The following is a 114,118-nucleotide window of genomic DNA, read 5'->3' as shown; positions in this document are numbered from 1 at the left end:
ATAGAAGAATGCATTTAAGGAAGTTCAGTAAATCGTATGGCGTATCTTATGGAAAATGATATTTGGTAATATGGGGAAACATTAACAAGTCTTGGCTTAAAATTGGTTATATACTAGTATGCAGAAGACACATAATATAATGAGAGGAGGTAAATACTAATTATCAAACAGTGTTATACTGTTTCAGGACTCCAGAGAAAGATGCCTCACTTTTATATGAAGGAAGTCAGAAAACCTTCTGGAAGTGGAGCAGTCTTAGCAGGTGTGCCTAGAAGTAAAGTTGGCAGAAAAGAGTTACTCAGGAGGAGAGGAAGAACTCAAGATAAAGAATGATAATGTATAAATTGTGGAATTGTGATCACCTAAGTTCAGTATGTGTGGAGCACAGGGTGACACAGAAAGAGTGTGGAAAAGGAAAATTTAGGTGACTTTGGAGAGACTTGATGCTATTCCCTGATTTCAGTTTTTAACTCTGATGTTGGTTTACAGATGGGAAGCATAGAATGAGTTTATGAATTGATGACAAGTGAAAGGGGATCAACCTCTTTGTGAAAAGCTAAGGAATGGCTTAGTTTATAATTCAAGGAACCAGAGAACAATAACTCAACAGAGACATGAAACACAAAGGTAGGAATGACTGTGGGAGAACTTTTTGGCCTGTGAGGTGTGAGTTAGTTATTAGTCATGTCTGTGGATGTACATACATTTGACCTCTAAACACTTGAATCTCAGGAGAGAGGTAAAGATTAGAAATACAGGTTTTGTTTCCAGTCATCCATCCGTATTTCAATGTGATTTCAGTTTCTCCCTTGTTTATAATATCATGCATTTAACAGTGTTTAGCACTTGGTGTATGTCACTTTTTGTACTGTGACAGGAGGTAGAGAGCACAATAGAGGTCCATTTAAAAAGGAGTTCACACTTTATTTCAGTATGGAGTCAGTTAAACAACACTAACTACAACCATAAAAGAGATGGGTCTTAGCAGGTAGGAGGGAAAAATTCCTGGAGGAAATTATTTGTCTGAAAGAAGGAAATGATGAAATAATGCTTTAGTTAAGTCTTTAGGAGTGAGCTGAAAATTATAATTTTGAAGGAAAAATACTGATGTAAGGGCATTCTATGAAGTGTGATTCTAATAATATCAAAGCTTAAATTCAGTCATAATATATAGTGAAACTGGCAAATTAATGATAGTTCAAATTTTTGTATTTATTTTATTGCTAAACAGATACCCAGGAAAGTTTTATTTAGAAGAGACAACAGTAAAGAGAGCATTGAAGATTAGAAAATTTTATTACATTGTATGACTAGGATTTGCAGAATTTCTGGTGCTAGCTGATAAAAAACAAGGCAAAAAAAAAAAAAAAAAAAAAAAATCAGAAATAACACCAAAGACCTAGGCCATAAAAGTAGTCTAAGAAGAAAGGGGTAACATTATAATCTGAGAAGGTAAAAGTCCTTTCATACAAGATAACTCACAAACAATTAGGAGGAAAAAAACCAATGAATTTATGTACACATTATGACAAAGTTCATGATGGACTATAAAATACTGTTAACAGACAAAGAGACAAAGGGTATATAACATACAAATATGACATTCAAGTATATGTATTATTTGAGAAATCGCTCTAAATTATTTTATTATCCAAGAAAACTAACATCTAACACTGGTAATATAAAAGAAATTTAAAGCAATGGGAATGATTTCTCTTAGGGCAAACTAAAACATTTAAAAGATTGAATAAAATATAAAATTAATCTCATAAAATTTATTTTTGATTTCGCAAGAAAATTAAAATCAGCAGATTCTCATAAACAAGTAAACATAGGAATTCTGAAGCACAAGCTTTCACCAGAACTTCAGCTATCCTTGCAAAGGATACACATGGTGCTTGAGGGGTGAGGAAGTGTGAAAGCCTTAAGTCTTATCCCAGCTCCCTTCTCCACACATACATTCACTAATGCTGGACTCCAAAATTCCACCCTCACTTTTACGAGTGAATTTCAATACACCCAGGTTACAGGTAGTCCTCAGGTGGATTTTCATTCAATTCAAATTCAAGAAAGAAAAGGAATGATTCTGACATGACTTTCCTATATACACACATGAATACACCTCAGTGAATCTCTACATCATGTACAAGAAGACTAGGATGCTAATTAAAGTAAGGTGTACTCCATGTTTATATAAATAAGTCAAACTATACTATACTGTCATGTATAACTACAAAGAACAACAACAAAAAAGATTATGTGGTTGGGCACCTTGATGCACAAATGTAACCCTAGGGGGTTGAGGCAGGAGGATCTGAAGTTCAAAACCAACCTCAGCAACTTAGTGAGACCTTGTATGAAAACAATAACAACAACAAAAAAGATTAAAAGAACTAGGAATATAGCTTAGTGGTAACATACCCCTGGAATCATAAAGAAAAGAAGAGGAAGAAGCAGAGGCAACAGAAACTTAGATACTAGCTTCAAAGATTTATCACAGATAAAATTGTAAATTAAATGAGAAAATACTAATCCCTGTGAAACACTTCTTAATATCTTAGGGTCAACAAAAGAAAGAAACAGGTGTGACACTCCTACTTCAGTCTCCTGAGTAGCTGGGATTACAGGTGTGTATCACTGTACCTGGCTTAGCATTGTTTCTTCAAGTTGAGCATCCATATCGTCCCTAACTTAGCCATTCAACTAAAGAACAACCTTTACAAATTCACAAAGATTTACATAGAAAATAAATTGGATTACAAGGACACAAAATAATGTAAATCTTGGAAAGAATTCAGTTGCTGTCAAAAGAGGAAGAAATAAATGAACCATGTGGTACTTAATAGAGTGGACATCATATAGCAGTGAAACTACATGAAATACTAGTACATCTATATGTAACATATATGGTATATAACAATATGTAACATCATGTTATATATATAATAACGATTTTGGAAACAGAACTATGTGAGAATAATAAGTATAACTGTGGATAATTCAGTAAAACAAAAAAAAATCATGATCACAAAGGAATTATCTCTGCAAAATACTACTCTCTTGATCTTGATTATACAAAAACAGTGAAAATTCCAAAAGAACAGCATTGACATTATTTACTTAAATTTACTTCTTAGATTTAAATGTGAATTTAAATAGATACTTTAAATGATCTAAAGAACCTTATAGTTCAAATCCAGCATGAGAAGTTAGTACTTTTAGGAGACTCTAAACATACAGACATTTGTCTTTCTCTGTTGTAATGAGGATTTACCAACAGTTGCCACTATAGATACTTTTCCTCTTAAAAAAATGGTAAATTTAAATTTCTCTCCTATTCCATTTTGCAAAAAGATAACATTATTTCTATTATAAAAAGGAAGATCAGTTTTATGTGCCTTAATATCAACTTTTTTTACTTTAAAATGTTTATTTTTAAAAAACAGATACCTCAGGCTTGAGTTAATCCTAAAACCACTGAGACACTTGGTGATATTGGTGAGATTAGTTACATGGAGTTGGGATGTAAATAGACTACCACTCACATATTATGCAAAGTGATGTTTGTCAATGAGAGAGGTACATCCTTTCTCTCAAATTTCATCACCCACAAAAAGGAAATTAATGATACTATTTTGTTAACATATTGTGAAAAGTAGTAACAATGGCCTATATATTAAGAAAAAAATACTTCTATACAGGTTGAAATCATCACAGATTTTCATATTAAGTGGAAGTTTGCCTCATAAGAGAGTTATTATCCAGACTGACTGACTGGCATTGATTCCTAGAAATAGGTCAGAGACTATGTTCAAAAATATAAAATGATAAAAATTACATGACTATAAGATCAACAAAAAATGACAGAGAAGGAAATATAATGTTGTGCTATTAAACTGAAATACATGGATCAAAATATCTCAGCACCTTGCAATGAGTCATGGGTGGATTTATAATGCTATTTGGAAAATGTTGCTCTTTTTTTTCCTTTTAATGCAGAGGACCAATTGTTACACATTTATAGGACACCAATGGCTATTCAGTAGACAACAGAGTGATTATATAGAGGGGAAAGAAAGCAGAGTTCTAAGATTGCCAGATAGAGCAACTCAGGGCTGTGATGCAAGACTGGTCTTCCATCACAAACTATCCAAATTCTTTTTTTTTTTTTTTTCTTTTTAAGAATTTTTTTTTCCACAATACCTTTATTCTATTTATTTTTATGTGGCACTGATAATTGAACCCAGGGTCTCACACATGCTAGGCAGGAACTCTACCACTGAGCTAAGACCTTGGCTCCTCAAACTACCCAAATTTTTATTGTCTTATTGTCTTAAAACAACTTTCTGCTTAGCTCATGATTCTGATTTAGGCAATATGGAGCACTTCTAGGCTGGCCTTGATGGTGTCCATGTGAGTGAGGCTGACAGGAGCTGAGTTTGTCCCATGGCAAATTTTGCTGGTGACTGACTTCTATATTTGTGACTTCATATCATGGGCATATTTGTCTCTCACCATCCTTGTACTTACAAACACAAGGTTTCCAGAAAACCAACAGTAAAATGATATTTTTAAAAGTCTGTTTGTAATACATTCACTAAAGTTACACTACATTAACATAAAATAGAATTAAGATCAAATTGTAAGCAAGTGACTGAATGAATTAAATATGGAAATAGACAATTCCCCCACAGGTAATTGCTGGTAAAGATAAATAGTGCCAATTTTTATCTTAATGAATGTTTAACTTAATGAATGTTGAAGAGGACAAAAATAACCATTTCTTTATACATTCAGATTAATCTTGCCATATTCCCTGGGATAATGCTACTCAATATATTTTTAAAAAATGAATTTTCTGTATCTTTATGACCTGCAGAATGTAGTTGCTATATTGCTCTCACAAATTGGAATTCAACAATATTATTATAAAGAAAAGATTCAGTGGAGATAAATCCCAAGTATGTACAATGAACATATTCATTCTTTTCATTTGTAGAACCATTTTCTAATTTAGCTTCCACTTTTGACCTCATTTTCTAAAAGTCAGGAAAGGTGATAAATATGTCTAGTAGTTAATTTGCAAAATGCAAACAGAATAAACAAAATTTTAGTCTCTGAAAATGCAAAGACAATATGCAATAGATTTAAAGATGTTTAAGTCAATGTGACTTCAAGGATGAGATAGATCTTTTAATAATGAAATACAAAAGATGATTTGATATCATAACAAAAGTAAAAACTAGTCTTCCAAATGTTATGTCATATTCTGTTTTCTATTGATCAAAAAAATAGGTGGGGCCAAGTAATGTAAAAAAACAAACAAAAAAAAAGAACAAATCGGTTTCTTTAGCTTACGGTTTGGGAGGTTGAATCCAAGAACAGGTCTAAGGCCCACAGATACGTCATCTGACAATGGCCTTTTGGATACATAACCAAATAGTGGATGGCATCATGGACGGGACCCATGCAAAAACGAAAGATCAATCACATGTCAACACGGGGAGCAAGAACAGCTCAGGGACCAGACTTCTTATTATAATGACTTCAGTCACAGAAAGTAACCTGGTTCCCCCAGAATACTATTATATAATGTGTGGAAGAACCTATCGCTAGTCTCCACTTCTTAAGTATTCCACCATCTCTACACTGCAACAATGAGCTTCTAGCACACGAAATTCAGGGGCATACACTCAAGTCCTATCCAAACCACAGAAATTCAGGACCACAGTTATAGCACTTTTGGTGTCACTGTGAATTTTAATTTCTGAGATAAAGTTATTTTTCCTAATTTTTATGTTGGAAGGTTATCTACAAATAATACAGAAATCAGAAATGTAATTAGTTGTCTTTACTTGTGTTTAACTATTTTGACAGGTTTATTTTGGTGAGAATGTCCTGTAATGCAGGCTCTCTAATTGTGATTTTTTTTAACTTGTGTTTATCATGGAAAATTTTTATTTCATCTTCAAATATGAAGCAATTTTACTGGATATAAAATTCTTGTTTGGCATTCACTTTCTTGCAGAGCTTGAAATATGTTGTTCCATGACTTCCTAGATTTGAGGGTCTGGACTGAGAAATCAGTTGAGATCTGAATAGGTTTTCCCCTATATATAATTTGCCTTTTTTCTCTCACAGCCTTTAAGATTTTACCCTTATTCTATTTTTAATCATTCTCAGTATAATGTGTCTTGGTTTGTGTCTGCTGCAATTTTGTGCATTTAGGGTCCTGTTATTCACTTGTATTTAATATTCTATTTCATTTTTTTTAGTTTTAGGAAATTTTCTGATATTATATAATTGAAAATAAAGTCCATTCCTTTTAAATATGTCTCTGCTCCTTCATCTATCCTGATAACTCTTACATTTGGTCTCTTTATGTAATCCCATAATTTTTGGAAGTTCTGTTCATAAATATTACTCTCTTCTTTGAACGGTCAACTTTATTTTCAATATTATATTACATATTTGTTTTCATTGCCTAAGATTCTGTCTTCCTAATGGTTTAGTGTATTGGTGATTCTCCCCATTGAATTTCTAATTTGCTTTATTGATTCCTTCATTTCAAGTATTTTTGCTTTTTTTTATGAATCTCTAACACTTTATTGAGGTGATCTTTCACTTCCTGTATTTTCTCTTTGATTTAAGTCTTTATACCATCCTCTACTACAAATATGTTTAACTATGCACATTCTCAACTCCTTCTTGGACATTTCTTCTACTATGTTGTCAGTGGATTCTGTTATTGGAACACATTGGTTTGTTTGAGGGCACATTGTTCCCTTGTTTTTTCATGTTGCTTGTGTGTTTTCCCATCTAGTTGTGAGGATCTAAGGTAGTAGAGATTTCACTCTGCAGAACTGTAATATCCCTGAAGATTTCCAGGATCCCACCTTTAAGAGGGACTTCAGTATGAACAGCACCCTGCATAAACAACATACACCTTTAAATCTAATATCTTCCACCAAGGTGTCTACTGCTCTATCACCATAAACAGAAATGATGAGTTTAGTCACAGTCTACAATATAAACAGAAATTTTGCCCAAATGGGTTATAATTTCAAATGGTAGACAAAGAACACAAATAGTGTATGAAATGATATTCATGATGGAGTAAGAAAGAAGCCAGAAGTACAAATCCACAGGATGAGTGGAAGTGGATCAAACAGAGATTAGCTGTTAGATAGAAAAAAATACAAAGGGAATCTAGGAAAACAGACAGGTGAGAGGAAAAAATACATATAAAGAGAGAAAAATTAAAAATATAAGAATATGCAAGAGAACTGTAAAACACCATGCATACATCACTATCCTCAATGAACTGATGCATGAAAACTACTTTGCTCCAAATATGGCGGAGAGAGATGTTAGAGAGAAAAATATAAAAATAAAATAAATGTTGATGAAAAATTGAACTGTCTCTGTTGGTGTTTGAAAGTTTTTCAGCCCTGTCTCTGACTTCTCATGGGATAGCATGTCCCAGACTGGTCCTGGCAGATCCAGTCACTATCCCACTCATCTGGGCTTCAGGTGTCCCACTTTTCATTTCCAAGATCTCAATGCTACTGGAAGTTTGAGAGAGATCATCAGGGATGAACAATCCTGACGAACAGCAACTAGACAAGCCCACAAGCACTCCCAGGAGGAAGACCCCAGGTGCAGCCAAACAGGCACCCTGATACTGAACTTTCTAGGTCCTGGCTAGAGTCCCCAGACAGGGGTGGTTGTGCCCCTAGACTGTGGTGACATCAAACCTGGTCCTGGCCAGCATCTCAAGATGGATGCCGCTGTGTGCAAAGAAATCTGGAGTATCCCTCACAGCGAACCTCTGGGCAGTGGTGGAAGCAGTAGTGGTGGGGATTGGTGGCAGCAGGCAGCTTGTCAGTAGCAGCTGCTCTGTGTCATTGACTTTCACAGTACATGGGGGGATTAGCAACAGCAGCACTGGTGGCCACTGTCACTGTAGTTGCAACATCACCCGGAGAGAAGACGTCCAGGTGACCTCCAGGGGTCAGCAGTGGCAGTGGTGGCAGTGGTGTTGGCAGCAGCAGTGTTGGTGCAGCAGTGTAGACAGCAAAGGAACCCAGAGAAAATTCCTCCCACCTTGCCTGCAGGGACTTTGGTGACAGGGGAGCCTAGAGGAAAGACCACCAGGCATCTGGGGCAAGGGAGTCAGGCACAGCTGAGCCCTGAGAGAAGACCTCTGGGTGGGGGCAGGAGATCTGTCTATTGGGAGGTTTTATTTTGTACAACTGGAGGTTTTTGGATCCTTATCTACATGCTTTTTTCCCCACTCTCTTTACTCAGGAACCACCTATTCAAGAGTTAATCCTCAACTCCCTTGACACTGAAAAGAAAAAGAGAAGAGATCTTCCCATTGGAGAGTCCTAAGGAAGGGTATAACCATGATGATAATTAATGTGAGACTTCCTCATGAATAACAAGTGGTGCCTGAAATGTTTGATTGTCAACCATGACTGGCAGATTCTGCCATTGACATGTTCAACTGTAAGGACTTTTCCCATGTCTGTACTATGCAATGAAAATCAATGACTGTCTTTAAATCTGACATGTTCTCTATCTAGTGAGCATTTCTTTCTAGTTGCATACCATGGGAGACCAATTACCTGGTAAATAAAATACATATAATCTTTGTTTTTAGATATTTTCACGTATATTTTTGTATTCAACTCATAGTACTTTGTATCTTCAAATGTGCTCATGTCTACATATTTTTTACATTTTTACATGGTGCCAGATTACCTCATGGGTAAATGGGTGTGTATAAATTAAAAAAAAAAAAAAACCTCTTAGTTCGTATGACTTTGGTTAGACATAAAATCTTTTTTTGGTATAAAAAATGTAAAGATGTTTAGAATTATTAAAACAATTTGTCTTAATTTGCCTAGGTTACTAGACAATTGGAACTGTATTTGTCTCTCTTTATATGTTTAAAGTACAATGTCTATTGCTTTTAGGGATTTTCTTTGACAAAAACAACAACAATAATAATTTTAAATATTAATGATGTTCATCTGATACTTTGTTCTTTATGGGTAATATAAAATTTTAAATATTTATTAGGTAAAAATAAATATATACATTCTTACAAGAATGTTTTTTTTATAATTTAAAATATAAATCTTATATTTAAAGGAAAAAACGGAATGAAGGTAGTAGAGAAGAAAGGTGGCTCAACACTAACACAGGATTATTTGGGACAAATCTGTGTAGGGGGGACCTGTGTAGACTGAAACATATCTTCCACTTACAAACTAGGGTACAAATAGGGAAGTGAGGGAGGAGGGATGTCAGAGTTAGGTCATTTAGTTGTTTTCACGATTTTAGTACTAGATAACAATTTCCTTTCTTATAATGTTGGAATGTTTGGAATTTCTTTGCATGATAATGGAGGATTGATGAGTTTAGGTCAAGCTCAATGCCAGTGGCCTTAGGTAATTCTTGTTCTTAGAAGAAGGTTATGTTTCAAAATGGCATTGCTGTGCCAAGTTTTTTCTAACAATATGATAGAGATAAAATATCTGAGTCATTTATACAGTAAATTAAAATGATAAAATATTAACTGATAAGTATAAATTTGTATACACTTATGTATAGGTTTCTTAAAGTCTGTAAGATAATATTTGGGTCTAAACTGTGTTATTTTAAATTATTGGTAATGATAAAACAAATTGATTTGCCTTTTGGGGTCTTTACTAAAAGGCAAGGTGACTAAAAGAAAAAAAACCTAATTAATATATGCAATTTTATATACAAATGATACAGAGAATATATGCGGTGCTTTGATGAAAACACTATAATAAAATCATAAAGCATATTATTTCATTAAGGATAAAGTAAATTTTATAAATTCAAAAATTTCAGAAGAGTTAATTTAGATAGTAAACTTAAGAAAGGAAGAAAAAGCAGAAAAGAATCAATCATTAGGAGGAATATATAAGACTGTTATATATATAAGAACCTGTTTTTGGAGACTTGTTTTCTGAGAAAGAATTTCGTATGGAAAAATATTTTCATCCAAAAATCCAAAATAGAAAGGAGAGAGATAGGACAAAACTAGGGATGTAAACAAGTTATATAGATTGTGGAAGAAAGTCACTGAGGAATCTGACTACTCCTTCTTGAAATGTAACACATCTGTGAAAAGAGCTGTTTCTTCTTATTTTTTCTGTAAACATGCTTTATTTTAGAGACCATGCAAAGACCTTCAACCTGATAGATTAGGAATTTTTTAAAAAAGAGAAAAAAGCCCCAATCATAGTATGGGTCTAAGACGACAAAAAATTATGTAAAAATTTTGTGAGAAACAGTGGATCAGGGCTCAAAATCTGGAGTTTTATTTTCCCCTGGGACCACCAGTAAAAAACAATGTTTGGAGATCTCCTCTGCTCTGAGTGCGGCTTGCTGCTTCTCCACCTGTTGGATTCCTGCCACACTGAATCATCCTGGAGTGAATAAATGATAGTTTCCTGGAGGGAGTTAGCATATATTTCAAGTAGGAAAATTGTGTCACTGATTTTCTGATAAACTATCAAGGGAAAGATAAGCTTACCTTTCCTAGAATAATTTAGATTCTGGATGTCAAATGTAAGGGGGCATTAATGAAATATCAAGGAAAGATAGGAGAAAAGGAAAGAAGGAAGAAGAAAATGAAGAAAGAGAGAGAGAAGGGGAGAGGAAGCAAGGCGGAACCAAACCAACATTTTATGCATATTTTTACATCATAAAAAATTAACTGCAGAGCTGGGTATGGTGCCATACGACTGAAGTCCTCAGTGGGAAGTTGAGGCAAAGATCCAAAGTTTGAGCCCAGCCTGGGCAATTTATGAGACACCATTTCCAAATTAAAAAAATAATAATAATAAGGATAGATCTCAGTGTGGTAAAATATCACTGAATTCAATCCCCAGCATAAAAAAAATTATAACTGTAAATGACAAATTTTTTCTCTTCAAAGAAATGAATATGATAGATTATTTCTAAAATACATGTACCAAATCACCTCTCAAGTATTTCTAGACAAAAGGAATACCCCTGTAAAGACTACAATAACATCAACCCACTAGAATCTCCTGAATTCCATACCATCATTTCAATGTATAGAACACCATTTTATTAGTAATAATTTCCAGTGATTCATGTACATGCAGACCCGTTTTTTGTGTTGTAAGTTAACATGTACATAGTATTGAAAGGGGACAAATAGATGAAGACCATGGGAACACAAGGTTAAAAGAATAATTCTATAAAGTGATCCACTTTACTGACTCTCCACATGCTTTCTTTGCCAAAAAGCTATCTGCCTACAGCCCCACCTGGCCTGAGAGTCAGGATATGTCACATTCCTCAAAAAACAAACTAAGGCAGGGGGCAGAGGTACTGGCAGTCAGTGTAGGTAATGAATGATGGGGATTGAGAGGAAAAGAAAAGGCAATGGGTCGCTGAGAGCTAACTGCTAGGATCACACTTCTCACATTTAGCCCCTGTGCTGCTCCTTCCTACCCTTCCTCACATACATGGGAGAAGAAAGACAAGTTGGGGTGTTCTGTGGTCTATAAAAGTGCAAGACACACCCAGTCCCATGGACACCCAGTTCTGCCCCACCCCCACTTCCAGAGAAGTCTGCTACTTCTGTGCCTGGCTTAAATAAAACTTGCTTCCTATGTTGTTTAGTGTTTCTCGGGTGTTTCATCTTCAACAAAGGGCGAACAAGGATCTGAACCTGAACTCCAAGATTGGTGTCAGCTGGGGGCTTATCCAGGATAAACATGGAGGTAATCTCCTACACACCTCATATCTTTCACAGGTGTGTTTTTACATCTTTCTGTCTCTCTTTCTTTCTAGAATACATGAGCTCTACCAAAGTCTTCCCACTCTTCTATCCTGGCTTTGGCATGTCTAGTGCCCCTGGACAGAAAGTCCTAATACCAGTTTGCCTCTGAATGTGAGGAGTTGAATAAAGGAGGGAAGCAGCTGGGAGTTTCTGCCTGGGGCCACACCCTGGTGAATCTGAAAGGCTTCTCCCCTGACCCCCTCTCCTGACAGCCCTCTGGATATCCTGTGGTAACTGGTTGATCAAGTGGTGCTGAACGAATGTCCTGGTAACCTATAATACATGTGTATGAGCTGACCATCTTTTCTTGTCTTTGCTCATTCCTCCTGAGCACCCCCTTCCCTTGACCATTAAACTCTAGCCATGAGACAGGAACATTTTACATAAAATGATTCAAAGCAAAATCCTCAGTCCTTCAGTTGACCTATTCCTTAGATCTCACCAGGAGAAGGGCATTAAAAGTTCAACAATGACTAGTTGTCCTCCTTGCCCACTGGAGATTCCTTTGACCCACAGCAAACTTAAAGTCTTTATTCCAGCATTTACCCCTATTGTTTTCTGCTACCAAGCATGAGCTCAATACAAACTCTGCAATAGAGAATCATGAGCATCAGAGCAAAGTATACATTTTAGTAGCATTTTACAGCTTAGCCTGTTCTGGGAAATGTGAGGAAAATAGTCTGAGGTTCCTTTGTGGAGGCCTAAGAACTTCTCTGAGTTTATTTAAAAAACCCAAATGTTGCTAAATATGTAAATTAGACTCAGGTATGATCCTCCATTTAGAGTGAGGGCCAATCTCCCCCAGCACTAGGTAACATAGTACACTTCGCTTTGCCCATGTGCATATCACATAACTTGCTTGCTTCTCAGAGTTCACTAGTTTCAAAGGTTAATACAATAAGATAATGTCTCCAGGCCTCAAGGACAGAGGAGTTGCAGAGCATTTCTAAGCCATTCAAACTGAGCACCTATTGTGTACTGAGGATTTTGTTGGACTGGAAGGACTTTTGCTCCTCTGTACTTTGACTGATTATATAACCTAGTTTAACTGGATATGACCCTAGAATAGATAATAAACTGGGCTGGTTTTCCCACAGAAACAACTGCTTCTAGCTCTTCACCATCCTCTGTGCTTGCCCTTTTATTTGCTCTCCCTTTAACCCTTATAGCTGGACCCCAATTAACCTTTACACCTCCCCTTCCTTTCTTGCCTATATACCCAAAGGCAGGAAAGAATAACTCCAAAGGGTAAATCATTTGTGTTAGAAAGTGAGATTCTTTCCCCCACCAGAGGTTTTAAAGACAGTTGAGCAGTTGGATGTGTTAGCATACCATTTCCTTTTCTTTGATAATCAGTCACCATCTTTCCAACACAATCATTTATTATCTATGCTGACTACTTGTCCTTGGCCTCTGACTTATTACCCCCTCTGCTTAGGGAAACCCTTACTGCTGTAAGGAGAAATACATGAACTGCTCTAGCTGCTTCAAGTTGAAGAGGGATGATGCGGGCAAACAGTTTAGGTTTCTCTTTTAGGAATGTTTGGGTGGGCTGGGGAGATAGCTCAGTTGGTAGAGTGCTTGCCTTGCAAGCACAAGGCCCTGGGTTTGATCCCCAGCACCGCAAAAAGAAGAAAAAAAAAAAAAAAAAAGGAAAGTTTGGGTGAGTTGAGGGGGTGTGGCAAAAGTCTGGCTCTAAAAGAACAGGTTGTAAAGTCATCTGAGCAGCAGTTGCTACATGAAAGAAACAAGAAGACATGAGAACTGGGTTGTGATTAATACAAAATAAATGCCACAGTGTCTGAAACATGTCAGTGAATATGATAATGATGAGAAAGACCAGCAATTTCTTCACCAGGAGGTGCAAAAGTTAAGAAGTTGTTCCTATGACAAGGCCAGTGATGACATGACATCTACTTGGACAAGTAAGACTTTAAAGATCTTAGTTACATTGCCAGAGTTATCATGAATGTAAACACAACACTTACTTTTATGTCACACATGCCCCCATGAGATGTCTAAACTATCTAATATCATCTGATTTTTTAAAGTGCCTTTCCATTGGCATAATCTCTGTGTTTAGTACAGATACCTTTATTTCTGTCATTTAGGGCTAGATAATCATACTAGCAAACATAGATCAAGATCACCGATGTGGAGATTAGGAGGATTGAATTGACTACAGAAAAGCTTTTAATTCATACTCTGTTTTGATACTAACCAGGCTCTCCTATCTAATAATCCCACTTTTATAGCCTCCAGTATTATTTACTCTTGGTGGAGTTGGCACAAGTGTACATCTTAAGTTACATTAAAAGGAATATGTATCTGTATATTCATATCTATATATCTATCTATCTCCTGAACATTAGTGCTCTACCTGATATGTGTGTGGTAAAGATTTTATTGCATGGAACAGGCTCTCTCTTCACATTATTGTTTCCTTTGCTGTGAAGTTAGCTATTTTCTTTGAATTAATCCCATGTCTTGATTCTTGATTCTTGATTTTGTTTCTTATGCTTTAGGAGTCTTTTTAAAGAAGTCAGGTCCTAAGCTGACATGATGAAGGTTTGGGTCTCCTTTTGCTTCTGTTAGGCTCAGGGTCTCTGGTCTAACTCCTAGGTCCTTTCCACTTTCAGTTAAGTTTAGTTCAAGGTGAGAGATAGGTGTTTAATTTCATTTTGCTATATATGGATTTCCTGTTTTCCCAGCACCATTTATTGAAGAGGCCATCTTTTTTGTAATATATGTCTTTGGTGCCTGATCAGCAAATATATAAAAAAATGTTCAACATCTCTAGATTTAGAGAAATGCATATCAAAACTACTCTAAGATTTCATCTCACTTCAGTCAGAATGACAATTATCAAGAATATAAGCAACAGTAATGTTGGTGAGAATGTGGGGAAAACGTACACTCATACATTGCTGGTGTGACTGCAAATTGGTGTAACCACTCTGGATAGCAGTATGGAGATTTCTCAGAAAACTGGGAATGGAACCACCATTTGACACAAGTATTCTACTCCTCAGTTTATACCCAACGGACTTGAAATCAGTGTACTACAGTGATGCAGTCACATCAATTATAGCAGCTCAATTCATAATAGCTAAACTATGGATCAAACATAGAGACCCTTCAACAGATGAATGGATAAAAAACTGTGGTATGTATATACAATGGAATATTACTCAGCCTCAAATAAGAATGAAATTATGACATTTGCAGGGAAATGAATGGATTTGGAGAATATCATGCTAAGTGAAACAAGGCAATCACAAAATAACCAAAGGGGAAATATGTTCTGTGATTTGTGAATGCTGATCCATAATGGGGGAGGCTAGGGATGAATGGAGGAACTTTGGATTGGGCAGAGAGGAGTGAGGGGAGGGGAGGGGGTGTATGAATGGGAAGGATTGTGGAATTAAATGTACATTATTAACCTATATACATGTATCATTGCATGAACTGTGTGACTCTGTGTCATGTAAAGTCAGAGAAGTGAGAAGTTATGCTCCATTTATGTACAATGAGTTGAAATGCATCCTACATGTATAACTAAATAGAAAAAATTTAGAAAATCAAAATAATTTTAAAAAGCACTATTATGTTTCCTTTTAAATACCCAAGTATAGCAGTGCTTTGGTTATAAATTTCTTGCCAGGTGTTTAAGATCAAGGGGTCTAATTGATCTTGTTCTCATCTATAGTTAAGAGTCAGCTGAGATTCCTCAGGGGTTAACACTTGGGAACTTGGGAAAAGCTCTTAATTCCTTTAGTGCCCTCTTATAGGATAGGTCAGGGTTTTCCTGACCATATGTGGCTTCCCTTGAAATCATTAGGTATATTTCCCTCTCCAATGTCCCTGCACATTGTACTATGTGCACTCTTTGGCCTTTTGAAATCCAGGTTCTCATTGATCCCCATATTCAGGAAGTTATGTGACCCAGACTTAGAAAGCCCTTCTAGAAATTCTGTTGTTCCTTGGGTTTGTTCCCTCAGAGAACATGAGTCCAATATTGGCTATTTTCTTTCTTGCCCCTTTTACTTCTTCAACTTTAGTCTCCAACTTCTGGGTTTAAATATCTGTCAGGTTAGTCTTACCAGTCTTGAAGTAGTAGCACTGGGTTTTAACTTTAACATCTATAACCTTACACTTACTTATCCTTTCCATTGTATTGGGCTCAGTATTAGTGCTGAAAGTTAGCCTTATATCCTGTGTGGTCTATATGTGATGGCCTGTTATCTGAAATTATCTTAGTTTCTAATATTAGAAGTAATCTGAAATTAACATAGTTTGTTATATTAGAATTAAAGTGCTAATAGACCATCATTGTAAGATTTACAAGGAAAATACAAAATGAAATTAATGAGAGTAAAAACATATTCAGTATGTATAATAACTTTGAATCAAGAAACATAATTATTATAATCTGAAGTCTTTAATTCTGACTTTAGTTTGAAAATGTTCTTTTAAACCTTATATTATAAAGACTTGTATACTTAGAAGGTATGAATACTTATAGTATACAAAGAAACCAGTAACAGTACCACAATTATGCTGTTCTTCTATTAAATAAGTTTCACTTTTAAAGAAAATTTCAGAATCTATGGTATAGAATAATACCATAAAATAACACTTGCTGTTTAGCCAGAGTTGTTCAAACCCTAATTCCTTTAAGACTGCTTTCTCTAAATAATAAAATATAACACACATGAGAAATTATCTTGTTGGTTGAGAGAAGATTAATATTTTAAGGAATCCTTATTAATGGAACACATAGTGGATTAAACTTTTGTTTATATCCATACACAAATCTAATGTAACATTCTTAGATATTCTACAAATTTTTACATTACTATATAAAATATTTTTCATCAGAAACATTTCTTTTCCTTTCTACTTTCCATATTAAATGTTACATACCTAGAATATTTTTCTCTCTTGATCCTAATTGTTGAAGACTTTTTTAAAATTTGCATTCTGAAACAACCCTTAAAATTTCTGATACATTAATAAGATGAAAAACTTTGTTTTATAGTCCTTTAATAGAAACCCAATTGAAATATTTTGTACTTTTTGTATATAAAACTGTACCTTGATAGAATCTTCTTTCTTAGTAACTTTGATTTTAGTCAACACATGGAAAGAAAGCAATCTCAAAGTTTTTCCGTTTACCATTTTAAAAACTCATATTTTAATACTTAGATATATTAACTCATGGAATTTGAGAAGTCAAGAGTGCTTGATTTTATAATTAGCAGTTGATGTTCCAGCATTTTAACTTTGTAAATTAATCAGATGTCTTTTCTAACAAAAACATTTAGGAAGGTTACCCATTTATGTTAAATCTAATATACTCATTTTTACTGTAAAAACCCAGCTATCAGACAAGTATCATTAATATTATTGGCCATCTCTTCCCTGTTGAATGAAAATCTCAGAAGCAATGGATAATACATTCTAGATACTTTTTAGAAATTAGCATTGTATTGTCTGACCACCTACAACGACTTGTGAATTACTAATTTTAAAGACATCTATACTTTCATCCATTTACCTAATTAAAAATAAAAATTTTTAGGTCACATGAGCTAAAAGGTACCTGAATCCATTTTTTTATTCTAAATATCCTTAATTCTCCACAAACTTCGGGTTTTTCCCCCAAGACATCACCAGAAGCAGCCAAAACAAGTTGATGCCCAAATACTCCAAAAGAATTTAGGGGCCCAAAGTCCTTGAGGGAGCAATGTAAAGGGACAACTAGATGAGGACCATGGGAACACAAGGTTAAAAGAATGATTCTATGAAATGATCCACTTTACTGACTCTCCACATGCTTCCTTTGCCAAAGCACTATCTGCCTGCAGCCCCACCTTGCCTTAAAGTCACATTCATCTACAAACACACTGAGGCTGGGGGCAGAAGGACTGGCAGTCAGTGTAGGATATGAATGATGGGGACTGAGAAGATCAGGGATGGTTATCAAAGAAAAGGCCATGGGTTGCTAACAAGAAACTGGCAGGATCACATTTCCCAGCACAAGAAATTGCTAACATTTAGCCCCTGTGCTGCTCATTCCTACCCTTCCTGTCATACATGGGAGAAGGAAGAGAAGATGGGGTCTTCTGGTGTCTATAAAAGAGCAAGACACACCCACCCTCAAGGACACCCAGCCTGGAAAAGATGATGCAGTGACCTTCAAAATAAATTAGTCTTTGTTTTCCAAAATTAAAAATTTATTGATTGATGCATTTCTAAGAAATAATAAGCAAGATGAATGGAGTAGATGAATTTGAGGAGGGAATTATATGGGGTAAGAAAGGACTATTTTGAGTAAAATGAAATTCAAGATGAAATATGAAGGATTAGCTGGAAAAGGAATCTCAGAGAAAGGAAACATGATATAAAAAGACTCTTGAGAGATAGTTGTTTTTCTGCCTGGTAGAACAGGGGTCCACATATCAAGAGCAAGACACACCGGAGGGAGAATGTGGGTCAGATGGTTATGTTAACCAGAGTTTCATCATGCAGAAGGTGCCTTTGGACATAAGATACTGAGGTAGACTATGTGGCTGAAGGGTTTAAAACTGAACAGAAACATATGATTTAAGATTTAAAATATCACTCAGGTTGAGGACTGTAGAGAGGATTATAAGAAAATTTGGGTTTATGTGGATATATACTTGAAAATTGGCAAGGGATGTTAGAAAAAACATTTTTGAAGAGAACACAAAAGGACTTGATGCTTGTGGGCATGCAGGTGAAAAGTTGAAAGAATGAATGGAAATGATGTGCATTTTGCAGTATTGATATTAGCTGCTGAGAAAGTACTGTCATTTGGTGTGAAAATTTAAAAAATGGAAATGTCAATGACGTGTATACTGAACAGCTGAAAATTTAGAAATCATTTTCTTGTCTCTTTTATTGAATAAACTAAACTCTCCAACAATAAATATAATCCTATTTTTGCTGCTTATAATTACCAAGCTTTCAAAAATAATAAAATTATTAAAGAAGATATAGATAAACTGGCAAACTTTTCATTGCTTCTGGAAATGTAAAATGATGGAGCCACCATGTAAACATTGTCGAAGCTCTTTAAATGTTTAAAAATAAAATTACCATGTAATCAGACCTATTCTGATTATTTATCTTAAAAACTGAAATCAGGATATCATAGGTATTATTTGCACTCCTATATTCATTGAAGTATTATTCACACTATTCAAGATATGGCATTAAGCAAAATGTCCACTGATGAATGAATGGATAAGGAAAATATGTTATATAATTAAAATAAAATACTATTCAACTTTAAAAATGAATGACATCTTGCTCTATGAAACAGTATGGATGAGTTGTAGGGTGTTCTGCTTGGTGAGATAAGCCAATTAGAGAAAAACAAACACCACAGAATTTCACTTAGGTGAGACATCTGAAGTGCTGATGCCCTGGACTCACATAAAGTCTTTTGCACAAAGGGTCCTTTACACTCTCTCCTGATCCCTATGCTACATAGCAAAAGTAGTCATTGGCTTTTATTAACATTTAGATGATACTGGAAACCTGACCATAACTATGCTACTTCTCATGTTCATTAAGTTATAATAAAAATAGAAATGGAACTGAACATTAACAACATTCTATTATTAAATGGATTATTCATTGTCCTTAGCAGTTCCAGAGAAATAAGTAAATTTTCATAGCTTACTTTGAATTTCATGGAACCTAGTAATATTTTAAGATAAATCTCAGGTGTCCACCATCATTAAACCATGGAGAAAGTCTTTATTAAAAGCAGAGAAAGTATTCCAGGAACAGGTTATGTAGGCTTGCATTATATTCACAGAGCAGCAGGAAGTGGTCTTTGATATTATCCCATTTAGCAATGTCACTCAAAGGTAATTGGGAAACAAAATCTTTCCAATTACAGAATATGAAGCACCACATCTGGATAATTGGGTTCAGGTGAGGAGGCAACAATGGCTCGTATTACAAATCTAACGTCAGGGTAGTGATAAATGGGTTGACTAGTTGAACCAAACATGATTTAGAGTGGAAGATTAAAGGTAAGAAAGTCTAAGCTAGGATTACATCAATACCTCTTGGATTGGCATAGGTATATAGGATGTTCACATTCCATGGCACTTCCCACCAGAAGGCTTGAAATCCAGACCACTGTATCAATAATAAAGTAGACCAATGACCTGTCCTGTGGCAGTCATTCTCTTTTTCCTGACCCTCCAGAATTTGGTATTAAACTTGTGTACAAAAGAGCAGTGGTGCCTGGATTGCGGACTATACATTCACTTCCAGCTTGAATTTTCTCGCTAATGTCAGTCTGGCTACTGAAGCTGCCCTGTGCTTTAGTCCCGAGTTAATAGCAATTATCTCCCCAAATGCATCCCAAGAAGGCACCATTCTCTAGGGTTCTAGCTAGCTACAGGTAACAGGTTGCTCTGGTCACCTTCTACTCTACAGGATGCATCAGAAATATTTATAATCACGGTAGCATTTCTGCCATGAAATTCTGTGGATTTAAGAAGTCTTAGTGAAAATCAAGGTCTCAGTCTTAATGTTCAGCATGACCAGGAATATATTAATAGGAAAGGATATACGACAAGGTCAAATGTCCACAAAATTTGCAGATTTTTATCATGTTCTCATTAATAATGACAGCTATTTAAGATTTTATTTAGGAGACCATATCTTAGGTATTTGAAGGGATATATTGAAGGTTATATTGTATGTTTTAAATCATAGCCTGATATTTGATGTCTTTTTATTTTAGTTTGAATATATGAGTCCAGAAGTCAAGAAGTTAAAAAGGGGAACGGGGCTGCTAAGAAGTAGGATTTACTTTCTCTTAGAAAATTTTGTCATTCATTCTTATGATATGGAGTCAGAAAGTTTGGGAGTTGCGGTTTTTGGGGAAGAAATGATTCAACCAAGGATTAGGGCTATGATTACTTAGATTGGAAGATATGAGTGTTCTGTTACTATTCTTAGTAACTCTTTTCCAAATTCAGTTATAGAAGGCATTGCTATCTTGTATATGTGGTGACTGATTCAACTAAGTTGCAGAAACACATTGGGCGTAGGCAAAATATTGTCTAGTATTCAGCACATTACTTGGATACAACTCAATTCTCTGATGTTCAATAGTAAAGTACAATGGAAAGTTGTGAGAAATGTCAAGAAGCATGTTATCATATAGATTTGGAATTGATGAAGTTTGGTTCATCCTGCCAGTTAACCTTAAGCACTGGAGAAGCAGCCAGAGGATACCCTGTACATATACGTGGAATATATATGAACAAAATAAATTTTCAACTTCAGCCTCTCTGGCAGCTCCAAGGGTTATGAAAGTGCTATGCAGAAGCATTGTATTGATGTGCCAAGGCCTCTGTTTAATGGTGTCTAGAATTTCCATATCTGAATAGTTTTAGGAATGACATTAAAAGAAGTCCAATCCCAAACTTTTTTTTCTTAAATCTAGATACATACTGTAGTTACATGGACATATCGTAGTTACCCAGGAATTTCTGCCACCTAAAACTTCTTTTCTGGTGATACTCAGGCAAAGGAATAGACCAGCAGGATATCAGAAAGCAGGGGGAGAAAAATCCAGTGAGCTGGAACTCTTGAGTAGCAGTGAGTCTTGTATGACATGGTGACCAGTCTTAGGGAACAAAGGGGGCCTGAGCCTCAGCAGGGCTCAACTCACACATAAATATTCTACTGCTCCCTGGAGGCATTCCACCCGCAGAAGACAACCTGATCATGGAGTGAACATAAAAATTCTTAATACACAGTAAAGTGGGAAAACTCAGAACACATCAATATGAACTACCTTTTTTAAAAGTTGTTCAAATTTATCAAATGCATTTTCAGCCTTCACAAAATACTTTACTTGAATATTCTGTAATGTATGTATTCATGAAGATATGCAAGTCTTAGTTACTTTTAAAAGTGATTCATTTTCAACATATCACATAAAAATGAATAAGAATTAAAAAAATTTCACTTGGCCAATGAATGTTATTTATGTCAATTTATATGTCAGATAATGAAATGAAAACAAACTACACATGCCATTAAGTTTATAAAAGTTTAATAAAGTACAATTTTAATATATTTCTTAATTTAATGCAAAGATGATTCAAATAGCATTATTTGCCTTTAATTACTCTTTTTCCTTGATGAATGTTTATTATACTATATTCTTGTTCAAACTGATAGGCTCATATATCTTTAGTATAACTATTAATAAATGAATTTAAAGTTATAAAAGATAGAGACTGGAAACAATGATCTCAAATTCAAAGCAATCATTTTCTGATAGGCAATAATATAATTATAATTATAGATCATAAGTAATGAATATTAATGATTTAAACATAAAGAATTGATACTTATCAATAGTACTATATTGCTTAAAATTTCATAAAATAACTAATTTTGTTCTGTGGTCCTGATTACTTTCTCTAAAAATGATCTCTTTACCTTTATTACTGACTCTGAAAAAAAATAATTGATGTCTTCCTTTCCTGGAGACAGTACCTAAATCCTCCAGTAGAGGACACATAAGAATATTTGTTGAAGAAAAGCACAAAAAAGACAATCATCATCTAAATGTCTTCAATGAAAATTTTGTAGACCTACTGTGATGGACCATCAGTTATAAATTAATGCTGTAATCACTGTAACAATAAAGAAGCAGAAGAGTTGTTTTTTTCTAAATTTAAAAATAAAATTGTTAATAACTAATTTCCTATGGTGGTTCTTAGATTGTGGGTCTACGGGAACTGATAAATTTGACTCCTGATTTCCCTACATCCATCAAATTCCATTTACACTTTGTGCCTGTCCCAGGATTCAGTATACTGTTAGTTAGCATATAATTTGATGTTAAAATTTTAAATTACCTTATGAAAAGAACATATGTAGACTTAGTGTGTCCCTGTGTCAGGAAAGTGAGAGGAAAATGGTAAAGCCACCTGGGAGAGAAAGAATGGGACATACTCACTAGTTAATGATAATATTGAACTCTAGGTTTTTCCCTACACCAAGTCAAAGGACTGGGATTTTGTTTTATTTTGTTTCTTTTTTGTGGTATTTTTTGTGAGATTGAACCCAGTGCATGCTAGGTAAGCACCCTATCAACTGAGCTACTGCCCCAGCCCAGATTGGGATATCTGAACACAGCATGCAGATGGATTTTCAGTAAACTCTTGAAGGATGACTTTAAGAGGATTTCTCAATTCAGGATTTACCAAACTTAGAAAGGTCTGTTCCCTCTTTCTTGATCTATTCCCTCTTTTTCTTCTTTACTGTCTTATCAATTTTTTGACAAGAAAACAAGCAACATTTTGTGACCATGAATATAACAGTTGCCACACAGGCCAGCAAGAACCCAATCACATCTAAAGAGTGGTACTGGAACCAGGTGAGGTCATGGGAGGCTGGCCTGAGGTGCTTGGCTCCTTTGTGGCGCATGACAAACTCAATCCAGAAGACTGCTCTGTCCAGAGGCTTTACAGGTTGATCATGGTGAATTCTTGATAATCTCATGGCATTCTCTTTATAACTAAAAGACAAATACATAAAGTTAGTTTGGATTTTTATTTTTTGCTGTGGTTAAGTTCTATGTTGTATGAATCAAAGGTTATACAATGTGTTATACAAGACAAAATTTATAGACATGTTGAGGGAAAGTTTATCTTGCATGAACTTAGCCAGTTTCCCAGGGTTTTAAGAGTCATAACAAGGTAGATGTGCTAGATTCTTAATAAAATGTGGCCTTTAGAAATAGAAATGTAGAACTGAAAGAAATGGAATATTTATTTGTGAATGGATAACCTTTTTTTCAATGAAATAATTGATTTTATGTGAGCTATATTATCCAGAACTGTTTAAGATCAAGATGTGAATGATCCAATATTATTGGGTAATATCATTTAAAACATCAATATGCATGGTCACTGACATCTAACTAGCTCATGTGACAAACATGGGGAACTGTCATAAACATTAATGACTCACTTTACAGTGTTGAGATCTTTGAAGTGTGGTAATTACTCCTTTGCACACATTTGCATATTTGAGATGAAAATGACAATGTCTTTATTGGCCCTATCAGGACCGAAGGAAAACACTAGGGTTATTTAAAAAGTAGCATATCCAAGTGCACTGAGTTCTTGAAGCTAATAAAAAAATCTCCCTAGAATTAGATCCCCTAATCAACAGGGCACTAAAATAGCAATAGTCATTGTTAACAGCTCTAATCATTTCTCAAACACAACTGGGTAGAAGTCTACGTATTTCAAAGGTAAGATGTCTTCATTTGAAGTTTCCTAATAGCCTAGTCAGAATTATTTGGTTTCACATTGGTTTGTGTCATAAGTAAAACTTCCAGATGGACTTTCATAGAGATGAGAACAGGTATGTGGTTTGTGAGGATATATACTGGTGATGGCAAACATTGTTAGGATCAGGGAAAGGGAGTGTACTCATCATTCACAAGTGACTATCATACACTAGATCCAGCAGTGTAAGATTAGCAACATGCACTCTTTGTGTATAATGAAGAGTCATGCTGCCATTCACCTGCATTGAAATATAGGAAAGATCAAGATAATAGTTTCACATGGTAATTCCATTGCATTTTATGCAAAGTGTAGTTGCTATCAAAACCTGTTTCTTGAAATCAGATTTTTGTTAAGATTTTCACTTTTTACAGATAGAGAATACATATAAATTTTATAGATAAATTTATATACATGAATGCAGAAAAACTGTCTTTTTAATGAATAAGAGAATAATCAAGAACTGTGTTCATATATATTTTTTCATATTTTAATGTGGTGTTTTATATTTAAGATAAAATATTTTAAATAATAAAATTTACTATGATTTATACATTACAATGTAATCTTTTGTGCCTATTTGTCTTTTAGAATAAGACAATGGAATACCATAAATCCATATTTATTCTCTACACTATACCATCCTTGTGTGTTCAGATAATCTCAGCTGTAGTATTAGGTTGAGGGTTATTGTGAATACATTTTAAATAGACAACTGTTAATATTTACTTGGAATTTTCTATGAGTATTAATGATTCTGTTTTCTTGCATCAATAATTTTAAAATCAATAATTAAATTCAATGGACATTCTATAGAGTTAAAAAGAATCACAAAATCTCTCTACTATCATATGTAATTAAATGAACAAAATTATCAGTAAGTAACATCCTAGTAAGAATGTAATTGATTAAATATCAAGATCAACATTTATAAGGAAAAAATAATCATACTAAGAATTATTGAAATTCCTAATCCCTTCCTATCTCATAAATTATGATGTCTTTAACATCCTGAAAATTATTAATCATTCAGAAATAACTATTACCTAAGTGCAGTGTATAACAACACTGTTTACCACTGAGTATTGGCAGTTATTTTTGAATGTTTAATATTGGGAACATTATTGCTTCTATTTTGTACTTAATAAATGGTTTATGATATTTAAATATTTTTATTCATAAAATTAAACAGATTATCCAGAAAAACAATATAAGTATTTCTATTATATAGTGCTTATTTTGAAAAACATTTGCAGTTATTTGAAGCCAGGTTTTGTTGTTGTTGTTGTTATTGTTGTTGTTATATTTTCTTAGGAAATCGTTTTACCAGTTGGAAATGAAATTGATGGTTTTACATTAGATGAACTACATTATTCGAAAATAAACCAATTACAAATTTATGGGTCGTGAAACTTTCCTGGGATTACCTATAACATAATAAATGGCAGAGAAGTCTTTAAAAGTAGCAGTACTCACGAAGGTTCATAAATGACTGTTCTCAAGGCACTGAGCAAATCCACACTTGTCATTGTGTTGAAGTTCACCTCCACAGCTGCTCCTTTGGCCTTCATGTGAGCGATGTTATCAGGTTGATCAGCAAACATGGGGATTCCCACCATAGGTATCCCATGATAAATAGCTTCATAGATTCCATTAGTTCCACCATGAGTGATAAAAGCTTTGGTTTTAGGATGACCTAGTTTGGGAATAGAGTGAGAAGTGTGTGTGGATTTCAAGCTAATACATTAGCAAAATTTTGGATATGGAAGGGACAAAAAAGCTATAGTATATAAGTCACTGAAGATGTAAACATTTGTTTTTTTTAATTTTTGTTTTCGTTTTGTGGAAAAGCTTACCACGTAACACAATGCTACCCTAGAAAACTGTGATTCCAGAAAGAGAATAATCTCTTCTTCATTGTCTGGGAAGGCATTACTGAGGTGGTGTTATCAGAGCTGGGACTGAAACCTGAAGTATGAGGAGAGCCTTAACAGAACTAGGGCATGAGTCTATGAACTTAATGGACAATTGTTTAATTATACCTGCTTTAAAACTGGAAGACAAATATGGAAATATTTCATTTTCTGTTGTTTAACAGTAATGTTATGTGACAATAACTGTCACAAGAAATTACTTAACTTTTCTGTTACCCAATTGTATAGCTTTTCTTCTTCCACAGTCTTACCAAGAAGGTCATTCTGAGGTAGCCAATCAAATATCCGAGTATTGGCTCCTAGTGTGGCTGGCTTCTTTCCTTTGTATCTCCATAAGACCTGTGGAAGACAATGCTATACTGTTACAAATACACACAGTGAAGCTCTGTTAAGTCTGTAGACTTATTCAAAATCACATTCCTCCATATTGTAGGTGTCAGCTGAGAGCAAGCATAGAGAAAGAGTTTGCAGATTGTAAATGTTGAGGTATATATTAGGACTGCTCATGTCTATCTGTAAAAGCTTCTACTCAAAGTCTATTAAGAATAGTATACATATTTTGAGGCTTATTATTTTAAAATTATTGGAAGTGATTCTTTAAATAAAGAAATAGAAAATAAATAGTACTAGTCAAATAAATCAGGAAATGGAGGTTGCAACCATTATCAGAAACATAAATTCTGTGTAAACTTATTTATTTCATTCTACCTGTGATGTTGCACATGTACTTTTTTTTTTAAAATATAGTTAGTTTTAGGTTTTTCGTCTTTTTCGTTGTTGTTGTTCTTGTTGATGGTATTTTCTTCCCGGCTTTCCTTCTTCCCTCCCTCCCTCCTTTCTGCCCTTTCATCTTTCTTTCCCTTTCCCCTCCCTTTCTCCCCAGCAATCTTTCTAATTTCTTTAATTTTTTTGATGGGGAATTTGATAAGGATTTCCTTATATTCCTTTTCTCAAGGAAGTATTTAAAATTAGGATATTAATCATTTTTATAAATATTTGTCTTCTGGGAGATAAGGCAAACTTTCAAAGACAAGCTTAGAATAAAAACCAGAAGTTCTATCATGCCTAATTAGCATAGGTACCTTTGTACCGTCCTATGTAGTTTAACTAATATATAAATATAAAGAGTACCAAGATGATTGGTGAACAAGATTATATAGAGAATAGAATATAGACTTCTAATTATAAAAATCAAGGTTAATTGAATAACAAATTATAAATGCATATTGCTTTTGTTTTTAACTGTAAAATATTGAGTTGGGAAAGAATAAGTGAATCTAATCTTCTACTTCTAAACCAAATATACTTTGATAGAGTTTTTAAAAAACGCAGAACTTTGGGGTATATTTTTTAGCATGATTTTTTCTCTACTTTGTATAATCGTTCTCTTTTCTTGCACCATGGAGCTAACATACTTCAGAACTAGTCCATGAGTAGTTCAAGAGTAGTCCACGCAAGCTAAAATGTTACAAATGGCCTAATATTTACACCTCTATTTTATTAAAAATAAATGATTGCAAAGTGAGTTCCCATAGAAAAGCCAAGTCAAGGTCCTATAGGCAAGTGATAAGATGTAACTAAGTAGAAGATTTTAATGTTATATAAATGTTTACCTAACACTGTTGTCAGTTATGCTTAGTGTTATGAGTTCCAACATCCATCTGGAAAGAGTACTATTAGGCATACTCTCTGTTCTATTAGTAAGAAGCTGTTGACCAGGGCTTCAGGTTATACCAACCTTCTGTGGAAGCTGGGCAAGGGCTGAGGCAATGAAATTGGCCTTTTCTTCTGTGAGGTTTTTGACCATTGACCCGAGAGAAAATACCACAACACCATCTTCACCTGAGCTCTGGACAAAATCTTCCATTTCCTGCAGACAAACATTCTTTCTATTAAAAAGTGCAGCATCATGAGGAAAAACATGTTTGCCTATACTTCTAAGTAGAAGAAGTAAAAAGCAATGTCAGAGAAATTGTTAGACTGATTCTGTCTTCTGACACATAACTACCTATCTATTTGAAAGGAAGTATGTCCCTTAATCTTATGGCTAAAATATATCATAAGTGATTGCAAGTATAAATAAGAATCAAATCACCACAGAAACATATAGGCAATGATGGCAGCTCATCTCATGGCAAGTAGAACTGTTATTCTCAAGGTATCATTTTCCCAACCAGAATCCCAACAAACTTGTAAAATTATTTCATGTCAGGAAGCCCAAGAAAGGATCCAGACCTAGGCTTTTAAAATCATCAGTATGCCTGTTACACCCAACAATTACCTTCCTGTGAGACAAACTTTCAAATTAATTTTTCAGTAGAATGCACTTTCCTGATTAACAAGGCTGTGAAGAAATTTCTCAAAAATGTGATATATAAATATTTATATATTTATATATTTATATATGTGATATATAAAACATTTTGGAAGGAGATTCCACAGTTTATCTACTGCTACAATAATAATGACATTTTTAAGATGGTACATTTAATTTGAGCCTTAGAGCAGAACTAAAGTACAAATTTCTACACAAATAAAATTCACTGAGTCCGTACTTAGAGATTTGCAAATTGGGTACTGTAAAGTCCAGGAGTGGAAACTTTTACATAATAATCTATGTGAATGCCACCTTCTAAATTTGTGTTCTATATTATCTGTGCAACTATTTGTGTTCACTCTGGTAACACTCTCTCAGTTAATGGCTAGTAAATTATCAGGGGAGTGACAACGTGTTGAGCGGTAGTGCACTGTAATTTCCAGCTTGCTTAATGTCAGGAAAGTGTTTCTCAATTGCTAATACTTGTTTTCTCCTAAACAGGTGTTTATCAAACAAATCAAAACACACACACACACATACAACCATGCCGATTTGCATTTTTGACTTACCTGGGTCCATTACTTCTTTATTCTATTTATCTAGTGACTAGTGTTGGCATCAGATCTGCTAATTTGCTGCCACCATTATCCTCCCTCCCCCACACCACTTTACAACCCAGATTGTTAGCCTGTGAACTTCCTCGCCAGTCATTGGTCCCTGGTTATTAGCCCGCGAACTCCCACTATTTAAGAATAGCTCCCCCGCCATTTTCTCTCTCTCCTCCTTGCTTTCATGCTCTCCTCCTGGCTTTCAATCTCTCTCTTGAGTGCGCTCTCTTTCTCTCATTTTCTCTCTCTCACCCTCCTGGGACACACTCTGCCTGTCCACTTAATAAAATCTCTTGTGAGTTCCCGCGGCAGGGGTGGTTTCTGGGTGCTGTCATTTTTGCCATGACTCAGATGGGCTCTTCTGCCACCATTAGGTGGGTGGAATCCCATCTGTCGCCCCCAGACGCTGGTCTCACCTTCCATTCCCCTGGAGGCTTTCCTCCACATCCAGACACCTACCGGCCTCCTTCAGTAGTTTGCTTCTGCCCCGGGTTTGGTTACCTGGGAAGTGACTGTTGAGCGTCTGGCACCCCCAAGACTCTCCCCAAGTTGGGGGAGCCCCCAACCACGGTTCCTGCAACCGTGGCTGAATCTCTGTACTGACTGCTGTGGGAGAGCTCTGGGCTGCAGGGACTCTTCCCTGAGAGGTGGGAAAGTTCCAGACTGATGTACTCTTTCCCGAGAGGACTGCCTCTTGCGAGACCTACTCTGGTCCTGGGTTCTCTTTACAACATTTAATCTCTATGAAAGCACAGTGCCGGGCACCAGGTACCCCTACAGGCTTAGCCTCCACGCTTATCTAGTGGTAGTGACGACTCCATGGAAAACCCTGCCTTTGGTCGGGTGATTCCCTGGGGGCCAAGGGACGCCTGGCCTCTATATTCACCAATTCCTCTCTCACAATGGGCAGCTCACTCTCGATTCCCGCCCATACCCCACTGGGTTGCCTCTTAGTTAATTTAAGAGTCTCTCTGCCTCACCCTGGACCTCAATCCAAATGGCACTTTAGATCCCTACATTTTTAGGGGAGCTTTTTAATTTCTGAGAATGCTCAGGAAACTGGAAACAGATTTCCCAACATTATCTTTGCTCTTCCTGCAAACCTGAAGTTTCTCTCTCTCTCTTCTTCTCCCTCCCTCTCTCTGCCTTTCTCTTTCTCACTCTATCATGCTATAATTAATGGCCATTATTATTTTTTCTTCTAGGACTCATTTTGTTTTTCTTAAATACTATATTTTTCAAACTCACAATTTTGATCCTACATACCTAGGTTAATGGTTTTTTGATCAGTTCTATTTTTATTCAACACTAGAGTTATTTTAGAACACCTATTACTTCGCATTGGAGATAAAAACTACAAGGCCTTTGCTTTTGTGTTATGTGTATATTGTGTTTTCTGTCTATATATGTGTATCCAAATATAATGCTCATAAAAATAAAATTTTTAAAAAATGGATCCAGATACTTTTAATTCACATGATTTAAAAGGTTCAGTTTAAATTGGGTAAACAAATGAAAGTAAAATGTCTTTGAAACTATTTACCTCACAAGTCCCAGGTGGTAAAATTAATAAAATGTTTATCTCTAAAATGTCTAATATCAATTATTTCTAGGACTTTTCTTCCACAGGAAAGAGACAGCAGACACTATTCAATACACTTGTCTGATATCTTGATTTTTGCAGTAAAATTAGTAGATTTGACATATATGGGATTATTCAAATATGTTTAACTCCTCACTAAAAACAAGGTTATAGAAGGTTCTAGGTATGGAAATATATTTAGTAGAAGGGAGAGGAAAATGTTTCTGGGTAGGAAAGTCTGTGATGAAACTTGGGATGGGATCCAGGGTCATTGCCTGCTGGCTCTCCCCTCATGGGGATCTGAGCCGCCTTGACCATGGCCCCTCCTCCCTGATCCACCATGGTGTTTTTCTGCCTCTTGCCATTGCTGACCTCCTCGCCCACCACAGAATTAGACTATGGACAGTCTTCCCTCTCCTGGCGGTGAGTCCTCAGAGCTCTTCTATGGTGGCCCTGAACTAACACCCTCTCTCTCTCTCTCTCTTTCTCTTTCTCTCTCTCACTCTCTCTCTCTCCCTCCCCCTCTCTCTCTAGGAAAACCCCAGCACTGGGTCAGGGTCTCCCTCGGCTTTGGCCTCAGACCGGTTAGGGACAGTAACAACTTTCACTGATGGTCTGCTCCTACGTGGGAAATCAGAGAGGTTGTGGGGACACCCTTTCCTCTCCTATTTCCCTTCTCCAGACTCCTGAGAATTCTTAGCCATGTGCTCTGCCCAATCTAAAATTCTCTGTAACCCCTACCCCCTTGACCCTCTCCTCAGAAACATTTGGCCTCTCCATTTGACTCCAGATCTCAAAACTTGCAGACTCATTTTCTACTGCAACACAGTCTGATAAGTTAGATAATGATTCCTCTTGACCAGAGAATGAGACTTACACAACTTCTGTCAACACAGCAGCAAGCCAGTAGAGAGTCCCTATGTTCAAACCTTCTCTTCTCTTCACTCTTGCCCCTCTTTTTCTCAAAATAACTGTAAAGTCGTAAACATTAAAGTTAAGGCCCAGTACTCTTACTTTATGACTGGTGAGACTGGTTTCCTGGATATTTAAGATCAAACAGATTAAAATACAGGGGCCAAGAAAACCAATATTTGGTTCTTGCCCTCTGGGTCAGCCTGAACCCAGGGAATGGGAGAGCTTCTCTAAGGAGCTTTGCAACTCTGGGCCACTTATCTCCCGATCAGGGAGATTAAAGAGACCACTAGAGGATTAAAAGCCAACCAGTGCACCTGCTGCAAAGAGGAGGGTCATGGAAAAAGGGAGACATCCCTGATGCTTCCAAAGGAAGACACCTCATCAAGGAAACCCTTCCTAGCAAATGACACTAAAGGAGCTAAGAAGCTGCTCTCAAGTTCTCCGTGAGTAACCACTGTGGGAACTCAGCTGACCCATAACAACAGATTAAGAACAAGGTCAATTTGACCAGATTGATCTTGAATGCCTACCAAAACAGTTAAAATCAAAACATTAGCCAATCCTGGGCATTTAAAAGAAGAAACAATAGTTAAACATAACGTAAGATATACACTTATGTTAGCCCCAAGAATAAGTAAGACTGGAGGCTACTAAAGAGATTCTTAGGAAGGAGTGCCTGATAACCATCAAGAGAAACTACCAGAGTCAAACATTTTTGGTTATTTTAACATCTACAGATCTTCCTAAACAGGACCATGCCTGCTAAATTGCCCTCAGATGTTCCTACAAGATCAGATACACAAGTTCCGGAGCTGGTGGACACACAAGTTCACCAACCAATCGGCCAATCAACTGCTTCTCTTTCAAGATTACCAGCACCTGACACACAAAACCAAGACCTATGATTCACTATTGACAACTCTGGCTCCAAAAACTCTGCTCCCACTAAAGTTCTCCCTAATCCTCTTTTTTTTTACAGGAATGAGACTCTTCGCCCCTAACCAGAAGGAAGAAGCTGCAGAAGAAAGACCATGGTCACACCCCCAGTATCTATAAAAACAAAAAGGGAGGAATGTTGGAATCAGATCTGCTATTTTGCTGCCTCCATTATTCTCCCTCCCCCACACCACTTTAAAACCTAAATTGTTAGCCCACGAACTTCTTCACCAGCCACTGGTCTGTCATTATTAGCCCATGAAATTCCACTACTTAAGAATAGCCCCCCCACCATTTTTTCTCTCTCCTCCTCCTCACTATCATGCTCTCTCCTCCTGGCTTTCACTCTCTCTCTCTCTCTCTTGCATGCATGCTCTCTCTCTTTCTCTCATTTTCTCTCTCTCACCCTGCAGGGAGACACTCTGCCTGTCCACTTAATAAAATCTCTCGTGTGAGTTCCCACGTCTAGGGTGGTTTCTGAGTGCTTTCAACTAGCATAATTCATTCATCACATATTAAAAACTGTGATTGGGGGTCATACTCCTCGAAGCCTGTATCAATAAGTAATCTGAGTTTGGAATTGAATCATTAGCACTCCTTCTTGTAAACCATGTCTAAGTTATTTTTTGTGTCATTATACATGTGAAAGGGGAGAAAAAAGGATAAATAGTATGGTAAGGGTATTATCTACTGATCATGGATGTGTTATATCACTCTCTGTATATTTTTTTAGTTATTGTTTCCTTAACTCCTGTACTGACAATACTCAGCAAAGTTTCTCTGCATCCATAAACTTGTCTGCTAAGTAAATCAGATTCATAATCTTGAAGTGAAATTTTAAACTTAAGTATGCTTTATTTATGTTAAACTGAAATCAAGAACTCTCCTGTGTACTCCATTTGACCAGCAGCCTACTAAGGAGATTATCATCATTGGCCTACAAATTAGATAAAAAAATATTTTGTCTCCTCACTCACCCCTGTTAATAATTAACAAAAATGTTCTTACCAAGGTGATCTAATGATTTCTTTTGTTTCTTTAAACTTATTTCTGTCCAGTATTTCTGGTGTTCCAAATATATTTATTGAAAACTTTGGAATTTGACATACAATTTTATTTTTCACCCAAAAAACAAATACTGACCATGCTTATAGAAAGCAATGATATCATTGAGAGTCTCTCTCTCTCTCTCTCTCTCTCTCTCTCTCTCTCTCTCTCTCTCTCGCTCAATAATGATTGGCTTTATTTTGACCACATGAAGAATGTTCACAGTCAGAAAGTACACATGCACCTCGCCATGCAAATGGAAAGGAAAATGACCATGTATTCCACTTTCCTCCACAGAGAACAACTCTAAAGGCCATGAGCAGGATTGGTGGGGTTGTTCCACTCCTGGAAATTGGATCTCATCTCTGGTATGATTTCATATACACTGACAGAGACATATTTTGTATTTAAATTACTGCTAAGTCATTATGACATGAAATTTTCTCCTGTATCCATCTTCCTAGGCATAGTGTTTAAGAAACCTTGTTTTCTCTCAATGCTTCTTCACAATACCTTTCTTTAAGAGAATTCCATAAGACCCAGGCTGCCTTCCATATCTCCCAGGGTCAGGGCTGAGGCCCCTTGGGGTAGCTGGGAGGAAACATTTGGGGCAGCTACTGCTCAGGAACTGAGGTTCTGCTGTCTCTTGCCTGCTTGCTGAAGTGTCTGAGTGACCAAATGCTGCCACGCCCAAGGACTGGGTTGGAGGACCAAGAAGGAGGGAGAGATGGAGGTAATTATTCAGCTGGTTGTTCCCAGTAACTCATGGAGTGAAGGCTCAGGCCTATGACTGTCCAGCAATGTGTTGGCAGTTGTCCAGAAGTGGGGCCTTAGGCTGAGGCTGTCTTTGAATTTGTGATCTTCCTGACTCAGCCTCCTGAGCTGCTGGGATTATAGGCATTGCAAGTCTTTCAGTTTTATTATTAATTCTGTATGTTGATGACTGTCAATCTATTTTTAACATTTTCTACCAATACTGAGACCTTGTACTACCCAAACAATTTTCAGATATCACATGAAAATCCCTTTTGGGCAAAAACTAAACTCATCATAACTTCATGCAATTTTTTCACCAATTGTTACCTCTGACAATAAATGTTACCACTATGCAATAAACCCTCAAGATTAAAATCTAGGAATGCTACCTTATTCCATGTTTTCCCCTAACAATTTTTTTCTTCTTATTCATCAAATACTATGCAATTCACAAGGAATTCTCATAAAGGTATCTTTCTCTATCACCTCTTTTGGAAAATGTCCCTGATGATACTTTCCTCATGCATGGGGAAGACCAAAGTGTTCACCTTGGTGATTCCCATGGTTCTACCACTGTCCCTGCACTCAGTATCAACACTAAAAATACAGGTATTTTTAGTATACCACTGGAATTATTTTATTTTTGGCTACTTTCTCAAGTAATTCCGTAAGACCTAATATAACTCAAAAAGACCCCTACAATAATGAAAATAACCTGGGAGTGATAGACTGAAGTGATTCAACAACATATCTGTGTAATTGGGGCTATAAACTTTTAAGAAAAATGGAACAATGTTCATTATCATAGACCTACCTTAGGTAAAGGTTTGGCAGGTTTGCAGTGCAAACCTCCAACAAACTCGAAATTGGGTAAGTATGGACGAGGAAATTCAAAATCCCAATATGTCCGAATTAGCCAAATTTCAGCTTTGCCCATAGTCTCACATAATGTAGTAGGTCTTCCTGGAGAAAATGAAGATTTGGGTGGAGAAAGTTAATATACATATTTGCTAAGAAAAAAAAAATGTACCACAGATTACCTTATAAGCTATTAGGGAAAAGAATTAAGACCAGTAGAATACTTACAATGACTATATGTTAAAAGGAAGAAAGGATCAAGAAAAGGAGGAAGAACAAAAAGAGAGGGTAAAGGGAGAGAGAAAGAAGGAAGGGAGAAAGGAGTAAAAAAAAAGGGATTGGGGGCACTGAAGGAGAAATGATATGTAAGTATAAATTCATAACTGTAAAAGAAACAAAAATTTAACAACTATTGAGAAATTTAGTACTAATTTTTTCTCAGTGCAGAAAATAGATTAACTCCATCAAAGCCTCATTCAAGTCACCTCTCAACAATTTCCGAGTTTTTATCCAGGAATACATCTCTGTCTTACAGTTTCTATATTCTCAAACATATCATTGAAGGACCCATAACTAATTCAATCCATCATTTTTCCTGGATCAAATCCTATTTCTTAAATTGATTTGTTATTATGTTTTCAGTAAACAATTCCTGATTAATTCACACCCAATACAACCCGTTTCTATGTGAGATGCACGTATAAATAACATTAATACCACATACTTATTTTAGTGTTAACTTATATGATGGTTTTTGAAAGGGGCAGATTCTAAGTATTAACTTTAGGAGTTTTGTGAAAAAGGATGAGTATTTGTAAATAAAATCAACCTCTCCTACACACAAGAAAATGTGTTGTGCAACTGAGAAAAGCAAAAACTCAAATGAGAATATTTTCTTACTAAGAACTCTAATATAATTTGTAACTATATGAGCCTGGAATAAAAAGTCTCTTTAAATAGTCATTACTTAGTAGTGCTTGAAGTCATGTGTGAAGTCACATAGCCAATGTCTTAATTTGATCATGAAGAAAGATGGCCCAAATATTCTCAACTTGAAATTTCCAGAGATTGGAAGAGAACTTTTCCCCACATCTTCCACATCAGACTGTTTAAGCTCTGTATGTGCCTTATTTTGTGTTGAGCATGTAGCTCAATGGTAGAGGCCATACAAAGGCCTGGGTTTGATCCCTAGCACTTCAAATACTGGTTGCTTTATTTCATGTGTGCTTCATCCTGGCTTGATCCCTAAGTGAAGTTTATGTTCATAAATTCCAGACCAAATTTTTAGGAAAACCTAAGTGAATTCAGTAAAATCGTATTTTAAAATAAGTGATTCACAATTACACACATATAGTCAATGAAAACTGAAAATAAATTTGAACAAAAGTATACAAAATTGGCAAATAATTTCATAAGGCATTTTAAAAGTTATACTGAAGAACTATGAATAAAAGTACTGAATTAAATTATCATCAAATCCTTTCTTGTAATTACATTATTTATATAAATAGTAGTAAACATTGGACAATTATGTGAGCAATATAAAATTGATAAATTATCAAGTATGAGCTGCCAAGTGAATATTGTTATTGATTGCTTCTCTTATTTTAAAAGTATATGTGAGTCTAAAAAAGATGATTTTTAATTCAAAGAACTCATGGAGGTAACTTGAGTTTATTGCTACATACCTTACTGTAATAGATGTAGCCAAGAGAAAACTTTCCAGAGTGACAGTTATCAATTTCTGAGGTGAGATGTTAGCTAGACTGACATGTACAGATGACTTCTAGGCTATCTAGATATTAGCTTATTTCCAATGGCATGTGAGAAAATTCATATGCACAATTTCTGGAACACTTTTTTTGAAGAGTAAAAGTATATTCTCTATTTCATCTTCATTTTCCTTCAGGTCAGTCTACAAATAACCTAGTCCAATTATCTGAGCAAGAACAATCACACAAAGTATATAAAATAATAAGATAATTAGTTCTGGATTCCTGGATGACTTTGTGACTAGAATTTACTTTCTTCATGTTGATAGTTACATGAGGGAGAAATACTTTCTGTGCATTTATGGTGTTTTGTTGTATATGTTTTTACTGCACCTCACACTGTAGAGTCAATTGTTTCATGGTAGGTGACATATCATAGTACCACAAACCAGAATAGTTAACTATGGATGATATGAATGCTGTTAAATCCTACAAACATTTTGAAAACAGAAATGACGGGATCTCCAGTCAAATAATTTATGTACTGTGAGAAAAAGAGTTGTATGTAGTATGATCCCAGATATTTTTCACCTGAGTCACTAGAAGAAGTGAGTTTAATTGAATGAAATGGGGAAAACTTCCAAAACATTTTGGTGCCAGGTAAATTTTGAAATACAACTAAACATCTAAATGGTGATAGATATTTGGACTTACAGATGAGCATTACAAGGGAGACAGTCTGTCCCAAAATGCAAATTTGGGGATCATTGGCATACAAATGATAACTAAAATCAAATAGTTTCATGAGATAATGAAAGAACTGGGTATACACTGAGAACATTGAAAATTTGAAAAAGGTTCACTTCTAACTTGAGAGGCACATATAGTTATACTGTGGTATGTGCTGAGTACATTCTAAAGACATAGACTGAAATGTTTGACAGTCCCACAAATAGAAGGAAAACATGAAAAATAAAGAAAGCTTTAACTAGTTCCAAAGTCTCTAAAACATAAGTGGTAATAGAAAAAAATAGAAAAAACAAAAAATAGAAAACATAAAGCAGTTGTAAAAATAAAATATGCCAGTGAACTCAGAGAATGAAAATGTATACAATGTATGGAAATGTATACAAAGTCTCAGGTTAAAGACATGGAATTTATATTAGATTTTTAATTCAGTTATATATCAATTATATACTAAAGAAATAGAAAAAATAAAGAACAGAAATCATAAACCAGTTGTAAAAATAAAATATACCAGTTAACTCAAAGAATAAAATGTATGAAAAGTCTCAGATTAAGCTCATGGAATTTACATTAGATTTTTAATTCAATTATATACTGATTATCAGAAACACATCAAAATATTAGCATAATAAATAACTTCCAAGGAAGGACAGCAAATGAATTATTTTTTCATACAGTCACATGTGTATTACTTCACAGTTTTATATGCAATATATTTTTCTGTCAACTTACTTTATAGTTTTTACATACATTAATGTTTTAGATGAAGACATTTTGACCAAAATTATAATTAGATATTTTTTTGTTTTGTTTTGTTTTGTTGTGGTGCTGGAGATCGAACTCAGGGCCTTGTGCTTGCTAGGCAATGATTAGATATTTTTAACCTAGTGTTTTCTATAACCGGAAACTTTTGTCTATGTGAACTTATTTTATTTCTACAATTATTTCATGGATTTTCTTTCTTTTGTATTTCCCCCACTTTATTGTATTTTTCTAACTGGGTGACTTTAAATTTAGTAATCTTTCATTTTTCCATGAAATGAACTCCCTAAGGAAAACATAATGGAATTTTGGGTAAAATTTAAAACTCCATCATAATTGAGAAAGAATATTACAGATTGTCCATAAACTGACAATATCACTAGAAAGTCAGAAGTAGAGCCATCAAACTCACCCAGCTGAATCTGTGAGCCTATTTGTAATAAGGACTACTCTGACAAAATAAAGTCATTAAAAAATAATTAGGCTGCTGTTTTACACCACAGGGCTTAAAAGTTTTGTTACAAAAGTTTACTCTCCCATCAACTAATTCATAGACAGTTTTACACTTAGAAATTTAGAACCACTTTTCAAAAAGCCTTTGCCAATGATGAAATCGAAACTATTCAGAAAAAAATCTTAAAATTATATGGATTACAAATAAATGGAAAACAGCAAATATGAAACTTGAAGTATAGTTGTAGCATTTATTATAATGAACAAAAAATAAAATGCTTGTAACTTTTGAAGTTAGAGAAATAGTAGAGTAAAAAAAGAAAAAGAAAAATTGACATCGTGTGGAAAAGGACATTATTATAAATAGAAATCATATTAATATCATGATAAAAATCAACCCTACTTATAATTTAGGTACTATAATCCTACGATGATTAGTTAACTGAATACAGTAATATTTTAATAGAAGATAAGGAAAAGTTAGACTTGTTCTAGTAATGAATTAATAGTTTAAGTTTTTAAAAAATGTTATACACTTTGTAAATAGGTAAAGAGCAAGATCTTATGACCATTTCAAGAAATACAAATAATATTATTCATAAAGTTGAAAGTTATTAGTAAATTAGGAATAGAAAAGTGCTCTGTTTACAGTACACGCACAAAATTTTTAAAAAGCTTCATTAAATGTAGCTTTTTGTGTTGAAATATTGTGAACATTCTAATTGGGACAAGAAAAAGTCAATGGTATCTATAAGGACATATCAATCCAACAATGTTCTACACTACTACAGTTGAATAAGAAAACAATTATGTGAACAAAGAAGATCTAGGTGATTATCTACCTAATGATGCTTTGTTATGTTGAAATCCAAAAGAAAATAGAGATAAGTCATTGGAATTTATGACAGTTTAAATTTTGAAAGATATGGCAAAATATAAATAAAAATGTCTGTGCATAAGCAGATGAAAATTTAAAATAAAATGTTTGTTTTTAAATTTAAAACTGAATAATTTCTAAACGATTTTATAAACTAGGGGCTGAGTTGTAGCTCAGTAATAGAGTACTTGCCAACCATACCTGAGGTTCTGCTTTGATTCCCAACACCAACAAAACCATGTGTAAACTATATTTAGAATTATAAAATCTTATTAAAACCCATAATAATAAAACAGCTAATATGTTCATGGACTACAGGGGTCTACCCTCATAAGGATGTCTATTCTCCCAAATTGATATACAGATTCATTGTAAATCTCACTACAATATAAAAGTCAGAAGTTACAGAGAACCTGACAATTTTTTTATTTTAAAAATTTTAATGCTTTATTCAAATGTTCGCTTCTAGCTTTCTTTCTTTTTTTTAATTTATTTTTATTGTAAATAAATAGGATATATCCTGTTTCTCTCTTTGTACATGAAGTAGAGGCATACCATTTGTGTAATCATACATTTATCTAGGGTAATAGTTTTTGATTCATTCTGTTATTTACCCCAGACCCCTCCCACCCCTCTTATCCCTCTATACAGCCCCTCCTTCCTCCATTTTTGCTCCCTTCTCAACCCCTATATGTGTCATCATCCGCTTATCAGAGAGATCATTTGTCCTTTGGTTTTTTGAGATTGACTTCTCTCACTAAGCATGATATTCTCCAACTGCATCCATTTGCCTGCAAATGCTATAATTTTATTATTCTTTATGTCTGAGTAATATTCCATGGTATATATATACCACAGTTTCTTTATTCATTCATCAATTGAGGGGCATCTAGATTGGTTCCACAAACTGGCTATAGTGAATTGAGCAGCTATGAACATTGTTGTGGCTGTATCTCTGTAGTATGCTGATTTTAAGTCCTTTGGGTATAGACCGAAGAATGCGATAACTGGGTCAAATGGTGGTTCCATTCCAAGTTTTCTAAGGAATATCCACACTGCTTTTCAGAGTGGCTGCACTAATTTGCAGCCCCACCAGCAATGTATGAGTGTAACTTTACCCCCACATTCTCTCCAACACCTATTGTTGCTTGTATTCTTGATAATCGCCATTCTAATTGGGTTAAGATGCAATCTTAGGGTAGTTTTGATTTGCATTTCTCTTATTACTAAAGATGTTGAACATTTTTTCATATGTTTGTTGATTGCTTGTAGATCTTCTTCTGTGAAGTGTCTATTCATATCCTTAGCCCATTTGTTGATGGGGTTATTTGTATTCTTCATGTAGAGTTTTTTGAGTTCTTTATATATTCTGGAAATCAGTGCTCTATCTGAAGGATGAGTGGCAAAGATTTTCTCCCACTCTGTAGGCTCTCTCTTTGCATTGCTGATCGTTTCCTTTGCTGAGAGAAAGCTTTTTAGTTTGAATCTGTCCCAGTTATTGATTCTTGCTTTTATTTTTTATGCTATGGGACTCTTCTTAAGGAAGTCTGATCCTAAGACAACAAGTTGAAGATTTGGGCCTACTTCTATAAGATGCAGGGTTTCTGGTCTGATTTCAAGGTCCTTGATCCATTGTGAGTTGATTTTTGTGCAGGGTGAGAGAGAGGGGTTTAGTTTCATTCTGTTGCATATGGATTTCCAGTTTGCCAGCACCATTTGTTGAAGAGGTTATCTTTTCTGCATTGCATATTTTTGGCACCTTTGTCTAGTATGAGAAAATTGTATTTATTTGGGTTTGCGTCTGTGTCCTCCATTCTGTACCATTGATCTACCTGTCTATTTTGGTGCCAATACCATGCTGTTTTTGTTACTAATGCTTTGTAGTATAGTTGAAGGTCTGGTATTTCTGGTATTGTGATACCCCCTGCTTCCCTCTTCCTGCTAAGGATTGCTTTAGCTATTCTGGGTTTCTTATTCTTCCAGATGAATTTCATGATTGCTTGCTCTATTTCTATAAGGTACATCATTGGAATTTTAATTGGAATTGCATTGAATCTGTATAGCACTTTTGGTATTGTGGCCATTTTGACAATATTAATTCTGCCTATCCAAGAACATAGGAGATCTTTCCATCTTCTAAGGTTTTCTTTAATTTCTTTCTTTAGTGTTCTGTAGTTCTCCTTGTAGAGGTCTTTCACCTCTTTTGTTAGATTGATTCCCAAGTATTTTATTTTTTTCAAAGCTATTGTGAATGCAGTAGTTTTCCTAACTTCTCTTTCTGAAGATTCATCACTTATGTATAAAATGCATTGGATTTATGAGCATTAATCTTATATCCTGCTACTTTACTGAATTCACTTATAAGTTCTAAAAGTTTTCTGGTGTAATTTCCGGGTTCCTCTAAATATATAATCATGTCATCAGCAAATACGGGTAGTTTGAGTTCTTCTTTTCCTATTTGTATCCCTTTAATTTCCTTGGTCTGTCTAATTGCTCTGGCTAGAGTTTCAAGGACAATGTTGAATAAAAGTGGTGAAAGAAGGCATCCCTGCCTTGTTCCAGTTTTTAGGGGGAATACTTTCAGTTTTCCACCATTTAGAATGATATTGGCGATGGGCTTACCATAGATGGCCTTTACAATGTTAAGGGATGTTCCCACTATCCTATTTTTTCCAGTGTTTTGAGCATGAAGGGATGGTGTATTTTATCAAATGCTTTTTCTGCATCTATCAAATAATCGTGATTCTTGACTTTAAGTGCTTTGGTGAATTACATTTATTGATTTCCGGATGTTGAACCAAACTTGTATCCCTGGGATGAAACCCACTTGATCATGGTGCACTATCTTTTTAATATATTTTTGTATGCCATTTGCTAAGATTTTGTTGAGAATTTTTGCATCAATATTCATTAAGAATATTGGTCTGAAATTTTCTTTCCTTGATGTGTCTCTGTCTGGTTTAGGTATCAGGGTGATATTCACTTCATAGAATGAGTTTGGGAGGGTTCCCTCCTCTTCTATTTCATGGAATAGTTTGAGAAGAATTGGAATGAGCACTTCTTTAAAGGTTTTGTAGAACTCGGCTGAGAACCCATCTGGTTCCAGACTTTTCTTTGTTGGTAGGCTTTTGATGACTTCTTCTATTTCATTACTTGAAATTGATCTATTTAAATTGTGTATGTCCTCCTGGTTCAGTTTACATAAATCATGTCTCTAGAAACCTTTTGATGTCTTCGAGAATTTGTAATTTGTTGGAATATAGATTTTCAAAATAGCTTCTCCTTATGTTTTGTATTTCAATCATATCTGTTGTGATATTTCCTTGTTCATTCTGAATTTTAATACTTTGGGTTTTCTCTCTTCTTCTCTTTGTTAGTGTGGCTAAGTGTTTATCAATTTTGTTTATTTTTCAAAGAACCAACTGTTTGTCAATTTTTTTGATTGTTTCTTTTGTTTCAATTTCGTTGATTTCAGCTCTGATTTTAACTATTTCCTGTCTTCTACTGCTTTTGGTGTTGATCTGTTCTTCTTTTCCTAGGGCTTTGAGCTTTAGTGTTAGGTCATTTATTTGTTGATTTTTTTTCTTCTTTTATTGAATGCGCTCTATGAAATAAATTTTCCTCGAAGAACTGCTTTCATAGTGTCCCAGAGATTTTGATATGTTGTTTCTTTGTTCTCATTTACCTCTAATAATTTTTTAATTTCTTTCCTGATATCTTCTGTTATTCATTCATCATACAATAGCGTATTATTTAATCTCCAGGTGTTGGAGAAGTTTCTGTTTTTTATTCTGTCATTTATTTCTAATTTCAATCCGTTATGATCTGATAGAATACAAGGTATTATCTCTATCTTCTTGTATTTGCTAACAGTAGCTTTGTGGCATAATATATGGTCTATTTTAGAGAAGGATCCATGTGCTGCTGAGAAGAAAGTGTATTCACTCTTTGTTGGATGGTATATTCTATAAATGTCCATTAAGTCTAAATTATTGATTGAGTTATTGAGATCTATGGTTTCTTTGTTCAATTTTTGTCTGGAGGATCTGTCCAGTTTTGAGAGAGGTGTGTTAAAATCACCTAGTATTGTTGTGTTGTGGTCTATTTGTTTTCTGGCATTGAGAAGGATTTGTTTGATGTACATGGATGAGCCAATGTTCAGGGCATAGATATTTATGATTGTTATGTCTTGCTGATTTATGCTTCCCTTAAGCAGCATGTAATGTCCTTCTTTATCCCTTCTGTTTAACTTTGGCTTGAAGTCCACATTATCTGATATGAGTATGGATACTCCTGCTTTTTTGCTGTGTCCATGTGCATGGTATGTTTTTCCCCATCCTTTCACCTTTAGTCTATGGGTATCTCTTTCTATGAGATGAGTCTCTTGCAGGTAGCAAATTGTTGGATCTTTCTTTTTAATCTAATCTGCCAGTCTATGTCTTTTGATTGATGAGTTCAGGCCATTAACATTCAGGGATATTATTGAGGTATGATTTGTATTCCCAGTCATTTGGCTCTTTTGTTTGTTTGTTTGTTTTGACTCGACTTGATTTCTCCATTATTTGGTTGTTCCCTTAGGGTTGTTCCTCCCTTTGCTCATTTACATCATTGTTTTTCATCTCTTCCTCATGGAATATTTTGCTGAGAACATTCTGTAATGCCGGCTTACTTTTTGTAAATTCTTTTAGCTTTTGTTTATCATGGAAGGATTTTATTTTGTTGTCAAATCTGAAGGTAAGTTTTGCTGGGTATAAGATTCCTGGTCGGCATGCATTTTCTTTCAGAGCTTGAAAAATGTTGTTCCAGGCCCTTCTAGCTTTTAGGGTCTGGATTGAAAAATCTGCTTATATCTGTATTGGTTTCCTCCTGAATGTAATTTGATTCTTTTCTCTCGCAGCCTTTAAAATTCTGGTTTTATTTTGTATCTTAGGTATTATAATGTGCCTTCGTGTGGGTCTATTGTAATTTTGTGTATTTGGAGTCCTATAAGCCTCTTGTACTTGATTTTCCATTTCATGGAAATGGAAAATTTCACTTTCAAATTTGGGAAATTTTCGATATTATTATAATGTGCCTTGGTGGGTCTATTGTAATTTTGTGTATTTGGAGTCCTATAAGCCTCTTGTACTTGATTTTCCATTTCATGGAAATGGAAAATTTCCATTTCAAATTTGGGAAATTTTCGATATTATTTCATTGAATAGATTGTTCATTCCTTTGGTTTGTTTCTCTAAGCCTTCCTCAATCCCGATGATTCTTAAATTTGGTCTTTTCATGATATCCCATCGTTCTCATAGATTCTATTCATGATTTCTTACTGTCTTCTCTGTTTGGTCAACTTTGTTTTCAAGATTAAATATTTTTTCTTCGCTATCTGAGGTCTGTCTTCCAGGTGTTCTATCCTATAGTTTATGCTTTAATGGAGTTTTTAATTTGTTTGTTGTTTCCTTCAAAGATTTCTGTTTGGTTTTTTTTCAATGTTTTAACTCTTTATTGAAATGATCTTTTGCTTCCTGTATTTCTCTTTAAACTGTTGATTGGTGCACTCATTCAATGCCTGCATTTGCCCTTTCATCTCATCTTTCAATGCCTGCATTTGCTCTTTCATCTCCTCGTTTGCTTCCCTGATCATTTTGATTATGTTCTGAACTCCCTTTCTGACATTTTCTGCCATGCTGTCATTGGATTTTATTGCTATACCATCTAGGTTTGTTTGGGTTTTTTTCTTCCCTTGTTTTCTCATATTGGTCAGGTATCTACCCCTCTAGTAGTGAAACTCTGGGATATTGCAGATTTCCTCTATTGACTAATATTGTCCCTGTAGATTTCCAATAACTCACCTCTTGGCCTTCAGTAGCCTGAAGTCTTGAAGGAACTTGATAATGGGGTGTTCCACTAGGAAGCTGGCCTTCTAGGGGTGGTGGCCTTCAGGTGGAGTATATTCCCTGGTGGGTCTGAATTGGTCCTGAGTCTCTCAATACCTCCTCTTCTTGGGTCTTGTCAAAGGTCCTCTAGCCTCCTGTAGGTGTCTCGGGAAGGGAGTTGCCCTTCCAATGATGGTGGTCACACCCTCAGGAATAATTCAAAATACCTACACCAGCCTATAAAGAAGCCTCTGGCTAACTCTGTGATGGCGACAAACCTCAGCATGGTGGCCAGGCAGAGTTGTTCAGTGATGGTGTCTGTCTTTGGCCTGGTCTTTGGGTGGGTTGGCTACCCGCTACCCAGCTCCACAAGGCAGGTGGGTTGGGTTCCAACCTGCTACCTCCACGATGCAAGCGGCCTGACTCACTCACCAGCTTGTTCTGTGACTATGACCAACCAGTGATGGCACCAACCTAGGTGCAGGGGTCAGGTGGGGAGAACCTGACAATTTCTACAGAACTTTATATGCGACTCTAAAAATCTACATGGAAAAGCAAAGAGCCAAAAATAATGAAGAAACTCCTGTCAAAGAGATACAACAGAAGTGGGGATTATACTATAAATGTCAAGAACTAATACAAAGGAAAGTAAGTAGGATAACAAACAGCAGCAAAACCACTTTGGTAACGAAAGTTCTGAATGACAAAGCAACCATTTCAGACATATAGGGTAAGGAAGGAGCCTTCAACAAACATTGATGGAAAATTCCCTATCCCTGTGCAAAAGTAGAAGAAAGAAATGAGATGAGGAAAGTTGAGAAGGAATGATTCAGAGAAGAAAGAAAGAGGAAAAAGAATGGAAGAAAAGTAAAATGCAAAGAAACTGATCCACCTTACAAAATATGCAAAAATAAAATTTTAAGTAGATTAAAATCTTCAAGGTAGGAGAAAAATTTTAGTGTCTTTTCATTCAATTAAGTAGAAAATATTTTCCATTGCTCTTATACAACAGAAGACATATACCAGAATGCTCTCAGCATTATACAAAAAACTATAAATAGTTGTCTTCCTATAGTTACATAGTGGAAAACTACAGAAATACATAATTGTATCATCAAACTAGTATTAAACATAAGTAGCAAGTCCAAGCATCCGTTTTTACACTATTTAGAAAAAATAAACAATACAATATTTAGAAAATAACATCCATGTTAGTACTGCCAAATTTTGCAAAAGAATGTTAAAACCAGCTACTCATGATGATTTCTAAGATATTGGTAACAATCTATTAACTAAAGAACATAGAGAAGTTCATTCTATTATTTTAAGGATGTGCTTAAATTAAACTAAAGTTTATATGCCAATACATGCACTGAAAAAGTATTTGTAATACATATCACAGAAAAAGTTATTCAATGACTAAAATGATAGAACAAGTTACAGGTCAAAGATAAAGAACCCATTAGAAAATGAAAAACTGCTGCCCAACTTCAGAAAAGGTCTGAGGATAAATGCTAAGTGGTTCAACAAGATTAGAAGGCATCATAGCAGAGACACAAATACAATCAATTCAATTTAATGCTGTTTGTAGTGGCAGAGTTGGAACACAAGTACTTCTCTGAACTAAAATTATTTCTTATACCAAATCAAATTAATATTATTATGGTAATACCAAGAATGGTGACAATGTTATAAATCTTAATGGAAAAAGCTTCACATCTGTATCAGGTTAAAAAAGGTAGAAATGTATATTTAGCATTTGTCCCTATTGGTAAAAAAAAAAAAAAAAAAAAAAATATATATATATATATATATATATATATATATACACACATATATATGTGGGCTTATGCTTAATATAGCATAGAAAATGTCTTAATATGAAGACAAACTTATGGCACTGGGAGGACATGAAATGCCAGCTATTTTTCATTTAAATACACTTTGCTCCTTTTGAATTTTTTTAACCATTTTTATTTGTCTTTTTTTGACATTATTATTGAATTAAATTATATACTTAGTGCATTGTATTTGCCTAGGAAGTAAGGAAGATGGGAAAATGGAGGAATAAAATCAATAAGAGTTTGGCACAGTGGCACAAGCCTGTAATCCCAGTGGCTTGGGAGGTTGAGGTAGGAGGATCACAAGTTCAAAGACAGCCTCAGCAACTTAGCGAGGCCCTAAGAAACTCTGTGAGACTTTGTCTCTAAATAAAATACAAAAAAAAAAAAAAAAAAAAAAAAAAAAATTCAATGAGAGAACTTGCACCAAAAGGAAAATCTACTAAGAATGAGGGATTAATTTGCCATATATTTTAAGAATTACATTTCATCTACAATCGTTATATAGACAAAAATCCCATTCCTTTTTTCTGTTCAAGTAGATATCTCTGAAAACAGTTTTGCACTAGGCAACCACCCTTAATTTCAATATAAAAGGAACCTACACTATTCTTCTAGAAAAATTAAGATGTGGAAATATATTGATTTTCTAAATTTGCTATTTTCTGATAACTTTAACACCTATGATAAGGTCAGATGAAAAAGCAATGACAAAACAAACCTCAAACCTTTATTTTTTTGTACCACAGCTTGAACACAGGGGCACTTAACTACTGAGCCACATCCTCAGCTCTTTTTGCGAAAAGATCTTGCTACATTACTTAGGGCCTCCTTAACTTGAGGAGACTTTGATCAATCTAGCCTCAGTCTTTAAGGTGGCTGGATTATGGATGCACACCAAGGTATGCAGCTTCAAACTTCTTTTTAATTAACTTTTTTACATCTTCCTTGCTTGTTTGCTACTGAAAGAATAACAGCACACATTGTTTGGTTTAATCATTAAATCGTTAGCCACAGTTACTTCAAAGGACATTTCTCAGTTCCACAAAATAAATTAGCAAACAGAAAAGTGACTGAAGTTTTCCAGGAAAACCTTACATAGATCATAGAAACAGTTTGAACAGTAAAATCTGAATTCATGTTTGGAAGTGACTCTGTTCCAGAGACTATGTCTACATATAAGTAGGTAAAACTTCAAGGGGAAGTTCTATAAGGATTGTGGGTTCAATTATATTGGTGGAAAAAATAGCCTGTTGATGAGTAACGGGGAAAAACCAAAGTAGAAAGTTTGGTAGAAAAATTTTCAGTTTTTATGAGTGCTTTTTGTCATTGAAGCGTGGTTTTCTTTATTTAATGGAATAACTTAACCTTTGCTAAATATACAAAGTTGGCCCATCATTGTATTTAGATTAGTGGCTATAGAGAATTTAATTTCATACACTGGATACTAAGATGGAAAATATTTGTTGTTCCATGTAACCCAAGTAAAATGGAAAGCAGTGTTTATAAACAAGACATAACAAGGTCAATGTACAACTTGTGCCCATTACAAAACCTGAGGATCTAACCAGGTATATTTAGAAACAAGTATGGCTACTATTTTGTTTTAAATTGTTTTCTGTTTTGACATTGATATAATCTAGTATCATTCATTACCTATGGACTAAAGATCATGGATGTTATACAGATTATCAAGGAACCTATTCATAGAGAATGTCAAATTTTTGTAGTCTTGTTAAAAATACAAGATTAGTTAGGGGAAAAGAGATAACTATTAGAAAATCAGAAGAAATGTGAAAATTAAGAAATCAGAAGCAAAATCATAGCTTTATCATGAGAGACCAAGGTGAAAAGTCAGGGATAGAACCTGAGTTGTCTTAAACCAGTGTGAAACTCTTATGGAGATAATGAAGGACCATTCCTTATTTTCACCAGAGGAATTATCTGATAATATTTTATTAAAACTTTCCTATCATAAGGGGGTCCCCACACACAAAGATGTGTGATATTTCTAGTTCATTCTCTGTTTACTAGAAGAATTCTCCCCATTTTATTCTGCTGTGATATTTCTGCTTCTGCTTACCTTCAATTTATGTGTTCCCACATGATGTCATTCATAACCCTGTATACCAAAGTTTCACACTGATGTATTTATGACTCTATCTCTTCCATTTGTCTCTAACCTCAGAAGTATAACCAAGATCATGGTCCTATTAACCTTAAGTCCAATCTACTAGATGTTAAGTTATTTACTGAGAAACTATTACAGTATAACATTATTTTAAATCCTTTTCTAAAGCTAACAATTTATAAATGGGTTTACTTTAACATTATTAGTTCAATGAAAATCAGTATCATATGTACAAATCAACAAATGTAATACACATAATAAAAAGAACAAAGACAAAAACCACATGCTTATTTCAAGATACAGAAAGACCCTCAACAAAATACAACACCCCTTCATGATAAAACCTCTGAGAAAACTAGGAATAGAGAGAACTTATCTTTCAACAATAAAAACTGTGCATGGCAAACCAGAAACTGACATCATACTGAATTGGAAAAAAATGGAAAGCATTTTACTTAAAATCAAGAAAAGAAAGAGATGGCCACTCTTACCACTCATGTTCAATGTATTACTTGAAATTTTAGTCAGAGGAATTAGGTAACAGAAAGAATAAGTGGTACAAAGAAGATAACAATAATACAAATTATCCATATTAGCAGACAATATAATCCTATACATAGATGATCCTACATATTCCACCAGAAGACTTCAAGAGTTGATAAACAATTTGATCAAAGTAACAACATACAAAAATCAATAAATTTTCTATACTTCAATAATGAATCTGCTCATAAAAGATTCAGGAAAGTAATCCCATTCACAATAGCTTCAAAATATAAAATATCTAGGAATAACCTAAAAAAGGAGGTGATGACCTCTATAATGAAAATTACAGAACACTAAAGAAAGAAATTCAAGGAAACATTAGAAAATGGAAAGACTTCCAATGTTCATGAATAGGCAGAATTCATATCATTGAAATGACCATTTTGCTAAAAGTAATAAACAGATTCAATGTAATTCTCATCAAAAGACCAATAATATTCTTCAAAGAACTAGAAATGACAGTCCTAAATTCATGTGGAAGAACAAAAGACTCAGTATAGCACAAGCAATCCTAGGAAAAAGAGCAGTACAGGAGGCATCTCAAGACACTATTTGAAAATGTAGGAGAGTCACAGTGCCAAAAATAGCATGGCACTGGCATGAAAAGAGACATACAGCATAGATCATCAGACCACAGTAGAAGACACAAAGACAAACCCACACAGACACAGTCATCTGGTCCTTGACAAAGTTGACAAAACCATATATTTGAGAAGAGAAAGCCTCTTTGACAAATGAACTGAGATAACTGAATACACATAGAGAAGAGTGAAACTAGTTCCCTATCACTCACCATGTACAAAAGAAAACTCAAACTGTTTAAAGACCTAAGTATATGATCAGAAGCTTCAAAACTGTTAGGGAAAAGAAATTTCAACATATAGGCACAGGTAAAGACATTCCTATGAGTCAGGAAATGAAAACAAGAGTCAATAAATGGGATGGCATCAAATTAAAAATCATCTGGGCAGCAAAACAACAATGAACAGAGTGAAGAGAAGACTGACAGAATGGTAGGACATCTTTGCTGGCTACTCTAAACAGAGAATTAATAACCAGAATATATAAAGAATTCAAAAAACTCAAAAAAAAAAAACAATAACCCATAAACAGAAGAATGAGAAATTATACTCCATTATATATGCTATGTCAAAATGCATTCTTCTGTCATGTATAACTAGTTAAAACAAATTTTAAAAATTTTTAAAAAGCAATAACCCAATCAATAAATTGGTGGGCAAAATGACATGAAACACTATTCAACATGTTTGGTTCCCAGGGATATGGAAATCAAATCTACACTGGGATTCCATCAGAATGGCAATATGCCAGTGAGAATGGCAATCATCAAGACTACTAGTAATAAAAGCTGGAGAGGATGAGGGGAAAAGAAGTTCTTAGGCAGTGTTAGAATGTAAACTGGTATAGTCATCATGGAAACCAGTGTGCAGGTTCCCAAAAAGTTTAACATAAAACTATCATGAGATCCAGCAAGTCACTCCTTGCTAATTATCCAGAAGAATTAAAGCTGGCATACTACATTGATACAGGAATTCTCATATTTATTGCAGCATAATTCACAACAGTCAAGTTGTGGAATCAACCAAACACTTACTAGGTCATTTGCAGGAAAATGGGTGGAATGCCAACCATCATTATGAGTTAAATAAGTCAGATTCAGAGAGGAAAGCATTATTTGTTTTCTGTCACATGTAGAAGTTGATTGAAAAATAAATGGGAAAAGAAGAGGGAATGCCATGAAAGTAGAAGAGAAACCAATGGGTAGAGCAAGGGATCCAGGAGAAGGAAGAGGAGCAGATGGGCGAGGTGTTGGAGAGTAAACTTGATCAAATTACACTTTTAAGTATAAACAAATATGCCACAATGAAGCCCACCATTCTGTAAAAATAAAAAGCATCAATCAATGTATGTATGAAAAATAAATCAGTGATGGTCTCAGTTGTGTTTTCTCAAATTCCCTTGTAGAAACCTGACTCTATTAGTAGAAGTAGTCCTTAGAGGTGATGAAGGTTAAGTCAATTAAAGTGTAAGGCCCTAATCCAATATGACTGGTATCCCTTGGTAAAGGAAAACACACCAGGGCACAGAGATGGAAGAGGCAAGGCCTTATGCAGACACAGGAAGATATGAATCTACAAGAGGGGAGAAGCACCAAGAAAAAGACACCCTAGCAGCCTTTGATGTCAGACCCCTAATCTTCAGAACTGGTAAAAGGTACATTTTTAAAATCACCAGACTCTGGTCCTTACTTTAGCCGCCCTAGCAAATTAACACAATTGTGGAGTTAAATTAGCTAGGATGTTTTAATACCCACTATCATCTTTTGTGTGGAAGCTTGTATTTCCTCATGATTCTCAAAACCAGTTGAAGTGCAAGTCTTCAGTTGATGGGTTCAGACGAAAATTAGAAAGTAACATCAATCACTAGGAAACAGGTAAGCAACTAAAAATAAGTTGAATAAATATTACCAGTGAAGTGAAAATTTTACTACATTTTTAATGTCTAGAGAAATAAACTCTTTAAGAGCGTTGTATTTAAGTTTTCAAGTCTCTGTTTTATACTCCCTGAAGTATAAAGCACCCTAGGGCATTTTTCATTATGAATAACTATGATGAAACAGTTCACAGGACATACTGAAGTTTCCTACCTAATTAATGAGATGCATAGAAATGGTAGGTACACTGATCCAAGTCAAGAAATTTGAGAGTAATATGAACTTATTCTCAAAAATTGATGAAGCAAAATTCAGATAGTGTCAAAATTCAGGTTAAATTCATAATGAATTTAATTCCATTCTCCAAATAGCTTACATTTCATTTTATTACTGGTAAAATGCAAGATTTTCTTATTATGTCATACACTGCAGTTTTTCTTTTTTTCTTTTTTTACCCTTTAACCAATGAGACATTGAATAGCATAGTAAAGGGTAGTTCAATGTCTTGGAATTACTTATATACTATAAATATATCCGGCAAAAAAAAAAAAAAAAAAAAGGCTTCTTCCTCTCAGCTAGAGAAAGGATGATCAAAGTTCAAGGACAGCCTCAACAATTTAGCAAGATGCTCAGCAAAAATTTAAAAATAAAATAAAAAGAAGGGGGATGTACCTCTGTGATAAGACACCCCTGGGTTCAATCCCAAGAACACTTCCTCCGCAAAAAAAAGAAAGAAAGAAAGAAAGAAAGAAAGAAAGAAAGAAAGAAAGAAAGAAAGAAAGAAAAAAAGAGAAAAGAAGAAAAGGATTAACCATGGCAAAAGAATTCTTGTCTTCCCACCATTCATTGTTATCACTTACAGTTTTATGTGGAAATCAATGATTTGAAAAATGTATTCCTTACATTTCTGCAGGTTTTCCTTTGGCTTCCTAAGGGTCTTTGGATACTAGTGTGCCATGAGAAGCAGAGTCTCTTACCTAATGCCTCACTGTAAAATTGATCCCAATACTGAAAGTCATATTGCTGGAGCATGAAGTCAAAGAACAATGTAAACATCATGTTTTTAAGCCTTTCCAGAAAGGTCATTCTGTCTATCAGTCCTCCCATGGAAACAGGCATGTACAATCTGGGCATGGTGATGCACAAATGTAACCCCAGGAGGCTGAGGCAGGAGGATCTCAAGTTCAAAATCAACCTCAGCAACTTAGTGAGACCTTGTATGAAAAAAAAAAAAAAATTAAAAGGACTAGGGATGTAGCTTAGTGATAACACAACACTGGGTTCAATAAAGAAAAAAAAGAGGAAGAAGCAGAGGCAACAGAAACTTAGATACTAGCTTCAAAGTTTTATCACAGATAAAATTGTAAATTAAATGAGAACATACTCATCCCTGTGAAACAGTTCTTAATATCTTAGGGTCAACAAAAGCAAGAAATAGGTGTGACCCTCCTACTGCAGCCTCCTGAGTAGTTGGGATTACAGGTTGGTACCACTATACCTGGCTTAGCATTGTTTCTTAAAGCTGAACAACCATATCATCTGTAATATACCCATTCAACTAAAGAACAACCATTACAGATTAGCAAAGAAATACATAGTAAATAATTAGTTTACAAGGACACAAAGTATTAATGTAAGACTTGGAAAGAATTCAGATGCCATTAAAAGAGGAAGAAATAGAGTGGAAATCATATAGCAGTGAAACTACATGAACTACTAGTACATCTATGTGTAACATTTATGGTATATAATATAATATGTAACATCATCTTATACATATATAATAATGGTTTTGTAAACAAAACTATATGAGAATAATAAGTATAACAGTGTGGATAATTCAGTCAAACAAAACTTTCATGATCACAAAGGAATTATCTCTGCAAAATACTACTCTCTTGATCTTGAATATACAGGCCCAATGAAAATTCCAAAAGAACAGCATTGAAATTGTTTACTTAAATTTAGTTCTTAGATTTAAATGTGACTTTAAACAGACCTTTTAAATTATCTTTAAAAACCCTATAGCCCAAATCCAGCCTGAGAAGTTAGTACTTTTAGGAGACTCTAAACATGCAGACATTTGTCTTTCTCTGTTTTAATGAGGATTTACCAACAGTTGCCACTATATATATTTTTTTTTCTCTTAAAAGAAATGGTTAATGTAAATTTCTCTACTATTCCATTTTGCAAAGAGAACATTTTTTTCTATACTGAAAGGAAAATCAGATTTACATGCCTTAATATCAAATTATTTTTTACTTTTTATTGATTATTTTTAAAAAGCAGATAACTCAGACTTGAGTTAATCCTAAAACCACTGAGACACTTGGTGATTTTAGTGAGATTAGTTACATGGAGTTGGGATATAAATAGACTTCCATTCACATATTCTGCAAAGTGATGTTTGTCAATGAGAGAGGTACATCATTTCTCTCAATTTTCATCACCCACTAACATTGAATTAATGATACTATTTTGTTAACAAATTGTAAAAGTAGTAACAATGATCCATATGTTAAGAAAAAAATGCTTCTATAAAGGTTGAAGTCATCACAGATTTTCGTATTAAGCTGAACATTGCATCATAAGAAAGTTATTATCCACAGACTGACTGACTGGAATTGATTCTAAGAAATAGGTCAGACACCAAAAATTGTAACATGATTAATAATGCTGTTTTGAAAAATTACATGACTATATGATCAACAAAAACTGGCAGAGGAAAAAAATATAATGTTTTACTGAAATATGTGGATCAAAATATCTCAGCAGCTTACACTGAGTCAGGGGAGGATTTATACTGCTATTTGGAAAATGTTGCTTTTTTTCTTCTTGTTAGTGCAGAGGACCAGTTGTTACACATTCATAAGACAACAATGGACACAGAAGAGTAGAAAATAGAGTGATTATATAGAGTGGAAAAGAAAGCAGAGTTCTAAGATTGACAAATGGAGCAACTCAGAACTGTGATGCAAGAATGTTCTTTCATCACAAAATATCCTTTTTCTTTTTAATAATCATTTTCCACAATTCCTTTATTCTATTTATTTTTATGTGGCACTGAGGATTGATCCCAGGGACTTAAACATGCTAGGCAGGCACACTACCACTGAGCTACAGTCTCAGCACCACAAACCACCCCATTTTATTGTCTTTAAATAATTTTCTATTTAGCTCATGGTTCTCATTCAGGCAAGATGGGCCACTTCTAGGCTGGCCTTGATGGTGTCCATGTGAGTGAGGTTGGCAGGAGCTGAGCTTGTCCTAGAGGCCCTCCCTGGCAAGTTTTGCTGGTGACTGGCTCCTATCTTTGTGGTCCCATTTCATGGGCATATATGTCTCTCACCATCCAGAAGACAGATTTAATTACAACACAAGATTACCAGAAAACAAAGAGTAAAACAATATTTTTAAAAGTCTATTTTATTTGTAATATAATCACTAAAGTTGTACTACATTAACATAAAATAGAATTAAGATCAAACTATAAGCAAGTGACTGAGTGAATTAAGTATCAAAATAGACGATTGCCCCACAGGTTATTGTTGGTAAACATAAATAGTGCCAATGTGTAACTTAATGAATGTTGAAGAGGACAAAAATAATCATTTCTGTGTACATTCAGATTAATTGGGCCATATTCCCTGGCATACATGCTACTCAATATATTTTTTAAAAACAAAATTTCTGTATCTTTATGACCTGAAAAATGTAGTTGCTATATTGCTCTCACAAATATTCAACAATATTATTATAAAGAAAGGATTCAATGGAGATAAATTCCTAAGTATATACAATGAATATATTCATTCTTTTCATTTGTAGAACTATTTTCTAATTTAGCTTCCATTTTTGACCTCATTTTCTAAAAGACAAAAAAAGTGATAAATATGTCTAGTAGTTAATTTGCAAGATGCACACAGAATAAACAAAATTTAATCTCTGAAAATGCAAAGACAACATACAAGATTTAAAGATGTTTAGGTCATCGTGACTTAAAGGACAAGATAGATATTTTAGTAATGAAATACAAAAGATGATTTGATATCAAAACAAAATAATACTCTCCAAAAGTTATGTCTCATTCTGTTTTCTATTGATACAACAAAATACCTGGGGCCAAGCAATGTATAAAGAAAATCTGTTTATTTAGCTTACAGTTTAGGAGGCTAAAACCCAAGATCAGGTCTAAGGCCCACAGGTTCATCATCTGCTGATGGCCTTTAGGTACCAAATAGTGAATGGCATTATGGAAGAAGGAAAGATCAATCACATGGCAAGACAGGAAGCAAGAGAGGCTCAGGGAGCAGACTTTTTCTAATTATAATGACTTGCTCTCACTGAAAGTATACTGGGTTCCTCCATAACTCTATTACATAATGTGTGGAAGAACCTATCACTTGTTCCCACTTCTTAAGTGTTCCACTGACTCAACACTGCCACAGGGTGCTTCTAGCACATAAAGTTTGGGGGGAAACATTCAAGTCCTATCCAAAGCACAGAAATTCAGGACCATAGTTATAGCACTATTGATGACACTATGAATTTTCATTTCTGAGATAAAGTCATTTTTCAAAAATTTATGTTGGAAGGTTATCTACAAATAATACAGGAAACAGAAGTGTCCTTGGTTCTCTTTACTTGTGTGTAACTATTTTGACAGTTTTAAGACAGTCTCTGTGCAATTTCAGCCTTCTTTCATAGAACCACGGGTTACCTTATAAGCAAATGATAGTTTTGTTGCAAGGATATGTTTGCCTTTTTTTCACAGAGATTGAATTTGAAGAATTATTTATGGAAATAAAGTATATACACTAGATTTTACTTTGTATTATGATGTTTACTTTCTCTTTTGATAGGCATCTAGTAGAAAGAGTCCTTTTTACTGAATCTCAAACAAATTATTACAGTACTAAAAATTTTGTCCTTTGGTCAAGGAACTTGCTACTATATGATCAATAAAAAAATAAAGAAAAAAAATAAAAAAGAAACTGGAATCAACAGGACAAATGTGGAGGACAGTGTCTGCAAAATCACTGAGTAGAAATGTTGACCAGATAATCTTGATAGATCACAAACTAAATATATTAGAGTAGCAACTATCTTAAATAATTTATCTTGGCATACTTCCAGGAAGAATTAGCAAAATGGGGCCCTCTAGTTGCCTTACCTTTTTAACCATTTTCATTGTAGTATTCCAGACCTCAGTCTTTCTGTAGCTTTGACAAAACTCATCCTCAAATCCTATGTAAGTGAGATCTATCTATGTACTGTACAAAGATCTCTCAGAAGCTGATTTCAGAAGCCATCAGACAGTACAATTTGAAGGCGTCATGCCAGACACTTGGCCTGAGACAGATTTATTAATAGATTTGTAAGAAAGACTTAGAATCTTCCCTTGGGTCTGCAAATGTCTAATAGATGATTAAAAGCAGGATAAAAAGCTTGATCTTTCTGCCTCCCTTTTGCCTGCCACCTTGGATCCCAGGAGCAGTAGTTCTGATCAAATACATCTGTGATGAGATGAAACAACCCCCAAATAACAGCATCTTTTGTATTATTGACAAAGCCCCAGCTGACCAATCCTGAGATAATGGTCAGACTTACCAGTTTGGCTAAGACTGTTGCTTGACCATGCATATTTCAGACCTACCTTGTCTAAATAATCTGGAAGCTCCTGTCAGTGTCTTGGAAGACAGGACTAAGGATATGTGTTCCCTCATCTTCCTGGTGCAGTACATTGATTAAAGTTCCTTTCCTGCTTTTCATCCTTACTTTTTTCACTTGATTTTTGGCAAAAGTGTCTCGATCTGATTTGTTGGGATCCTTAGAATTGGGCATCTCCCCTAGGACTTGGGTAACAGATTTACTTCTGGATATGAGTAGCAATGATTTTCATATTCCCTAATATTCCTGCTTCATTAGCTGTTAGAAACATACTTGAAATCAGAGATTAATTTTATTATTTCATCCATAAGATTTAAGATCTCCTCACTATACAGAAAAGAGGCCTTTGGACTAGTGCAGTTAGTTGTGTTTCTGGTACTTATCTCTATCCCCTTTAAGACATTTGCAGTTTTTATTTAATATAGTTAAACATATCATTTTCCTCGTCTGTTTTTCCCACACAGAACTGAAAATCAACGATTGTAAGGAAAACTCCACAGAAATTTGAGAAGTTAAATCTCCTGTGTTCAAACACAATGATATAAAAATAAGGTATCTGCACTCTTTCAGTATCAGTGTGTAGTTACAGGATGTTGTTAATACTTCAACAAAGAAATTGCAAAATAAGATAGTGGATTTTACTGGTTTTTCTTGGCAGTATACTAAGATAAAATATTTAAGAGTTATTGTTATTCAAATATATTTAGTAAGATGAGGAGCATAAGGGATTTAAGTAAATAAGATATTTAATTTCTTAAAAGGGAGGATTTCTGAAACTAGATTATTATCCTTGTAAAGATGAGAAGTTAGAATTTTTTTACTTTACAAAGGCTTTTTTCAGGTTATATAATTTGTCTAGGGTTCCTTTAAGAAAAAATATTTGTTACATTCTAAAGGCCATTTACTTTTTAAAAATATTTGCTGACTACTTTCTATGTATAGAGCCCCATGATAGTATAATTAGCACTTTGTGATTTGAGAGCTCCCAAGTAGTTTCATAAAAAAAATATTCAATATAAGGATAATTCATTATAATTGACATGACATTCCACATATATCATATTTAACTTCTTAAACAGTATGGTGAATTATTAACCCAATTTTGATGAGGAGAAAGCACTTAAACTAGAATTTAAATAACTTGCCTCATTAAACAGTAATCAAGAGTAACCAGAACCCAGAACCTTATGGGGTTCCCAAGACCCTTCACCATCTTGATTTTGTAATCTCCTTATAAAGAAAGTGTATTGTTATCTTTTTTAGTACCCTCAGTGTCAATATATGATATACATAGGGACAGTTATGAGTATTACAGAATACATTCCAGATATCTTGAGAAATAATCATTAGAATAACATCTTCATTTAAGTCAAAATGTGTTCTTGTGGCAAAAATGTAAAATCTCCTAAAATATAGATGAAGACTATAAAGCACAAAATTTTTCTTATAAAATTCTAATTGTTATACCTTTAAAATCATATTCAAATTTAATTGCTATACACACATTTTATTTTATATATGTGATATGTACAAAATCTTTCCATTCAAATTCTATGGAGAACTTGAAAAGTTTAAGTGATGAAAATGGAAGAATATTCCAGATGAAAGTTGAAGAATATTCCAGAACTCTGTTTTACTTCTTTTACTACATACCATATATACAAGTCTGACATTCTTTACATTTTATGCATTTATTTTACATACAATTACAATGTTAGCTCTATAGAGGTAGAGGTTTTGATCTGTTTTTGCTCATTATTATGTTTCTAATACCTAGAAAAGTGACAGATGATGGATTGGAGTTAAATACTTTTTTTAAAATACCAAGAAAGAAAGAGGGAAGAAGAGGAAAAAGGAATGGAGGGAGGTAGAGATTGAGGACAAAAGGTACAGAAGAGGATACTATTTTGTACATTTTATCAGTAAGAAAGTACAATTGGTACCATCAACTGTGAATTCCTGCTAATAATTAATGTCCCTGGGTATTCCTGATAGATCTAGAGGAAAAATCATTTAGAAGAAAAGAAAATTTTTAAAAATTAAGGAAGGAAGACTCATGAGGAAAAAAAAAGTGATATAAATAACCAACCATAAATACTTCAACAATTGACATTATTTTATTTGATTCTCATAAGAAATCTATGAATCAGGAAACCTGAGGTTTGCTAAAGGATACAGAAAAATTATGTTGAGTGATCACTAGTCCATGCACCCCAAGAACCCTAATGTGGATAGTGAGAGGCAGGGTAGAGTATTAAGTCAGGTTTTCTAATACCCAATTTTAAGTTTTTTTATTTTTATTTATTTATTTTATTTATTTTTTTGTGCAGACAAAGTAAAGGCTGAAGACTAAAGGAGGGAAAGTAAATTATGTATCACCTCAAAATATTTGCCAGAGCATCTTTGGTCAATATCATAACTTGTCCTAATAAATGTACTTGTTCATATATTTGAAGTTTTATAAATATACTGTAAAACTGTTATCTAAATAGGAACAACATTATCTCCATTAAGAGATAATAACAGTTAAATGCAGTGGCACATGCCTGTAATCCTAGCTATTCAGAGGCTGAAGCAAGAGGACTACAAGTTCAAGGTCAGTCCTGGGAATTTAGGAAGACCCTGTCTGAAAATAAAAAAAATTTAAAATGTTGAGGATGTAACTCAGTGAAGTGACCTGGGTTGAATCCCCAATACCAAAGAGAGGGGGTGTTGAGAGGGAAAGAAAGAGAAAAGCATATAAGTTAATACCACTATCTCACTTTGGGGGAATTTATCCAAAGACAATAGGGAATTTTATAGAGAGATAATAAGTCCAATTACTCCAGCTTATGCAGCCAAGGATGGAAACCTTTTGCTGTGTGGACAATAAAAAATGAAGATATCTGGGGTCATTAACAAGAGATTATTTTAGAGACTTACCTAGAACTTTGCTGTAGTATGAATTCCATTCTCTCCAGTAGGATTGAAATAAATAGTCTTGCAGAGAGTAAGATATGGCATTTTTAACCCTTTCACCAAAGGTCATCTGGTCAGTGAGCTCTGACAGGGCTGCAGGAACATAGGACATTGGTGCTGGGATTTTCCCACAGTTTCTCTCCACTGTCCAGGCTGGAGAAAACCTTAATGTGTAGATAAATGGGATTCCTAATTTTAGAGCAACAAGTTCACCACACACTGATACTGGGTCTGCTACCAACACATCAAAACCACCTTTCTGAAGTCTTGCCATTAATGAGGGATTGTTGAATATGCCATCACAGATTTGTGTGTTCATTTGGAATATAGTATCTAGGAATTTTCCTAGTTCTTTGCAGAAAGTCCATATTGTGAAAGGAGTTGGTCTATGGTTTGTCCACAGCCTTATCATATGTTCAGTTATTGAATCTATATTGCTCTCCTTGTAAGAAACAGGTATCTCTTCAAACTTCACAGAAAAATCAGAACTGGATTTGATGAACAGAGATTGTGATGAAACCAGTACAGTCACACTGTGATTTCTTTGAATCAATTCTTCTACAATGATCTTAATATTTAACCAATGGCTGCCATCTGAAGGCCAAATTAGCACGTTCCCACTTAGAACAACTTCAGTCAAGGTCAAATTTAAAACCAGCAGCTGGACAAACTTCTTAAGCATGGTGATATTCTCTACGGAAACCATCCTACTGCAGATCTTTTAAGATGAAAACTTCAGTGTGCATTTAGGTAGATTTTTTCAAATAAAGTAATGTTTAACGTGATGAATATGCTTATTCACAGGTCAATTGATCTATAGACCAAAAGGAAAACAATATAATTCAAATCCCTATATGCATTAACATGATTAGTCCAATAATAAAAATGAAATCTAGTACTATTTTGAGGAAAAGAATCAAGGAGGTGATAAGCCTAGTATCTGTGCTCTGAGATAATAACTATGATTAGTAAAATGTATCTTTAATATAGATTTCCCAAATTTAGACTGAAAAAAATTTAAGAATCCTTTATTATAGAAGTCACATTATCAAAAATGTTGACTGTCTATAAAGCATTTTTATGTGTATTGTCTTTTTATTTATTTTTTTTTCACAAATTTTATGGCAGAAATCATTTCCTTCATTTAATAGATAACAAAATTAAAGGTTGAGTTCCATATTCAAAAGTGTTTGACAAAGTAGTACTATTAGAACTATAATCTGGCATTTTATTTGAGTAATTGCTGGGCCAACATTATTGTAACTTCCCCATAGCTTGTATTTTGGAAAAAAAATAAAAATAACAACCTTCACTTAAAGGAAGTTTGCTCAAATATTTCAAGATATTTTAGATTGATTTGATGATAAATTACTGCACGTTTGATAGATAATAGTTTCCTGCTGTAAGAGAATTTATCATTGTCTCCAACTCACTTGTTACAGGGAATTTTTCACTTTCTCTCATATGACATTTTCATATGTAAATTTTAAAAAGGAGACACAGGTTTTATAATTTAGAGCTGTGTAGTAGATTAAGTTAGGAGGATTCTTGAGTACTACCTAGGTTGAAAATTGTCCTCAACCCTTTCAGACTAAACTTGCTCAAGTGTAAATGAGACATAATCCCAACTGGTGGAATTACTTTGTAAATTGGAAATCATATCTGCAAAGCTACTTTGCAAACTCTTTGGTTCAGAGCAGGGGTAGAGACGTGTCAGAGGCTTAGTAAATTTGCCTGAAAATTAGCAACCAAAAACTTTGATCATTAAATCAGTGATCTAGCAAGAGAACAACTGGTGAGACATGTATATAGGGATATGTTTTCATTTTTAACAAATCCCAAACTAAACAAGTACATAACAATGCTATTTTAAAATCATTAGAGGCTGCCATTTAAAAGAGAAATAAGAACAAAGTAATTTTAAAGGATGAAACCAAAAATTAAGAATGTAAATCAAATGTCGGACTTTCTCTTCAAATTTGGTTCCTCTTAAATTGTCTAGTTTTAGGTCCTTGAGTAACAAAAGGACCCAGAAGACAGATAAAGGGAAAAGGAGAAAGAGAAATATGCTTTCAGAATTAAATGTGTCCTCTGAAGAGTCAGTCTCAGTTTGGAGATAGTGGACTTCCAATAAAAAATAAAGTACTGTATTACATAAGGCAGAAACAAAAGTCTTTTCCATTGAATGACTGAAATCTATATGAGTAAAATATAGTTATTAATTCAGAATTAATAACAATAGCTGCAATAGCATTTAAAAGCTTATCAAAATACCTATTAGAAGCTCAAATGCATTGTAGCCACCCCTAAATTACTTGGAATGTAAAAAAATGAAAGATTTCAAAGAGTGAATTAACTACTTTTAAGTGTTCTCTGCAGGACAATATGATAATTGCCTAGATTAGTGAAGACTTTTAGGAAATATAATAGGTTGATACTAAATTTATGTTCTTAATTTGAAATTACACTGGAATATTAAAGTGTTTAATTCCATTGGTGTTGACATATATGTCCTTTATATTTATTTATATATCTAAAATGTCTCATAATTTCAAATTAAAAATTGTAAAAAATAAGTCATTTTGAAGACATGTATTATCATAGAGACTTAAACATCCATAAGTAGAAAAAATGACTCATGCCAACTGGATTTGTTTTCGTGACAAAATGAGCTCAGTAATTTGAAAGTATTATATTTGTTAACTCTATGAGTTCACTAATAGATATTCTGAATAAGGTTTGAGTAACTGAGATACAGGAATTATTATTTTGGAGAGAATTTAGGTCCAACTTGTGGAACCTTGTCATTTGTAGGAAGTAGGTCAAAAGAAGTCTAAAAGATCTCAGAATCACATGGCTCGAAAGGGGCAAATTAAATGCATATGTCATTATTTTTGTTCTGTTCCATGTTCTTCAATGTTTTACTTTTAAAATCAAACAGTTGAGACATATAACAGTAAAAATACTGCATTTCGTAACTGTGGCTATTTGATAATGGAACATCTTAAATATAACTGAAGATCCTAGGAAACAATTAAGAATTTTAAAATGTCTGTGAACTATCAAAGCAAAAGTGCCACAAGCGAACCAGCCATAAGAAAATGATACCAATTGCAGTATTGTCCTTGTATTCTACATTAAGTAGCCATTTTCATTCCAATTTCTATTTACTTTGAAAAAGAGGACTCTGAAAGGTAATAAAACCAAAACAATGTTCTCAGAATCACATTTAATAAAATTGTATATAGAATAGTTTCTAAAGAATACTTAGTTCATCTGCATAAAATTAAATTAGGATTAAAGTTTCTTAAAATGTGCATGGTGTTATTTAAACTGAGAATTCTTCAAATAACATGTTTATATAAAGTTTCTTCTTAAAAAATTATTTCCCACAAAGATATTTCCTTGCCTGGCAGACTTTTCTTGTTACCTGAGCATCACACTAAATAAGATTTACCTATGCTAATTCTTATTCTCATTGCCTTCCAATTTTAGAGATGGTCCCTGAGGCCACAAAACCTAGAAACCAGTCTTCATTCTGTTTAGGAACAGGTATAATCAGCTAACTGCTCATCTCCTTAAATTTTAGCCTCCCATTATTACTAAAGGAAAGTTTGGGCTGCCCAGTGCTTGAAGGTTAATATTCAGGAGATGAGAGTTGGAAGGAAGAATTCAGGTTTGATTGTTCCTTTTGGCTATACTGGGGATTGAACCCAGGGGTGCTCTATCACTGAGCTACAACTCCGGTCCTTTTTATTTTTTATTTTGGGGCAGGATCTTGCAAAATTGACCCGTCTGACCTCAAACCTATGATCCTCCTGACTCAGCCTCCTGAGAAGCTGGATCACAGGCATGTACACCATGCTGGACCAAGAGCCAGCATCTTCAGATAAAGGGCCAATATCTTTAGAAGATACGGGGGATATACCTTAAAGCTCCATCTCTGGGTGGGGATATGTCTGAAGCATAAAAGGCTTTTATAGAAAGAGGAGGAGGAGTATGGCAGGAAGGAGTGGAGTCCTGGTTATCCAGGTCTTGTCTTCTTTTTTCTTCAGAAGATCACAATGGACCTTGACCTCCCCATGTTACCTCCTACAGTTAAGTTGCATTTTTCTTTTGCAAATCTTAGATTCAACCTAGGGGTGCTCTACTACTATGCTGTATCCCCAGAATACCCCCTCATTTTTTGTTTGAGTCAAGGTCTTGCTAACTTGCCCAGGCTGGCCTCAAACGTGTGACACTTCTGTCTCAGTCTCCTTAACAACTGGGATTTCAGTCATGTGCCACCCAGCCCAGCCAAGTGGGTCTTCTCTTTAGAATTTAAAATGCCCAGACAAAAAGGAGGAGGCTTAGACTATGCAAAAAGGATTAGGGAAAACTCTGACAAGGACAACTTCCCAGAGGGGCTGCCCAGTTCCCCCATCAGGGTTTCAATTTAATTAGAATTCCTTGCTTAGCATTTACTTAACCCTTGAAAGCTTAAATTTAAATTTGCTTTTTAAAATTTTGTGTATAGAAACTTACTTTCTTCAACATTTCTTTTTAGTCTAGAACCTAAACTCAAATGATTCTTCCCTTTCTGGATTGCAGCCTCAGGCAAGTTTTTACCCGTCTCTTTTAAAAATCCATGAGGACCATGAAACCTATTTCTTATAGTTGTGAGAACTGAGTAAAATAATGCATGTAAATTATTTAAAGTAGCATTTGTACTCAATAAATATTAGCTATACATAATATTGTGGTAGAGAGAAGTTTACTTTTAAAAGGATCAAATCAATCCAATCTTACCACCTTAACCCACCTCCTCTCCCTCTTTCTACAATGGCAAACTGGGGTACCTGAAATTTTTCAAATACTGCAAGTCATTCATACTCAGTCTGGAGATACATCATAAATAATCTGTTATCAATAATGTTACAAGCACCAAAGTTCACAAATGATTTACCTTAGGAAATATGCACATATGAAACACAAGAGTGTACACATGAAAATGATTACCTCCATTTCCTTTCATTCTGAAACCCTTTCATGAATGGGAACAAAAAAGAGTGGCTGCTATCTCTGGAAATTTTGAATGTTTGGCAGCCAGTTCCATCTCTGATGCAGTGCCTTTGACTGTCACCCAACTCATGGGTTGCTGTAGAAAAGCAAACACTGCCAGAGGGTATTTGAAAGAGTCTAACCAAGCAAGATTCATGTAAAATAAAAAAAATAGAGAAAGAAAGGAAGGAAGGAGAGAAGTAAGGAAAAGATGAAGAAGAAGGAAAAATAGGGAAAAGAAAGCAACTCAAACAGAAGTGCATTACTTTTCAGAGAAAGGACTACAGTACACTTTTTTTCCTTTAAGATTACTTCTGGAAATCTAGCACCACAGAGACATTCACGCTCAAATGTATTTCATCTTCAGGACTATTTTTTACATTGACCACTCCTGTTTAATGATTATCTAGTTTCACTTAAAGATCTGAACAGCATGGTCCTTTTTCCAAAGATTGTCTATTGTTAAAATGGATGGCATTAGATCTTAGAGACTATTTGTCCAATTTCCACATACAATACTACATTATGGCATTATATATATAATATATGAATCTAATATATAAAGAATGTTTTTTTAAAACCTGCTTTTTTAAAGTGCCAAAGGGTTAAACTGCTGATAATATATAATGCTTATGGATTATAAATAGTTCATTGTCATAAAATTATTACATTATTCTCCCCTTTAATGTGGACACAATTTTGGTGACATTTTGCTGATATCATGAAAAAATTTACCTGGTTCAATTTTAAACAAATATTTGAAATCTGCAGAGGTTTTTCTTACTCTCCGAGGCTGCTCACAAAGCTCTTTTAGAGCAGGAAAGAATATCCTCAAACAACACACCTAAGGCAACAGAGTCACATGGAGACCTATGCCCTAAGGAATAGTAATTTTCCTAGTGATAATATGACCCAATTAAACTCTGTTCATCAAGTTAAGAACAGGCAAGGCATGGAATAACTGATGTCAAATTCTAAATACTTTACAAGGAAGAAAAGTATCCAAGAAAATTTATGGCAAAAGTACTCTGAAAATTTGATAAATTTAAACCTGAAATTTAAATTGAGAGAGAGAAAAAAAATACCTTCGAGACCCAGGAAGGTACAGACACTTTGGTATAAGAAAGACCTTATTGTGAATACTGTCTTTTCAAATTAGTTAAATGATTTAATTTCACTCTGCTTGATATTTTGAAACTCAGCATTCTCAAGTGTGTGACTTTTTTAAATTATAATGAACTGCAACAAATTCAATGCAAGAATTAGAAGAGATAACACATATTAAACCCTTATCACAGTGTCAAGTGCAAAAGAAAAGATCAATAAATGCTAAGTACTATTACTGTTAGGATTTCCATGAATTTGGGCCAAATACTCATAACGTGAAACAAAATGCATAATTTCAACATTGTGATATCCAATTCCTGGCAATTAACAGAGATTAAGAAACCGTTTTGACACTTTCATTACATTCTTTTACAGAGAGGTAATCTTAGGGGAAGCTGGTCTTTTTACTCAGGTGTGACAATTTGAGACCCGAGTGGATATAAGCTCATTAAAATAATTTTCATTAAAGAATTTAAACCAAAGTAGAAAATAACTTCGAATTACAATTTGGAAGGAAATTTTCACAATCAGTTCCATTTATCATTCTGCAGCTACAATGACTTGCACAAAAATGAGCTACTTCATCATGTGAGTACTTTTACTTCTTACCTGGTCTGTTGAATGTGAGTGTTCATGTCTGTGTCATGAATAAGAATGTGGTGTTTTAGTAAAAACAAACTTAAATAGTCATTCTAACTCTGAAGAGTATAATTCAAGTGGAAACATGATACTGTATATCAAAATTGGAGGTAAGAACATCTGTACAAATCTTCATTGCATCCCCATGAACAAATTAAGAAAGATTAGTATCATGTCTTAAGATGGGAGAATAGTGTGCTATTATTACCGGCATTACCTTACAGACAAAACACAGTGGAGTATGTGATTCTTAGACTTTAACCTAGGGAAAGTGAACCGACCAATAACTCACACATATGAATGAGTAGCATTGTATCCATGTGAATTATAAATTGAAAGTTCAGAATGAATAGGCAACTAAAAAGGAAGGGATGTGAAAAGAAAGTAAACATCCAATATGACCCAAGAATATTTCACGTATGTTCTCCTCTTATATTAACCAAGATGCTGTACACAACCAGATATCTGTTCATTTACTACATGTACAAGGACATGAAGGAGTTTTTTAGGAAATCGACAGTCTCACTGCTTCAAAAAATTTCCATTTGTTCTTCACTTATCTTCATTTTTAATGAGATTCAGTTTTAGTGCTAAACTGTAGACTATTTGTGTCTTCATAGGACACAGCAGGCTTCTACATAATCATCGTAGCTGTGCTTGTTTTCTCTGAAGGATAGAAGAATTAGTTTTCCTTCATAACCAGGAGATAAACATCTATTTTGTAAGTGGGGGGCAACTGGTTAACATACCCAGAGAAGTGATGCCTTTTGCTAATACAAATTGATTTTTAAGCTACAGTGGGCTCACTAGCTTTTGATTCCATTCATTCACTTTAGCATCTCACACTTGCGTTTACACACTTACCCATTCATGTTTGTTTTGGTTCATATAGATCAATTATACATTATTTTAGAACAAAGGTTTGTAGAAAAGAAGCCAATGTGTATCAATAGGTATCACAACATAGGAACCTCAAATTTTCTCTTTCTAACATTTATGTAAAACATTGTTTTGCACATTGCACTTTTCATTTTAAAACCATTTTTAATGCTATTCAGTATTTTCATTCACTAGCTAGTAAACATCACTAGGCCTTACAGGGTCTGATTAACAGACAACATTGCAGTCTCTTCAGTGTCCAGTTCTTTGAATCTTGGTTTTATTGTCATTAAAATGAGTGAAAGCACAAAATCAAGTATGGATGTTAACAATGAAAAGCTAAAGCCTCAAAACTGAATAACAATCAGAGAAATACAACTTAGCAAAAGTGGGAAACATTCTGCTTAGGTCTGTGATTACCAGGTTTATCATGAAATCAAAGTAAAACAGTAAATATGTAGCAGTAAGAATGTCCAAAGAGTGAACTATAATTATGGAGTGTGAAATAAGCATAGCTGGCTGGGAAGATAATCATGTTTACTATAAACATGATTAAAGCCCAATGCTTGGCTTCAAATCATTTGAGTGTGGACAAGTTCAGAAATGTGTTATGTATGAAAATAGAAAACTAGCAAGTAGCCTTCATATAACAGGAAAGTAGAAAACATGGCAACAAAGTTACCATTAGAGAGATTAATTGCATAGATATTATTCTTATACAGACCATACTTAAATCTCTAACCCACTACATTTCCTCTGATCTCACCCCATGTAACCAACTGTTTATTGGACTTCACCATATCTTCCCAAAAGTATCACATACACAACATTTATTTACATTTTCTTTTCTTTTTGTTGCTGTTAAGCTAGGGATTGAATCTAGGTCCTCGCATAGAGTAGGTAAGCACTCCAGCACCAGGCTCAATTCCCAGTTTTCTATTTATTTTGAGACAGTCTCAGGGTTTCACTAAATTGCCCAGACTGGCCTTAAACATGCAATCCTCCTACCTCAGCCTCCCCAGTTACTGGGATTAGAGACATGTGCCACTGTGCCCAGCAACATGTACAAAATTAAATGCATTATTTCCACTCTCGAATTTCCTCTCTCCTATAGTCACTTCTTGAGTGATTCACATCATTTATCACTTACTGAAGTAAAAAATATTGAATCCATTTTAATTTCTTCTTCATCCCTTTTAACAATCCTCATTAATTAGTCATTGGTTCTAATTCATTAGACTTGAAAAATAGCTAACACTAGTTGAATGGTTAGTATCTCTCAGATACTCTTCTAAAATTCCATGATAGATCAACTAATTAAGGTCTTTCAGAATTCTGTTAGAAATAAAATAAATGAAGTGTGAATGAAAGACTGAATGACTGTTCTGTGGCCACACAGTGGTAAGACGCAATTGTGTACCAAGAGCCTGTCTTCCTTCATTTATGTATGATCTGTCAAAATGTAAAGTGCATTCTACTGTCATGTACAACTAATCAGAACAAATAAAATTAAAAAGATTTTAAAAAGAGCCTGCCTTCCTAATTCTGTGACTATGCAGTCTCATGCCATGTTATTTTTCTCCATTTATGAGCTACTTTCTTAATGCATGCCTTTCACTGCCTCTTTCCTGGGGAGATGCTATAACCTAGTCTCAAGGTCTCTACTCTTATCTCCATATCTGTACAGGTTTTCTTAAATACAAAATGTAAATCTAGTCACAATCAAATTTTAAACAGTTCCCAATCACTTTTTAGCACAAACCGAAGTACTGAGCATAATATAGAAGAGACTTTGAAAATACTCATTGAATTAGTTCAATTCATTCCTTTTTTTTTTTTTTTTTTTTCAATATTGGAGATTGAACCCCGGGGTATTTTATCACTTAGCTACATCCCCAACCCTTTTTATTTTTCATTTGGAGACAGAGTCTCACTATGTCACCCAGGTTGTCCTTAAATTTGTGATCCCCCTTGCTCAGCTTCTTGAGGAGCTGGGATTACAAGTGTGCACCACTGTGCCTGATGAGTTCATTCTTTCTTGAGCTGACCTCAACAGCATTTTTTTTACATGTCTCCCCACCTCACATTTTGACCTGTAGAAATAGTCTATTATAAGTATTGCCCAATGCTATTTCAAGTCTCCAGCATAGGGCACAGTTTTCTTTCCCATACTTACTTTGCAGGAAAACTAATATTTATGGTCTAAAATTTTATTTATGCATTACCTCAACTATTAAATTTTTCAGAATTTTATTCTCTCCCTATCATGTATTCTCTCCTTCCTTAACACTTTTTTTGTGTGTGTGTATCATGTACATATTATCTAAGTAATTGATGTTGCAAATATTTCTTTGTGTGTGCTCAGCATGGTAGGGGTGGATCGAACCCAGAGTCCTCTACCACTCAGCTACACTCCCAGCCCTCATTATTTTTTATTTTGAGACAGGGTCTTGCTAAGTTGCTGAGGCTGGCCTTGAATTTGTGATCCACTGCCTCAACCTGTGAGCCTTGCCACTACAATGTCTTTTATCTTCTTTCTTTATATCAAGTGATACTAATAGTACATCAATATGACCAAGCAATCATATAGGGACTTAAAGAAGAGTTGACTTGAATCTCTACTTGTTCACATTCGGATATTAAAACAAAAAAATTTTACATACCTAAAGCATTACTATAGTAGGAATCCCATGGTTTCCAAAGAGTTTCAAATATGTAGTCCTGTAGAAGATAGGAGATGAAATTCCTTACTCTGTCAGCAAAAGACATCTTGTCGGTGAGTTCTGATAAAATAGCAGGAACATAGGAAGGAGGGTATGGGACTTTTCCACAGTGCTTTTCCACTGTTGATGCTGGAGAAAACCTCAAGGAATAAATAAATGGAATTCCCAGTTTTAAAGCAACTATATCACCACAAGGAAATACTGGATCTGACACCAGGACTTCAAACTTGCCTTTCTTCAGCTTTTCCATCAGCTTTTCGTTTTTAAGAACACCATCACAAATCTCTCTGGATACCCTGTGGAAGTCATCTATGACTTTTGCCATCTCCTGATAGAATCTCCAAAGGGTTGAAGGAGATGGTCTATGTTCCAGCCATGTCAAAACAAAACTCTTGATCACTCCTTCTACTCTTTCTTTGCTGAAGGGTACTTTATATACTTCAAATGTCAGAGATGGGCTAACTGATGGCGTGATGAAAAGTGCACCAGAAGCAACGAGGACAGTCACATTATGCTGTTTTGTAATTAGCTCATCTATAATTATCTTAACATTTAGCCAATGACTACCTTCAACTGGCCAGATCAGAACATTCCCACCAAGTGTGGTTCCTAGGAGACTTATTTGAAGAGATAACAACAGAATGCTGATGAACATGATGTGGCTTGATGAGGAAGACTTCACGGGATGTGAGAAATGGATTTCTCTGCTTTTCAAGCAAAAGGGAAAGACAGAATTATTTCTCAGTATTGATCTAAACAATTGATAAGAACATTCTCTTTGCTGAATGATATTAGACAAATTAGCTCCACATTTTATGGAAATTATAGTTTTAGGATCAATGTGTCTTACCTTTCAAATGGTTGCTATAACTTGCGTTACAATTCCTTTTCTCTGATCCTTCTCTTGAACTTGATTCTTTGACCCTTCTTTTGTACCTTATAATTGTTAAATTTTTCCCATTAGAGTGATTGAAATCCTTGTGTATCTCAACTCTATACTTAAGCTTAGATACTGTTATCTCAGATAGGACCAGAATTCACTTAGACTTGTATGGGTACTAATGTTGTATGTTGTTTTTTGTATTTAATAAAACATATAATTTCATTAGCAATAATTAAACATTATTATAATAGTATTACCAAAATTATTGTGAAGAATATTTGTAGAAGTGTGAAGGACATATAGTAAGTGTAATATTTATTACTACTCTAATAAGATGTTTAAGAAATTATTTGTTAACCACTTTGAAACATAATTAAATGAATAAAATATGTACAAGTAATATATGCAAGAAATTATGGAATATGGTACTCATAAATGCAGTCTACTCGAAGAGAATTGATTCAAGCACACTTTACCAAAAGTGCTCCTCAAAAGCTAACTAGCCTGCTAGGCGCAGTTATGCATGTCTATAATCTCAGCTACCCAGGAGGATGAGGCCAACCTAGGCAAATAAGCAAGGCCCTCTCTCAAAGTAAAAAGTAAAAATAGGAGTAGGAACGTGATACAGTGGTAGAGAATCATTGGGTTCCATCCCAGGTACCACGGGCGGAGGGGGGAAGGAAAGCTGGTCTAGGTGAATAACAATTATCTTACATCTATACATCTATACTCAGCCTTTAATGATTGACAGTATTTATTAAGCCTGTGCTATGTGACAGACACTGTGCAAAGAGTTTTACATATGTTAATCTCATCCATTTCTTATTTTGAAAAGAATCAATTTGGTGTGTGCTATAATTATTCTCATATCAAAGAAGGAGGAAAAGCTGCTCAAAGAGGTTGAGTAACTTGAAAAGTTCATACAACTTAAGAAAAGAATTAGACTAGTGGTAGCAACCTTAAGGATCTCTGGTTCTGAGAACCTATTATGTTAACATCAGAATATAATCACATCCTCTCATCAAGTATAAGGAATCTATATGAACTACAGACTGCCTGAAACATGCTGACAAATGTACAATTTTGTAATACAATGAACAGCATAGGACCATGTCATCCAAGTAGAATTATCTCTATGAAAATTGTACATGTGCATGCCTGTGTTTGTGAATAAACAGAGAGAGCAAGCTATTAACTTTGGCAAAGTACTGTTTAAAGTTTAGCAGAGTGATCATACAATTCCTATAGTTGGATTTCAACTCAAAGTTCCCTGCAAAAGATTTTATGGTGTGCCTGCTGATGTCTATGTAACTATGCAGCCATAGTTACATGGCTGAAGACTTTTAAATAGTGGTCATCATCCACTAGAATGAACAATTGGTTGGGATTCACTGTTACTGTTTTATTCATTTCACTTACTAGCAGGAAATCAATTCCAGATTTCAATTAAAATATAGTATAGTATTCAATTCCTGTTTGTTTATTAATCACTTACTAGAAACAACATTCCTTACAGGGTGGAAGATAAATATAAGGGACTTTCTCACATTTATTCTATGGTCTATAAATTCAAGATAAGAGAAGCACATACAAAACTGTAACAAAAATCAGCATAGTATATTTTAGTCAACATGTTATGAAAATAATTTGTATTTTAGAATCAATTAGGCTAAAGAATCCTAGCTTAATATTATTCTTCATAATACTTGTGAAACTTAGTGTTCTCATCTATAAGACAAAAATTAAAAAAACAATTTAAGAGAATGTCATAAGTAACAATACATTAAAAATGAATTACATGATACATTTCAATATATAAAAATTAGTAACTATACAATAAATATCATAAATTGCTTGTAAAATAATGCATACACCATATAATTATGTATGTGACAAAGAAAATTATATTTATTAAGTAACAAGTATAGTGACTGGAATAAAAAGATGTTTAACATGCATTATCTTCCTCAGTAATTCCTTCTCCTTGTTCTACCCAGAGAAAGTGACAAGTGTCTTCAGATGAAATGATACAAGTAAAATGTTAGAGTTATATAGGATAGGGATTGCTGCCAGTATTTTGTAGGGAAATCAGAAAGGGCAGAGGATAGGAACATCATGAGTGAGTTGAGTTTGATAATTATTTTGAAGTATGGAGCAACTGGTTGTGTGTAATGAGCAGTGTTCCCAAGAGCAAACAGTATCATACTGTAAGGAAACTTTGATATTTGTTTGAACATCTCAGAAACATGACCAAGATTAAGAAATTTCTCAAACTATGGTTGTTACACTTCTCATTGACTTGTGTTCTTGAATTAAATAGAAAACTAAACATTAAATATTGAAATATTGAAAAATATTCAAAGAAGCTATAAAAAGTTTTGTCACAAGTGAGGGTATGAACTTGTGATCATGGAAAACTACTCTGCTCTTTCCAGAAAAATTTTGAAAGAGGCTATGATTAAAAATGTGACTACTGTGTTTATGAAATCTGATGAGTTCAGGAAGGAACTTCAAATATTTGAGAGAAAGCTAGAATATTCAATTATTTTTATCATAGACAATGACAGTAAAAAATGTGCTTTGCCTAATTGAGTACAAAGGGAGCAAGAACGGTATTTACATAGCTAAGAAGGGTTATTGTTTTTATAACAGAATTTTCTTTAGAAAAGCTTTGCTTCCTTTCCCTTTATTAAATAAACAAATTTGTCTTTATTTAAAACTTATTTCATGTATATTTAAAGTACATGAATTATAAAATAACATGACTATTAAAAATACATTACACAATATTAAGAAAATGAAGTATCCTAAAGGGCTGACATCTTTCATTCCCTTCTACATGTATCTTCATAAAGACCATGTCGGTCAGTTCTGAGACTCATCCTCCCTTTATCATATATCAGCATAAATCTTACTTGTTAATTAACTGTCTGTTTCCTAATGAAGGAACAAATTAACTCTCCAGTAGAAGGAACTAGGGGTATAAGATGAATGTTTAAAGAGAACAATGAGTTCACACTTGAACAAGACTCTCAGTTTACTGCTCTATGATGCATTTCCCCTGAAATCTAAAAATTAATTTTGAAATGTAAAACCTGGGTAGAAAAACCCTTCAAATTATTTCAGAATAGAACTGAAAGGTTTTTCAAGTGGAAGCAATGAAATAAACCAATCATTAACCCCAAACCTTGTAATGATTGGTATTTGTTTTAGAAGAAAAGATAAAACAAGTCCAAATGTACATTATATATTGATTTGCATGAGGTTTATAAATTTCTTACCTGAAGTTTGCAGCAGGAACTTTAGTAGTACTAATTGATCATTAGGAAGAAGTTCAACTTAAATAAGTCCTAGTGGGTTAAAAGTGATATGATGAGGAATGTGGTCTTCAATGAAGAAAAGATTAAATAGATTTGTTTACAACTAGCAATCCTCACAATTACAATACTAAGTTTGCTAATCTTTTGTTAAAGGTGTATCCTTCTATTGGTTCCCTGGCAACTACTTGCATTGAATATTGCCTTTAGTATCTATTATGGATACATCTGAAACAATGACTGACAATGACTGGTAAAATTGGTATTATTATTAAGAAATATATGCCATTAATATCTTTCAAATTCAGGAAATATAAAATTACTATTTTTGTTCTTAACTATAAAACCATTTTTAATGAAATGTGTTTATTCCAGCATTTAGCTGAACTCTATAATGATAAGACTGATTTTGTTGATCTCTGTCTTATTTAGAAAGGTTTATTTTATTTTATTTTATTTTATTTGGTACCAGGGATTGAACTCAGGGGCACTTAACCACTGAGTCACATCCCCAATCCTTTTTTGTATTTCATGTAGAGACAGGATCGCCCTGAGTTGCTTAGGGCCTTTATAAGTTGCTGAAGCTGGCTTTGAACTCGCCATCCTCCTGCCTCAGCCTCCCGAGTCTCTTGATAACAGGCATGTGCTTCTGTGCCCAGCTTAAAAGGTAGTATTTTAGATCATTAAATAATAATGTTTTAAAATTGCACACTTTCATTTCACAACATCCTTGGGAAAGAATTTGCCATATTTTTGTAAAATGTTTTATTTATTTTTTTGGCACTTAACCACCAAGTCACATCCCCAGAACTCCCCCGCTCTTGTGTTTTTAAATTTTGAGAGAAGGTCTTGCTAAATTGCTGGGGTTGGTCTCAAATGGGCATTCCTCCTGCCTCAGTCTCCCAGTTGTGGGATTACAGGCATGTGCCACCATACCTGGTTTGTGCAAATGTTTTAATGTAAAATAGAATAAATGAAGTTAGTATGTCTTTTGGCATAGTGTCCCAAACATGTCATCTGTAATTATAATTAAGTTCTGGGGTAGAACATCATCATTTATTTAGTTGACAAACAAATGTGACAATAAATTTCATACAGATTCTAAATAGGAGACAGTTCCCATAAAAACATTCTTTGCCTGATGATACTGGAGAGGACAAGGATTCACCACACAGCTCTTCAAGTCTGCTTGGATTGTACAAACCTAACTACAAATATCCTTGTAGATTCATGGAGTGCAAGTTCAAACTAGACAAAAAGTATCTATGCAAGTTGTATAAAATGATCTTCATCATTCAATTGCTGGTATGATTTAATTATCAGTTAAAAGAATAAATCATCAAGAAAATATTTCAACACAAGATGTCAGATGAAAACTTCTGAGTTTTTGAACAATTTGTAATAAATTTTTTGTCTTCAGATCTGGAAGACAGCATGAATGATAATTTTTTTGATACCTATATTTTTCACTAAAAATCTGTTAGATCATTCTTTATTGTCTTTTTATGAGCTTTGCCACAAAAGTTAGCAATGAAGTCAACAATATTTTTCCTGCCAAAATGCCAGCGTATGTGAGAGTATGTGTGCGTAATTAATTTATATTTGTTTTAGTCAGTTTTTTTGCTGCTGTGACTAAATGGTCTGACCATCACAATTATAGAGGAGGAAAGGTTTATTTGAGGGCTCACAGCTTCAGAGATCTTAGTCCATAGAATGTGGCTCCATTCTTTGGGGCTCCAGGTGAGGCAGAACATCATGGCGGAAGAGCATGGCAGAGGGAAGCAGCTTGCATCATCAGGAAGCAGAGAGACTCCACTCTCCAAATACCATATATATACTCCATAGCCATGCCCCAATTCCCATCTCCTTCAGTCATACCCTGACACTTCAATTAATCCCGTCAGGGATTAATTCACTGATTGGGTTCAGACTCTTACAACCCAATCATTTCTCCTCTGAATCTTCCTGCATTGTGAACTTTTACATGTGAACTTTTAGGGGACATCTCACATCCAAACCATAACATTATTCTTATAGATCATTTTATCGTAATGTGTCCGGGTAATAAACTTATTTAGTAATATGTATTCTTTTTAACCCAAGAGATTTTCTTTGGTAACTTTGATTTTTAAAATAGTTTGGGGCTAGAGATGTAACTCAGTGATAGAATGCTTATGTATGTTAGGCTCTGAGTTAAATCTCAGCACCATGGGGGGAAAAAATCAAAGCTGGGGGTGAGGAGGAAGAACCAAATCTCAATTCAAATATATTAACTATAATGTAGAAGATTGTTTCTTTTTTTCCTCATCCAGGAGTTTTACTTGCTATAAGTAGTTAAATGTCCATCTGGGCAGAATGATTCAAGACATTAATTTTGAAAATATTGAGTAGTGTGATGTCCAATTTGACAAAAGGGAATCCAAATAAGGAAAACATATAATGAAAGTTGGCACAGTAGACCTAAAGACTCTTCATGATTCTAATAATTTTTTAGTTGGCAAAAAGTATTGTTTCTCCTACTCACACTCTCTCACAGACTTGTAGGCAAAGTCACCTAATTAACTCTGTCTAGCAAGAAAATTGCTGAAGCTGGTGGGGTTTTCCATGGAAATGATCCATTTGACCCCGTCCAATGACACAGCAATATTTATTGCTTATCATGAAGAGGTTGAAGTATCTCCAATATCGACGTTTACAAATAAGCTGATTTTCAAGGCAGCAATATTTAACATGTGTAGCAATATTGCTTATCAGTATTTAAAAAGCACTTGACAAACTCTTATCAAATCTAGTCTTATCATTTTGAGTTATGTTTTAACATGTGTATAATTATCACTGTGAAAATTTCATTCCAAAATTTAGTAGCTTAAAACAATCATTTTACCTGCCACCAATTTTGTGGGTCAACAATGCGTGTGCTCATGTGCATACACACACACACACACACACACTCACACACCCTGTTAGTTCTGTTTCTCTAGAAAATCCTAATTAGTCCAGTGAGGTGGCTTGGTAGGCTGAAGTAGGAGGATTGCAAGTTCAAAGTCAAGCCTCAGCTACTTAGCAAGGCCCTGAGCAATTTAGCGAGACCCTGTCTCAAAATAAAAAAAAACAAAATAAACAAGCTGGGGATGTGGGTTAAGCGCCCCCTGGGTTCAATTCCTAGTACCGAGAAAAAAAAAAAAAAAGAGAGAGAGAGAGAGAGAGAAAAGAAAAAAAGAACCAGGAAAAAACAAAAATATTCTGACCAATTAACTCAGATTATCTAAGAAGGTCCTACTTAAGTCATTGATGGCATCTGCTGCTCACTTTCTTGGAACAGTGTTCTGAGCCTGTTGTGTGCAGAGCATTCACTCAGCTTGACCTTGGCACTCATCTAAGAGAGTGAAGCAATATTGGCAAAGCTTCCTAAGTACTGTGTTTTGAAGTCACTTTTAACCTCTGTAGAGTTCTAGTAGGTCAAATAAGTTCACTAGCCAAGTCTATAGTGAGAGCAGGACAAGTTGTGACATCCGTACTGCAAACATTCTACTGCACAATGGACTCTCAAGGAGCTCCTCAGATTAACAGCTTCGGGAACAATCCTTTTCTCCTGTGAACAATTTAATATACTTTACTTTTTTTCAATATGAATTTTCATTGCATTTCATTTTACTTTCAGTTTTCTGTGCTTTAACATTGATGGAGCACTTACATGTGCTATTCTAAGTACTGTCTGTAAATTAAATAATTTAATTCTTACCATGATCTTTTCAATTAGGTAATATTATTGTTTATGTTTTCCACAAAAACAATCTAAGACATAGAAAGTTTATGTAACCTGCCCATGTCACTAAAAGACTTAGTGATTCAGTCAGGATTCAGATGTCGCCTTTCTGACTACAAAGTCTACATGCTTAATCATAATGTGATTAAAATATAAATTTTTAAAAATTCATCTTATTTATTATTTCCTAGGAATTTTGAATGCAACAATAGCTAAAGTTCTCACTGCCCAAATGCAATATCTATCTAGATTCTATGGCTGGTAAATAACTGAAAATTGCCTTTGTCCTTTTTCCCCTTGATGCTAGCAAATTCCTTTCACTCATCTTTGCTATACCAAAACCAACCAACCAAACAAAAATTAAAAACCCCAAAATAAAGCAAAACAAAACCTTAAGTCAACTATTAATAATATATTCCAAAACTATTGTTAAAAATAAATTAAAATTAAGTAGTATAAACAGGAAAACCATTAATAAAATTTGTATGTTAATAGGGCTAAAAATAAATTTATATAATTAATTTCATGGAAAAAAGACAGTTGATGAAATCTTTCAATTCTGTATTAACAAAGAATGCATTCAGTAAGAGAGAAATTAATTTTCTTAAAATGACTTTATAAACCAATTTTACAAGGAAATTTTAGAATCATTTCTATTAAATTTTAAAATAAGACAAGAATGCCATTATCTTCACTGGTACTGTAAGCATGGTTTTGGAAATACAAACAATAAAATTAGACAAAGAGGGTAACTAGTCTTGTAAAAATTGGAAAGGAAGACATGATTTATGTTTTATTTTAGTTCATTTGAATATATATTTGGAAAACTATTCCAAAGTACAAATGAATGCATATAGGAAATTGAAAGGTATAAAATTTAAATTGAGATATGAGCAGAACTTCACACAAATAGTGAATAGTAGACATTCTACAAGAAAGTTAAGTTGTTCATAATACCAACAAAAAAAAAATAAAAGTACTAGTTATTCATTTAACAAGATATATGCAAAACCTATATGAGAAATCATTGTAAACACCCAGAAATACAGAAAAGTGGTCATTTTTTATTAAATTAAATGAGTGCTTTTCTTTCCATCCTTTTCAAATTGTTTCTCCCTGCTTTGTCATTTTCAGACTCTTACTCTGAGTACTCATGCACTCAATATTGAGAAACAAGAGATGATTACCTATTTAATATAATTTATCAGTACTGCCTAAAAGTGGAGAGGTGGTATAATGAAACATGGTAGAGAAAAATATAAAACTCAGGGTAATATTTGTAGTTTTTCCTCTTTCAGCTCTTTAGAGGAAATTCCTGTGTTCATGCAAGTAGCATTTCTGGATTCCCTTTCTCCATATGCAAGGCCTTAGACTTTGGAAATTCCTACAAAATTCCAAATGAGACAAAAACTAAAACTTAGCAGAATATTCTTAAATTAATTAATCTACCTTCTCAAGGGAAAAATTACAAACATATTTTTCCTTTTGTTCTCAGGAGATTTTAATTGATTTTATGACTAAAAAAGAAAACTTTCCTTTCCATATCTTCTTTAGAAACAACTACGCAGACAGCAAACCAGGTGGTGATAAAGGGAAACTTGGTATTGAGGCTATCTTTATATTTTTCTGCTCTTCAAAGTATTTCCTTGGCATTTTTAATTAATTAATTAATTAATTTGTTTATTTTTGTGGTACTGGGGATTGAATGCAGGGACACTCTACCACTGAGCCACACCACTGGCCATTTTTATTTTATTTTCAGAAAAGTTCTCTTTACATTGTCCAGGCTAGCCTCCAACCTGTAATCCTCCTGTCCCAGCCTCCCCAACCACCACCATATCCAGTGAGGTACATGATTCTATATATATTTTACATGATTTTATAAGAATATGGTACAAAGCATTCAAAGGTATCAAAAGTATCAATAAGACAATATTATGAGTTCCCAATAGCACACACCTGTGTCAATTTACATTTAAAATATAAATACCCTGTTAGAATAATTTAATAGTTTCTCAAAAACATAAGATCCCAACAGATCTGCTCTAGTCTCTATGATATCAATATCAACATAAATTCAGAAATGAAACAAACTCCCATGTTGCTGAAAGACAGAAACATAAAGTGAATGGTGGTGTGAAAAATATATAGAATAAAAAGAACATAGCACTGGGATGAAATGGGATCTTAATAAGTAGATATTAAAATTTGATAAAATACATCTGGAGATACATTTTACTACTAAAATATGGCCACTTTTTTGTGCAATAAATGTATGCTTGAATTTTCTCCAACAATATTCACAGATATGACAACTTACTGATCTTGGGAAAGTGATGGACTGGATAAAATTATTTTTCCTAGCTTAATGGCCTCCATCCTCGTGGAAAGGGGATCATCTAGCATCTGTTTCCTGGGTAGTTTTCATGATATAGAGACTGCTGCCAAGTATGAAAGGAAAAATATCCCAAGATAATCTTTTATTTTCTTCTCACTTTAAAGTCACATAGTAGAATTTTCATAAGAAAGGACAGAAGAGATATGTTTTTCAAAACTTTTTAATAAAGACACACTTTCTCTCTAATGATGCATTTTGTCTTTATGTCTCTCAAAACTATGACATTTAAATCTTACATAATAATATTAAATGCTATTTCAAAAGTGTTCATCTGTTCTCTATCAAAGCATTTGATTAAAATAAATGATTATTAAACTTGAAATAAAAGCCAATCTGTGATCATAGTTTCAGTCAGGAAAAACAAATTTAATAGGACAACTCAACTTTATAGGCAATATGATCAGATAAAGCACTGTAATCTTCTAGAGTAGAGTTTAGTTACTGTTTAACATTATTTAAGCAATTTGTTAATGGCATCTATATGTTGCTAATTAAGCCTGGTTAAGCTTTGAATGTATTTACATAATTATTATAACTTATAAATAGTACCAACCCAAACTTAAAAGACCTTACTTGCTAAATATCAAGAAAACTTGATATTTTCTATAAAATATGTTGTGAGTATTCATCTTGGTTTTGTATATCTATGTATACATGTACACTCAAACTACTCGAGTAGTTTGTTTTATGATATATATCTATGCATGTTATATATTTGTCTCAAAAACAATTTATCTAATACGCGCAAGTACACCTAGAATATCTTTGTTTTTACTCCATTAGCAATATTATGAAAACACTAATGATTTGAATTTGTCTTATCTAGTAAGCACTACCAGGCACCATCCAGGTGAGGGCAGCACATTTTAAAACCAGATAAACTACTTAAAGAAAAAGAAGTGCTCAGTGAGATCTAGCCTTACCTAACACCTAAACATTCAGAGTCATCAAAAGATGCACGTTGCATATTATGGTTTTTCAATTGCTTTTACACACAGTTTCTTCTTCAGTCATTACAAAAGTTCGGTCATGTTAACATTACATACAGATGAAGAAAGTAAGATCACAGAAATCACAGAAGTTCTGATTTTTCCTGGCAATTGAAAGTTGGAATTATACTCCATTTTCACCAATTACATATTTCTCAGTTTTCTAAATGTTTTTAACTTTTAAATTTTTTTTTAGTTATACTCAGTTTTCTACATTTTGACTATACAACAATAGATGACAAAAGTATGGACAAAACTTCTGTAGGTTTTTTTTCACAACATTGTTATTATTTAGCGGTATTACCTATGTAGAGAGCAATTACCTATACAAAATACAATTTCCAGGGGAAAATGAATATTATTCAAAAAAAAAAGAAGAAGAAAGAAAGAAAAAGTCTGTGAATCACAAGATGTCATTAGCTTTTAATTTCTGTTGGACAGAAAGCTAAGATCCTTAATGAAGGTACTTTTCTATTCTTGAGTCTCCTTAATAAACTCTTGAATATCCCAGTCAGATGATATAAAGGTAAATTTTCTGCTTCATTTCTCTAAACTCATTGGGATGAATAGGCCTGTGACTTTCCAGAAAACTGTGGAGTCTTCTGCTCCTGAGAATTTTTACCACATCAGCAAAAATAGGATCAGTTAAGTAAACATTCCTTCTATTAGGGGCTTCAATTATAGAAGCCTTTTCAGGTTATGCAAAAATCAGGATAATTACTGCCAAAAAGTTTAATGAAAGGAGACCTTAAAATATTTCAATGTATAGGTGTACCTTTCCCCCTTCGTCCTTGTCAGCATTTATTGTTATGTGTATGCTTGATGATTGATGGTCATTTTAACTGAAGAGAGATGATCTCAGCATAGTTTTCACTTTCATTTCACTGATTTCTGTAGACATTAAACATTTTTTTCATATATTTTTTAACTTTTTGTATTTATTCTTTTGATAAATGTCTGTTTATTTGATTTGCCCATTTATTGATCAGAATTTTGGGGGTGTTAACTTTTGTTTTGGTCTTTTTTTTAGAACTTTATTCTGGATATTAATTTTCTGTGTTCTTTTAATATTAGGAGCTGATGAAAAAAGTAATCATAATTAAAATCTAATTATGTTTTTCTAAATGAATAAAGTATAATAACATTTCAACTATAATAGGAAATATTATTTACATATTATAATTAACTCTGATAGTTTTCAAAAAATTGTCATTAAAGTTTTAGGATTCTTCCTATTGAATAGTCACTCCTTCTTGTACATGTACAACCTTGTGAGTGCTTCAATCACAAAAGTATATCATAAATGAAAATTTAACTTCTGATGTCATGTCATAAAATGCTATGCAACTATCGATTTGTTTGCCAGAACATTCAGTTACAGTCCTGAGCTTTTCTCTGTAAGAGGTCATGATGCCTCCCTGCCTTCCACACATGGAAAAGCCCAAGCCACAGGAAAAGGTAACCCCTATTCTCCTTTGAAGAAAATGGTCTTCCAGTCATCACAAACCAGTTTTCAAACACAAGAAGGAGGAAGCCTCCAGAATACTTCAAAACCCACTTGAGTCTTCCCAGTTTAGTCTCCCAATATCATGAAGCAGAAACAGACCATTTTTCTTTACCTTGTCTCGATTCCAGATCCAGAGCATCTTTGAGGATAATTATATGGTTCTGTTTTATAGCACCGTATTTTGGGATAATTCATTGCATAAAAACAAAAAACCTGTAACACTAAAAAATATGTGTGTGTGTGTGTGTGTGTGTGTGTGTGTGTTCTCTACATGCATAAATATGTCAGGTAGGAAATACCCAAATATTACAAAAGTTTTAAGCTCTTCATAATGGAACTGAACAGTTGAATGTATGCTCATTCTTAATTAAATTACTGAGTAGTTTGCTGCAATGTATCAACTAAGTCAAATTATGGCCCTTCCTGTCCTGAGTTGTAAAGTCTGAGTTTCTATACCATTGCATTTATTTGTGCAAGTATATTAAAATTATTACACATTTACCTGTATGTATTTTGTTATTCTTTCAGAAAATAGTTTGAAACAATTTTTGTGGTACTTTATGTTGTAATATGTACAGTTGGAAAGTAAAGAAACAAACTCTTCAAGCCCAAGCATATGGAAAAGAACAGGCCACAAAGTATTTTGACAACAAAATTTACTTTCAAAACTTCAACTAAAAAAAAAAAGATAAGCCAATTGTAATTGTGTTCATAAATTACTTAGGTAACCCTCATCCTTAGGGGGTAATTCAAGACCTTAAATCTTCAACCTGATGGTATCTGACTTAGATCTTTATTCCTTGAAGTGCTCCTCATTTTACTTTTAACTCTGTCTCCATTTTCTGTTTTTCCTCATTTGCTATTGGTTACTGACAATAAGTATTCTTGGAGGAAAATAACCTAAGTGAAGCAAACACACAACCGTTGTACAGATCATTTTTCTCCTGTTTTTACAGTCAAAATTTTTCTACACAGTTTTTCATGAGGTGAAAAACTAAAATGTGTTTTGTGGATTAGGCAAGTCATATGAGTGTATAAAACAACCCAGAGGGAATAGCTGAGGCTTGTGCTGAACTGGGGACTGTATTTCTCTAGCTGAAGTTATTTAAATTCTTTTTTTAAAAAAGTAAATATAAAACAAACAAAACTGAAGCAACAAAAGCAACACTGAAAATTTTGCTGATCAAACAGAATAATGCTTCAAGTGCATCTCCAGCCAAAAAATCCTAGTTTGCCACTTCATTGCAGATGAAAATCAAGACCTCATTCTCAAAAGTGATTTATTACAGTAGGAATTCAAAAACAAGTTGAAGAAAGACTTTTAAAACATATTTTGTATTTTTTTATGTTAAGTCCTCACAGTAGTGATGGGAACACCAATTTGTTTAATATAACTACATACTTTCTAGGAACTTATCCACTTTTAAAGGTATGAAGATGGCATTTCAAACAGATTGCTGTATAAATTATCAAGAGATAAGCAATGCAAGAAAGTCTATGGGTATAAATTATACCCATTTTAGTCTACAATATCATTGGGTAAAGATAGAAGTGTATGCACTGTGTAAAAGCACTTTCTATTTTCATTTCACCTACCCTGCAAAAGTTTCATTGGTCCTAAAATTCATCCAGAATTTTCCTGGAAATTATTAGCGGATGTCACAAGTGTGGTTTGTGGTCTAGTCCCAGACTTTCGTGTATTTTGGCTTCTTGCAGAGAACCCAGTATGTTTCAAACCTAAGGTCTCAAAATATGACAGTAAGAGCAATTCAGGTGAAAAACAGTGGGAGGGTATAGATTTTCACATATACTAGCGCATTCAGAAACTTTGCTTTCATACAATAGAAGGAATAATTTCCAGAAAATAAGCAAAAGTGTTCTCAGTGAAACCCAATCTATACTATCTGTACAAACTAATGATTCATTCACACACTGAGAAAACTCTTCTGGGAAAGTTGCCCATTTCTTTTGTTTTGAAACACAGTGCAAACTTGGCTATAGGCCTAGTGTCAAGCTATTTAATTCACTGAACTTCCTTTTTCCTTTCAAACTATATTAAACCATTAGTTCTACAATTAATTTATCCATTTTATTTTATATCTTTGCACTTATAAATGTGAATCCAATAAATAGAAAAAGGGTGCCTTGGTAGCTATTGTAAAACTTATCTATCTATCATCTTTCTATCATCTACCTGTCTTTCTATCTAACTGGTACTTGAAAAACATGAGTATTTCAAATGAATCACATGGAAAGACACATAGATAATGCAATCATTGAGTCACCTTTGATGTTTATATAACGTGCATAATCTAGGGCCAAATTCTTTCTTAATTAGAGTCTCTAGGGAGAACCACAGAATATATTTTTTCTTTACCTAAATCTTCTAATATGCATAGCATAAGTGGTCCCCTTGCTAATAGGACCAGAGAAAGGAAGGGGATATAGAGAATGTAAGTTGTGAGGAAACATTTTGTTTTCTCTCCTCTATTTTTTTGCCATTTTTCAACCTCCATGAAAAATTTCTCCACAAAATTCATGACAACTAGTTTTCTTCCTCCCTGGACAGGAGAGAACAGGACAGAGTACAGTAAGTACTCAACTTATAAGTAAGCTGCATTGCATAAATTATCTTATTAATCATTTGTTGGGACTGTGTACATTTTACCAGAGACATTCCTTTCTAATTAATAAATTTAAAACTCAACAATAGAAACTCAACTTACAAAAGTTTTAGAGATGTTATTGACATCGCTATTTAAAACTATAAATGAGCACCATTTGTGACATGCTTATAAAAGCATTATAAATTTAATCACAGTTTCTCAGGCAGCATCTCTGCAACACTGGGGCTGAGAGTAAATACAGCTTGGAACCTTTACATTGTCACATGGGGCACCATTACCTAATTGTTTCTATGACAATGTTTTCAGAGATAATCTAATATCTATAGGAACTTCTTTATATATAATTCTATATATTGTCATGCAATGATTAAGAGTGACTTGAGGGAAACAGACTTAGGGTTGAATCCCATTTATAAGCTCAGTTTGCTATTTGAAAATGGCTATATTAATTCTATAAAATTGTGTAACATCTAATAAATTATCAATAACATGACAAGATATAAAGTATAATAAGTATATATCAACTCACATATTATGGTGTTTTATTCTAACTTATACAATTGATACATATTCCATTTTATTATCCCATTCTATAGTTATTATGACAATTATTTCTTTTTGTAAACTGATGAAAATAGACTGTATTCATCAAGATGTATGACCATCTCTCAGGTAATATGATCAGCAAAGATGATTCCATTTGTGATTAATCATTTCTAATTTCTTATTTAAAAAACTATGAGTATCCTACAGCTGAAAAAGTTATAATTAAGACTTTCAGGCACATTTAAAAATCATTTTCTATGTATTCACTGGAATTTTCCAAGAAACACTGAGGTATAATATTTTCCAGTTACTACCAAGTCCTTATATTATATGGGTGGAAAATTAAAGTAAACTCTAAAATCAAGCATTAGATATCGAAATAAAAGACAGTTACAAAAATAGTCAATGGCACAGAGTCATCAAATGAGCCTCCATGAATATACTGTAGCAAATTATAGTAACGGTATTATATTAGGTAAGTGGCTGCTTAAAAAGTGCTACTGAAAGTAATGTTTTAATAACATGTCGTTTTTTATAATAATTCCAATGATCACAATTAATGAGACATTTGTGCAGGTAGCTTACTACAAACTATCTAATCCTAGGCCAATTTTTCCTTCTTGCCTTTCTCAGTTGTCTGAAGAACTCTAACAAAATAATTGGCTTTCCACATCTCTTTAATATAAAGTATTTGAAATAGATTGTACTACCTGCTTGTCTGTACATGTAAAAGATTATGAATATGGAGAAGAATCCTGTGTGGATTGATGGTGAAATGGGGCATAGTACTCAACCCTCAAAATCCTTAAAGGGTATAAATTCACCAGATAGAACATAAGGTCAGTGGGAAAAGGCAGTAAATGGTGTGGGTAGGACAAGCTAGAACAGACCTCGTGACAACAGGGTAGAAGGAAAGGAAATAGATATTATTTCCCTTTGGGAAGTGAGGGCCTAGCTGTGTTCTGACAGAAAGATCTCTAAGCTGTTCACTGACTTTTTTTTCCCCCTAGGAATGGAACCTAAGGACACCTAACCACGCACATCCTCAGTCCTATTTTTTTTTTTTATATTTTATTTATGTACCACTTCACCTGGCTTTGTCGACTTCTTGAACAACAACCCTTGAATTGATGAATGAGACTTGCCTTGAATGGGGGAATAATCATGTCATTGTCAGATATTTGTTATCACTGTCCTACGCCATGGTATAATCAGTTAGGAAAAAAAAAAATTAGAATGAGGGAGATGTAACTGTGTTTTATTTGGAAACTAAATGAGAAACAGATTAAAAACATGGTTTTAGAAAAATTATGAGGTGGCAGTTTTTCATATGGTTTCAAAGGATATAAAGCACTTCTGAAACTGAAATCTAGTAGGAGATTCACTGTGTGATCTTAAGAGTGAGCTTAAGAGTGAGGGAATCCGAAAGGATGTTTGAATCATAGCCTAAGGAATGAATAAGAGGCAATAATCCAAACTTTTTTAAAAATCTAAATTTTTTCTACTTTATCATTCAGTGCACAAAAAAATGCCTGGAGAATAGTTCAATCTTACAGTATTTTGTTGTTGCTGTTGAATCAAGTCCAGTGAGAAATTTATTCTTACAGAGGAAAATGAGGGAAAGTGGGAATTAATTATTACATCCTTCAGGTGAAGTTAGTTAGTGTAGCTAATCTATTACAAAGATTAAAGTCTAGTTCAGAGATTTTTTTTCCCCCCAGTAACAGACTACAGTAGCATTAGCCCATGTATATTCAGGCAACATTAACTCATTGTTAGTACTAAGATAACAAAGCATAGGCACATGATTGTCTTTATTTCCTTCTTGACAGCAATAGTCTAGATAGTTTGAATTAGTTCACAGTATCCCTAGTTTTTAAAGAACATGAACACAAGTTGCTTACCCTGCAATAATTTATAATATACACTGTAAATGTATAGAAGGAAACATTTCCAGAATCAAAAGCAATCACTTTTAGGGAGTTTGCATTTGATACTAGATCCCTCATGTTGGGATTGAAATGGAGTGTAGTTACAGGCTTCAGGAGTATTCCCAACTATTCCAGACTCAGAGCATATATTTGCAAAACTGCAACCCACTGCTATCTCCAGAATGCCTCACGGGTGTCTACAGTGCATTTTAACCTCCCACTCCCTGAACAAGTAAGGGCCCAGGCCATGACACTCTAACAAACTTCAGTTTACGCACTGTGACTTTGGATTTAATTTGATATGAACTTCAGGTAAAAGTTCTTGCTGCACAGGGACAGATGATAACTACATTCATGGAAGAAACAGAATTGAGATATAAATGTTCCAAGGAAACATCTATCAAAGAGTCCAAGGAGATAGACATATAGCGTGGAATAGTAAGTGGAAGGGATAACTGAGTCAGGAGGGCAGAGTGAGACTCAGGTTAGTCTTCCTTGGACACCCAATCGGGAAATTTTCCACAGCAGCTATGATCTTATCTTGGGTGCTGTTAGGGAATCCAGATCTATTCAGACAAGATGACAGTGATCAGAGCATGGCAATGTGTGTTTTGTAGAAATTTAAAAGGGGCTGTTGAGAGAAGAGGATTCTCCACAGGAAGCAGGTCCTGGCCCTAGCAGTAGTCTGAGACAAGCTCCAGTCCCCAGGGAAGACATCTAGAGAGAATAATGCAGGTCTTTGCCTTTTGGAGACCAGGACATGTAATAAGATATAGGAAAAAAAACATTTCCACAAGATCTGGAACATGAATTGTGTTATCCAAATAGAGGGAGATGAGTTATGACTTCAGTAATTGTTTGACACCCAGTAAATAGCAGTGGAACATAGTGTCCTGGGACAATAATTCAGCAAAAGGAAACCAGAAGAGTTAGGAAATAAGAGTGTTAGTTTTCAAACAGCATTTCTTAGACCACGATAATAGGGAGGAGAACTTAACTAAATCATAAGGTATGGGAGACTGAGAAGGGTAAATACTGTCTCCTAGGGTCTCATCTAGGAAAAGGCAGGTGTAACCTATAAAAAGGGAATGATGGGCCTTGGCTTTAGGGAATTAGGAATCTCAGAGGCAGAGGAACAAAACTGGGACCTGATTAATGATGCTAAAAAATTCGAAGTTTTAAAATCATTATTTTTCCTTCCTATAATCATTTGATTGTTCAGCCAAGTCGTAACTGCCATGTTTCAAAAAACTGTAGGTCAGTTCTTCTTTCTTCAAGTTACAGTTAAGCACTTTAAATCTCTGTGCAAAATCGAAGTGTAGTTCCAGACATTTCTTTTTTATAAAGGGCATCAAATTTCTCATTTTGGGCCACTGTGAAGTAGTTTTTCCAGTCACCAATAATTCCTAAAAATAAAAACAAGAAAACCTATGAAAGGTAAAAATATATACATTATGAAGGAAAAGCTAACATATACCAAGGGAAATATTAGATGCCTTAAGGACTTTGTTTCTATGTGAAAACTTCAAAATGTCATTTCCTTAAGAAACTGAGCATTTTCTATCACCTGTAAATGTGATTTATAACTAAACACACAGTCTAACTCTTAAAAAGGCATTCTAAGAAGGGTTAATTTTCTTATATAAATTCATGGAAGTGCAATTTTTTCCTGAGAGAGAGTCTTTTACTTTTTCTGTTTTGGGTCACGGGGTTATTACTGAATCCTCAGGATCAATAGGGCACATTATATTTCCTGAGTTACTTTGGGAAAATGTACAAAGAAGAGTCACTAACCAAAAGAACCATAAAACAAGTAGCTGATGAGTATAGTTTTCCAGTACTTATAAATGAAAATGTGATGATATTTGGAAGATACGTGTTCTCCCAAAATTCACTAGGTTTGCATTAATTCACAGCTGTCATAAGAACAATAATAATAATAAAATTACACATATAACATCTCTGAACCACCTTTTCAAAGATAAAATTGGGGGGATATAAATTTATATTTAATCTCTCATTCTTGGATGGTTATAAAAATTATTTTAAAATGAATAAACTGTTGATGTGCTACAAATGTTCTTGGAATAATACTTACTTTTCCTATTTTATGAAATATTAAGTATACCACATTGAATTACAAACTATGTTAATTCATGATACTTTAATAAAACTTCCAAGTCCTCTAAATGAAAAAGATACTCCTAAACAAGGTTGTTTTCCTGGTTATTATACTTTATGTTCCCCAGATGGCAATAACTCTTATAATGTATATGAAGATCAACACAAACATATTTGGGGTAGTGCATCTTCAAGGATGTCATTAAAAACAGAGAACACAAATTTAAGAGATAAAAAGTTGTAGATGATGCATTCTAGGGATCTTCTGATCTGTGCATAAATTATGCAATATTCACACTTTGTAAAAATTTTTTGAATAAAGTAAATGCTGGCCAAAGACCAGATTTTTGTTTTGTTACAATTTGGGATGTAGTAATAAACACTGGACATCATCTATTCCCTCCCTATTATGCTGACTGTTGCACCACTAAATGAGGACATTGATTTTCCCATGTAGCATCCTTCAAGTCTGAGTGTGCCTGGCTCCTGTGACCTACTTCACATTGCTCCCTTTCAGCATTCATTTGTATGATTCTTACACGTCATCATGAGCTCTGTGAAGCAACTCTTTGTGCCATTTATCCTTGAATGACCTAAAGAATAGTACTGCATATAGATATTCAGAAAGAGCTTTTCCTGCATGTGAATTATTAAGTGAATGAATGAACAGATGAATCTTGAACCCATGATATTTATTATTTCTTCATGTATTATGTTTAGAAAATACCCTAAATGCTTACATTTCATTTGCTGCAATACTCCCACAAAGCTTGTGCTGGAGGTGTTTGTTAATATTTTCCCCATTTTGTCAGTGAGGTAGGCAGAGCTTTTGTGGGGGAATTAATGTATTCAATGTCACAGATTTTCGCAAATGCATAGCCTGGATATATCTTTGATCTATCTAACCACAAATGTTTGTTCTGTATCACCATCAGAGGAGATGCAAAAACTGACCTCATTATTAGACAAGCATGTACTCTTTCTTGTTGAAATTGGAGAAGTCATAGAATCCAAATAAAGAGCTTGTCGCCTCTACTTGTACACCTTATGAGATGCGGTAGGATGGCATCTATATTCATGTGATGGGAGGTAAAAATCTGGAAATTACACTCAGTGATCACAGTGAGAATTTGCCTTGCTTAATAAAGATGATTTTTCAAATTTGGGAAATGAAAACAATATACGCTATATATTATATATATTTATATATATTATATTGTATATTACATACTTTACATATATTATACATATATTCATTTTTGATCCAATTTATCATATAACATTTACATGAAAAGTCTGCTTTGCTTTTTTCACTAGAGGTAATTTTTAAGAAGTAAATGCAGTATTTTTGGAAAAAGGTGTAATTTGATAGCACTAAGTTTATTTTGTATTTTAATGTTACGAAAATCCCTAGAGAAAATTCATCACATAGCTCTTTTCTAATTGATGGTTTTGCACAGCACATTCTTAGGGCTATGTTATTTCCCAGAATACTAACTGAAATTCTGCTCCTCCCTCCAACTCAATAAAGAATATTGAAAGTATAAGGTAACATTCTCATCAAATGGATAAGTCCTCAGATTTAAGATAATAATTTGTTAATTGTTTTTTATAAATAATAACACATTTCACATGTGCCATATATAATAATCCACAATATACACAATTTTCATAAATGAGGTAAAGTTGTATTTCAACATCAAACGCTGTGTTCTTCTATGTTAAATTTATATGCTATGTATCCTGTAATTCATACAGTATCTATGGGGAGCAACAATTTCCCACAGGGTAAAAAATAAAAAAATCCTTCCTTTTGGTGAATCTTCTTAGTAAAATTATCACTATTTTCTAAGTGATATGGTGGCTATAAAGAACAGAGTACTGTACTGAATAAAATTCATATATCATTGAGGAGAGGAGAGGGGCCTGTACCAATTTAGACAAAGAATTAAGGAACTAGGAATGACAAACTTGTAAAATAGTCTCCTATTTTTGCAACTAAGAACTTGAAGCCTAAACAGGATGAATAATGCGGGAGAGATCACAGAGCTAAACCTCCAGATTAAAGTAAAACAGGAAGTTAAAATGAGCACAGTGTTTACCTTTGCGCATGAAAGGGGATTTGCTGTGATCCAGCACTGCATTGGGCAGGTGTGTGTAATTCAGCAGAGGGTTGTCCTTCATCGCTTCAAATGAGGTGTGATGGATGATCCGATCCAAGATCTCATCATTCAGGTCCTTCTCTAGAAATCTAGCAACTTTCTTGATTTCCTCCTTTGGATTCTATCAGTGAGTAAAACACATATCCAAGTAAATGAAAATGTGTAAATGACTAACAGGCAAGAAAAATACACATTTATCATTTTTCTTCTGGTTTGCCTCTAAATGTTGAAGGAAATTTGTAGTTCGTTGGGCCCATTCTCCATAATTTTTAAAGTAATTAAACTTATTGACAACTTAAAATATGTTCACCTTGAAAACTGATTAGAACTTGGTTGGGCAAAAACTATTTAAAAATAGTAGGTTCCAGAGCTCAGTGGTAGAGCGTTTGCCTAGTATGCTTAGTCGTGGGTTCAATCCAAGCACCTCTAAAAAGGGAGGGAAAAAAAGAAAGAAAAAATTCAAAGGTGCAAAATATCAAGGACTAAATTACTCATTAACTATTAAGAATATAATGAACACAATATGAAAAGTGGATCATTCTCAGTTCCTAATGACATAAACTTATCTTTGTAACTTCTTTGGAAGAATTAAAACTGTGTGGATGTATCTAGAAAGATTTTGGGAAAATCCAACTGAAGTTGAGAAAGATGAGTTCAAATTTACCAAAATGCATTGTTGCCTACTCAGATGTTGGAGTTACAAAATATTCATGGAAAAAGTGAGTACGGAAGTGATCATTTAAATGTAGCAAATAATTAAAAAGCAAACAAACAAACAAAAACGAGTTGGCAGGATTCAAAGGATAATCATGAGTGCAAAATCTGGGTAAATTTTGAAGAGAATTTCAAAAAGAAAAGATGGTCAAAGAAACATAATACTGAAGGAATAAAAATAATGACTACCAGTCATTGATTTATAATTAGAAAGTTATTAAGGATGGTATAAAGATATAGATAAGCAGATATATGTGATAAAAAAGCAGTGATATCATTTTGGATTTGATGGATTAATTTTAAAAGTAAAGATTAATCTTTTTATCCTAGGGCAGGGCAATTATCCAGAATAAATATCTACCACTTTTACCTCTTTCATATCTTCATAGTACAAGAAAAGTATTGGATGTTCTTCCTTTTTGTTCCACCAGCTCTTAACATGATTAAACCATGAACCATAGGACACTAAAACCAGAGAAAAAGTCTATTTCCATAAGCATTCATCAAATCAAAGTTTATTCCTGAACACAAAGTCAGTTTGTAAAGGCATTTTGTAGAATTTGGTAATCATGGAAACTGAGAATATAAGATCAATTTTTAAAACGTAAAATTAGCCACTTGTAAATATATAAGCAAATAAAATTTTAAAATGTAAAATACAAAGGAAGCATTTCAGATAAAAATACCTTGACTGCTAATAAATTATACTCAGCCTCACATGGAAGGAGACTATTTTCATATATATTATTCATATCATGTATCTACCTGTTATAAATATAACAATGTAAAACAGATCTGACGAGTGATTTGGACAAGTTAAACAATATCTGAATACATTTGCCCTGGATTTGAATGTACCAACTTAAAAAAAATAGTTTTGAAGGGAAAAGTCATAATAGTAACAGTTAACCGTACAATTTAAAATAAAAAAGTATTATGAACTTTAAGCAAAGGGCTACTTACCATTTCCAGCCATGAATTTCTCCAGATATTCTTCCCATGTTCCTGGAAATGGTTGTAAATTATTCATTAAGGCAAAATGGTAATATGATACTGCAACATCCTTGGCATTTCGAGCAAGATAGATCATCTGCAGGAGGGAAGAAAAAGAAAATGAAATGGCAGGTATTTTTACCAAAAATAAAATTTAAAAACTATCTATAATTAAAATGGCAGAGTACTTTTTCTCCTAGAAACTGTGACCCATAAAGTTTCTTCATCAACACCTTAAATATAGAATCATTTAAGTGATTTTTCCAGTAGGGCAATGCTTTTATGAGGTGGGAACTTGAGACATCTGTATGCTTCGGAAAAACCTTGTTAGTTTCTGACTCCCTTCACTCTATGATCCACAAATCAACAATGGCATCTTTAGGGAGCCCAGAGAATACCAAACAATTTGAAAATATCAAATTGCGAGGCTTCTGGGGCCTCATATCTACCCTTTGAACACCTGGAAGCATATGACGCGATGAAAAAGATAAAGGTTAAGAAGGCAGTAGAAAGTAAAGACATGCATTACAATCAATTTATAGGAGCATCCAGTTCAGAAACTGGAAGACACAGATTCACTTGCCCTGCTTTTCTCCTCTAAATATCACTAAAACTCTAGAAATTTCTCAACAGACAGTGATATAGGAACTCTGAAACTATAGTGAATAGTCACCTCCTAACCTGAGGACGCCAATGTAGTAAACTCCCTCTAGGTTTTCTTTTCATTTCCTATATGTTCTTGAATTGGGCAACATGGAGGTTTGTGAACTAGAACTATTAGCAAGCATTAATCAAATAAAACAATACCCAGAAAAACCTGATCCTAGACAAAGGATCAGGAAATAAGAAACCCAAAAGAGACATAGTGGAAAATCCCAAACTCTGTTCTACACCTGGGGCCCATCTACATGACCTGATGGCTTGGGCTTTTCCAACTTCTACCCCACAGCTGGGGCCCTCATGGGTAGTTCCAAGCATCACAGCAAAAACAGCAACAAAGCTCTGTTTCTGTATGCCCTTCACCAAGGGGCCCAAGGAGACCCAGACATAAGGACTCTGTCCTCCTTTCAGTAAGTCAGTCAGCACTAGCAGGTGGTCCAAGGAGGTACTATAACGCCTCTGCATACGGCATGAGCAGGGACAAAGGGAGATCACCAACAGCCCCAGAATGTCAACAGGACAAGAAAAACATTGCAGGGACTCATGAAAATAAACTCCTATTGGAACAAAGTCCCAAGAATACAGTAAAAACCTATATGCTAAATCTCAACAGGGTAAATAACTAATAAAATAATCCCAACAACATAAATAAAATATACAAAATCCAAATAAAAATCATCTGTCTTACCCCAGACTAGGAAAATCACAATTTAAAGGTGAAAAGACACCAATACTGAAATGAATTAAATTTTGAATTATCTGACCAAGATTCTAAAATAACATCATAAAGAAGCTTCAACACTCAATTAAAACTTTCCTTGAAACAAACAAAAACATAGGAAAGAAATATTTTATACATGAAAAGTTTTATATACCTGGAAATTATAGATCTAAAATATACAATAACTGAAACAAAAAGCTTAATAAATAGACTTAATAGTACAGTAGCCATAATAGAGAATAAAATCAGGAAGCCTGAAGATACATCAATAGAAGTTACTTGATGTATACAACAGAGAGAAAAAAGACTAAACAGAAATGAAAAGTACCTTGGGGATCTGTGAGACAAAAACAACAAAAAAAGAACTCATGATCATGTATTCAGAACTCTAGAATGACAGGGGAAAGAAAAAAAAAAAAAAACCTGGAAAACAATTTGGAGAATTAATAACTAAAATCTTCCATGTTGTTATGGTTGTGTATGAGATGCCCCTGCAAAGCTTCTGTGTTAGTGCAGGAATATCCAGAGGTAAAATGATTGGATTGTGAGAGCTGAAATTAATCAGTGCATCCTACTTTGAATAGACTAACTGGGTGGTAACTGTAGGTAGGTGGGGCATGACTGGAAGAGGTGGGTCACTGGGGGCATGAGCTGTAAGGGTTCAACTTCCTTGTGATTCATTTCCCTCTTTCTGTTTCCCGGCCACTGTGAATAGAGCAGTGCTCTGCTCCTCCACCATGCCCTCCCTCCATGATGTTCTTCTACTTTACCTTGGGCCCAAAGCAATGGAGTCAGTTCACCATGGAACAAACCACTGAAATCATTGACCTAAAATAAACATTTCTTCCTATAAATTGTTCTTGTCAGGTATTTGGTCACAGCAACAAAAGGCTAACACCCATGTTTATTAAAGGAAATAAATCTATAGATCCAAAAAGACAAAAGAACTTCAAAAAGGAGAAACCCAAATAAAGTCTGACTAAGACAAATTTGTGAATAAACTTCTGAAACATAAGCACCAATAAAAATCTTAAAAACCAGCCAGACATATACAACATTGCATATTAAAAATTTTTTATTTGAATGGCAATGAATTTCTCTCAATCAAAATCATGAGGACCAAAGAAATGGCATAATACTTTTCAAGTACAGAAAGCAAAATATTATCAACTACAAATCTATATGCATTTAAAATTATACTTCAGGCAGGAAGGGAAATAAAGTTATTCTCAGATAAAGGAAAACCAAAAAAAACTGTTACTTCAGACCTATCTTGAGGAATGGCTAATGGAAGCTCTGAAGAGAAAGAAAATAACCACAGAAGAATGGAATCTTCAGAAAGAAAAAAAGCAAGAAAATGGGTAAAAGAGTATCTTTGACTTAGTGAGTTTCTTCTTTATATTTTATAATTGAAGCAAAGTTATACCAGCATCTGATGAGGCACTTTATTTGTGTAGAGGAAACACTTCAGACCATTATCTTTAACAAATGGGGAAGGTAAAGGGAATAAAATTGAAGTAAGATGTCTTCATTTTATTTGAAGGAGAAAAATGCTGACAATAGTCTGTGATAAGTTATGTATGTTTATATGGTTATAGTGATACCTCCAGCTGTCACTAAGAAAACTATATCTAAAACCATAAACAATAACAAAATCCTCAAAAACATTACAAACAGGTCAATAAAAAGCTCTTAAATGTTCTGGTAAATGGTTCAAGAAAACAAACCAAAAATAAGCAAAAATATTACAAACAACAAAAAGCAAAAAAAAAAAAAAAATGACAGATTTTAGTTTTAAATGTCAATAATTGTCTTAAATATAAATGATATATGTAAAGACAAATTGGCAGAGTGAATTTTAAAAAAAGCAGGATTCAATCATATGGTATTTAGAAGAAGCTTACTTCAAAGTGACAATAAATTTAAAGTAAATGGAGAAAGAAATCTCATGCAAATATTCATTAGTAAAGACTAGGAGTGGCTGTATGAATATAAGACAAGGTAAAATTCAATACAAAAAATTACTAGGGACAAAGGACATTGCATAATGACAAAAGGATTAATCCTCTAAGGAGATAATGCAATCCTAATGTCCAAAAACAAAACAATATAGCTTCAGAATACATGGAGCAAACCCTGGTAAGCTAAAATCAGCTGTAGGCAAGTCAAACATTATAGTTGGGGGTATTTATAAACCACTCTCCCCAACTGACCGAACCACCAACTGGTAGAAAACAAGCAAGGATAAAGAACCAAATAACATTATCAGAAAATAGGATCTAATCAAAATCTACAGAACATTCCAACCAACAAAGAAAAATGCACATTCTTCTCAAGTGCCAATAGAATATTCACAAAGATATACCAAGATAAAATATATTTTAAAGATTAAAAATTATATAATGTACAGTCTTCGATGAAAATAGAATCAGACTAGAAAGCAATAACAAAAAGGTAACATGAAAATTCTTAAACACTTGGAAATTAAACACTGAACTTTGAAATAATCCTACAGTAAGGGTAAATTTCAAATGAAATAAAAAGATGCATAGTATTGAATGAAAATCAAAGTACAACACATCAGACTTTATGGGATGTAACCAAAGCAATTTGAGAGGAAAATTACTACACTAAATGTTCACTCTAGAAATAGAGGAAAGGCACCAAATTTAATAATCTATATTTTGACCTGAAAATATTAGAAAAAAGAGTAATTAAAATCAAAATAAGTAGGAGAGCAATAATAAAGATAAAAGCACAAGACAAGCAAAAAAAAAAGATAAAAGCACATATCCATGAAAATAAAAATAGAAATATAATAGAAACAAAAATATTGTTTTCAAAAAATAAAATTAATAAACTTGATAAACCTCTCGCAAGAACAACAAAGATAAAAGAGAAGATACAAACAACTAAGATAAAGAACAAAATGGTGGGTATCATAACAAATCCTAAAACCTCTATAAGAATAAGGTGGGTATGTATTATGTGAATAATTTTTTGTTCATAAATTCAACAACTTGAAAATTTCCTTACATATCACATACTAGCAAAAGTCAGGTAAAATGAAAGCACTTATCTTAATAACACTATAGCTATTGAAGAATTGAATTTGAAATTTAAAACTTACCCTCAAATAAAATATGCAGGCACAAATAAATGTTCCCTGAAGAATTTTACCATATAAATAGGAGCTAACACTTTTATGTTAAGTTTTTGTAGAAGACCGCAATATCTAGGGACAGCAGAAGAATCAAAGTAGTAACACTGTCCTGAGGTGAGGATTCTGTTGCTACTCAAGTCTAGATAACTTAAGTAAGTAAGCTTACACTAATTTTTTTTTTTTTTTTTTAAGTTGAAACAATTCCTCATGTAGCTCAGTTCTCATGGTCACAGTCAATTAAACATCTGGCCATTTTCTTAATATGTGAATGGGTAAAGAGACAGGGTCACACTTTAAAATCAGCTTGCAGTCAAGCGCATACCTTGCAGTTGTTCTCCCAGAAAGTCTTAGGAAGAAGGTCAATTGGTAGATGTGTCTTCACAATCCGAGGTGATGGATTCTTCTCTAATTGTTCTAACCCTAGGGAATTTTAGTTTGGCATTTAGAAATATTAGAGTCTCCAAGGAGCCTGCGATTCCTCATCTTCTCAGTCAATTTTTCAAGATGCTTTTGAGCAGCATATCATGTATCTAAAAGTTGTACCACTTACAGGCATTTTTCAGTATTCCGAGAGGTAGTATTGTGTAATAGTTGAGTTTATGATTTGAGACTATTCTTCCTGTAATAAAATCCTGACTATCATTTTTTAATTGTGAGATGTTTTTAAAATATCTGAGTCCCTCTACTTCATTTCCCCCTTCCTCAAATTGAAGGATAGTAGTGCCCACTTTAGTAATCTAAAGTTTTATCATATCTCCTCCTTCAGATCACTCATACAATAAATCTTAAAGTCCTATGCATCATTTTATTGTTTTATACAATATGATTTATATTCAATCTAACCTCTAAATTACCTGTTCATCCTATATAATCTTACCACATTCTGCTTAAGAAGGTCTACCCACTGTGTCTGTGTCTGACTTACACATTGGAAACAAGAATTGTTTCTGTTGTTTGCAATAATTTATCATATATGTTAAGTCCTTGGTTACCATTATAACACTCTTCAAATGTCCTATATGACACATATTTGTGTTTGTTTACTTCCTTCCCACCCTCACCCCAAACACACACAATACAACAGGGATTCCAAAAGAGCAGGTAAGTAACTTTATTTTCTTCACCAAGGGATATCCAGTAGAGCAGCATGAACAGCACATGATTAGCATTAAGAAAAACCTTCTTATGTCAATTATAATAGAATTGGCTGAAGCCCAGTTAAATTTTAATTTCAGATAAAAAACAGATACTTTTTAGCATAAATATCTCCCATGCAATAATGGTCACTTTTCTGAATTTTCAATTTAATTGAGTTTCTTATGTTTTATCAGAAAACATTAATTGTAGATTTATAAAACACCAAGGATTTTATTACATGTCTAATCTGGTAGTCTATAGTCACTTTACCCAGCATAGAGAAATGAAAAATTATAATTTCCATAATTCACTCTTCCTGAATGTTCAGGAATTGAACTTATCTCTGTTCCTTTTATGAAGTCTTTTCAATATCTGCTTTTTCAGGTCCTTCCCTCAACTTCCCTGAACAATGTCCCTTCTCTGTCTTATAATCATTTCACCATATGAGTCTCTTTAAATGAGCCCTTGATGTCCACAAATATGAATGTTACGAAGACACAAAGACATCACAAGTATCCCCACTCAGGACTCATAGTAAATCTGAGGGCCAGGGTTTACCCTCATTTCTAGATGAACTACTGTTCCCTCTTTGGCAACTTGCCTCAAATCCTAAACCTGCTTCATACCAATGATCCTTGACTCCTTGTCTCAGATTATTTTGGCTCAATTACTTTTTCAGTTCATATTTTCCCATGGATTTGAAGTCTTACCTCATTCTTGAACTCATTTTGGTTACTTTCCCAGCACAGTCCTTCAGTTCCAAGCCTTAGCAGTTTGGCCTCGACCTACAGACAACCACAGTAGGACTGACACCCTCCCGGTTGATCCCTGTCTGCATATGGAAGTAATCAGTTCAGCCTGTCTGCTGAGAGATACCTCCTCTATGGGAGAGGATTTGGGTTCTGCTCTTGACATTGATAAGCAGATTTACGCCATCCACCTTCATATCTCGGGTTTCTAGCAGGGCTCCAGAGCCAAGCTTCCCTTCGGCTACCCTTCTCTCATCCCTATCGGACACCATGTTCTTTCATTTCCTCTTAGGTAAATGACTTTTCTTTTCCCTGTCTTTTGGCAACTCCTATCCCCCTACCAAGCCTCCACATCTAGTTTCCACAGTCTTCTGCTCATCTCATGTTTTTCCTCTGGCTTTCCCTGGGCTATAGCATTGCTTACCACACCCAATAATCCTGAGAGTGGTCTAATGCATATTTTTCAACATGTTCCATATACTATAATTTTAATTCATCATTTAAAATTTGCCATGTCATCTCAAACCTACCATGTCAAGGTTGAATTATTAATAGTCTTATAATTAGATGTATTCCTTTTCAGATATTTTCCACAGTAGTAAATGGTTCCAAAATAAAACTCTGGGAATCACCCTTGATTCTTTTCTTTTCCTTACATTTCTTATACTGTTCATCAATACAATAAATACAACATATATCTGGTCTAGAGTCATCAATTCTATCACCTCACAGCAGCCAGTGCAATCGTTGCATTTTAAATAATAAAAACAACATAGCTCTATAAGCTTTTCCTTACTTAAAACTCTTCTATGTCTTTTGCACTGTTTAGAATAAAATTGAAGAATGTGTTAAGAATCACAAGCCTTATACAATTTGTCTTTGCTTAATCTCTGTTTGCTTTACATGCCCCCTTCCCCTCTTTCGATGACCATGTTTTATTTTGTGTCCTATACCAGGGTCTTTTCTGCATCAGGACCCTCACGCCTAATGCTTTACCTTTCTGGAATATGCTTTTTCTGACTGTGTGCTTGGCTTTGAATCTAAATTCCCAGTAGCTGACGCTAACATCCAACCTAAAGGAAACTGTCCTATCCTTCCCATTCCCAACATTTGATATTTTGTAAGACTGATAATATTGATATATTGTTAATACAATATTGATATATTGATAATATTGATATATTGTTTTATAATATCACAATATTATTGTAAGCTTCCCCAGAAAGAGAATATATAATTTCATAATCATTTTGTATATGATTAACAGCACAAAGTACTTTAGAAGTACTCTCTTTTGGAAATGAAAAATAAATTTTATTAATAATAAATTCTGATCTTAAAACAGAATTGGTACTTCTTTGCTTATTTATCGACTTACAAAACTGTCTTAAATTTGGAGTTATTGCTCTAGTCTGCCAAATTCTACACAATAAAAGTCAACAAAACATTAAAACACTATATTATTAGCCAAACTTTTAGTTATTTACTTCAATCAATACTGTTATCTTTGGTACCATACCTGGATATGCAATGGACTAAATAAGTTCCTTTATATGCCTCACTTACCATATTGCTTGCAAACTTTAATTTCTTGCTACCAAATCGACTTGTTTCTTTGAATGGGCTATCACAGATACAATAATACACATGCTATGTAAATAATATTACAAAATTATAATCCCCAGGTGACTTAAATTTACCTGACATTCTTATCCCAGGAACAGCCATTTCCAGCATGGCAACTTTAGCAGTAATAACAGCTCGTTTACATTTTTCAACATCTCCACCATTTAGAACCATGTCCAAGATTTCACTAATCCAAGTGGTACCTGTAGAGAAAAGCAATATTCTTATAATCAGCACCTAATTCTAGGGAGAAGAGTAGAAGCCTGAGATCTTACTTTATTAGAAACTTAATCCTAAGTTTCCATTTCTATATCACAATGTCCATTTCAATACACTAGAAGTAGGTGATGGCACTGACTGATAAGAATATTAACTTTACTTAGGATGATAATTTTACAGAGATGTTGATCAGACCTGCATCAGTCCTGCAGAACTCACCTGACTTAGGGTAAGTTGCTATCACGATGTCATCTGGCCTGCTGCGGAACCTTTCGATCCTTTCCCAGTTGTGGGCAAAAGCATAGACCATGGGGTAGCCATGGACCATCTTCAGATTTTTTCGCATGACATCATTTTGGGAAATCATTTTTGTAGCAGATTGTACAAATACTTAACAGACTTCCTAGTGATAGTAAAATCATGGAGAAATAAAGAGATTAGAAATTAGAATCTGAGTGACAAATGTTATCCTTAAGAAAATGCAATATCACAGAAAGTAAAATTGACCTTTAGCACACTGAGTACACAAAGATCTAAATACAAAGGGCATTTTTTCAGGCATAAAGTCACAAATTGCAACAGTAGCAACTGGCTCAGCAACAAGTAGAACAAAGGTCTTTAGCAGAAACTTTGGAAACAAAGTACACATTTTATTTTCAATTAAAATCATGTTTCACAGAAATATACTAAAAATCTGAATTTGCAACAGAACAAACTTCTTGCTGATCATTAGCTTGCAAGTTACACCTCATTTTTCCTTGCAAGAAGTCTATTATTATTGTTACCCTTGCTCTGTAGATAAAGCATGTGTTTTCTCTATTTGGTTCTAAGATTGTTTTTCTTATCTCTGGTTTTGAGCAACTGAATTATGGTGTTTCTTGGTGTGGTTATGTGTGTGTGTGTGTGTGTGTGTGTGTGTGTGTGTGAACAAGCATATACTTCAGCTACACTGAGCTTCAAGAAATTGTGAGTTTATGGATGGAATTGTGAGTTTATGGTTTCTGTTAAATTTGAATAATTCTAGCCATTATTTCTTCAATCTTTCATTTTTATTGGCACTACTGTCTTATATTTATCAGATTAACAACCATTATTCAAACTGCAGTCCACATGTAAGCTCCATATGCTATTGGTCCCATCTGAGAGTTTGTTATAAATGTGGAGTCTCAGGTCCCAATTTAGAATCAGAATTGTAATTTTAATAAGATCTTAAAATAATATCTATTCCCTTAAAATTTTAGAGGAACCTTTAAACCACTTTTAACTTACTCTCTTACTCTCTTATAGTATAGGGTATGTGTAAATGGTTTATTAATGGGTCCTAGAAAATATATTGTATTAATTTTTGTCAACATGCATTTTTTCCCCCTAATTCTTACCCACTCTAAAGATACATCTTTCGTTTTGTAGACAAGTTAAAGAACCAGACGTTTGGAGTGTCTGCTCAAAGTCACAGAAAAGGGTGGCAACCCAGGAATGGACTTTAGTTTGTTCACTCGATCATACTACACACAGCCTGAGGGCCCAACCCAGAGTTAAAAATTGTCTCCAGTCTATCTCAGTCAAATAAGGGTGTTCACAATTTGTAAAGACATTTTTCTTCAACAAAGCAATTCCTCTCTGACTAAAATGCTCAAGTTGCTCATGCTAAAAAAATGTTGCCAGAGAAAGATGGAATGAGTAACAAAATGAAAGCAAGGCGGCCAATTCTGACACAAACCAGTCACATCTGGGATGTGGGTGTGGCCAGTCCAGGAAGCTCCAGGGGATTAGACCTGAGTTAGCATTGCTCACCCTGACCAGTGGCTGATGGTGAGTTCAGAATCACAGGGGGAGATCCACACAGAGGGGAGGGCTGGAAAACCTAAGATGATTAGTGTCATTGACCAGACATGCAGGAAAGTGGATGTTTCTAAAATATAAAATTAGGTTGTAAAAACCTTTTAAAACTATAGGAAAGTGACAGGCAATACTGCTCTTAGGAGAAACTGAGTCATTTGCCATTAAAACTAAATAATTATTTTAATTTAAAAAAAGACTTTCTTCCACTCACGTCACTCTAACAAAATTCAACTCTATCAGGTCCATATCCAATTCCAACTCCAGAAATTAATATAAAAAACAGCATATTCTGTATTCTGGAATGTGCTTTTAAGTGGTCAGTGCATATATGTGAAGGGAAGAAAAATGAAGACTTGAATAGGATTCTTTATATGAAAGTAATGTGAGGTCTCAAGAGAAGATCCCCAATCCTGGCAATGCTTCAGAATCATCCCAGTGAACCCAGAAAAATAAAAGTGAATATTGAAAGTTTGAGAAATTCTCCACAGCATAAACAACAGTACGGAATTTCCCATGTGAAAAATAAGAATTATTCAAAAGATGTTCAAATTATGAAACTGCTAAAAACAGAAATTGTTCCAATGTGTCCAATGCTCTGTAAATGTAGGAAAATAGATCAAAAGGCAAATTTTACCTTACAATGTAACCTCCTTGTTCAGTTTTGTTTTCAGTCCGTGGTACTTCTGCTGAGACTAGCCCTGGGAGCCAGTGGTGGCCCTGGAGAACACACCTGTGTCACCAGTAAGTAAACAAGTCCAAGGACAGATCCCAGCCCAGAAGTCAGCGATAGCAGTCAGCAACTCCACAGGCAGTTATGACGTGAACTACACAAACACAGAGGAAAGTCTTGCTGTCTCCACAGCTGGCAGAACCAGGAAGCTCTGAAAAGGAAATGGAGGAGGGTGGTGACCACAAGTCAGCTCAGGCTGAGATTGCTTGGATTTGAACTCCCCCACAGGCTGCAGAGGGTCTGAGGGAAACACAGATGGAAACCACATGAAGAGTCAGTGGATCAAAACCTTTTGCCTCCCTACTAGGAATGTCTTCTAATAATTTCGACCATGATGAAGTGGTATGTTTTCATCTCGAAGAAACATGAATTTCCCATATGATGGAAAGATCAAGTATACGCTGAAGATGAACATTTATTTGTTTACTTGGAGAGTAGAAACAGAGCTCCAAGATGCTTTTTGTCACCCTAATCATTTTTATAACCTCTCAAATGCTGATTGACTCATAAACAGAAGGAGTAAACTAGAAGCTAGTAGTGTGTGTGATGGGGGAAAATTGGGGGCCCAGAAATATACTCTTGTCCTCCACTACTTCACATACCTACAAGTTTTCCTTCAGTCCAGTTGCAGAAAGGAATCCTTTGGTTATTGGCATTCAGCTCAGATTTAGCTACAATGACAAGCACTGAGCCAAGCCATTGCCAAGTGGTTAAACTTATGTAGGCTCAGGGAAGCCAGGAAACCCTGAAAGAAAGTAACACATTATTTTACACCATTAATTTTATTTACAGATTCGTAAGAAAAATTATCAAGGGTGTTCTGTTTTTTAAAAGATGTTGCCAATACATTCATAATTATTTGGAAAATTTTTAAGTACTTTTTCCAAAATTTCTTTAGATACTTTTGTAACCAAAAAATAATGGTATCACAATATACATACCAATCTTAAGCTGAAATTTACTATTAAGAAAAATGATTTGGAATAATTTTTAGAAGCAAAATTGCTAAACCAAATTATATATACTTTGAGAAATCTGTACCAATTTAAATTCATATCAGAATATCAATATACCTTTATCCATTATAGTGATAAATATTTGATAAAGGTAAATTGATGGTGTTGAATGATCTTAAAATTTTTTTCATCACATTGCTTTAGGTGGCATTTAGTTACATTCAAACTTGATCAACACATTATTCTAACATTATTTTAAGGGGCGATTGAGAAAGCTGCTATTGGTCTATTCTTATTTTTGTATTGAAATATGTATGTTGCTATTGTGAGAGCTATGTGTTCTTTAAAGACATTCATATTTTTTCTTCTATTAATGGAACAAATATCTCCCTAAGTTGCCCTTTTCATTTTATTTTTTTCATAGAATGTTACATGCAACTTAGTCTTTGCCTAAGAACCTAATATTAAGGAGAAATTACAGTTTTTGTTATTTCTCTTAGAAAAAAAATTTTGTAAGAAAAGAACTGTCTTAATGCTTTTTTGAAATTGTATTCTGAAGGCAAATTGAAAGAAATCCCAATTCATGCTTGCTTCTTATATATGCATTGGTGATGAAAAGAGCTCTGAATTTTAGCCACATATACTCTTAATTATCACAGTGCATATTTTTCACCCCATGATTTTTGCATATTTTATGTAATACCCTAAGTAGATAACCTGCTAATAATGAATGGATGTTCTAAATACTTTAAAAAGCAGAAGAAAAGGAATGTAAAGTAGAAAGAAGCCTTGGACTAGATATACTGTTTTTGCTATACTTAACTCAAGGCAAATCAATGGTAGTTTTTCCTCAGATTGCATTTTTTCCCTAATTGTTTGTATTTTGAGTACATTTGGTTTATTTTTCAGATTAAGGCACACACATTTTCAAATCATCATATGCAAGTTCTCCAAGTTCCTATGTTCTATACCAGCAGTGTCTGCATGTCTGTGTGTGCGTGTGTGTGTGTGTGTGTGTGTATTTGTAGTTACTCTTCTTACAAATGTGAGTCCAAAGAATAAGCCAGTCTCTTATGCAACTATTTGCTTCCATGAAATTTACTGAGCACAGAGCAATATTTTTCCTCTTGAGATAGAAATAATGGTGAGTCATGTCTTTGAAATTTCTTCTGTCTTCTACCTAATCTACCAGAGAAGGCAGGGATTAGGATGGAGATGAATCTTCTTCCCTCAGAAGTCTGGTTACAATCACAGGTGTCCCCAGAATGCTTTTCCTTCATCCCTTTTCACAACTGCAGAAGTCCCTCATCTGAATAGTGATTACCTTGCATGCCTCAGTCTTCTTTAATGGGGAAGAAGGATGGCAACAATACAGGGACATCATTAAAATGATATTCTTTTAAATTCTTTTCTTCTTCTTCTTCTTTATTTTTTTTTCTTTTTGGTATTGGGGATTAAACCCAGGGGTTTTACCCACTAAGCCATGTCCCCAGCCCTTTATATGGATGTTGTTATTTTGAGAAAGTATCTCACTAAGTTGCTTAAGATCTCATGAAATTGCTGAGTCTGGCTTTGAACTGGCAATCCTCCTGCCTCAGGCTCCCAAGTCACCATGTGGTGGCATGTGCCACCACACCCAACTGATGCAAATACCAAAAGTGGACAAGTGAAATTTGGCTCTTCCTGCCTTAGATGTGTGCAGAATCAAAAAAATGATCCCATTCAACACTTTTCAAAGTACTTTGATGGCAATACCAGTGCCTTTCTTTTTCATAAACACATTGTCTTTCAAAATCCCACTTAGGAATACTAGGTTGTATACAGTGGCATGAAAGTACCTTCTGGAATTGGAAAGTGCACAGCATGCACAACCATAACTGAGGTACTGTAGACTAACTCTGGCCCATAGAATGTACTCAGTACAGATTTTGATTAATGAAAGACTTTTGGGTAAATATTAATGATCATAGAAATTGTCATATATTGACTGGAGTTTTTATTCCTAGATTTAGTAAACAGACTAGTTTTATTTAGTCCCTTGTACCAACATATACTAGAATGGAATTAATCTCACAATTATTTTTAACTTTTTTTAATTTGACCTAACATCTAAGTAAGCAAACATCAATTAGAAAACAGTACAGTGTTAAAATGATGAACTTCCAAATCAGGAAGATGAGCTTGAATTCAATTCCAGATTCATCCTCTTACTTGTTGCTTGTTGAATAATCATTACTGAAACCAAGATTTGCACAAAATAATAATTTGCACAAAGGCAAATTTTCTTATGTAGCAACCACCAACCAAAAACACTCTCTTCTTCCTCAAGAAAGACAGGTTTGTCTTATTAGACAGGACAAGGTCATTGGAGCTGAAGGGATGGGCCTCAATCTTTTCTTATTCTTTCTTTCTCATTGTTAATATGAATGAGTTTACAGAATAATAAAGAACGGATGTCTCAGAGCCAAGACTGCAGGACTCTTAGTGCCACTAAGGGCTTGCTATTCAGCTGCCAAGGAAAGAAGCCCTGTCTGAGGGTTGTGTGTTTTATACATTTGTCTGGCCTCTCTTATCCCTGGAGAAGGAAATAAAGTCTGTTAAACAATGCCACCTATGCACAAGTCTCCTTCCCACCTATACACGCCCCATCCCAACCCAACACACACCCAAGCTCACACACACACACACACACACACACACACACACACTCACACTCATACACACACACTCACACACATCCAATCCTTTTCTCTGCCCCAAAAGAGGGGAAGAGACTTGCTCTCTTGGGAACTGGATTAACACATATGGTGACTCACAAAATGCAAGGTCAGCCCCTTATTGTTTTCCACTGGAGTTTAAGGACTTGGGTGCCAGACACCTGCTCCTCATTCTAGGGAGAGGAAACCCTAGAATGGGTCTTTCTTCCATAGCAGCCTTGGAAAAGGTGAGGCCCCCTCCACCACCCACACTTCTGCCTGTGGCTGCTGCCTCCTGACAAAGAAGCAAGAGCTCTCTAAGTGGTGTGTCTTTGGTCTGATATTATAGCTTATTATGAATAAGCTGCATCAGGAAAGCATAAAAACGATCCTCCTTTTTAATCATGAGGGTCGTACTTCAACCTCCCCAACCTTTACCCCCTCATTCCTCCCTCCTTGGGCTCTGCCACATTGGAGACCCTGCCCTACCTCTGATCCTCATCTCATCTCAGCCTGACGAAGAGGGTAGTTGGAGAAGAGTTCCGATTTAATACATTGCTTGAGAGAAGTTTGAAAAAGCAAGTATTCAGTGGTTTAGGTCTTACATTGAGTGAAGGTCAGTGTACAAATATCAATAAATAAAATACAATGTAATCATTTTTTAAAAAATCTTCAGAAATTATAACTTCATGACTGAGCAAGTCTTTAGAAGATTTTCCTACTGTCTTATCTCCATCTAACTTCTAGATTTTTACCCAAATTGCTTTGGCAGATAATGATATTCATTTATTCTTTTATAAGAAGATATATTCTTAATTTTTATTTTCATGCGTGGATGAAATAAGCAGATCAAGGAGTGTCTAGTCTGAAATGGCTGGTTTTATCTATTTGAGACATAAAATAAATAATAACTTGCCCTAGGAGTAGCCCAGTGACACAGCACTGTGTACCATGCACAAGGCCTCAGTTTTGATATCTTGAACCACAAGAAATAAATGAACAAATAATAAATAAAAACTTTTCTTATACTTGGAGGAAATGAAATGCATCTTTTTTTCTTTTGAAAGGTAAAATAATGATTTCTTTTTGCTTTTACTAAAATTAAGGTGATGTTATACCTTATAGCTATTGACCTTTCCAAAGTTTAGATTAAGTATCTTGGGATCACTTTAAGATTCGTTTATTTTTTAAGAAAAGAAGAACTGGGTTTAGGATTAATTTCATAACATCTGACTGTAGTATAGTATTACAATAGACATAGTTGGCTTAATATAAATTCTGCAAATAACTCTGTGTGGTCATAAAATAATAAAGAACTTTACTACAAAATAAACACAGAAAAAGGAGTCAGACCCCTGCCAATACGGCTGGGTGACACATCTGCTATTCTCAGTATCATTTTAATCTTTCCTAAAGAGCTGTAACTTTATGAGCCGGGCTGAATGCACTGAAAATCCACAAGGGTTGAGGCATAGAGAACAGGATGGTGCATTGCACTCACCCCTGAACTGGTGCAAAATGTTCACGTGTCTTTCTTTCCTGCATAAGCTGAACCATGTTTACTTTTCCACAACTTCATTAAATACCTTTTATTTTCCCATTTATGCCACTTTTTGACAATTATATTAGCGGTTAAGGGTTGAAGATCAGAACCAAAAATAGTTTCTATCCTGTTCTTTGTTACTTTGCTACTATAACCTGGCACATATTCCCTAACTTCTTCAGTATCAATTTCTACTTCGTAATATGTTGATTTAGGGTCAGGATGAAGTAGGACTTTACATAAAAGTAGAATTGTCTAGATTTTCTTTGGTTTCTGTTTAGGCAATAAATAGCCCAAGGAGTTTCTTCATATGTGCATACACACATACAAACACACGCACACAGACACAGACACAGGATCATGTTTTGTCACTGTATTCATTAAACATGTTATGCATTTTATAAAAGTACAGAATTCATTATAATTGGCCTATTAAACAACATGTATCAGTAGATTTTTAGTTTGCTGAATTAATACCACAAGAAAAGCAACTACTCCAACATTGCAACATTATAAGACAGCTACTTTGAACAATCACCTACAATCTTAACCTTAGATACATATTTCTTAAATGTTCATTTAAATTTTAACAAGTGATTATATTTCAGATGACATCTGGGCAACTGTCTTATTATTTGTTCTAGGTAAATGTGAGATACTAGTAAAATTACTGCAGTTTCTAAAAGAGTTCAAGAACATGCACTCAAATGAACATTTCAGATGAGCATTCAAATGAACAGTTCATTCAAATGAACATCTCGGACTAGTTCATTTGAATTCTTTTGACTGAGTGCTGTATGTAAACAATATTGAATATTTTAATGCCCACAATGATATTTTGATCCAGATTAATTCCAAGACTTGTTACTGTAGTTATGTCTTCTGAATGAAAATGCTGGCTACATGATCTAAAATTTACCTGCATAGATTTGAGGGAAAGAATAGAAAATGTCCAAAATGAAAAAATTATGGAAAATTCAGGATGTGTGGTTACTAACATTCATAACTTTCTTTTTCTTTTTGTTGAATGCTGTGTTTAAAGCTGCAGCACTAATATCTGAATGGGATTTATGTTTTAAAGTTTCATAACAGTTATATTATTTGCAAATCTGAAGTGTTTGATGCTCCTCTGTCATGATATAAAAATAAAATGAAAAAGTTTTAGATCTAGCATTTTTGGTTATAATAATATCATAATGTATTCAAAATAGATTCAAAGTTATTTTGTTGAATAAAAGAAGAGATAGGGCATAAGCCCCAGTTTGTTTCAGTGTTTTTTTTTAATTATAAAAGAATGAGTCACTTCATTGTATTATGTAACTGAACTCATTAATTTACAAATTAGGAAAAATCATTTAAATTATTTGTGACACATTATTTCCATCAGTAGAACACTCAGAATTATTAAGAATCTGCTGTGTGAGAAAATCAAAGGACACTTCCAGACATAGGGTAAATCAAATGGGGAACAAAACTCAAACTTTTAACAAGTTTGAAAATTCGATTCATACCATCTAGTACAGATACCTTCATTATTAATCCTCTACTGTGTATATCTGCCACTGTCAAGGAAAATAAAAACACCATGAAAGAATAGTGTTCCAGTTTTACTTGAAGATTATTAAAGCAAAATATTTTTTTGTTGTTGTTGTTTAAAATGAATGTATTAGAAGGAGGGGGTTGTAGCTCAGTGTGGTAGAGCACTTGCCTAGCACATGTGAGGCACTGGGTTTGATTCTCAGCACCACATAAAATGAAAATTAGATAAAATAAAGGTAGTGTGTCTATCTACAAGTAAAATAAAACAGTGTATTCTACAAAGAATTAGTTGTCTTAGTAACAAAGTTCTTCAATTTAATGCTTCTCACTTGTTATTTGCAGAAGAAGCAAGGGTAAGTGCAGGATATTTATCAATGATGTCTTAGAAACAAAATCACAGATAATGGTTCAATGCCAAAGAAAGATCTTTGAGACATACAATATGCTGTTATTTTCATAGTTTTAATGTGGATTATAATTTGGTCATTGAGTAATCTGAGATTTTATTAATGCATTGCACAATTAAGTGTTTAAATGTGCTTGCTAATTGGCAGTGTAATTTTCTTATTGTCAAACTTAATAAAGATAGCTTTCCCTTTAAAATTTCTTAACCTGAAATAATAAATTTCCTGTTCACATATTTAATTTGAATAAATTAAATAAATCTGAGATAATGAAAAATGTGACTGAAAAAATTGTCTTTGTATGACAGGGAAGCAATCATAATATTCTAAGTTACCAGTAGAGAAAGTCTAAATTACTTTTGGAATTTTTGGAATTTTTTACATAAAATACTGCACTCTAAAATTTTAGAATTTGATGCAATCAATACTTTTGTTTTCTTCACAAACAACACTTTTGAAATACATAGTAAATCTGATTCCATGTCCGAGAATGCCTTAGGTGTTTTGCCTGAGAGGTATTTAAGGAAGAAAAAGGTATATATAATTGAAAACAAGTAAGTATTAAACCTTGCTCAAGGAAAGAAGGAAAAGATT

The 114,118-nt window shown here is 34.2% G+C and overlaps 2 protein-coding genes across 5 annotated transcripts; both read right to left on the bottom strand.

Annotated features, from left to right (window-relative positions):
- Positions 1-23,170: 23,170 nt before the first annotated feature.
- LOC124994574 (UDP-glucuronosyltransferase 2A1) lies at positions 23,171-72,240 on the bottom strand. 4 transcript variants are annotated; one of them, XM_047566661.1, is made up of 7 exons: positions 71,526-72,240; positions 61,162-61,791; positions 35,138-35,286; positions 27,901-28,032; positions 26,414-26,501; positions 25,705-25,924; positions 23,171-23,450 (listed from the first exon to the last, which is right to left on the bottom strand). In XM_047566661.1, the coding sequence occupies exons 1-7, from the start codon at positions 72,238-72,240 to the stop codon at positions 23,171-23,173; spliced, it is 2,214 nt and encodes a 737-aa protein (XP_047422617.1). The 4 variants fall into 4 exon arrangements, with proteins under 4 accessions (XP_047422617.1, XP_047422619.1, XP_047422620.1 ...); XM_047566663.1 differs by lacking the exon at positions 27,901-28,032; XM_047566664.1 differs by lacking the exon at positions 61,162-61,791.
- A 16,457-nt stretch (positions 72,241-88,697) lies between these two features.
- On the bottom strand, positions 88,698-106,458 carry LOC124994043 (sulfotransferase 1B1). Its single transcript, XM_047565685.1, has 8 exons — positions 106,291-106,458; positions 104,034-104,217; positions 103,670-103,798; positions 100,406-100,503; positions 95,510-95,636; positions 94,917-95,011; positions 93,773-93,953; positions 88,698-90,955 (listed from the first exon to the last, which is right to left on the bottom strand). Exons 2-8 carry the CDS (start codon positions 104,179-104,181, stop codon positions 90,843-90,845), a joined length of 891 nt encoding a protein of 296 aa, XP_047421641.1. The 5' UTR covers positions 104,182-104,217; positions 106,291-106,458; the 3' UTR covers positions 88,698-90,842.
- Between the last annotated feature and the right edge of the window lie 7,660 nt (positions 106,459-114,118).

The sequence above is a fragment of the Sciurus carolinensis genome, chromosome 10 (genome assembly GCF_902686445.1).
Source record: "Sciurus carolinensis chromosome 10, mSciCar1.2, whole genome shotgun sequence".
Lineage (NCBI taxonomy): Eukaryota > Metazoa > Chordata > Mammalia > Rodentia > Sciuridae > Sciurus > Sciurus carolinensis.
This window is presented reverse-complemented; position numbering and strand designations above follow the sequence as displayed.

Coding starts and splice junctions, on each gene's coding strand:
- LOC124994574 (XM_047566661.1), bottom strand. CDS start 72,240: ATGTTCATCAGCATTCTGTTGTTATCTCTTCAAATAAGTCTCCTAGGA. Junction 61,792..71,525: donor CTACTATAGTAATGCTTTAG/GTATGTAAAATT, acceptor TTTGGCCTTCAG/ATGGCAGCCATTGGTTAAAT. Junction 26,502..27,900: donor TTGCCCAGCTTCCACAGAAG/GTTGGTATAACC, acceptor TGTCTTCCACAG/GTCTTATGGAGATACAAAGG.
- LOC124994043 (XM_047565685.1), bottom strand. CDS start 104,181: ATGATTTCCCAAAATGATGTCATGCGAAAAAATCTGAAGATGGTCCAT. Junction 100,504..103,669: donor TCCTGGGATAAGAATGTCAG/GTAAATTTAAGT, acceptor AAAATTCCCTAG/GGTTAGAACAATTAGAGAAG. Junction 95,012..95,509: donor GAAATTCATGGCTGGAAATG/GTAAGTAGCCCT, acceptor CTCTGGTTTTAG/TGTCCTATGGTTCATGGTTT.